At 35.7% G+C, this 144179-nt stretch overlaps 9 protein-coding genes, 2 long non-coding RNA genes and 5 pseudogenes across 13 annotated transcripts; 7 read left to right on the top strand and 9 right to left on the bottom strand.

Moving 5' to 3' along the window:
- The first annotated feature begins 36683 nt into the window (after positions 1 to 36683).
- LOC147513138 (pectinesterase inhibitor 9 pseudogene) lies at positions 36684 to 38026 on the top strand (annotated as a pseudogene). The gene has a single exon (XR_015215219.1). The product of XR_015215219.1 is annotated as a pectinesterase inhibitor 9 pseudogene (transcript).
- Positions 38027 to 39470: 1444 nt separating this feature from the next.
- SCO1 (Translation elongation factor EFG/EF2 protein) lies at positions 39471 to 43366 on the top strand. The gene is made up of 4 exons (XM_086596151.1): positions 39471 to 39855; positions 40408 to 41822; positions 42294 to 42806; positions 43067 to 43366. The coding sequence occupies exons 1-4, from the start codon at positions 39612 to 39614 to the stop codon at positions 43232 to 43234; spliced, it is 2340 nt and encodes a 779-aa protein (XP_086452277.1). The 5' UTR covers positions 39471 to 39611; the 3' UTR covers positions 43235 to 43366.
- A 4287-nt stretch (positions 43367 to 47653) lies between these two features.
- LOC147513136 (lipid transfer protein EARLI 1 pseudogene) lies at positions 47654 to 48396 on the bottom strand (annotated as a pseudogene).
- An 11523-nt stretch (positions 48397 to 59919) lies between these two features.
- Positions 59920 to 60776, bottom strand: LOC147513135 (uncharacterized). The gene is made up of 2 exons (XR_015215220.1): positions 60428 to 60776; positions 59920 to 60201 (listed from the first exon to the last, which is right to left on the bottom strand). It is a non-coding gene; the product is annotated as an uncharacterized LOC147513135 (long non-coding RNA).
- Positions 60777 to 61314: 538 nt separating this feature from the next.
- On the bottom strand, positions 61315 to 64481 carry LOC147513134 (endoglucanase 8-like). Its single transcript, XM_086598863.1, has 6 exons — positions 64113 to 64481; positions 63936 to 64028; positions 62686 to 62856; positions 62215 to 62326; positions 61864 to 62033; positions 61315 to 61647 (listed from the first exon to the last, which is right to left on the bottom strand). The coding sequence occupies exons 1-6, from the start codon at positions 64464 to 64466 to the stop codon at positions 61315 to 61317; spliced, it is 1233 nt and encodes a 410-aa protein (XP_086454989.1). The 5' UTR covers positions 64467 to 64481.
- A 2015-nt stretch (positions 64482 to 66496) lies between these two features.
- On the bottom strand, positions 66497 to 68237 carry LOC147513133 (endoglucanase 8-like). Its single transcript, XM_086596156.1, has 5 exons — positions 67869 to 68237; positions 67591 to 67677; positions 67310 to 67462; positions 66932 to 67204; positions 66497 to 66823 (listed from the first exon to the last, which is right to left on the bottom strand). Exons 1-5 carry the CDS (start codon positions 68220 to 68222, stop codon positions 66497 to 66499), a joined length of 1194 nt encoding a protein of 397 aa, XP_086452282.1. The 5' UTR covers positions 68223 to 68237.
- An 8204-nt stretch (positions 68238 to 76441) lies between these two features.
- LOC147513132 (endoglucanase 4-like) lies at positions 76442 to 80714 on the bottom strand. Of its 2 annotated transcripts, none has more exons than XM_086596154.1 (7): positions 79266 to 80714; positions 78385 to 78792; positions 78035 to 78127; positions 77577 to 77777; positions 77303 to 77414; positions 77026 to 77189; positions 76442 to 76899 (listed from the first exon to the last, which is right to left on the bottom strand). In XM_086596154.1, exons 1-7 carry the CDS (start codon positions 79455 to 79457, stop codon positions 76573 to 76575), a joined length of 1497 nt encoding a protein of 498 aa, XP_086452280.1. In that variant the 5' UTR covers positions 79458 to 80714; the 3' UTR covers positions 76442 to 76572. The 2 variants fall into 2 exon arrangements, with proteins under 2 accessions (XP_086452280.1, XP_086452281.1); XM_086596155.1 differs by having other exon boundaries at positions 78035 to 78106.
- Positions 80715 to 80852: 138 nt separating this feature from the next.
- Positions 80853 to 85874, bottom strand: LOC147513131 (hsp70-Hsp90 organizing protein 3-like). The gene is given in 8 exon segments (XM_086596152.1): positions 80853 to 81171; positions 81252 to 81311; positions 81397 to 81441; positions 81443 to 81464; positions 81627 to 81850; positions 81930 to 82015; positions 82630 to 82918; positions 84839 to 85874. Coding segments are annotated over 8 exon segments (1713 nt in total). The 5' UTR covers positions 85712 to 85874; the 3' UTR covers positions 80853 to 81057.
- A 1121-nt stretch (positions 85875 to 86995) lies between these two features.
- On the top strand, positions 86996 to 88397 carry LOC147513130 (putative fructokinase-6, chloroplastic; annotated as a pseudogene).
- A 3015-nt stretch (positions 88398 to 91412) lies between these two features.
- LOC147513129 (uncharacterized) lies at positions 91413 to 91944 on the top strand. The gene is made up of 2 exons (XR_015215221.1): positions 91413 to 91498; positions 91579 to 91944. It is a non-coding gene; the product is annotated as an uncharacterized LOC147513129 (long non-coding RNA).
- A 6570-nt stretch (positions 91945 to 98514) lies between these two features.
- Positions 98515 to 109642, top strand: LOC147513128 (tubulin-folding cofactor D-like). Its single transcript, XM_086596149.1, is given in 19 exon segments — positions 98515 to 98949; positions 99037 to 99584; positions 99952 to 100054; positions 100298 to 100474; positions 101254 to 101406; positions 101699 to 101815; positions 101996 to 102100; positions 102283 to 102453; positions 102544 to 102759; positions 104230 to 104428; positions 104930 to 105135; positions 105214 to 105435; positions 105543 to 106013; positions 106016 to 106114; positions 106196 to 106207; positions 106209 to 106469; positions 106985 to 107029; positions 108159 to 108344; positions 108831 to 109642. Coding segments are annotated over 19 exon segments (3816 nt in total). The 5' UTR covers positions 98515 to 98712; the 3' UTR covers positions 109119 to 109642.
- An 826-nt stretch (positions 109643 to 110468) lies between these two features.
- LOC147513127 (methionine aminopeptidase 1A-like) lies at positions 110469 to 115959 on the bottom strand. Its single transcript, XM_086596157.1, has 15 exons — positions 115750 to 115959; positions 115434 to 115670; positions 115288 to 115363; positions 115155 to 115202; positions 114989 to 115033; positions 114719 to 114818; positions 114455 to 114506; positions 114315 to 114356; positions 113039 to 113100; positions 112863 to 112961; positions 111739 to 111812; positions 111564 to 111633; positions 111297 to 111362; positions 111108 to 111196; positions 110469 to 110756 (listed from the first exon to the last, which is right to left on the bottom strand). The coding sequence occupies exons 1-15, from the start codon at positions 115809 to 115811 to the stop codon at positions 110679 to 110681; spliced, it is 1200 nt and encodes a 399-aa protein (XP_086452283.1). The 5' UTR covers positions 115812 to 115959; the 3' UTR covers positions 110469 to 110678.
- A 672-nt stretch (positions 115960 to 116631) lies between these two features.
- Positions 116632 to 120640, bottom strand: LOC147513126 (4-hydroxy-tetrahydrodipicolinate reductase 1, chloroplastic-like). The gene is made up of 9 exons (XM_086596158.1): positions 120538 to 120640; positions 120061 to 120329; positions 119752 to 119989; positions 119135 to 119268; positions 118963 to 119037; positions 118148 to 118249; positions 117491 to 117600; positions 117137 to 117224; positions 116632 to 117051 (listed from the first exon to the last, which is right to left on the bottom strand). The coding sequence occupies exons 2-9, from the start codon at positions 120307 to 120309 to the stop codon at positions 116983 to 116985; spliced, it is 1065 nt and encodes a 354-aa protein (XP_086452284.1). The 5' UTR covers positions 120310 to 120329; positions 120538 to 120640; the 3' UTR covers positions 116632 to 116982.
- A 9516-nt stretch (positions 120641 to 130156) lies between these two features.
- Positions 130157 to 131958, top strand: LOC147513125 (pectinesterase 2-like). Its single transcript, XM_086596153.1, has 2 exons — positions 130157 to 131047; positions 131138 to 131958. The coding sequence occupies exons 1-2, from the start codon at positions 130177 to 130179 to the stop codon at positions 131827 to 131829; spliced, it is 1563 nt and encodes a 520-aa protein (XP_086452279.1). The 5' UTR covers positions 130157 to 130176; the 3' UTR covers positions 131830 to 131958.
- A 3929-nt stretch (positions 131959 to 135887) lies between these two features.
- LOC147513124 (uncharacterized) lies at positions 135888 to 137514 on the bottom strand (annotated as a pseudogene).
- Positions 137515 to 143571: 6057 nt separating this feature from the next.
- LOC147513123 (pectinesterase pseudogene) overlaps positions 143572 to 144179 on the top strand; it is a 3692-nt pseudogene continuing 3084 nt past the window's right edge.

Raw genomic sequence — 144179 nt, 5'->3', positions numbered from 1 at the left:
CGAATTCCGGCCACCACTAGCCACCACTCGTCAGCCACCCTCATCCCAGCGGTTGGACTCCTCCCGAAAAACCCAACCTGCCGATATATACCACCCAATTGAAATTCCATCACTCCTAATTAACATCGCGTTTCGACGCCATTAATGGACCTCCAAGCTTCAACAACACCTTACCACCCATCGAAACAGTTGGGTTTTGATCCCCAGCAAAACCCAACACTATACTATACAAAAAAAACTTGATTCCTTACCTCATTCACCACTTACAGAAAACTCGACCTCCATTAACGAGTCTTCGAGCTTTTTGTCAAAGCTTCAACAGCTCCATCCAACCAACATTCAATCACCCATCACTAATCACAGTTTAACAGTTCAACCGTATCTACCAACCCAACAACATAATAGTTCATAATAAACATACAGAACCGATTTCTAATGGGGCTGGCGCCTCCATTAACGACTTCTTCGAGTCTTCCAACATCCCCGACATCAACCCAACATCAAACCCTTAATCAACCAACAAGATTTAAGTCACATAACAAAAAACAAGGCAGTATAATAACCTGCGAAAATCCCAATCATAATTTATCTAAACAAATTTTCGTCAGTAAATAACCATAACATTTGAGTCGAGTAGATTCAAATTGTTGTCAATTCCGTTGTTCAACCTACGAAGACAATTTCGCAGGCAGAGTAGGCCAAAAACATGGAACAACGCAGACTAACTTCTCACAGTTTTAACTTCAGTTTATATATATATATATATATATATATATAAACAGTAACCCTTTTGTTTCGAGAGAACTTTCGATAGAAAATAGAAAAAAAATTTAAGTGAAAGATATTATCTACTCACTTTAATTAACAGCTTGACGAATCTCTCCTAGTCCGAATCGTCGCGCTCCAAGCTTTTATCTCTGCCTCCATTTTTATTTTATTTTTATCTCCAAAACCCTATTCTCTAGAAAAATATGTATATATACCTGGGTTTGAAACCTAAACCCAACACAGACTCGGGCCCAGAAATCAGGCCCACATATCCCAAATTCAGTCCAACGAATTTTAAATGAATAAATAAATTAATAAATTAATAAATAAATATGTATTTTAAATACGGGCGTTACAGTGCTAATATCCAAATTCACTGAAATGCCTATATATGGTTGCCCATGGAGAGGCACAGGTACCTGAAAATAAAAAGATCGATTTCAATATTCCATGTATGTTCAGGTGAATTGTGGGATAGGAAAGCACTTGTCATATATGACATATTTAGCTATGGTATAGCTATTGGAACATCAAAGGACAATGATGAAAAATAAATGAACCATGTGTTTTGTCGACAAATGAAAGATTGGCCAATCTGGAATTTGCTATTCAAGCATAATTAAACCCTTTGAAAAATGTGGTGTGGACCTATAATAAAATCCGAGGTTGGATTTAATATAGTAGCAGCAAGTTTGGTTGGTATAAACTTGATTGAGGCTCCTAAGGAATTGGAGAAAACTGCTGACTATAGATTTTTGAAATGAAATGGACAAAGCACATGGTTGTGCGGAATTTGGATTTGGATAAGGATCCATTTCGACTAAAGGAAGAACATGAGGAAGTTCTTGGTCTTGAAAATACTCTACTTAAGTGATATTGAAGAATTTATATATCTAGCACAATACATGCACAAGATCAGACATTGCATTTTCTATTAATTAGTTTCTTATCAAGATATAATTGTGCACATACACTTTGACACTGGAATGATGCCAAACACATATTGAGATATTTTTATGGAATAATTTGTATGAAACTATTTTATTCTTATGGTTCCACTAATGACTATGATCTAGTTAGCTATGCTGTCTTTGGTTATCTATTTGACCCTCAAAAGGGTCACTCCCAAACAGGTAATGTATTTCTTAGTGATAATGCTGTCATTTGTTGGCATTCCATTAAACAAACTTTAGTGGCAACTTCCTCTAACCACTCTGAAATTTTAGCTCTTCATAAAGCTAGTCGTGAATATGTATGACTAAAGTTATTAATTGAGCATATTCGTAGTTCTTGTCAATTACCTTCTTTATAACAGGTGTTCCCAACATTATTTATGAGGATAATGCAGCTTGTATAGCCCATATTCAAGAATGATTTATAAAAAGAGACAAAACAAAACACATTGCGCCAAAAAAAAAATTCTTTTACACTCATCAGCTTTAGAAGAAGAAGTAGATTAAGGTCAAGCAAGTTCGTTCCAGTGACAACCTTGCTGATCTCTTCACTAAATCACTACCGAAGCATACATTTCAAAAGCTTGTATGTGGGATCGGCATGCGCAGAGTTCACCACCAAGCCATATAAAGACTTGTTTTTATCAGGGGGAGTACTAGAACAGGGGGAGCATCTTGAAGAATGTGTCCCATGACATATGCAATGTACTCTTTTTTCTTATCTAGATTTTATCCCACTGGGTTTTCCTAGTAAAGGTTTTAATGAGACAGTATTAAGCAAGTTACAATGATTCTGAGTAATGTTGTACTCTTTTTCTTTCGTTTTGGTTTTTCCACACTGCGTTTTCCTTAATTAGCAATGTTTTAATGAGGCAACTGTCATTGGATAGTTATAGAGCATCTAGAAGAATGCTACAAAAATATGCATCCACCATAATTTCCATAAGAATGGTTGACATCCAAGTGGAAGTATTATGAAATCTGTAGGCTTATATGGATCCACCCACCATTGATCTGTGTTTATCCTGATAGTTCTTTATATGGTGTTTATCCTGATAACCCTCTATTTGGTATTTATCCTGATAATCCTTTATCTTGGAGAGGAAGTTACCTAGTTGTATATAAAGGTAACCTCCTCCTATTTAGACTTACCTCACTAAATAAGAATTCTCTTAATCTCATTCTCTCAATGATTCAATATATGTTAAGTTAGTGTGGTGTTCTTTCCAAGTCTGTTTAATTCTAACACATTTATTATTATTATTATTTTGTTATTATAGTTTTATATTATTAGTTTATGATTTTATATAATATTTTCTATAATAAATAAATAAATTACATATAATAACTATTAGTTTTTTAAATCAGATAAGATATTATCGAATGCGGATATAACAGTATCTGAATCCGCATCTGAAACCAGACATAAAAATTTATCCGAATCCAAATCGAATATCTTTAGGATAATATTCAAAATTTCAAATATAGATTAGAATGAGATTCGAATATTTGGATATCCACTTGCACCCCTAATCTTTATATATATATTATAGCTCTACCCTATTCAATTGAGAAAGCATTTCTAGAGTGTCCACGTGTCATGGCTAATTAAGAAAAAGTAGGAGATAAAATAGAAAACAAATATTTATCTTTATCTTTAGATATATATTATAGTTATACCCTTATAGAGACTCCAATTTTTCCTAAACTCTATTACTAAATATAAAAAAGTATGATATAAATAAGGAAACAATCCCATCTAGAGTTTCACAGACTCTTCAACTTTTCCTAAACTAATTACGAAAAAACAATCCAATCTAGAGTTTCACAGACTCTTCAACTTTTCCTAAACTAATTACGAAAAAACAATCCCATCTAAAGTTTTACAAAATCTCCAACTTTTCCTAAACAATATAGCTAATTCTTAAAAAAAAAATAAGAGAAAAAAAAATTAAATTGCTAAAAACAATAATTTCCACCGAAAATGATTTTCCTAAAACCCTTTCGATTTTATGCGCCATGTGATTTAGACATTTATTCAGTTAAAGATTCAAAAAATCACAATTACGACATATTTCAATTTCTTAGATATATATTATAGTTATACCCTCACCAATTTATTTTTTTGAACACTCGCAGGCACTCCAGTTTTTTCTAAACTCTATTATTTCTTATAAAAAAGTATAATATAAATAAGAAAACAATCGCATATAAAGTTTTAGAGAGTCTCTAGCTTTTCATAAACACTATAACTAATTACAAAAAAATAATCTCATTTAGAGTTTCACAGAGTCTCCAACTTTTCCTAAATAATATAGCTAATTACGGAAAGAAAAAAAATATGAGACAAAAAACTAAATTGCTAAAAACAATAGTTTCCACCGAAAATGATTTTCCTAAACCCCTTTCGATTTGATGCGCCATCCATAATGGGATTTAAACATTTATTCATAGTTAAGGATTCGAAAAATCACAATTCTGGCCACAATAATTACAACATATTCCAATTAAATTTATAAATTTATAAATTTTCAACACTATATAAATTTTCATATATATATAATTCAAGGAATAACTTGAGATTCAGGTTAAAGTGGATGTTGGGCTTAAATAAATTATATACCAAACCAAAACAAATTACATGTGAAAAATTAAATTATACAGAAAATAACATCACAAAATATATAATAGAAAATGAAGAAAAATAATAATGGCAAAGCAATAATGACAAATATTTTAAAACATATATAATATTGAATGAAACTAATGTCAAAGAACAATTAATGGGGAATCGAAAATTGGATGCAAATGCATCGAACTAACCTCAAATAATATTTAACGGAAATCGAATGGATGCAAATGCAAGCATTAAACTAATCTTAAAAAGTAATTAATAGAAAATCGGAATATGGATACAACTGCATTAAACTAACCTCAAAGAATAATTAACGGGAAATCAAAACTTGAATGCAAATACATCAAACTAATATAAAAAATAATTGTCGAAATCGAAACTGGATGCAAATGCATTGAACTAACCCTCAAAGATTAAATTAATGGAAAATCGAAAACCTGGATGCAACTACATTGAACTAATCTCAAAGAAAAATTAATTATAAATTGGAAACATGATGCAAATGCGTGGAACTAATCTTAAAGAATAATTAACCGAAATCGAAACCGGATGCAACCGCACTAAACTAATCTTAAAAATAAACGGGATGCAAATGCATTGAACTAACCCCAAGAAATAATTAACGGAAATTGAAACCGGATGCAAATTCATTGAATTAACCTCAAACAATAATTAACGGAAAATCGAAAACTAAATGCAAATGCAACCTTATCAAATAATAAATAAGAAATCAGGAACTGTATGCAAATGCATTAAACTAATCTCACCGAATAATTAATGGGAAATCAGAAACTTGATGCAAATGCATTGAGCTGGCCTCAAAGAACAATTAACAGGGAATTGAAAATTGGATACAAATGTATTGAACTAACCGCAAAGAATAATTAATGAGAAATCGAAACTAGATGCAACCGCATTGAACTAACCTAAAAAAAAAAAAAATGGGAATCGAAATGGATTCAACTGCATTGAACTAACCTCAAAATATAAATAACAGAAAATCGAAACTAGATGCAAATGCATTGAAGTAATTTCAAAACATAGTTGAATTATATGTTGTGAGAATGTCTCGATAAGTATAGTTTTGTATTTAAAATTGTGTTTATCTTATCTCTTTCCGTATGATTGGTAACTCCTTACTATTAAAGTAGCTTCAATATATATGAACTTCGCTTTATTAGGCAATCTCACAAAACTTCAATCAAACTTCTATTATTAAACAACAAAATGAAATTGAAGGGTTTTATCAAATGTGAGTTCTTTTTTTAAATGGAAAGTGAGGTTTTTACATTATAAGAAATTTGGATGAGTGATCAATATAATTTTAATATATAATAGTTATGCATATTTAATATAACAATACCCATTCGTAGATAATCTTTGCAGATTCCACATAAATGCATAATTTAAAGAATAATAATTCGAACTAGATAATCTTTGATGATCCAACATTAAATCAAATATAATTTATTTTTATGTCATGTTTGCAAAGCGACACTTCTGAGATGGATCGGTAGAAGTTGGTATTACACACCACAATGGATAATTGCAAAACTGGATTCAAATACATAACTAAGCTCAAAGAGTAATTGAAACGAAAACTTTATGCAAATACAAAAATAATTAAACAAAAATAATTAAAAATCGAAACTGGATGCAATTGCATTAAACTAACCTCGAGAATAACTAACGGAAAATTAGAAATTGGAAAAATCCTTAAAAAATATTTAATGGGAAATCAAAATGGTATGCAAATACATCAAACAAATTTCAAATAATAATTAATGGGAAACCGTAAAACTGGATGCAAATGCATTGAACTAAACTCAAAAATAATTAACAAAAATAAAAATCGAATAAAACCGCATTGAACTAACCTCAAAATAATTGGTGGAAAATCAGAAACTAAATGCAAATATGCATTGAAATAACCTCAAAGAATAGTTAATGGGAAACGAAACCGGATGTAATTGTATCGAACTAACCTCACCAATGCATAAATAATAAATTGGATACAAATGCATTGAACTAACCTCAAGAAATAATTAACGGAAATCGTAAACCGGATGCAAATTCATGAACTGAACTAACCTCAAACAATAATTAATCGAAATCGAACTAGATGCAAATGCAATCTTACCAAATAATAAACGAGAAATTGGAAACTTGATGCAAATGCATTAAACTAATCTCACGAATAATTAATCGAAATCGTAAACCGGATGCAAATGCATTAAAACCGACCTCAAAGAACAATTAACATGAAATTGAAAATGGATACAAATGTATTGAACTAACCGCAAATAATAATTAACGAGAAATCGAAAACTGGATGCAACTGCATTGAACTAACCTCAAAAAATAAATAACGGGAATAGGAAATTGGATGCAATTGCATTCAACTAACCTCAAAAATATAAATAATGAAAAATTAGAAACTGGATGCGGATGTATTGAACTAATCTCAAAAAGTAATTAACGGGAGATTGGAACTTGGATGCAAATGCATTGAACTAATCTCAAAGACTAATTAATGAAACATCAAAAACTGGATGCAACTATATTGAATTAACCTTAATGAATAACTAACGGGAAATTATAAAATGGATGCAATTGCACTGAACTAATCTCAAATAATAATTAACGGGAAATCGGAAACTTAATGCAACTACATTGAACTAACCTCAAAGAATAATTAATAAGAAATTGGAAACTGAATGTAATGTACTACATTGAACTAACCTCAAAAAGAATAATTAATGGAAAATCGAAACTTGATGCAAATGCATTGAACTAATAACCCTAAAACATGTTTGTATTATATGTAGGGGGAATAAATGTCTCGATAAATATAGTTTTGCATTTTAAGTAATGTTTATCATAATTGTTTTATTATGATTAAGAATGTCATGTTATTCAAGTAGCTTCAATATTATCTTCGTCACATTAGGCATTCTCACAAAACTTCAATCAAACTTCTATTATTAAACCTAACAACAAAAAGAAGTTGATGTTTCCTTTTTATAGAGAGTGGTGCAAGAAATTTGAATGACTGATTAATATAATTTTCATATCTCATAGCTATGCATAGTTGCTAATATTTTTTACAATAATTTAATATAACGGCACCCGTTCGTAGGACGGGTTCGAAAGCTAGTCTAAATCCAATAGTCATTTAAGTGATTAAGTCAAATATTTTTAGGGGGAGTTTTGTTTTGACTCGGACAATTGAAAAGTCAACCAAAATTTCGCAGCTACGTGCGCTTTGAAAGTTGCAAACTTGGAAGACAAATACACCACGGGCGAACCAACTCATGGGCCAGAGGCCCATGCAACAAGTGTAATAAGAATTCTCCCGAAAAGTGCATGAAGTTTTTCATGGAATATCGACTCTTCCAAAGAAAAGTGCATACATAACCTTATTCGAGGATTTCGAGGAAGGATTCTTCAGTTTGCCGCGAAAACTTTTAGTTGTTACGTTTTGTTTGATAAATTTTCCGCTCGTTTTCTTGAAGATTGACAACAACTAACTTTAATTTGGATAGCGAAGCTATATGTAGATCTTCACCAGTGGGCACTGTACGCCATCCAGGCAAGTACTTAATTTATTTAAGCTCTTGCAGTTTTAATTAGCTTTCAATCAACGCACCTAGTTTATTTGTAGATATCTTTTGTCGCTTATCCAATACCACTGCCATCAGTCTTCAGCACTAACTCACATTAACAATCTTTTGTAGATATCTTTCTAGCGTAGAAAATGTTAACTCTACATTAACAAACAATAACTTAAAAAACCTTAAACAATGATTCCCAAATTACTCCACTCCTAAAAGTAGACCCACAACATATTTAATTGAGCTGATTTTTTGTAAATCACATATATAGTTTATTATATATATCACATAATGGAAAACACGTCCGCAAAAAATCAGCTCAATTAAATATGTTGTAAATTGTCATAAGTTATTACGATTTTTTTTAAAAATGGGCCTTTGGATAGTTTCAATATTTCATAACATTCTAAATGATTTTTGACGAGAGTGTATATCCTCAAACAAATTGATTTTTTGTATAGATGATCTCTAGTGTGGAAAACATCTCTAATTCATTGTATTTAGTAGTGGAGTAATTTTGGAGTCACTTTAAGTGGACTATATATAATCAACCATAGTACAAAATATCCCGATATATCGCGATATTTGGAGATATCTATCTATATTTCAGAAAAATATATATAAATATCACGATATGTTTAGAGATATATAGGACTGCAAATATTAGTGATATTTCAATAATATTTGCGATATTTGTGATATTTGGAGATATTTTGTGATATTTGGCGATATTTTGTATATATAACAATTTTATTTAATATTTACCATTATATTTCAAATAAATATAAATAATGTATCATGATATATCAAAAAATATCTACAATATCCATGATATTTGTCGATATTTTAGATATATCTACGATATTTGCATGTGAAATAATGTCAAATGTCCCCAAAGAGGGAGATATATCCATGATACATATCCAGAAATTGAATATCGATAAATACCCATATCCTGATATTTTGTACTATGTAATCAACTCCTTTAAACATATATACTAGCTTCTTCTTACAAAGAGACCATGTGTTTCTGAGCATGACTTATTAATAGCAAAATTTACACATACAACTAGGGCCGGCTCTGAGTTTATGGGGGCTCTAGGTGAGTTTTTAAAATCGGGTATTTATAAAACCCAAAATATCTAGTCAAAAATCATGTGTTAGAATTAACTAGTTTAGCCTTGTACAATTCACCTCTACTACCTTCTCAGCTGCAAGCACAATTCTCTTGGGGTGAAAAAAAAAGCCGATTGTCACACTCTCTCTTAACGGCTATACTGCGGCCAAAAGCATATCTGACTTCTTCTTCCCCCCAAGTTTTGAAATTCAATTAAGAATCTCGTTCTAAAGCTCTCGTCTCCTTCTAGAATCTAAGAGTTTAAGTGTATCGGATCTCAGATACAGAGTAATTTTTATTTTAGTTTTCTTTTCCTCCTTGTCTTGGCAGCTCTGAGGGTCTGGAGGAGGTTTAAACTCCTTAAATCCGTTTCTTCCATCCTCTTCATCTATACATCCCCCGCTTCCTTCATCCATCCATCCTCTCTCTCTCTTTTGGTTTATTGTAACAGAGGCAAGTTTGCTGTGGGGAAAGATATGGAAAAAGAAGTTAGTGTGCTGGTCAGAGGTGAAACATCTGATCCAAGATCTTTGTCTACACCATCTAAGATTGAACAACTCCAAGCAGAGATGCAACAACTATTTTGTTCAAAAGAGAAAAGGGTAGTGAATATAAAGCAAAAAAATCCAGTGGAAGTGGAAGAACACTCGCATTCTTTAGTGGGGAAACTTATTGGAGATAGAGTGCTGGATGTTCAAGTGTTAGCTGAAAAACTACACCGCTGCTGGCAAACTAGAAAAGGTACAAAAGTGGTTCTTCTTACCAGGGGTTTCTACAAGTTCACATTTGAAGACCTGGGGGAATATAACCATGTTAGAAAAAATGGACATTGGTTAGTCCAGGGGATTGTTATTGTGCTAAGAAAATGGGTAAGAACAGAAGAACTGGAAGCGAACCCAGCTTTTGATTTTGTAAAGTTTTGGGTGCAGATATATGGGATCCTAGCTGATAGAATGAATGAGGAGAATGTAGAGAAGGTGGGGCAAAGCTTGGGCAAGGTCAAGTATACAGACTTGACTTGCTCGGCTGAATTCAGAGTTCCGGTGGCAAGAGTCAGGATTAAGATGGATATAAAGGAGAGATTGAGTAAAGGTATAGAATTGAGAACAGAAGAAGGAGAAGTTTTCCCAGTGACTTTCAAGTATGAAAAGTTAGATATTTTCTGCTATTTTTGTGGTAGGATTGGTCATGATGTGAACTTCTGTCTGCAAAAGGAGAAGTATCGAGCTAGTATGCTGAGGTGCGGTGGTTCCCCTCAAGATGTTAAACATTCTTTCTCCTTTATGATGAGGGCTACTATTTTCTTTAATGGAGTGGTGAACTCTAACCCTACATCGGTATCCTTCTCGGGAACACCGCTGAAACCTAGATTTGACCAGATTCCGGCAAGGGAAAATATGCTCAGAGAAGAAGGTTCTGGTCTTGGGGGGGGGGGGGGGGTGTTCCTTGGTACACCCCCTAAGCAGAGGAATGAGACTAAGGATATAGAAGGCAGCCTAGGTGGTTCTGAGGGGTCTGAGGACCTCCTTGAGCAAAATAAGTTGAGATTGGATGGGCTGGGGACAGGGTCAACAGGTAAGGTGGGTGAGGATTGTCTGGAGGGCACTAGGTTGGACAAAGGTAGATGCTTGGGCGTGAGGTCTTCTGGGCCGGAGCTAGCAATTGTGGATACTAGTAGAAGGGGTAAGAGTGCTGTGGGTTGGGGTGGGCCTGAGGGAGAGGTCCGAGATGACAGTCCAGTCCAAGTGGTTTTCCCTATGGGCCGTAAGGATATGGAGATGGAATGGCAAGATAGGTCGAGCTGCAGAACGTTTATCCATCTTCAAGCCTGACAGTACCAAAGGTTTGCATATGGACCTGGTTTAGATTTTGGTTCCTTGGATCGAGCCTTGGTGGTGTGGGGACCCAAGACTTGTATGGATTTGGGTCTGGGTGTGGAGGCAACAGATGGTCAGGAAGGTAATAGCTTTAAAGCGTCCATAGCTGTATCTGGAGAGATAGGGGATGCGATGGTCTGGGGCAGTGAGCCTGAGAAGGTAGGCTTTATAGCTCCTGAGGACTCCTTTTTGGGAACAAGAGATATCTTTATGGTAGAGAATCCTAGGCTGCTGGCTTCTCCGAGTTCCAAAGCTCCTTCTCCTCTTCTTGAGAAATTAGTTACAGCAGGGTATGGGTCGCCTATAATCCCCCCAAGGACAGCTCAAGCTAGTTTCAGTTTCATAGGTTTGCCTAGCGTGGGAGGGGGTTTAAAAAGCTGGCTTCTCGGGGTCTAAAAAAGATGGGAGTTAAAAAAGGTTTTAGGAAGTGGCAAGAAGTTTCTGTGGGTTCTAAGAGGAAGTTGGCGGCTAGTCCTCTATCAGTAGAAGCAGATATGGAGAAAGATGGGAGTAACAGTAGTATTAGGACGGCAGAAAAAAATTCGAAGAAAGCAAAAAGAGAGGCAGATGATATACGCGTAAAAGGTTTGGGACACCTGCTGATCCCTGTAGATGCCCCTATTATTTCGGTGTCAAGTGATACTTTGGAGTCCTCAGAGCCTTCTTTCTCCAACCATTCTATGGATTCAAGTGTTCCATCTGAGGTTTCAGGGGGTGATATTCCAGAAGAAGAGATACCTTCAGATGTGTTCACTGAAGAAGAAGAGCCTTATGAGGATTCTGATCAAGAAGCTGTGCTGTTTAACTGTCATGATGAGGTGTCGGTGGGGAATGTGCCGGTGGATTTGTTTCAAGGAAACCAAATAGGGTCTGGATATGAATTAGAAGATAGCATCTCCCAACCAGTGCCACTGGCTATGGAGGGCTCGTCTGGGAAAGGCAGTAGACAGCTCAAGTCCAAAATAAAAAACAGAGGGAACAACTCAAAAGACTCAAAGGGGTTGAACAGTGGGTATAGTGGTGATAAGAGTACAAGTGTCAGTGCTGGGTCTGGAAGCAGTGGAGGTCTGTGTGGTCCTCCTCTAGGGTTCGCGGTGGCTGTCCCCAAACAACCGCCTCTACAGAAATGATGCACACTTAGAATTGCCGAGGAATGGGTTCCTCCACGGCAGTTCATAATATAAAGGATCTAGTCCGTCAACACCAACCGGACATTTTATGCTTGTCAGAAACAAAAGTAAAGGAGGAAAAGATAAGTAAGTTAGGGAAGGTTCTTAAGTATGCTAATACATTTTGTGTTCCTGCTGTGGGTTTTCGAGGAGGGCTGGAGTTAACCTGGAGGTGCTGGGAGCCACGACCAACCAAATCTCAGGTAAGCTTATTAATTATCATAGTAAAAATCCATGGTACTTTACTTTTGTTTATGGTGAACCGAATGCTAGTATGAGACATCGATTTTGGAATGAATTGAGAGATTGTGCCCCCAATATACCAGGACCATGTTAGTGTTTGGAGACTTTAATGCTATCAGAACGTTGGATGAGAAAATAGGGGGAAGGTCAACCTTTTCAAAATGCATGATGAAATTTAATTCTGTGATTGATGACCTTGGGTTAGTGGACTTAGGCTATAAAGGACCCAAGTTCACATGGAATAATAATAGGAAAATAAAAGATAATATTTTAGAAAGACTTGATCGTGCTATGGCTTCACATGACTGGATTGATTTATTCCCTAATATGCTTGTTAAACATGTGGTTAATGCTACTTCCGATCATTCATCTCTGTTAATTAGTCTTAAAGTATATGAGGAATATGCAGATAGACCGTTTCGTTTCTATAACATGTGGTTGAAAAATGAGTCTTGTAAACCTGAGATTGATAAAGCTTGGAACTCTATAACTCATGATTTGCCTGATTGGAATGTGATTCTTAAGTTAAATAAGACCGCCCAAAGTCTAAAGACCTGGAATAAGAAGGTTTTTGGGAACATCTTCTCTAATATCAAACATACTCAAAAAGAGCTAGATAGGGTGCTCTAAAAGCCTTTTAATTCGGTTAATCATGAAAGAGCTAAGATGTTAAAAAAGGAGCTCTTGATTGGTATGAGAAAGAAGAGGTTTTTTGGAAACATAAATCTAGTCAACACTGGATTAAAGAAGATGGTAGGAATACTAAGTTCTTTCATTTGTCTACGGTGTATCGTAGAAGGAAAAATAACATTGATAAGATTAAGGATGATAATGGTGTATGGCAAGAAGGTAGGAATAATGTAGGAGTAGCGGTGAATGCTTATTTTGATAATATTTTTGATTTTGTATATCCTCAGAATAATGAGCTTATTCTTGATTTATTTAAGCCTTGTATTACGGATAGGGAGAATCAGATTCTTACTACTTGTCCTTCTGATGATGATATTTGGCATGTTGTTAAAAAGCTCGGGTCTCTAAAATCACCAGGACTTGATGGGTTCCAAGGTATCTTTTATCAAGAATGTTAGGATGTGGTAGGTAAGAGTATTATAAATTGTGTTAAGGATTTCTTCATAAATGGTAAGATGAATCCTAGATTAAATGATACTTTTCTCACCCTCATCCCTAAGATTTCTAATCCGGACCATGTATCTAAGTTTAGACCTATTAGTTTATGCAATTTTTGTTATAAGATTATCGCTAAGATTCTTGCTATTAGGCTTAAGACCCACATTAATAAGATTGTCTCCCCATTTCAAGGGGCCTTTATAAAAGGGAGAAACATAGGGGATAATATTGGCTTAGCTTGTGAGATTTTTAACACTATGAAAAAGATGAAAAAGAAAAAAGGGTTTGTTACTCTAAAGATGGATATGTCTAAAGTATATGATAGGGTGGAATGGTCCTTTATAAATAATATTTTTCACAAACTAGGTTTTAATAAAAAATGGAGATTGTTTATCTCCGAATGTTTATCTACGGTCTCTTTTAAAGTTCTGCTTAATGGTGCCCCTCTTGAGTCTATTACTCCTAGTCGAGGCCTCAAACAGGGAGACCCTCTCTCCCCTTATTTGTTTATTATTGTTTCAGAGGCCTTATCAAGGATGATAGCTTATGCAGAACATTCTAAGGAAGTTCATGACATAAAAATTAGAAGGGATGCACCTGCTATCACTCATTTACTTTATACAGATGATTTGATTTTGTTTACTAAAGCGGATTTAGTTGAGAGTCGTAAGCTTAAAAATATTTTAGATGAGTATTGCAATATCTCTGGTCAAATGATAAATTATGATAAATCTAGTATTTTTTGTAGTAAAAATATGCATAAAAAACATAAAAACATTTTAAAAAGGTTTTGGAAAATGAGGGTTTTTTACTATCGGGATAAATACCTAGGAGTTCCTATAATTGTTTCTAGGAAGAAGAGTGAGGATTTTGATTATTTGGTGGATAAAGTTCACGGTAAAATTAAAGGGTGGAAGGCTAAAGTTTTGTCACTCGCTGGCAGAACAACTCTAATACAGGCTGTGGTCCAAGCCACCCCCCTCTTTGCTATGTCTACTTATCTTCTCCCAAGTTCCACTTGTGAGAAGATAGATAAGGCATGTAGGACCTTATAGTGGCATGGTACAGAAGATAGTAAAAGCATCCACACCATTGGGTGGGATAGCATATGCAAACCTAAAGCTAGTGGTGGCTTAGGCTTGAGAAAAGCAAAAAATATGAATCAAGCCATGCTAGCTGAGCTTTCTTGGAAAACTCTCACTGACAAAAAATTGATATGGGCTAGAACCTTCAGGGCCATATATGGTAAGAGCTGGTTTGATGTTAAACAGAATCCCCCTCCAGATGCCTCTTGGTTTTGGAAAGGGGTACACAGAGTGGGGAAAAAAGTCATGGAGGGATGTATCTGGAGCATTGGTAAGGGTAAGGATGTGTTGGTGATAAGCCAGCCTTGGCTTAGTATTAACAAACATCCTGTCCTTATTAATGACCTGATGCCTTTGCGACAAGACCTTCAAAACCTCAAGGTAAAGGATCTTATGTTGACAGATGGTAGTGGATGGGATGAAAATAGGATTGATCACCTATTTCCATATACTATTGGGAAGATTATTAAGCAGGTCATGATTAGACCCCTCGTGGCAGGGGAAGATACTATTCGATGGATGGATACCAGAAATGGCAGTCTGTCTGTTAAATCTGCCTATCACAGAATGGCAGGGAATGGGGACATGGAGCAATCATCATCTTTTAATACAAACACTGTTAAAGCTATTTGGAAAGCTCCGGTATCAGCCAATATTATTCTCTTCTTGTGGAAGCTGTATATGGGTATCCTCCCAACGGGAGACTTGCTAAGGAACAAAGGGATCAAAGGAGAGTTCTCTTGTCCCTTGTGCTGGCTGGAGCTAGAGGACCCTTTACATATTTTCTTCAAGTGTGATTGGTCCAAGTCTGTCTGGTTCGCCTCAAACTTGGGGGGCAACCTAGACGAGATGGGACATTACACGATAAGAGATTGGGTGATCTTTTCCTACAGTGGATTAATGGAACGGATCCGGGTATTGCTGAAAAAGGTATTCTGGCTATCATAATGCTTTATGGCATATGGGAGGCTAGGAACAAGGCTAAGTTTGAAGGCTTAGCAGCAAGTAGAGAAGGCTTGCTCAGAAGAACAGCAACTCACTGGTGGAGATGCCTTGAAGACTTTGGAGAATCACAGGGAGTAGGGAATAACAGTTCCCACATAAGACAAAATAGGATGAATAATAGTTGTCTTTATAAAGAGTCTTTTCCTATAATTGAACTAGATACTATACTAATAAGGTGTGATGCTGCTTTTGATAGGGGGACAGGAGATGGGGCAGCAGGAGCTCTGGCTTGGGATAATGAAGGTACTTTCAATTCATAGGAGCAGCTACAAGAAGGTTCAAAACAGCAGATGCGGAGGAGGTAGAGATGGTGGCCTTGGAGGTGGCAACGAAGCTAGCTCGCAGCACAGGAGAGAACTCCATTTTGTTTGAGGGGGATAGTCTATTAGCTATTCAAAATATAATATCTCCCTTGGAGAATAACTCTCACAATTGGAAATTAGAACCTGTTAAGTTGTTAATTGAGGATCTGTGTAGACTTCTTAAGTTTTGTAAATATGGTTGGATCAACAGGCGGTATAATGGCAAGGCGCACGAACTGGCACATTGGGCTTTCCATGGTCAGGACATAAGTCTACTGCCAAAATACCTACTGGACAGGAGTACTGTACCTTTGATGTTCTAAATATGATATGTTGTTAGCGAAAAAAAAAAAGAATTAACTAGTTTTAGAGAGAAAATGAGAGAGAAATCTTATTGATAGGAGTGTGTATGAATGGGAGGAGTTTACCTTTATATATAACTAGGTAACCTATTTTCCAATATACAATAATTATAAGAATAGAAACATATAAGGAGGTGCTCCATATTGGTTTAATGGTGGACATCCATATAGACCATATATTTCATAACAGTATGCATATTGTTTATAGAGTAATAAATACTTTTAAGGCTCTCTTAACATCAAGATGTGAGTGATCTACTAGTTATAACTTTATATTTTCTTTATTCCAGCCCAACAGATAGAAGCATTTTTTAGAAATTGAACACAAAACTAGGCCTAGTATAGTATTGGTCACATTAAGTGGGGTCTTTTTAGTGGACTATTTTGCGGGGTCCTATGCGGTTTGCCTATGCTGCCTACCCCTCAGATCAGAGTCGGCCTCTGCATATGACCCGTGTATTGTGTATTCTGAAAGGTTTATCATATAATATAAAATTCTGTATCCTACTGAGTGAAAAACCAACTATAGATATATATGCACCAGTAACTGTACAAATATACAATGGAACCACAAAGTTTCATGACATTTTGACCCATAATGTCAATTTGTTCCCAAGTAGAACCACTCTTCAATTTTGACTTTTCAACCTCACTTTTGACACTTTTGCCCTTCTCCTTATTTTCAAACAATGCCCACGTGGACCTGCAACACTCTCTCTCCCCTCTTTACCCCTCAGCAAGATAACTCTATCATATTGTACCGATGAGTTTGACTTCTGATGATGGACAACCGTTGGATCTTGATCAAGAAAACACGTTTAATCAAAACATGTTGTAGTATCGTGGTTGCTATAATGAAGAAGCAACCGACTAATAAACTATCGAAGCAACTCGGTGATTTTGGTTGTCGATTACCTTTACAACTTTTACCTCAGATTTTGAGCCAACCTAAAAAATAAGGACAAAAGCTCAAAGTTTATGTTTTTTCTTGGTTGTTTCTTCTTCTTCCTCGTCATTGTCCCTCCTTTTTGTATTTTTTAAGGTTTGACATGGAAAACATGACACATTCACATGATAAAGGTATAGTTTGTTGTTTTTTAAGCTATTTAGGGCCTTGGGTCTACGGTTTTGTTCCACGTAGTTTAGTGTTTTGTTTGTTTGATGTTTCATCTTTCAAGGAAGAGGGTTTTGAAGACAGCTATGACGTCTCCATGCATAAATGCTTGTTGATTATATAGTTGTGGTAGAATGTTGGTGGTTTCCATATTGATTCTATATTTAATGTTGGGTTTAATATTAAGGCATTTAAGATAGATTCTGTCATAAATGTCCTAAAAGTGTTAGTTTAACTAGTTTGTGCTTAAATGTTTGAATTTACTTTTCAGTTTTTATGGTTTATGGTTAGGTACTTCTTTGTAACCATCGCTTTTTGGTTGTTTTTTTTTATACTTACTGGTTAGGTACTTCTTTGGATGTTCTTATTCACTACAATGGGGATATGAAAGCGGACAAGTATGGCCGGATGAAGTATGTTGGTGGCGAGGTGAAATTGAGAGTTTGTGATGGGGGTATTTCATTTGAAGGATTCATGAGTACCGTGGAAGGTGTGTTGTCGAGAAAGAGATCTACTTTTTCTATAAGATACTTGACGAAGAAGTCCCCGCGGTCGAATTGATGAAGAAACAGATTATTTGAACATGATTATGAAACAAAGAAAGTCTCCAAGAAAACAATGATGGTTTGGGTTATCAACGAAGTAGAAGTGGTAAGCAATGGACGACCTAATGTTAAGAAGAAAGAAGTTGCTACATCGAAGTTGTTTAAGAAAGACGCGACTCCAAGCATTGTTTCTCCCCCTGTGAAACACTCTTTTTGAAACGTATGAGCTAGCTCGTCGAAGCGCCCTATTAACCAATTTAAACTTGTCAATGAAGCAATTGGTAAGTAATGCAGTTCCATTTGGTTAGGTAATTATTAGTGAGGGTGGGTACATGCTTTATTTCCTGATAGTTATGAATCTTTGGTTTTCCAGAAAGTCCCCTTGACCAACCCTGGAGTGGGAGAGTGGGGACTCATCAATGGGAAGATGTGGAGATTCACGACGTCGAAGAACACATTCAACCTCACAGCTTGTCAACGTTCGAAAAGGTGATGGCAGGTAAGTCTTCGATATCAATGGGATATGTTGATAGATGATAGCTTACTTGTCGCTGATAGTGGTGTGGAACTTACTGAGTGTTCATTGAAATATAGATATTTGGCCAAAGGGTGTTTCCTCTTAAGTTACACCTGAACCTTCAGTACAGAAAAGAGAAACGGTCACACCGCCTTCTCTGTTTGTGGAAGGTACACTCTATAGCCTTGCAAGGTAACATATAGTTCGGTTTTTGTCGATAGTGGGAGCTAATTCATCGATATAATCTGAGGGACGGTCAATGATGGTGATGAGCAAGATGGTGCACCAGATCTTGATCAACCTGATTATGATGACTTTGATTCCCAAAATCCATATGGTGATACAGAGGACGTCCCTGAGGAATATAAAATTTCCATGAATCAAAATATTGACAATAATGAGGGTGATGATGATGAAGTTGAAATACTACATGAAGTTAATTTTGAAGAAGAAGTAGTACAAGTAAATGATGGAGCTGATGATGATGAAGTTAGAGTAGTAAATGGTGGTAATCAAGATGATGATGATGAAGTTCAATTATTGGATGATGATTGTGATGTATGGTCTACTCCTAACCGTAGTCAAGAGTTTTTTTGGGGAGGCACGCCTATGACTGTTAATGATGAGGAAGGCCAAAGTGAACCTAATATGACTGTTAATGATGAGGAAGGCCAAAGTGAACCTGATATGACTGTTAATGATGAGGAAGGCCAACGTGAACCTGATATTGAAACAAATGGAATGGTTGATGCTACGCTATTCGGTGCAGAAGATCTCAATTCGTAAGACTTACATCAAGGATATGATCCTCTTCGCTCTCCCCATAGTCCAAAAACACCAGCCTAAAGTGGATGTAACTCCTCCTCATGTGAACACGAAGTTTGTTCCTCCTAAAGTAGGACAACACTATCCTACTCGGGATGATCTTATAAAAGACATGAAGTCATACGCAATAGCAAACATGTTTGATTTTGCGCGCGTCGAAAGCACTTCTCCGAGAGGATTTATATGAAGTGTAAGTCTCCCCGGGTTGCACATTTCATTTGTTTGCAAAACCGACCAATCGGTTCGATATATGGGTTATTATAACCTTCGAGAAGCACATACATGTTCACAAGATAAAGCAATTGCAACTAATAAACAAGTCGATGCAAAATGGGTTTCAAAAGTTGGAAATCTAAAACTTAGGGACAATATTGATATGACTCAAACAGCTTTTGCAGTTGGAGGTTAAGGGGTTAAACACCGCATAAATGTGTCGTGATAAAGTTGCTTGGAAAGCAAAAGAAATTGCAATGCAAAATGTAACCGCTTTGGTTATATCAAAGAACTAATGAACGCAATAGTAGCAACAACTAACTTATGTTTGTTTGGCTTTTTTGCTTGCAGATAAGGGGAAGCTTTAGTCAGTCGTACCAAATGTTGCCAAATTATTGTAAAGAACTTAAAAGAGTGGATTTAGATTGTTTCACCGAGCTGCAAACATCATCGGCCCCTGAGCACAAGTTTGAACGTTTGTTTGTGAGCTACGGCGTCACTGTCCGAGCTTACAAAAGATGTCTTCGTCCATTGATTATGATTGATGGCACTTTCATGATAGGTAGGTACAAGTCAATCATACTAACTGCTATCGCGGCTGATGGCGATAGCCACGTGTTTCTAATTGCATTTGCCATAGTCCCAAAGGAAAATAATGACCACTGGGATTGGTTTCTGGAAATGTTAAGAGACCTTGTTGTTGGGACGGAGCAAAACTTTGTTCTTCTCTCTGATAGGCATCTAAGCATTCTTCAAGCCGTGCCTAAAATACTTCCTAATGCGGTCCATTGCTTTTGTGCACAACACATTTCAAATTGTATGACTAAGCAAGAGACAAAAAGGGAAGGTGAAGAGAGTGGCGGGGAAACTTATGAACAGCAGAATTTGTAAGACTTATGAGCTAAATTTATCAGGCCGCGAAAGAAAGGTTATGCAAAGATTGTAAAGATTCGAAAAGAGTCGTGGTGTTGTGCTTTTGCTCCAATGAGAAGGTATGACATTTGCTACACAAATCACATAGAGAGTCTGGAACAAGATGATATTTCCAGAGAGAGCTATGCCGGTGACATCTCTTGTCAATGGTATCGTGAACATAATGAAATATTTTTATGACTACCGGGTGATGGCGTCAAAGTGAAGACAAAACCGACCAAATCACCGAGGAAGTGCTCATCTTGTCGAGATATTCGAGTAGACGCTTTCACAGCAACAAAGGCAAGTGAGCATGTTTACTCAGGCAATCACTAGAGACCGCACCGACACCGTAGACCTTTTGGAGAGGACTTGCACATGCGGTTTCTTTCAACAGGTTGGTCTTCCTTGTAGCCATGCTATGAAGGCAATCGATCACTGTAAGCTATGTGCATATGACTTTTGCTTGCATTGGTACACAAAAGAAACGATGATGGATACATATAGAGAGAACTGGACACCATTAAGAGGAAAAGAACAATGGGTTTGGGTTTATGATGGCATCATCGTTCGTCCACCCGTTGATGACGTGATGCCCGGAAGACAACAGAAAAAGAGAAAGCGCTCTAAAGGAGAGGGAGTCCCAGTGCAAAGAAGAAGGTGTACGCGTTGTGGTGGTCTTGGATATAATAAGGCAACTTGCACGGTTGCCAGTGATGATGCTGAGTGGATTGATTTTTCAGCTGGGATTCCACCAGATTTTGCATATGAAGAGTACATATGATCTTTCTTTTAACCAATCACCAATAGTGGCAGCTTTGGTTTGTTTGTTTGAAATTGGCACTTTCAGTTGCATATATGTTAGTGGTAAATTGTTACCCCGCGGGCTTTTACTTCGGGGTTGATATTTTGGATAGTTTTGGTTGGCAATTTTGGTTTCGTAATTAATTTGGTTTGAATGGACATCTTCTTGTACTATTAATATCAGTAACTATAACAATGACATGGTCATCAACACTGATAACTATTAATATCATTATCTAATGGATAGTTTCTTTACAAGTAGGCTAACATCATCAACACTGCCCTCTATTTTCATTTTAATAGGACCATCAATGGTGATTTGCAACTGGTTTTTCTTTGTCACCTTTGCTTCACTAGCAGGTGCTTTAGCCTTATGTGTCCCTTCACCTTCTAGATCTATCCATTTAAAACCCTTGCATAGATCGGCCCTGCATGAGAAAAACCTTCTTCCCAGACTATATGGCTTTGTACTTACACCATACCTCATATTCAGATTTGAGCATAGCGGATGAAGGCGTAGTTGCCCATGGATAGTTGATCTTCCAGTGCCCAGTTTCCCCACACTCAAAACATTTGCTATAGTTCGTTGATGATGAACCAACATTTGTATTATTCTTGGTAGAATCCTCACCCCCACCCATTTTGAACGAGAAAAAAAAGAGAAAGAGAAATGGGATGGACCAAGAAAGGCAACCCAGTTTGTACTTATAAAGGAAACACACTATTTTCCCGCCCAAGTGGTGTTGGTGCCAAACTATTCCCGCCCAAAACATTTCCCGCCTAAACTATACACAAATGTTTGATGAAACATAATATTCCAATAACCATATTACATTCAGGGACCTATCAAAGAACTAATTCCATAAAAATGCTTCACTAAAACTTAACTCATCACTCCATGAAAGCATGAAGCAATGAATGACAAATTCCATCATCACAAATTCGTAGCTGATGATATTAACGACACTACAAAATGGTATTACCATACTAAAATTAGACAACTAAACAAAAAATAGAAGAAGTTATTTGTTTCACTAAACACAAAATAGAAGAAGTAGCATCCACCAAGTCGTTTCATAGTGATTCCCCCGCCACGCATCGACTTCTTTAGCATCCTCCAAACTCTTCTCCAATTGCTTTTGTCTCCGCTTTTTGAAAAATAGTATCCGGATTCAACCCACAATTAATTATATCCATTCCAATCCTCTTCCTCATTCGATGGGGTTGCATATCTATTTTGTTTACTTCCTCGTGTACACCCCCGGAAGGCGATCTAGATAGGCTAGGCAAAATAGGCCACAACTATTTGTATCGGTTGTTGAGTAACAGAGGCACAAACTCACGAGCCCAAGGGGCTCCCAAATCATGAGGTGACGATGGATCAAAGACACCTCATGACATAAATAAGACAAGCCTCTATAGCAAGTTACTCATCAAAAACTTTCTTCGGACCAAGAGAATCATAGTTGTAGATTTTTTCTTTCCAAAATTGTAGACTTCAAGAACCCAGTGGCTACCTTCAACTTGAAGAGGAATGATAAGACCCATTGCCCTGGATGGGTGTGCTTGATCTCTAATTCTTCCTTCATAAGGGTCTAAGTACTCTTTAACAACTTCATGTGGATGATACGCACCACTATCTACTCGTCATCGGGGAGTTGCACCACTCAAGGTTTGGTCTTCCATCTTCTTCTTAAAGTTTGTATACTCTCTATTCATGAATTTCTACATCAACAAAATCATAAAGTACTTCATCAGTAAGGTGAACTATACAAAACAAATTACATCAACCAATAAGATACAACTTACAGAAAAATATACATCCTCAATGATAGTATATGTTTCTTCTTCTAGAATGTCATTTTCCTTACAATGTTGGATGTACCACCAGATCAACAGCTTCACATATATGGTGATCACCTGAGTCATAGAATTTTCAACATTATTATGCAGAAGTTGCTGATGGTTAATATGTTAGTTGCTAATGGTTAATATGTTAGTTTATGCTGGCTAATATGTAAGATAATATGTTAGTTGTGTACTGACCTCCCCATCTACCCACTCTCTTCCATGCAATGAATGGAAACTTTGCACTGAAATAGACTGGTTGTATCCAAACACTCTAGCATCTAAAAAGTTTTATGGACTGTACAACCTTGTGAACATCTTCCAATAGTACTGTAGTATGAGGAGGTCACCTTTGGTGGTGGTTTTCTTGATAAATGTTTTTGGCGAAGCCGGACTTGATCGGGTTCATCACATTCCTGTCCAATGTTTTCTTCCCATAACTGACCTTGCATCCTTTCCCTTCTCTTCTTTCTTCTTTGGTGTGTTTCTTCAGTTTTCTTTTCCATTTCACTTGCCATTTGACTCTGTATGCGCACCACATCAGGGACCACCATTTCCCCCTCCACAACATCATCATCATCTACATCATTATCACGTTCTCCCAACATCACATTATCATTTTTAGATTTCATAACAACAATAGATTTGAGCTGACTATCTACCTCAAAGGTTTGAGCGGTTGTGGGTGACAATACAGGCAAGTCAGTTATGTCAGTACTGCAAGAAAGTAAAGCAGAAAATGTGACCTTCTCCATTTCTGAGTTCAGGACTTCTTCCCCATCAATATCAACATCATCATTGGAGGGAACATCAACATTAGATGTAGGCAAGGGACCATCACCAGGAGCAATGTCCAAGGGACTAATAAATGGCACATGCTCAACAACATCCATATTATAGACTTCCACTAGGGAACTTTGGCCAACTACATTCTCATCAACAGTGCTCTTTTCACACCCTCTTCCCCGTGACTTCATTGCTCAAAGACTCCCGAACCACATTCTCTTGACATTTGTAGGTATTTACAACCCTCTCTTCAACCTCCCAACTAAAAACTCGGAGCACCCTCATCATTATCATAAGGGCCTTCATGTTCATGTTCGGGTTCTTGGAAAAACCATGTACATGGTCTTCCCCATCACCCGGGTCATCATGAGGAGTCTTGGGTAACTCTTCACTAATATCTCTCAAAACATCACTGCCGCAACAAGATCGGTTTCACTACCCTCTCCCTCTCCATCTTCTTCTTCCTCACCTAAACCAATTAAATTTTTCTTCTTTTTTGGTTTGTTAGCTTCCCTTGCTCTTAGCCTCCATGTCTTTTCTTTTCTCACCGACTTGACTTCTTTTCAAAATTGTTTGCCTTTTGCTAGCCTTTACAGCCTCTACTTTACTTAACCTTGGTGGTCGGACTCTCACTTGCTGCATATTATGTTTCTCTTCACCCCTCCTCCTTACCATTTTAAACCCCGTGATTCACTCCTCTTTTTCTATTTTCTTCAACCTCATGTGAAAGATCAAATGTAACTTTCTTAGAGGATGATGACTTCCTCTTAGAAGGTGGGGATGATAACTTCCTCTTAGAAGGTGGGGATGACGACTTCCTCTTAGGAGGTGGGGATGATGACTTCCTCTTAGAAGGTGTGGTAGAGACGACTTCTTCCACAACAGCCTTTAACCTTATTCTTAACAAACCGTGTAGTAGGTTTTTGACAACAAACATCGGCATTGGTGTAGATAACGCCTTCTTCCCCTTGTTTTCTTTGTTCTTGGTCCCTTCACAACCCCCTGGGATGATGATGGTTCACCCAATCCACTTTTCTTCCCACCCTGTAAAACCCTTTGCAGTATTGTCTCCATACCTGTCCTAATTTCAGACTTGATGTCATTCCGAGCCGCCCTAACCTGTATTCAAAAGTTAGTTGAAGTAAGCATTGCCGGTGTATCATAGAGTCCTATCTTATGAGTCCTATCTACCTTATGAGCACTAACATAAAGTTCCTGATATATCCAGTTTACGAACCTATCTTATCAGTTCACATAAAACTACCATAGAGTTTCTGATATATTAAGTAGAGTTTCTGATATATCAAGTTTAAGAACCTATCCTGTGAGTCAACACAAATGTAATATATACTTCCTGATATTTTCAGTTTAAGAACCTTTCTTATAAATGCAATAGATGTCAAATAATTAAAAATGCAATGTTGATATATCCAGTTGCAGAATATAATTAACAATGCAGAGTTTATAATCAACAATGCAATGCACAGTTTATAATCAACAATGTAGAGTTTATAATCAACAATGCAGAGTTTCAATAATATGCTTACAAGGCCTTTCAGTAGGTGTGCCTGTCTCTGAAGCATCTCCTCTGAAATCGAAGCAGCGCTTTGTGTGGCCTGTTGGTTGAAAGCCACCTTCATTACATCTTCATTCATTTCTTCTTCTTAAATATCCAAAGTGTCAAAGGCAACAACCTTACCCTTAAGAGGCTCGAGCTTCTTCTTCCAGGTATGGAGATGTAAGTTCTTGGGAGGCAACTGAACCCAATCTAGTATTCTTGGGAATTTACCATTCAATGCCCTACGAGCCCCAAGAGAGGGGATGTGAAGGTATGCCCAAATATCAAAACAAATAACACAACCATAAACTGCAAAGGAGTCCTTCTCAGCTAACACATTTTTGTAAATATCATCCAAACAAGATTCCAACATCTCAAAACAAGGTGTGCCCATGGAAACCGATCAAAAGCAGCTAGGTCCTCGCGAAGATCAACATACCTTCCATCTATAGTCCTAGAAGATCCAAGAAGCACAACTTGGAGCAAAGACATACAACCTATTGAGCCTAAATATATCACTTTTATCTTCACTACCCTTTGGATTTTGCCACCACTAAAGCATCTAATATTTTGTCTCACTAACATTGCTTCCTTTAAAAAACCTAGCACCTAAATTTCTGATGTGTTGTTCTTCACATCAGTGGTGTAGAATGAGTTAGCAACAGAGTTTACACTAAGACCCATAATCAATGCAACATCACTCTTCTTGAATACCAAATCTTTGTTACCAATCCGATAGAAAAGTCTACCAACTTTATGGCTAACTATGACACAAACTAGTGTAGTTGCTGCGTGCATATTTTTTTGGATTTGCAAAAAGCTTCGAAAATAGGAATTCTCAAAATCCTCCCGTTCTTCCTTACTAAATCCACCAAATAATTTCTGCATTTTATCTAATGACATTCTACATGTCAGGTTAAGCTTCCTCATTTCTCCACCAATAATTCGAACCGTAAAGATAAAATGAGGGTTATAATATGGAGATTGAAGTGAAACTAAAAATTAGGGTTTCCAAATTTAATTGAGGTTCACTAACTAGGACAGTTTTTCCCCCTAATTCCCAATTGATTTCTTTAAGTTTGGTTCTTGTGACACGCACGCTCCAAGGTCATTTCCTCCACGTGTGGGACTTCATTGGGTACCCAACTTCATTTCCCAAAAAATATCGATGTCCATATTGATTCCTCTATCAAATGAATAAACATATTCCTACCCTAGAACTATCGGCAACTTTACTATACATTGTCTAAATAATAAATTCTAATAAGGTTAAAAAAATTCAAGAATTCAAGTATAAAGATTAACATTCTACATGAAGCTTTTTAACATGCCGGGAAGCATGCTTGCCACTAGATATCATGAAATAAACACGGGTATTTGAAAAAAGAAAAAAAAAAGGTTAGATTGCCTTTAAATAAATAAAAGGTCTTCTACAAATTGGGGACACATGTCAATCCTCAAATTTCCCGCCAAAATAATGATATTCATATTCGTCTCTCCAATTAATGACTATATTGTGGCCTTAAGACTATCAGTAACTTTCTTGTACATTGATAATTATTTATGGGTACCCAAATTATTCATTCAATCCATTTAGGGTCCATTTATGGGTTAATTTCAGGGTAATTTAGTCGAGTTGCATACTTGCATGTCCTCTAATATGGCAACAAACGAATTACATTGGGTTTGACAAAGGGTCAAAATTCACTTCATTTTCTAAATTAATTTGGTCTTGCCTGTCCCTTCATTGTTTGTGTGTCATGATGACCATTTACGGTACATTAAGAAGGTGAAAAGAAAACTAACCACCCCACATAATTACAATGCCTCGTTTCCGCAAACATTTATCTTTGAAATAGTCATCAAAAATTTGATCTCTCTCACATTCTAATATTCTTTCTGTTAGCAACAATCTACCAAAGTTATCAACATGCCTCTTCCTGGATGTTCAAGCGGTGAAACCACTGATTATTACTCAAGTGACGAGTACGAGAAAATGTGGGATAGTTATTCTACTGATGACTACACTGATGAAGAAGAAGACGATGAAGAAGAAGAGATGTATGATCCTTATTTTGTTGAAGACCCTACTGATTACATGTGGGAAGACCAACATGATGATGATAGTTCCAGTTCTGGGGATGATGGCGATGATGAAGACGAGGAAGATGAAGACGAGGAGGAAGATGAAGATGATGAAGATTAAGGGTTTTTATGTTCTGTATTTATGTTGTGGTTTATGTTTTGTCTTTGTTTCTGGTGCTTTTGCAATTTTTGTTGATGATAGTTGTAGAATCAGAACATGTCCTGTGAATGGTGTGTAGATTTTGCTTAGTTTTAAACTTTTAATCCTTTGTTGATGGTTTCAATCTTTAATATTAAGGGTTTAATACATGGGTTGGTTTAATTCATGATTTTTATCTTGTTATTTTTACAAGAATCTTATTATTTTTTACCATTATTCATGTTTTTGTTGGTTCTTGTAATATTTCTACATTTTTCTTATTAAAAATAATTTTTTATAATAAAAATAGTATATGAACAATGTTAATGTAAATAACCGTCCATCTTAATGTTTACGAATCTCGAGACTTTTAAACCATAGATGCGTTCGTGACCGTTCATTTGCATCTCTTCATCTCTAAGATAATCTGTGGTATCTATCCACACACCCATCAAATCACTTCAAATAAGGAGAGAGAGTGTTGCAGGTCACATGGGCATTGTTTGAAAATAAGGAGAAGGGCAAAAGTGTTAAAAATGAGGTTGAAAAGTCAAAATTGGAGAGTAGTTACTATTTGGGAACACATTGACATTATGGGTTACTAATTGGGAAATTACCCAATCATAAAATTAGACAATCATTTGATTTCTTCTTAAAATACAATATTACTATATTAGTACCACATAACCATTGGACATGAGATGATATACAACACAATTCCTCAATTTCGTCAGGTGTATGGTATGGGCGAATGGCTAGGAATCTGCCCAGCAGAAATCTTGCCCTTTGTTGTGCCACTTCTCACGCTGTCATTTCTTCTTTTTTCAACATGCATGTGAAATGTTGGCTCATATGTAGAGACAGGTGGGCTTCTGTTTTTTTCAGTCAGGATCCCATCGGTTTTTGTTTCATGAATGAAGTAAGATAGACATTTTCCTTGATTTATACTGAAGGTTGCACGTGGCTTAACAGTTGAGCCATGTACTTAACCCTATACGACTATATCCACCAAATCTGGAACCAGAATTATAAACACTATGCCCTGTATCTTTAATCTTAATTGATCAAAGTCAAACCCTATATTGTCATTTTAAGTAGGGTCTAAGAGGTCTCCATCATGAAATTTTAACTGCAATTTTCCATCATTTACAATTTTTTAACTATTAATTTGAAGAAAGCATATTCATAATTAGAACAAACATATCTATCGCCTTAATTTGACAGCTTTAAGCCTTTAAGTACTTTTTATACAATTGAGCCCAAATTATAACCTCCGCTTCAGCTCCAACCAATTGGTTGAACTATTAAGCTACACCATAAAAAAAAATCGCATAACGGCAGCGCCTTCGGCGCCTGTACGGCACAGATACGCACACTTTCGGTGCCCCGACACGCATCCGCCTTCTTTTCATTTTTTTTTAAAATGAGCTCATACTTATGTTTCCAGAGCCCAACAACCTATAAAAATTCAACCCAAAAACAGTTCAGGCTTTTTGTGGGTGGAGTGAGTGAGATGAGAAAAACTTTTAAACTCACCACAAAAAAACTTGTTAACTCACCTCAGAAAAATATTTTAGTAGCTATGGTTAGGGAGTGACACAATCACGTATCACCTTATGAGGTGGAATTTGTCAACCCACTCCACCCTTCTTTGTTATATACTAGGGTATGCCTGTGCCTTTAGCCCATGAGACCTCGGCGCGCCTGCGACACTACCTCGACAACTCATCGCCGCTTCGTGAACTACATCTTAGGCACAAAAAATATTAGCAAAGACCAAACAAAACAACTCAATTACCCATTATCTATAAGCCCAAATCAATTGGAGGCCTAACAGTTTATGGACTAACCCAGCCGCAATTGTTGACTTTTGGTTGATTTTTAGACAGATCCCATGGTATTGATTACACTTAATAAAATTACACAAACTCTCCCATTATCGCCATATCACAACCTAAAAGAAATCAACCATTGGATGGAGGCCCCCCGCGAGCCCCACACCATTGCTTTTTATTATATACTGGGTATGCCGTTTTACTTGTTGAGACCTCGGGCGCTACCTGCGACATTACCCCAACAACTCATCGCGATTTTTGAGAAGGCATGTGGCCAAAGGCCATCCCAATTACCCATTATCTATAAGCCCAAATCAATTTTGCAGGTTTATGGGCTAGCCCAACAATTTATAAGTCCAAATTTGCAATTGTTGACTTTTGGTTGATTTTTGGATAGATCCCATAGTATTGATTACACTTAACAAAATTACACAAACTCTCCAAACACTTGGATATGCCATGTCACAACTTAGAAAAGACAATGGCAACTATTGGATGGAGTCTCTGTGGGCTCCACACCATTGCTTTTTATTAGATATATATATATATATATATATATATATATATATATTAGTTAATGCCCGTGCCGAAGGCACGAATTCCATAAAGAAATATTATTGATAATGTGATTTAAAATTCCACATGCATTTATTATTTATTGTGATGGAAAAAAAAAAATAAGTAGGCAAGCTCGATGAAAAGTCTAATTAATGTGCTAAAAAAAATTATTCAATGATGTAGATTAGTTTATTTTGATAATTTTTGTGCCAAGTTAATGGAAAACATTTTGAAGTAAGATAGTAACGTGGAACATTTTGAAGAAGGAAATGCATGATACAAAATTATTGGAAAACGTAATAATTACAAAATTATTATTGTAGGAATTGTGCGGTAAAAGACTATCAAGGAGATTTTAACTCGTGAGAGCATCTCCAATGGGAGGGTGTAAGCCGTATAGAGTAGAAAGTTTACACCCCAAGTGTCAAAAAAACTCTATCTAATGGAGGTGCTAAACTGTAGGTAATAGACTATTAGTTGATAGAGGGAGTGGGGAATTCCCTATCTTCCTATCAGTTGATAAATAGCCCGGGCGACACTTGAACACACGTCTGAACAAAAGAAATGTTCAGAAGTCACTCCATCTATTTCTAAAGTCACAATTTGAAAATTTTAAACTCGGACGACACTTGAAGTGATGTTCCTCTTTAAATTAAAGTGTCATCCGAGTTTAAAATTAAACTTTTTTACACTTTTCCATTGGGAACAATAGAGAGTGGATATTTATGGACTATACAATAATTTGCAATTGGAGTTATAAAATCTTAATTGCACCTAGGTGGAACCTATGTGGAGACCTATGTTGAGGTGTAATTTTACACCCCCCCCCCCCCCCTAGAGATGCCCTGATGTACAACAACTTAATCTATATCATCCATACATACAGTTTGAATATAATTCAGTATCCGCCTTATTTTTCAGGGTTTTCTCCAATTGTGAGTTTTGGTTTTAGGTGTACATTGTAGATGTAGTCATAAATATATAGAAAAGTTTTATGTCTTGAGGTAGTGTGAGTCATATCAATTGGAAATTTGTCTTCAAAGAATGTAAAAATAAAAATTTCCGCTGAAAATTTTGTATCTTGTGTCCCACATGTGATATAGTTAGAGCCTTAGAGGTCATGTGTTGATGACAAATATGTGATATGTTTTCGATAATATATGCACTTGAGTTGGGCATACTTTGATGGGAATTAATTTGAGCATACTATAATGAAAAACTTATCAAATACGATTGTTCAGCAAGATGATGCAAAATGAAAAACTTATCAAATACGATTGTTCAGTAAGATGATGCAGGTCCATCTATGCATTTGGCAACATGTGAATGCTTTGAAAGCACATCTAGTCTTTGCATTAGTTAAAATAGTATGTAAACAAGGTAAATATAAACTAAAATAAAAGGATTCAACAGAAAAGTGAATAAAATAGTTTTATACTAAGCTGAAGAATCGAATTATTATTATTTTCTTCAAATCAGTTGATAACATGCTCAAGCACTACTAAATAGAAGTTGCTAGGTATTAGGTTTAAACTTTCAAAACCTTGAGGAGATCTCCACTTCGACCATAGATAAACCTTTTACTTCTGCAAGGAAACACCACAGAGCCCACTAAACTCCATCAACTATAGCCATACGAAGTTAATATATGTAAGCAGTAAGCAATCCAATTACTTGCTTCAGTCCTCTAAATAGAATAGCACCATAAATTCACTAGTAAACACATGCATTCCAGTCTAACTATCATGCCAGTAGCTGCAAAAATAATTAGAGAGAGGGATGGGAAAATGAGATGTTTAACAACATAAGATTTGAATTTATAACTCAAATTATAGAAAAAAGATTTGCATCAAAGAATAAAGCAGTAAGTTACCAAGCAACTCTGCTTGTTGTGTTGCTTGTTGTTACTTGTAGACTTTGATGTGAAAGAAGTATGTGCTTATTTGTTTTTGATAGATCCTCGAAGGGATTCAATTCTATCCACTATAATAACTAGGAAATGAGCCATACGACTTAATGACCTAACCCAATATGAAAGTCAACTAATACAAAATTTGACATTGAAAATACCTCTCTCAGCGCTCTTACTTCTTATTAAAAAAACCTCAAATTAGACCAATATATGGGGATACTAACAGAATATAATTTACAACTCCAAGGTATTATGTTGTTGGTTCATACATACTTAAGAAATGCATAAATGATTAGTCCATGGCCTGAGTCACTAAAGCAGTAATAGTTAAGCTCCAAGACCAAAATCATAAATGTACTGCCATACAATAATTGTTCAGTCCAATTTCAATGCACAGACATGAGGAAGCAATGTTCAAGGATACAGGGAACTAACTCATTTGCATACAGTACGCCTTGGTGCACCAATAATAAGCGGGAGGAATGGGTTCCCTTTCGACATTTTTCCCATATGTACTTCCTCCATTGACAATTTGCCATACATTAATAACCGGAAGTCTATACTTTGGACTAATTAGACAACAAATAACGATGCATACAAATGAAATTTTTTCCTACGTATTACTTACCAATACTACTTCATAGTGTGCTCTAATGGAGACTTGAGACCTCCTCAACATGGCTTTGGTAGCTTGATCGACACTCTTCGCACCAGTTGACTTAAAAATTCGTTTATGAACCCGACCTTGTGATCCATGATCTTGGCTCTATTCACTGCAAGCTTTTCAACTATCATTATCAAAGGTTGCAATATCATCATTGCTACTATTACTATAACGCCTATATTCCATTGACATAAATTCTACACTGTTAGGTCGTGATGTTGAGTGGTTACTGCTTCTACCCCAAGAAGTGGAGTTGCACCTAAAAAAACTATAGAGATAATAAGTGGACAGTGGATCTGGTTTACAAAATGTACAATATAATACAAATTCATTTACCAACAGATCAAGTGCATCACAGTGAAAGTTTTTAGAAGGATAGGGAGGAGCAACTACACTGAAATCCCTTATTGCAAGATAACACATGTTGCCTTTTTTGGAACCATCCCTGTCGCATTCAGCACAAAAGTACCAAGTCTTTGTTCTCAAAAAAACTTGGTAGGGTTATACATTTTGCAAACCCTCTATGGGCAACAATTAGATTGAAAGCTTCAAGTATGAATAAATATCAATGCAAGGACATGAGAAACCCTCAAATACATAATCATATTAGAAGAATTGAGAATCTTGTATTAGATCAAAACATTAGAAATAACATGAAATATTCCAAAATGTAACCTATGAGAACCGCGGAAAAAAAATTAACCAAGTTCCTATTGAGATCAAGGTCCAAAGAGCACATAGATGAGTCTATTTAGGGGTGTGGTGGAGTTTGCTTTGTTTCATATTGGCCTCATGATGACCAAATGATTAATAAATTAGAGATCATTGAAGAATATGCATTGCACTTAACTAGAAATACTTAAGAAAAAGTTGAATGTTCTCGATGGTGTACATTCAAGAAATTAAGGTCTTTCTAGCGAATAACAAAGCAAAAAAATAGTGTTAAGAGCATCCAAAAATTAGAACTTCAGGCACTACAGAACCATGCAAAAAAATAAATAAATCATTCAATGAAAAAACTCAACTCGCTCCATAAGCAGTAATGTTGCGGAAAAAATCCAAATCCACCCTAAAATCCTAAAAAAATTAGAGCTATCGTGCAGTGGCAATGTGCATAAATAGGAAGCATCAGAACGCAAAAGATTGGGTACTAACACCGTACCACACATATAGATGAAATCAAAAGAACCTCACCTCAAAGCCAACACATTCTTCAGGATGGACCACACAAATAGATATGACAAAAAATTTATATGTAACCATGTTGCGTTGAGTTCTCTCATTCTCTTTTTCTTTTTTTTTTCGTCAAACGTTCCATGTATTTTTGGTTCATAGAAATGATGCTCCAACCGTGTTTATTCTCCAAACTATTCAAGGGTGAACTGACAATTTGAAAAGAGATTTAAAAAATGGAATAGAGCTTGAAGCCATAGAATTCACAACACTTAGTTCGCTTGGCCGCGAGAAAACAAATTCATGGAATCAGTGTAAAATTCAAAACTTTAGGAAAATGCGATTGCCCGTTCATCATTATATTTCCATAATAGTTGTCCATAAGAAAGGTAGGCTATCTAAAAGGATTGTTCACAATTCATTATTCTATTTGATACAAATGGATGAAGATGATAACCCAACAATTATATAATCTCAATATACCTCTGAAAATTGCACAATTTTAGCAGTGGTGCGACAATTTGATGAAGACTCGAAACATAGGTTAGACAATTGGGCAATCCTTCTTCTCTGGGCTTTACTGTCTGCAAAAAAAACCAAAGTTTGGTTAAACTCCTCTATCCTTAGCCACCCTTCAGTCGAATATCAACAGATATCAAATTAATCTAAAATTAATAACTAAAGAAATACTTTATAGTCAATATTGTTGTCTTACAGTACGTACATCTTAGCAATGGAAAACAAATATCGTATATATATAATTCTTTAGTTGTTAGCTTTAGAACATATCGGACTCACCGAGATTACCCATATGAGGTTCAATAATTCTTTTATTTTCTTCCTTCATTTCTAAACATAGAGCAATAAAAACTTGATCAGTGAAATCATCAACACACCATATTAGGAAAAAAAAAATTAGCAACAACTAAAAACTTTGTTCCACCAAATCACCTACTGTTACCCCATTCCAATTACTTGAATAGAGCATGTAAAAGAGTACCACCAATCATTGTCACCAAGTACGGTACGGGTTTAAAACGGTGTACTTGAAAAAAACTTAGTTCGTGTTTTAAACGGAATGTCTCGGGAAAAAAAAAAAAAAAAACGTAAAAAAACGTGGGGCATAAAAAACGGGTTTAAAACGTATAATACGTAAAAGAAACGGTAAAAAACGATGATAAATAATATAATAGATAAGGAGTTTGATTTTTTATAAGAGTGGAAAAAAGAATAGACACATAAAATAAAAATAATAATAATACAAATGAAAGTAAATTCAAATACATGAAAGTATCAAATTATCATTACTCATCCAAATACTAGAAGTTTTAGATTCAATGCCAAAACACGACTCAAAATAAGATACTACTAATTATCAACCATAATAGCATAATTAAGTACTACAAATAAGTTAATAACTTTAAAATTTTCAATTAATTATTAATAGTCCAAAGCAAAATATAACGGTCTCAATGAGTCAATCTAACGCCCACTATTCAAAAAGGTAAACTCCAAAACCCTTTTCTTTTCTAGTGTTTTCTTTTAGGGGAGCATAATTAAGTACTACAAATAAGTTAATAACTTTAAAATTTTCAATTAATTATTAATAGTCCAAAGCAAAATATAACGGTCTCAATGAGTCAATCTAACGCCCACTATTCAAAAAGGTAAACTCCAAAACCCTTTTCTTTCTAGTGTTTTCTTTTAGGGGGGAACGGTAAAGTTTTAAACAGGTTTAAAACGTTTAAAACACGTTTTTTTGAAAAACTCGGGTTTTAAACTGGAACCAGACGCCTTGCCAATATCTCGGGTTTTAAACGTGTTTTTTTTCAAAAAAACGCCGTATTTGGTGACAATGCCACCAATTGACAAAATGAATCTATTTAATCATTGACATTTCATATTTTCTACTATTCTTAGTTCGTTCGCCAATAAACCAATGAAAGTAAAAGGAAATTAGAGAGCTTGAGAAGAGACAAAAGAAAAATTACCTGAAATATGAGGGCTTCACAACTGAAAAAAGATAACGATGAAGAGAGAGGAAGAAATTAGTTTTAAATAGAAGGGATAATAAGACACTGACTTTTGAGAAAGAAGAACAATATCTGAGCGGATTATAGAGGAGACGAACTAATGTTGAGATTCGAGAGAGATAGAGCTGAAGAAGAGGAACAATAGTTAGGGGTGGGGAAATGAAGGGTCTTGACTCTTGGGATAACTTTTTTTTTTTTTTTCCAGTTATTTGATTGTGAAGACCGAAAGATTTTCTCTTTGTTCGGTTTCTATAGTTAAGATTAATAATTAATATCTAATCCAACCGGCTGGGGAGAAGTATCGAAAGTGAGAACCAAGGGTTTGCACTACGAAGGATTTTCACAAATTAAGACTTTTAATTAATTCCTAATCCACATGGCGGAATGGTGGTCTTCGATTTATACCCCTCAAATCAAATCCCAGCCACGAGTCAGGAAACTGAGCTGTTTTGTTAAGTTGATTTATTGCCAAAAATAGAGCTGAATAAGCTGAGTAGCTGAGCTTCAGTAGGCTCTGTCTGGGCACCTTTTTCCAAAAACTAATTTCAGAATCTGTTCAGGTCAGAATCTGTTCAGGCTGGACTGAGAGCGAGTTAGTTTTGCTTCAATATTTTCAGGCTCAGCTTGTCTGTTTGCTGAGTCTTGTTTGGTGAGATGAACCAGCTTGGGCTAGCTAGCAATGAGCCAAGTCCGAGGGGAGCCTAGCTCTGCAGTATTATGCTTTTTTCTTTTGTTCTTTTAATCTCAAAATCAAAGCAATCATTTGTTTTTGAAAGGCAAAGCCATCATTTCACTTTGATGAGTCAACGTGATCAGATCCACCTTAAATTTCATTTTTTTTTGTTTTATATCGAGGGCACATGAATTTAATCACTGTATTCGGGCTATTTTTTTTTTCCTGATAAAACTCAACTTCTCTCCATTCGCTATATCAACTGATTTATAGTTTGAATACACAACGAGTTTCCGTCAATCCTAATTCACACCTATTATATATGAGTCTCTTATATATTCACACCTTTCTTTCAATTCTTTGTATTCACACCTATTATCTATTCTTGTTGTATACTACGTACAGATACATCATACATCTTTCACGGCTATTATGTTGCACTATAAAAGGGCATAATATTCATGAAACTAAGCAGTAAAGAGAGAAAATGGAAAGTTGCAACTTCAGTACTCTAGTAGTCCTCATTGGCGTTCTTGTGCTGTGCACAGAGATGAAGGCATTTTCTGCTTCTGGCGCTACTAACACCTACAATACCACCAAATACACCCAGTTCATTCAGACATCTTGTAATGAAACTACATATCCACAACTCTGTGTCAAATCTTTATCTTCTTACTCCAACAAAATCAAAGCTAATCCTCAAAAGTTAGCCTACACTGCACTCTCCCTAAGCCTGAAAAGTGCAAAAAATACTTCTTCAGTAGTGTCAAAGTTGTCACAGCAAAGCAATTTGAAGCGTAACGAGAGAGCTGCAATCAAAGATTGTGTTGAGAACATTAGTGAATCCATTGATGAACTCAGGCAGTCAGTCAAAGAGATAAAAACTCTTAATGCAACTCAGTTGGATTACAAAATGAGCAACATAATGACATGGGTAAGTGCGGCTTTAACAGATGACGACACGTGTTTGGAGGGGTTGGATGAAGAAACTGTGAAGGGAAAGATCAAGGACACAGTAAGCAAGAATGTTTTGAACATTGCTCAGATGACTAGCAATGCTTTGGCTCTTGTTAATAGCCTCAATTTTACTCAACTCTACTCACGTTAAGAGTGCACAAAATTTAGCTTCACCTATGCATATTTGGGCTCCAAACCGATTTGATCCCATCGATTCCTTGATGGCCAGCAATTTGTTGGTATGTTAAGGATCACGAGGTCATAATTTTCCATCCACTAGTTCACATTGTCAAGTGACTTCTTTTTCTAGTTTATATATAAACAAATATCTCTAGTAATCTTCTTTGATGGCATCTTAAGTTTGTCTAGGCCGATGTGAATGGTTTGGACATAGCATATTACCAGGACGGCTTGTTTAAATACTCAGCAACGATGCGTTGTTATTGTTGCAACACAAGAGAGTTCTTAACGCTCTGAGAGTTTTTTGCTACAAATTTGATTTTGAGATGGTATGTGGTTTCTTCTAATTTTTTAGAGGCCTTACTTGGGCTAAAGCACAGGGTATGTAATAAGGAATCCTATGAATTTGATCTTTACCCAGCCCCATTCATTTTAAATTTCTAGTTCCAACTTTTTTTTTTGGTAATCTCCAACTTTTTTTTATTGCACTACATAGTTGCGTACTTGCATGGTGGTCTACTAGAGAATTTTTATTACATGGAAAGCAACTTTATTCAATACTTCCCCACTTGTTGAGAGCCTGATCACAGTGTCTGAACTGATTTAGCCCCTTACAAGTTGGGTACGGTTGTTTTGTGTCTTTGCGGGCATGTCAGCATATGATCGCTTGCTCAACATGCATTAAGAGCCATAGGATGCAGAACATCTAAACACCTAAACATTGATCATTTATTTAATTTGAAATTTTATAGCAAAATGGGAGTTCTGCAAAAATAGATAAATCAGAAAATTAAGAATGCACCCAAGGAATTGGTGAATGATTTGGGCCCGTGTTCGTAATTCGATTTCGATGAGCCTGTGAAATGGATAGAAATTTGGGTCCACATCTCCTTTTGACTCCATACGTATTTGTTCACAAAAAGCAACGATACGTGGTTGTTTCACTGCCAATGCAATGGTGTATCGACGTATTGAGGAAAAAGTGGCGTCATGAGAAGGTGTCGAAACTTTCTGAAAGTACTGTTTTCGGATTATATTCTTTCAGAATTTCAATAATTTCAAAGTTTTAAGAAGTCCTATTCAAAATGCTAAAATTACTACAAACTAGCCCGAACATTTTTTCTTTTTTTTATTCATCGAGAATTTCAAAAACAATGTTTTTTTTTTTTTTTTTTAATAGGATTTGGGTTTGTCAATCCCCACTGATTCATTAAAAACGCAAATATACATGACTTTCTTTATCCTCCACAATTCTCTATAATAGAGGTACTAGAGGAGGTATAAAGTAGTTGTATCTTTCAATAGACTCAAGAGAAGCCAAGAAATCAATTGCTCTATTGCATTCTCGGTATACATGGATAAATTCTACAGAAAGAAATCTCGATGCAACCTCTAAAATTTCTACTTTGATGTTCCAGTATTTCCAAGGTGTTTGTTCCTTGTTAAGCAGTATGTGTACTGCCCGCATAGAGTCTGAAGCCACCTCGATTCTTTGTGCGCTTATTAGTTCACATCCTTTAAGTCCCACTAGAATGACATTCATTTCGGGTACAATACATTTTTCAGTCCTCCCGCTCCTGTGTATGCAAGTGCAACATCACTTTTGTTGTCTCTAATAATGCCGCCAATGCTTGCTTGAGCATCAGTGAGAGAGTGAGAGAGGCATCAGGGTTAATCTTAACCGCCCTTTCTCTAGGTTTTATCCAGCTGTATTGTTTCGCTCCATAGGTCACTGTGATACCTAATGTTTCCAAAAGATGGAATGTCTAAAATTTCAAGTTTCTCGAAAATACCAAATTTTCAGTTTCTCGGAATAATCGAAATTGGTATTCTGCCTATCTTATATTTTTTTCAAAACAAACGAAGGGCAAAGAGTGTAGCAGGAGCTACATTATACAGCGAACGCGCAATTTTTGTGGCTTTCATTTTCCATTATCTCTTAACAGCCAAAATAAAAAAAAAAAAAAATACACACACTGAAACTGAAACTGAGAGAGTGAAAAAAACATAGAAAAAAAAGGAATGGCGTCAGAGTCGATAAGAATATCGGCTTCTGGTTGTTCAACATTCTACAACTTCCAACATGCCACTTCTAAAAAGCCTCACTCTCTTCGACCCACTCCATTTCTTGCTCGTCTCACTCGCTCTTCTCTTGTTTCTCAACTCTTTGGGAATGTTAATATTAGCTCCAAATCTTCAAAGCTTTCTTTTTTACAAGAACAGAACAAGAGACTCTCTGTTGTTGCCATGGCTGCTACTGCTCAAGGTCTGCTTTCATGTGTTAAATCATTTCTATAGTAATATATCGAATATTCATTGATCAAATTACTTGAATTTGAGCTTCAATGCTCATTGGTAATTTGTATGATATAATATCAACATTAATAATGTTTGGCCTGAAAATTGAAACACTAGACAGTTTCATTATGTTAATATTTGGTTTAACTTATTAAAATTTACAACAAGTTATGGTATAATGGTATTGCCTAAGCACTTGGTTTCGCCATAGAGATAAGGATACTTGAGATTGTCTTTTCCTTTTTTTAACACTATGTAACATGTATTGATTCTGAACTATGCTAGTTCTGAATGTCAGACGGAAATGGATTTCAATATATAGTTTTGTTATGTATGATGATTTCTCGTGTTGCCGTGTTCTGTAGCTTAAACTACGCTAACAATGTACCCTATACTCCATGCAGCTTAAACGTAGAATGTGGTGGTAACTTGAATGTGATTTTACTAAAGATTGTTGATCTATATAGTTGTTACTGTCTTACGCCGCTGACAACAATATCTCGCTTTTTCTTTTGTCCAGAGGGAAAGCGTGCGGTGCCCTTGAAGGACTACCGTAATATTGGAATTATGGCTCACATAGATGCAGGAAAAACTACTACAACCGAACGAGTTCTGTACTATACTGGAAGGAATTATAAGATTGGTGAAGTGCATGAAGGAACAGCTACAATGGACTGGATGGAACAGGAACAAGAAAGGGGGATCACCATAACATCTGCTGCTACCACCACTTTTTGGGATAACCATCGAATTAACATTATCGACACTCCTGGACATGTTGACTTCACACTTGAGGTGGAGCGTGCTCTCAGGGTCCTAGATGGTGCTATATGTTTGTTTGACAGTGTTGCTGGTGTGGAACCGCAGTCTGAAACAGTGTGGAGACAAGCTGATAAATATGGTGTTCCCAGAATATGCTTTGTCAACAAGATGGACCGTCTTGGGGCCAACTTTTTCCGCACTAGAGACATGATTGTCACAAACTTGGGTGCTAAACCTCTTGTGCTTCAAATACCAGTTGGTGCAGAAGATAGCTTTCGAGGAGTCATTGATCTTGTCAGAATGCAAGCCATACTCTGGTCAGGAGAAGAATTGGGTGCAACGTTTGTGTATGAGGATATCCCAGATGATCTTCAGGATTTAGCTGATGAATATAGGATGCAAATGATAGAAACAATTGTTGAATTAGATGATAAGGCTATGGAAGGATACCTAGAAGGAGTTGAACCTGATGAGCAAACAATTAAGGCATTAGTAAGAAAAGGAACTATAACTGGCAGTTTTGTGCCAGTTTTGTGTGGCTCTGCATTTAAAAACAAAGGGGTTCAGCCATTGCTTGATGCAGTTGTAGACTATTTACCTTCGCCACTTGATGTGCCACCAATGAAAGGGACAGATCCTGACAATCCAGAAGTAACCATTTTAAGATCTCCTAGCGATGAAGAGCCATTTGCTGGATTAGCTTTCAAGATCATGAGTGATTCTTTCATAGGCTCCCTTACATTTGTTAGAGTTTATGCGGGGAAACTAAGTGCAGGATCGTATGTACTGAATGCAAATAAAGGGAAGAAAGAAAGAATAGGGAGACTGCTAGAAATGCATGCCAATAGCAGGGAAGATGTTAAGGTTGCTTTGGCAGGTGATATCATAGCCCTTGCAGGTCTCAAAGATACAATCACAGGTGAAACACTGTGCGACCCTGAGAAGCCTATTGTTCTTGAGCGTATGGACTTTCCCGATCCTGTCATTAAGGTTGCCATAGAACCTAAGACCAAAGCTGATATTGATAAGATGGCAGTTGGATTAATCAAACTTGCTCAAGAAGACCCATCATTCCACTTCTCTAGAGATGAAGAGATCAACCAAACTGTTATTGAAGGAATGGGGGAGTTGCATCTTGAGATCATTGTTGATCGGCTTAAGAGAGAATACAAGGTCATTGAATTTCTAAGCCCTTTCCATCAAATTCGACTGCTATGATTACTGTGCATTACATGGAATTTTATACTTAATTGTTGCTGACACGGCCTATGTTCCAAACTCTTGCACTTTTTTTCTTCTTTATATTTCAAAAGCACGTCTAACTTAAACAAAAATGACTTAAATAGAAATTTAACAGTTCCTACTTGAAACTCTTTTTTGTTTCTCATTCTTGCTAGCAAAAACAACAGTGGAGAGGACAGGTATATTTTCACTTGTAATGAATTTACAAAATTGTGTATTTTTTTCATTCTGCATCATCTTCCCATTAAACGAGTATTAGTTTTTCTTTTTAGTTTTCCTTAGAGCCGTTTGTGACTCAGGATCTCAGAGAGGCCACAGAATTTTCAGAGGCTTATTGTTTGTTTCACCAGTTTTGTAGATTCTACCTTTTGCAATGTGAAAAAATTATTTTTCGTACAACAGGTTGAAGCTAATGTAGGTGCACCACAAGTGAACTACCGAGAAAGCATCTCTAAGGTTTCAGAAGTGAAGTACATCCATAAGAAGCAGTCTGGCGGGCAAGGACAGTTCGCAGATATCACAGTCAGATTTGAGCCCTTGGAACCAGGGAGTGGGTATGAGTTCAAGAGTGAAATTAAAGGAGGTGCAGTGCCAAAAGAATATATTCCAGGAGTGATGAAAGGTCTGGAAGAATGTATGAGCAATGGTGTCCTTGCAGGGTTTCCTGTAGTGGATGTTCGAGCCGCATTGACTGATGGATCTTACCATGATGTGGACTCAAGTGTCTTGGCGTTCCAGCTGGCAGCACGAGGAGCTTTCCGAGAGGGAATGAAGAGAGCAGGTCCAAAGATGCTTGAGCCCATCATGAAAGTTGAAGTTGTCACACCTGAAGAGCATTTGGGAGATGTCATTGGTGACCTTAACTCGAGAAGGGGCCAGATAAACAATTTTGAGGATAAGCCTGGTGGCCTCAAGGTTTGTGAACTGGCTTTCTCTTTTTTTCCCCGCATATCGTTTACACATCTTTTTTATTCAGTCATGGAAGCTGCAGGTTGATGGTTAATCATTTATACCACTATTCATCTTTTTGTTGATTGATTTATAGTTTTGAGTAGACCTCTGTTTTATTAATGTTTTGACATTGTTTTTTTGCATGTAAAGCAAGCATTAGGTTCACTGCTCATCAGTATTGTTGCGCAACTTTCTTTCTGATGTACTTTATTTTGGATGTGCAGGTTGTTGATGCTCTGGTACCGTTGGCTGAAATGTTTCAATACGTTAGTACCCTACGAGGGATGACAAAAGGGCGTGCATCCTACACAATGCAGGTGGCCAAGTTTGATGTTGTTCCTCAACATATTCAAAACCAGCTCGCCACAAAAGATCAACCTGTTGCAGCGTAATGTAACTAATAATTTCCTTCTTGGCTCTAACATTTATACGGACCAGCCTCAATTTTTGTCTCTTCTCATTGTGTAAGATCCAACCCTTATATTTTGAAAATGCAAATACATGCTAAAAACCTGTTTTGGACTTTTTGTGGATACTTAATTTAGTTATTAACCCTGAAATGACTGGCAGGTGTAGCTAGGTTAGTAAAGTTTGTCAAAGTTGTTAACCAAACCGTGAAAATCTTACCTAACAAGACGCAATTATGATTGTGAGGACGAACTGTGACATTGTTCAGCACCTCTTGTCATACCGAGTGATCTCTGATTTAAAGAAGTGAATACACGTTTTTTCACATTATAAATTTCGATGATGGTAAAATTACTGTATTACTTACACTTGCATGATCATACTTAATTGTAATTTCTCATCAATGGAAATCAAAATGAAAGGTCTTCAAGAGTGATGATCTTTACCAGTCACGTTCTTAGTGTCTTCGAATTTAACAAACCAAAATATTTCTTCGAAAGAGTTTTAGGAAGGAATTCCACTAGAATAAATAGGTTGGAAATCATAATTCACAATTGCTATTGTTGATGCTATCAAGATGCTGTTAACCATTTTTCTATTATAAATAAGGAATTAAGAACCCAGTGGCCTAAAAGCATGACTTTCTTTTTTCGATAAACGGCATAAAAGCATGACAAACATTAAATGATGTCAGGGAAAAAATTAGATGAAGGAACTAGGTTAGGATTTCTGTAGGAAGACTTTTAGTTTAGCAGCTTGATGAAGTAGTTATAGAGGACCTCGTTTTCAGCTGCAAGTTGTTTTATAGGAAGACTTCATCATGTAATATCATGTACTAAATAGCATCCCAGTGCACAATATGGCCGTATACAAATGGCCTGTGACCACCTTAAAAGAATGTGAAAAGATCATAAGAAACTTTATTTGGTCAGGAAATCCCTCGGAAAGGAAGCTCATGACTTCGAGATGGGATAAAACATGCAAGCCTAAAGAGGAGGGTGGACTGGGTTTGAGAAAGTTTAAGGAAATCAATCTCTTGATGCTTCTTAAAATGGCTTGGAGCCTATCTCGATGTTTTTTAAAATGGCTTGGAGCCTATTGAATGATGAAAATGATTGGGCATGCTATATGAGAGGGAAGTACACTAACAGATTAGGTGAGTGGACTACTTATAAGCAGTCCACTATATGGTCAGGAATGAGGTGGGCGCTAGAAGAAGCCAAACCACACACCTACCACACACCGGTTGGATCATAGGGAATGGAGCCAGAATAAATTTGTGGAAGGACAACTGGACAGGAAATAATGCTCTTTCTGATGTCAGAGACATGAATGCATCCTTTTGGAGGCAAGGCAGGTCCAAGTTGAGTGCATGTATTGAGGACAATCAATGACACTTCTCTCCGGAGTTGAGTGAGATTCTTATCAGCGTTGGAGTGAATTCAAGTCATTTGCAAACACCCAACTCTAATCAAGCCGATTCCCGAGTCTGGTTGCCTACAACAGGTGGTATTCAGTGTGAAATTTGCCTTCGAAGCTATTAGAAACAAAGAAACTATTAAGACTTGGCATACTTTTCTATGGAAATGTAAGGTACACCCTAGCATCAAAGGCATTGGCTGGAAGATTTTACGGGGGTGATGCATACAAATGACAAGCGCAAAGGAAAATGTTTTAAAATTGTGTCAATGTGTTGTATGTGCCAAAATCATGAAGAAACTCAAGAGCACCTACTCTTTGGTTTCACGGTCGCACAAAAACAATGGCAAAAACTACAAAATTGGTTTCAGATTTGGGAGCCTGTCAGAACTATGAACGATAGGTTGATTGCATGCAAGGCTAGAAGCCCTCTCACTAAGGACATCTGGTCAGCTACATCTATTGCATGCTTGGTCGCCATTTGTAAAACAAGAAACAAGATTTTGTATGAAGATGGCAGAATCAATGAAGCCCATATACGGATTCAGGTGAAGAAATCAATTAAGAGAGCTCATGAGCAAACTTTTCACTCTATGGATAACACAACTCAGGACCTGGCAACTCTGCATGCTCTGTATCTATCCAACAAGCTCAGGAGAGCACCAATGCAAGGTGTTTGAAATGTTACTGGACTGCTCAAACTCAACACCGATGGCTGTGCAAGAGGAAACCCAAACCCTACTGGTTGGGCGGTAGTCCTAAGGACACACATGTGAAGTCATTGGAACATACATTGGAGGGTTTGGCATCACTACAAGCTATGTTGCCGAGTCGAAAGCTATAGTGCATGGAATTGAAAAGGCCATAAACATGGGTGCAAGTTGCATATAGGTTGAGTAAGATTCCACCGCTACAGTTAAAGCCTTTCAAGAGATAACATCCACTAGAAAGTTCGATCATATCACAATGGAACCAAGTGAAGTAGAAAGCTAACATCATTCTCACAAGCATTTGGAGAGAAGTAAACTTTGCTGCCGACCAGTGTGCTAAGAGATCGAAGAGCAACTTAACGCTGCCTGAAGGAGTGAATCAATGGTGGTTGAACATGCCTACTTTTGTGCGCAGGGTGGAAAGCCCTCCTTCGACATATTTTCGATTTCTGTTTTGAACTCGTATCTCTGTAAGGTCGGAGAGCCTACTCAAGGTTCTCACCAGCACACAATGTAACATTATTTCATTTTTGCTATCAATACAACCAATTACCCTTAGCAAAAAAAATAATATCCCACGTACATCTGATGTAGTAGCTACAAGTTTTGTTCTCAACTAGTCTACTACGTACTGTTCAGTACGAAATCAATTAGTCTGTTAGTTATGCACTGCCGAGGATGGAAAAGTACATAGCAGCCGAAGTGATGGAAGTGAACTCAAAGCAACAGTGGAGACAAGTGCTCGACAAGGATGCATGCTGGCAACAGGGACTAAAGCTTGGTGGCATGGCAAACCATTCTTCTGAACAGACGACGCAGCGGCAACCTACTACAGATCTCTCTATGTACATTTTTCCAGTTATAATCAAAATTACTTTTAAAAAAAAAAAAAAAAAAATGGAACTGAACTCAACACAAGACAGTGAGTCGAGATCTATTCGGAATACTTGGAACTAACCCTGAACATCCCTTAATGATTTTGTTGTTTAACAAAAAAACACAAGGAATGACGAAAGATATGCAAGCTTGCAGGGAATTATGGATTTATGTCCAAAGAAACACTGCCTCATTTTTGCGTAGTGATATAGAATAAGATACCATTAACTTTTTCAATATGACAAAACTGCACTGGCCTAGCATTATCGGTTGAAACAAAAGGAATCTTCTCTGAGGATCTAGCTAAATACAAGTTACAATTCAATAAGAAAAGGTAGCTTGATTGTTCATTTGAAGTAAGTTACAATCTTAGCCATAAAGAAGATAACCTTTTATGTCCATTATGTCTTCTGCATGTGAATATGCTTCTTCATCTAGCCCACATACTTGTCACGGGGTCTACTGTTCTTGTGAGTAGTGATCAGAAATAATTTCTTTTAATTAGAAAACAATCTAATATATTAAGTTATCTTAGTCTGTGATTTAATACTAACGCTTTCTGGCCGAATGATATATAAAAGAGAATTATTTTTACTCGTGTCGACAACCTTTTATAATGTAGGAATTTAAAGAAATCCATTAACAATATCATATATATAGTACGTGTACAGTCCTGAATTCTACTCTGCGAGGAAAGTTAATTACTTAATTGTCTTTGCTTACCTAGTTACCTGTAAACATTTCTAGTTAAATTTGAGCTAGAGGGGTGTTTTTGAACCAAGTATACGTAGTACATAGAAGTATAGAACTACTTTAAGATGCAGGCCGTAGAACTCAGCTTAGTTTATAGTTTTCAAATGGCAGCTAAGTTTCGCTCAACTTATATCATATCCTTTTTGGTAGGTTTTTAGTGGTGGAAACACCTATCAACTACTTGAAAGTTGAAACTTCCTTACTCTGATTCATATCCACCTGGAGTGATTTACATGTAAACAAGCACAACATGAATCTATTCTCCGGTTCATGCCTCAAGTAGAAACAACTTTTTATTAGGAGTTCTATCAATACTTTTGATTCCAGTTCTTTCAGTTCACCATAATTGAACTGGAATTCAACTAGATCAAAACAGATATAATATAACGTATATTTGGAATGAGCAAGCATGAATGCTTTTTGCTTCTAACGGTGTTCCATTCTATAAATGATAGCAAGTCTCGGTTCTCATTAGATGGATTCCAATACCAATAATAATATGCAGATTAATTAGCAGAACCATTATTATCTTCATGTAGTTCCTAGGAGTCTTGACAGAACAAATCTGTACGTGCATACATAACATACATAACCTACATATGAGCTGCTAAATTGACATAAACATATCGTTCTTTCCAGTTCAAGTATTCTCAAAAGTCTAAACTCGTATAATTAAGCGCGCAGCTCATATTTGTGGCTTCATCATATGATGAAGATGAATTACATTTCACTTCCAAACCTTTCTAAGACACAAAACCTTATTCATGAGTACACAACAAAATAAATAAGTACTTTTTAGTAGATGGTATATCGCACTAATTCAACCAAACACTACAGAGCTTCCGATAAACAAACGAAAAAAGCCAAGAGATGGAAAGTTTCTTAGCTAGGCACACTGGAAACCAGATGGGGCCTTCTTTCCACAGATGTTAAGCAGCAAACTGAGGGATATTGGAACATTAAGATTGATACCCAGTATGTTGGCTTTAATGGCGGTGCAAAGACATACTGCTGCTTCAAGGTCGGCGAGTCCTTGGATAAGTGTGCAACAAGGGGTCTTAGGAGGAGTGCCAACAACAGCACCAATCAAACCACCAAGCAAATTGGCACAAACACCTAGCTTCAAGGTATCCCTTGGGCAAGTACCCTTGGAAGAAGGCGTGGGGGTAGGAGATGGTTTTGGTGTTGGCTTTGGCTTTGGCTTTGGTTTAGGACTAGGAGGGTTAGGACAAGTTCCACAAGCAGCTACAAGGGTACAGAAGAGGATATTGACTGCAAGAAAAAGAGCAACTGATGCATAGTTCTTGGAAGCCATTTCTCAAACGCTACTGTTTATGGTACGTACTTAGTAGTAAGAGAAATGTTTCCAAGTGATGGAATGAAATGTGATGAACGGTGAGTATTTATAAGGGTCCAAGGAGACTAGGAGAGCGACTTGTTTGCATAATTTTTTAACAACTGCCAAAATAATGTAGATTGAAAAGGTTAGGCATGTGTATGGGGATTGATTTTAGGCTGGCAAAGATAGGTGTGAAACGCAAGTATATATTTGGAGGTATGTGATGGGTGGGAATTGATAAATTGCCACGGTGTAAGCTATAAGCAATAATTTAGCAAATAACAAAGAATTAAAGAGGGGATAGGTTCCGTTTACAACACTTTTTATACAACGTTTTATACAATATCTCTTGAAAATATGAATTAAGCATTGATTCTTTGTAGATATCATCTCCATGCACAAAAATTAAGCTCATTTGAAAACTACTAACGATGAGAAAAATTGCTCTCAACCTTGAATTTTTATCAACGTACGGTCCAGAAATATCGATTTTGTAACAATTTTTTGGCAAACTTAAAAATGTTTAGAGGACCCGATTTTTTATGGAGGTAATATCCATGGTGAGAACATCTTATCCATAAAAAATTAGCCCTTAAAACATCTTGAAGGGTCCAGTGGGGGGTATTGTATAAAAAGTGTTGTAAATGGAATCTGCCCCATTGAAGAGATAACACACAAAATTTATAGTAGTTCGGAGCCATTGTTGTTTCCTACGTCCACAGGAGAAGAAAGGTGGTGTTTATTGCTTGATAGTTCATTAGGGTTTATTACATGGATTTTATAACAACCGGTTGTAGTTGTTTCTAAAAGGTGGAGTCTTCCCTTATAGTAACAAATCTATCCTGATATATATCTCCGTAAAATCCAGAATGTATCAAAACCAATTTAGGGGCGCACACCCCATATCCTTTCTTCTCTCACACTCTCCCTCAAGTTGGTGCAAAGATATCCAACGAGCCCAACTTGGAGAGTATATCATGATTTTTTTTTCATTAAATATATCATGAAACTTTGATGCTGGAAGTCCTTTGGTAAAAATGTCTGCAAGTTGTTGGTCACTGCGAACAAATGAGGTAGTAACAATATTAGATTGCACCTTTTCACGCACAAAATAGCAGTCAACCTTAATATGCTTAGTTCTCTCATGGAACACTAAATTAGCAGTGATATGCATTGCAGCCTGATTATCACAATAAAATATATGTAGTTGGCAGATGCAAACCAAAACATAAATCCTTAAGAATAGCTCACAACAACATAATTTCACTGGTGGTAGAAGTCATGGCCCTATAATCTGCTTCAGCACTAGAACGAGCCACCACATTCTGTTTCTTAATTGCTCTTCTAAGTGACTACATTACCTCCTACAAAGGTACAATAACTAGAGGTAGACTGTCGATTAACTGGACATCCTGCCCAATCAACATCTATATAGGCAATAATAATGGATATGATGTATGCCCATTTTTCCGCATCCAAATACCTCTACTTGGCTACCCTTTCAAATATTCCAGTATTCTAGAAACTGCATTTATATGTTGAGTCTCTAGAGCGTGCATGAAGTGAATAACTGATAAAATCTAAATTACCCTTTTACCTATCTTAGCTAATTATGCTAGGAAAAAGTAAACTATAATTTGCAACTTTTGATATCAAAGTTCTACTCTCAATTATCATGCAATAAAACTAGAGTAAGAATTCGTTCCACTCCTAGTTGCTTAGAAAATACTAATTCCACTAGTGATTAACAATCAAACAACATGAGAGTAATGATTCTAATATGGTGAAAACTAATATTGAATATATTCTAAATTAAACTATGACAATTAAATAATAAGATGTGAATATGAAAAATGAATTAGGGAGATTTGAAATCCACCTTGATTAATCCCTAACATGCTAATATAGAGTTTCTTGCAACCCTAATATTTATGTTTTCACACAAGGTTCAACATAAAGGTTAGGTTTTTTTATCCCTAATTATTTATAGTATCTCTAGCCAACTAATAATTAGCATGAGAGAAAGCTGAAACCCATTCTCATGGTGAATAAACTACCCTCTAGTCTAGGTTTATTTTACTTATTGTTAAATAGAAAACCCTAGACTTGAAGCTCTTCAATACAACTATTCTATACTAACACATCAAGTCTTCATCAAACCCCTTTTATGGAGGTTTAGCTAAAGTTCATTAGACTATCATGGAATAAATCATAAGAAGAAGAAGACATAATTAAAGTACTACTTGATTAAAAATAACTTGAATAGTATTGATGGTGGCTAGACTAATAAAACATAAACTAGGTTAAACTAAAGAGAAGAGGTAAGAGATCTTTAGAGTTTTGCCTTAGTCCTCTTTATATAGAAGAGGTCTAGATTTATAATTTCGTGCATGGGCTTTGGAGCTATGTTTTGGGCTACTAAATCAAGCCCAAAACCTAATTACTTAAGTCCAAAAAGGGTTTCTCTGTTGGAAATTACTGCAACAGCTTTTTCGTCCACTTTTGCTTCTCTGATTGGATCAAGATCTGAACCATTAGAAATCACTTTTCGAGCCGGTCGTTTTGACATATAATAGGCCCAATTCCGAGGTCTGAGTCCAAAGATACGGCATGCAGAAGTTCTGTTGACTTTTATACTCTATTTCTACCTGCGTTGACTTTGACTTTTTAGCTTTGACTGGACTTTAAAAATGTTTTTTTTTTTCTTGAAACTTAGGCTTTAACCATATAACTTCTTAGCAACCAACTTTTGCTCATTTCTCTTGCAAAAATGTCATATTTCTTCACATAATTGACTCCAAGACCTGAAATACACAAAAGTACGTAAACAACACTAACTCTTATTTATTATAAACATAATTGGTCTATATGTAATATTATTAAGGGATTAAAACTACAGTTTTGAGTTCGTATCACTAACCAATTAAGCTCACTGCATAAGAAACATCTGGTCGGATAATAGTTAAATAGATCAGTTTGCCAACTAATCGCTGATACTGACCAATGCCAGTAAAAAGAGTACCGGTGTTGTCTAACTTGACTCCATTGTCAGTTGGAGAATCAGATGGTTTTATCCCCAAATTTCTTGCTTCAAGTAAAAGGTCCAACACGTACTTTCTTTGATTAAGAAATATGCCCTTTTTTGAATAGGCAATTTCGATCCCTAGGAAGTACTTCATAATCCTAGATCCTTGATGGCGAACTTCTTGTGTAGTAGATCCTTGAGCTTAGAAATTTTGATATGGTCATTACTTATGATAAATATGTTATCAACATAAATAAAAACAACAACCAAACTAGACTTGCTAGATTTAACAAATAATGATGGATCAGTATCACTCCACTTAAGACTGGTCATCATCACTAACAGAACTGAGCTTGGCATACCACGCTCGTGGAGATTGCTTGAGTCCATAGATATCATTTTTTTTTAACTTGCATACTAATTCAACCTTAATTAGCCTCCTTCGGATATCCAAGTGGAATGCTCATATATAATATACACTAGTTTTTTAAGATCGTCGTGCAAGAATGCATTTTTAACACCCATCTGAAATAATTTCCAATCTTGATTTACTGCTAGAGATACAAGCTAAGAACTCTAAACGTGTTCATCTTAATTAGCAACTGGTGCAAAAGTCTCATTGTAGTCTTGCTCATATGTTTGGGTGAATCCCCTTGCAACAAGTCGAGCGTTAGGCCTCTCTAAAGAACCATCACTATTGAACTTGTTTTTGAACACCCAATGACAATCAACTATTTTCTTTCTGTAAGGTAGCATAACAATCTCCCAAGTTTCATTCTCATCTAGAGCATGAAATTCTTCTTGCATCGCCTTTCTCCAGACTGGACGAGAATTAGCTTTTCTAAAGTATGGTTCTTACACATCATCAACTACACTCAATAAAGCATGATGAAATCATGAAGTGATATTGGCATACGTTATATACTTCTGTAGAGGATATGAAACATCATGCAATGAATAAAAACTCTAATGGATCATTGGAGAATACCTCTCTATCAGACTTATAGTAATCCTTGAGAGTTACTGAAGGTTGTCTCTCTCTTTCAAATTGTTGAGGAACTTGAGGAGCTTGAGGCTTAGGAAAGGGGGTCATTGTTCTTTAGATGAGGGCGGACACCCCTCAGTATGGACAGAACCAGGAACACCTGCAATGACAAGAATGATTTTTGCAGCAGGAACAATGAGTGGTACAATTAGCCTCAATTACTTTTGTAGCAAATTCAATAACCTCTGCGACAAGAACAATAACTTCACCAACTGCTGGGAGAGGTGCCAAATCAGATAAACACTCCACCTGGGACTGATTCCTAGGCACAGCTGGAGCTTGAAAAAAAAATTCAGATTCCACAAAACGTATATCACGAGAGACAACCAGTTTTTTTGTCACTGGATTGTAACATATATAGTCTTTCTGTGTTGAAGAGTAACCAAAGAAGATACATTGAGTAGCCCGAGCATCAAATTTATCTCGATGAATTACTTGCTGATGCACATATTAGACACACCCGAAAACTCGCAGATGAGAAAGGTCTAGCTTCCTAGTTTTAAACACTTCCAATGGTGACTTAAAACCAAGAATTCGACTGGGAAGACGATTAATCAGATATGCATAAGTTAAGATGCCATGAGACCAGTATTACTTAGGAACATTCGTGCCAAGCATAAAAACACGAATGGTCTCTAAAAGGTCTCTATTTTTCCTTTCAGCCACGACATTCTGTTGTGCCAACACACAACTTGTTTGATGGATTATCCATCCCCTGGCTACGAAGGTACTTAGGTAATAGTCCTTCGGAAAACTCAGTACCATTGTCAGATCTAAACATCTTGATTTTAGCACCAAACTGATTAGTAACAATCTTATGAAAATCTTTGAAAATAGTCACAACCTCAGTATTTGATTTCAACAAATATAATTAACCATGTAGCACGAGATTTATCATCAATAAACAACACAAAATACTTACAACTATCATAGGAATTTGGAAACAGTAAATGAGTTTGTTTAGAGAATTGACAAACATCAATATAATAAAAAACGAAAACAAAATTGACAAGACACGACTTGATGGATGCCCAAGTCTTTTATGCAAAATACGATTCTTAACTAAACCACTAGTTTTACTACGAGAATTTAGCAAATAGAGCCCATTTGAATAAATTTATTTACCAATCGTCCTCTTCGACTTATTTCAATCCTGAAAGACGAAAAAGTTATGAGAAAAAATGACATCACAATTTAAGAAATTTGTAATTTTTCCAACAGATAGAAACTGAACAGGAAAGGAAAGAACAACAAGAGCGTCACTATTGGGACTTTGCTGCAAAAAATTCACTTGACCACTACTTAAAATAGGAAAGGTACGGTGGATCCATTGGTCATGAAGATATTATGTTTCCCTGTCTTGGATACAAAGTTTTGGATAGAGGAAGGACAATTAGCCATATGATCAGTAGCCCCTGAATCAATTATCCATGAATTACTATTTTTTGGCATAGTAAAATAGGCGTGTAAATTACCTGACACATAAGTTGAAGCAGACATACCTTTGCTATAGATGGAATTTACTTAGTGAGTTGTTGGAGAATTTGACTTAACTGATGACTGATATCTAAGTTGGAGATTGATGTCGATCTCAGCTACGTCAACATGATCTTTCTTGGACGGTTCCCTTTTGAGGTGTGGATGCAATTCCCAACAACGGTCCTTGGTGTGCCAATTTTTACCACAATGATCACAGTGAGACGGTTCCCTTTTTCCATTAAGATGAAAGACGCCTTTTCCTTTTCGAATACCTGTGACTTCTTTCGAAAATCGTTTTCTGCAAGCAGAACAATAGATTCAAAGATTAGAGACTTCAACTCAGAGTTCATGGTTTAATTTTCTTCCTTGTTTTCTCTTGCTGAATAGTTGCACAAACAGCAGCAAGTAAGGGAATAGTGTTTTCAATTAGAATTAATATATTGCTCTCCAGATTTTTATATTATGGTTTTAGACTACAAAACAATGTGTAAATTTTATCCTTTTCAACCCGTTTCAAAAGTGTCTTAGCATTTGTGGTGTGTGGGCGATATATGTTTAATTCATCCCATAATTTCTTCAGATTCCCAAGGTGTTCTGTAAAGGTTGTCGCACCTTATTGCAAAACACCAATTGCAAGTTGAAGTTCAAAAACATAGGCATAATTGTTCTGGTTTCCATATAAATCTTAAATTGAATCCCACATCTCCTTTGCAGAATCAAAAAAAGTAAAATTTTCAATAATAGTTGACTCCATCGAATTGAGCAACCAAGATCGAACAAGCTGATCATTAGAAACCTAATTATCATATTTGACATCATTAATGGTAAGACACTCCTTTGCACCATTAACAAACCCCAGTTTCTTTTTGCTTCCCATAAATAAAGTAACAGCCCTAGACCAAGGTATATAATTTGTTTCATTCAACATAATAAATTATAGTTTCCAACCGGGATTAGATTCAGTCTCTGTTGTTACAACAAATTTTAGATTTGGATTTGTCATAGCAAGTTTTTAGATTTAAGTAAGAAAATATTGATTAAGAGAAGAGATTAAATGATCCGCTCTGATATCATGTAGCAAATAACAGAGAATTAAAGAGATAATATACAAAATTTATAGTGGTTCAGAGTCATTCTTACGTACGTCCACAGGAGAAATAAAATGTTTATTGCTTAATAGTTCATTAGGGTTTATTACAGAGATTTTATAACAGCCGGCGGTAGTTGTTTCTAAAAGGTGGAGTCTTCCCTTATAGTAACTCATCTATCCTGATATCTCTGTAAAATCCATAACGCATCAAAACCGATTTGCGGGTTCAAGCCACTTATTCATTTCTTCTCCTACAAATAATCTACTTCATTTATTATCTTAGCTTATATTAATTTGTGCATGTTGCTACAGACATATATACCTGTTTGTGTCCGGCCTTGCTATGGTTTCCATATTACAGAACTAATGATTACCTAAGTAAGAATAATAATAGAAATTACTCATTTACTATCATATCAGTCATAGGTAAGTCTAGAAGACTAGAACTATCCAAGCACACGTAACCCCGTGTATGAACAATCAACTAAATTTCTTTCGAAGAAGGTTACTGAACAACTTAAAATGACATTTCTTTTAAGGACAAAGATTTAGCATGAATTTCTTCCTTCATGTTTTTTTTGGTGAAGTTTTTCTTCCTTTATGTCACCTTCACTTTATGATGAGTTTTAATTTAATAATTTGACATTAATGGAGATCTCTATATATTTAGATCAGCCAATTGAAGTGCAGCTAAGTTGGACCTGAAGACATTTTTGAAATTGAAGGGACATTTTATGGAGTATTATCGATCAATAGAAGCACATGCAGTGCAAAAACAAACCACATAAAATGATCAAGGAAATGATATACCTGTGCTGATCGAGGGGGAGTTGTTTTGAGTGGTTCGTGCTTAATGAAAGAGTGGACCACTTAAAAAGTGTTTCCATTTTTTTTTTTTTTTCGAGAATAACCATTTCCTAAAAAGTGTTTCCATTTCTCCTTCATCAGCACTTACTCACTTAATTAGCATTAATCAACAATTTGTGCTTACTGGGCTGAGTTGCTTTAAATACATTCGGAATACCCATTTTCAGCACACAGTTCAGCAATTTAACCAAGAGAGAGGTTCTATGGACATGTTTTATCTTAACACCTAAACAAATTCAAAATCGTTAGGGTATTAATAAGTTTTGGATCAAGCTAATTTTTTGTAGATATAATCTCCTAATTATTCTAAACATTGTCACAAATAATCAAAAAATTCCAAACTTGCCAAATGTAGTTAACAATTTACAAAATTTGGCTAATTGTAAACCATTCATTTTCACCATTTTTGATACTATATTTGGCTAGTTTAGAAATTTTTGATTTTTTTGATTATTTGTGACAATATTTAGAACAATTAAAAAATTATATCTACAAAAAAAAATATTAGTCTAATCCAAAATTTAAAAATGTCTTAATAATTTTAAATTTGTTTACGTGTTAAAATAAAATATGTCCTTAGAACCCTCCCTTTAACCAAACACCTTTTCAGACTTTTTAGTCAGCAACCAGAACTAGCGGTCGTCATTCAGCACATGGAACAAAAGCGCCAGGAAATCATGTAACATCTGAATAGTGGTTGCAATTTTAATTTATTCGAAGTTCAATGCAATTTCAGTTGTTCAATTGCTATCATTCTTGGTTGACTAGATAAACCATGTCATTGGCCGTATACCAGAAAATTATAGTCACAAACAAAACAATGGCATTTATGGTTTGCGATTGCTTGAAGTCGATAAAAAACAACTTATTGTATTTTGTTCATATTAGCAGACAATGTAAAATGCGCTTGCTTGCAGATTAGGATACTAGGCAGGGACAAATTTTGTGAGATGGATGATGCTTAGAATGGACGATACTTCATACCTGTGTCCTCTATTCCAAATTTGTGAGATGGATGAACAATAGTAGTAAATTAATAATTTCTTTGGAATTCTTCTAAAAAGAGAAGTTACGTCATTTTGAAATCTATTATCACATCCCGAATTTCTAAACAATTAAAAAAAATGAATATTTGAAATATAAATATCTCAAACATCACTTGGTTCAATTGTCTAAAATCCAATTTATGGAATTGGATACAACACATGTCAAAACCTAAAACCCACATCATAAAAGAATCTTAACAACAAAAATAATCTCCAAAATTTTCTTTATTACTTTATAAAAAAGTCTATCTTCCGTCCAAATAAAACATCAAACCACTCTAAGAATAACAGGTCTTCAACATCGTATTTTCAGGTCATATGAAAAGAAAACTATGTTATTACATACTTCCAAAACAGACCTAACAAAACTAACAGACTGCTCCAGGCAAGAATCCAATCACACGCCGCGGTTCCACTGCCTTCCACCTATGTTCCCAAGAACACACCCACGTTACCAAAACAAAGCAAACATGGGTCAGCAAAATGGAATTTGCTGGTATGAGTAAATTAACCACAGATAAACATTATCATACTTTAATTATCCAAACAATCACTTTATATTTTCTCATAACTTAATCATTCTCAGCTCGGAAGACAGGTAGTTCCGTCATTTCAACCGACATAGTTTCTTCCCAAGCAAAACTTCCATTATATTAACTCATTCAAATAACTCGTTTTGATATCTAAATCATTTAATTAAAACTTACCGATATCCACTGCTATATAAAGGGTAGGGGACCGTCCCCAAGACAAAATGTTATTAAGTCCTACCCTCCTGCAAAAGAAAGTTAGAACTTCTATATAACCTTTGTAGATATTATATTAGGCATTCAAAAGTAAACCCAAACACTCGCATAATCAAATAATACAACTAATCAATTTCTTTTCTTATACACTTACCATTTAGTGCCTATATACCTTAGGTCATTCCCGTCACATTCAAGGAATACCCAACCCTACATTCTTGTACACTCAAGGAACACAACTAACCCGCAAGGCGAATACCTTAGTTCCTCTCTAGGGCAGTCCAAAGAATATGGTCATTCATGGTACATTCAATGAATACCCGGGTCATTCATGGCATATTCAATTAATACCCATAGATAACGCTAACGGGCCATTTATGGCATATTCAATAAATGTCCATCTAACCTATGACATCAACAGTCATAAAACTAAATTCTAAAACTTGAAGCGTAGAGAGTTCTAAAAGGTTGCGATAAATTTATTTACGCATTATTGAACTTTATTGTATATATCATTTCAGAGAACGAATGAGTATCTTGATAAATGTATTTTTGGTTTACGCGTTATTAATTTCATGGATGTCTAAGTATCATAACGTTGCATATCATAAAATACTGCAAAATCACAGAGTAGTTAATACACGTACACATGTATATATAGAAAGGTCTTAGCCTAAAAGCCAAGCATGCTAATAGCCCTAGACCTATCTTAATATCCCAAATCATAATCCGAGTTAAAAGGTCAAATTGGGTCAACTGGTCAAAGTCAACCCTGGTCAACAGTCAACTCTGGTCAACAGTCAACTCTGGTCAAAGTCAACACGTTATTGTCAAAGTAAAACTGTTGTTTCCATATTCAACAGGTTCAGGGTCATAGCCGTGATTCATGGCTAAGGTCAATGTGCATGGCTCATGGGCTCATGACTAAGATAATGATTCGGACCCAACTGGCCAAGCCCAAACCTCAGAACCCGAAAGTCTAAACATTGAAAGACCCAAAAAAAATCTATTTTAAGTCCTATGGACTGGCCCCAAACAATATTAGAAACTGGCCCAAAAACTTCAGACTGAACTAGCCCAAAACACAAATGAGTTCGGCCCGAAAACAAATGGGAGAAGGCCCAAACAAAACAAACTAAAATTGGGCCCAAAACAAAACAAAAATAGAAATGGCCCAACATAACTAATGTGGTCCGGCCCCTAACAACTTAACTAAAATCCGGCCCAAACTAAATTAGATTTCGGCCCACACAAAACCAAAAGGTTTAGGCCTAAAGCCCAACCGAGATTTACTGTTCATCTTCTCCAACCTTCTTCCTCCACCACCAGCCACCAAAAATCGGCCACCACTCCTCACTTCATCAAACCGATTTTACTCCTTATAAAAAACCAAACACTTTTAATAAAAACAAAAACCCCCAAATCATTCAATCCCTATCTCCTTCAAAACTAGATCTAAAACTTTTACTGCCGCCATTAATGGCTTCCGCCACCTTTCAACAGCCCCCATCCACATTCCAACATTCACACATACATCAACAACCCACCAAATCAAACAAAAACCGTTCAAACCATTTTAAAAACGCATAAAAACCCAAGTCCCAGTATCACAGTAATGGCAGTAACGCCATTAACGCCTCCCTCCGAGCTTCACTGCCCCGACATCATGCACTACACAACCCAATATACCACAACACTTCAACCATAGGAGTTTACAAACCAAAACAAAGAATTAAATTATACAAAACGATTTCTGTGGGCTGACGCCATTGACGTCTGTCGAGATTCAACAGTTTACCCAATTTTAACAAAGTTTCGACAATTTAATTACAAATCCGAAATTCAACAAAGTTTAATAATACAAATGGCACGAAGTCCAATACAACAAGATAATGAAGAAGATATATAAAAACGAAACCTATATAACCGATATACGAAAACTATAACTTTCGGTGAAATAGCAAAAATAGCTACTCACCTTTAGCGCGCTCCGACTATCAGCCAGCTACCAGGAAAAATCTTCCTTTTTTGTTGTCAGTAAAACTTCTCCCGGTGTTTTTGACCAACCCTATTCTGTTTTCTGTTCTGTTCAAAACAAAACCCTCGAAATAGGGAAGAAGGTTTATCCCATAAACCCACATCTCCTATTTCCACTAACACTTATCCTATTTTATTTTATCTATTATCTATTATTATTATTATTATCTTTATTATTATTATTATTAGAAAAATAAAAGAATTAAAACACAGGGTGTTATATCTATCGAGCTGTAATTTGCCAAATTGGTCCGACTATGTTTTGATTGATCACCATACAATCGAACTGATTCGCGTACACAAAACACAGTAACCGAACTGACCAGATAATGGAGACTCTTAACTATAACATATTCCTAATTGAATCAGTAAAAATGTAAATACACCCCAAAAAAAACAACTTGGTCATCTTTACTGCCTGCATCAATTGGCACACACTAATATTTTAGATTTTCATGGTGCAACTCTTCTGCATTCATCCTCTTCTTGTAGCTCTTCTCCATTCATTTGACTTTATTACTGTGCACAGAAAAGCAGGTAACAGGTAAAAAGATGTAAATGGTAACTACAACTATACTCTATTCATCAAGTGAAAATATGATGAGAAGTTCAGCTAGTTAGCACTTGGCTGAGGGTGTAAGTTGCAGAAGTCTACTGAATTGAGAGGCAATATAAATGAGAAAAATAAGATTGGCAACATCCTCCAAAACTCTCATTTATAAGTTGATCTTTATTCTTTACTTACAAAAGAGTAGAAATCATATATCCACAGCTTCCAACTCCTCTTTTTCTTCCCTTCATCTCTTATTCTTCCTCTGGGCTGTTTTCTTCTTCTTGTACTTCCTCAGTTCCTCTTTGACAATCTCTTCTTCCATGAAGGTACTACCCTCTTCATGCAACACTAAAAGAAACAGAGAGAAACTACTCAGTTGTGGAGGATTTATTTAATTATCATCAATGCCTTTAAGTCATGAACACTAGTACAAGCTCTACCAACACCCAAGACACTAGCGCACTATGTATCACTAATGAAAAAAATAAACAGTTGCAACTCTTTGGGGCAACGGGCAACCAAGTCAAAACCAATAATTAGCTATTACTAGTGCGGCTTTCGTCTACAAATATAACTATATAAGCATTTACAAATTAGAAAAACTTCCTAATGACTTTCGTGCGGTCGTGCCACATTATGGAACGTATCATGATGATATTTGACGCGCCGAGTCTCCGAGTTGGTGGTCGTGCGTTGTATACAAGAGGCGTCAAACATCGGCATCTTATAATTTTTGAATATATTAGTGTATGACAGTAAACCAGTGGTCCGAATTTTCCAATATAAGATCACCAATTTTTCCATTTTCTTTTAACTTTAAAGTAATTATTTTTTTTTTCGATAATAACTTTAAAGTAATTATTATGTATGCAAACATGTTTTTTTTTTTGCATATTAATTTTATGTATGCAACATTTTTTTTTTTTTTTTTGGTTTTGCAGAAATATGACAATCTCAAACTGAAATCTGCAAATGGAAATCATCACACCAGCATGACAAATTGACAATGCATGGCATTCTCTAATATTTATTTTTTTTCTTGAAATGTTTCAAAACAAAATGTGTCGAATTCATGAAAACTATTGTAAATCTTGAGGAGAGTTGAAGTAGGCCAAAAGCCCAACAAGAGGAGCATTTATGTAAGTGGTGGGTTCTGATTGTACAAATAGCTTTCTCGAATCAGGATATGTGTCATCTGGTAGTGGGCCTCCAACAACAGCTCCTGTTAACTCATTAGGATTGGGCTTGTTGCTCTGAAAATATAGCGTCCCATCTTTGCAACCAAGGTGTTCTGGATGCTGCTCCAGCGATGGTAGTGAAGAACCTCTGTGATGTATTTTCTCAGGAAACTTGTCTCCATATCCCACAATGTATGACATGTTCATTGGATTATCGCCAAGGATGTAGTCTACCTATATCAACCAAGCCAATGGATCATCAAGTCAGTCTGCTTCTGTAATAGTCCACCTAAACTGATAATTTTTTTTTTGCTGGTGAACTTGTATTGGTCGAATATAGTTATTTTCTCTCTAATTACTATAAGCATTATGCATTGAGTGTTTATTAATTCATAGTGCGTGTGAGTCGAGTTTCAAGTCAACCAGTGAACCGGACAACTAACTAATTACCTGTCCATTGGCAATTTCTATAAGCCTTTGTGAGCCCGTGGCCTTGCCACCATCACAGTCAACAAGTTTATAATTGGCGTGATTCAAATAGCGAGCGTAAATAAGCAGGAGAAAAGAAAGAGCAGTTGGATGTTGCATGTTGCTTCCCCCCTTTTTGAACATAAGCCCACCTGATATCCACCGCAGTGCAAAATAGGGTACATTTCTGTCAGACGACTTTTAAATAATGGTCCACACAAAACTTATATTATATCGTCTAGCAAACCCTATCCAACTCTAGATATAATGTGAACGTTTTTGAACTATGATTCAAAGTTTCAAACAGTGGCCAAGTTCATGATTAAAGAAAACCTGGTGAGTATGTGACGTCTATGGTGGATGACTCAGGAAGCACGGTACAAACGAAAGCATCAGCTGCTGTTCGGAATGTATTGTTGGCTGGAGCACCCTTCATTATCAAATCCTATATTTACAAAGACCGAAAAAAATAAAATTAAAAACATTCCTTTAATAGAAACAAGAGATTGGATAATCTTGTGAACGAGAAAACAAAATTTAAATATAGAAGTCGGTTAGGATTAAGAGCTGGTACCCTCATGGCCTCATGCAAAACATTTTACAGGATAGACCTGAGGATTCAAAGAGATAGTCTCATAGTCCTCGTGTAAAAACATGTGATGGTAAATCCCGACCATTACTTTTGCATTGAATTACACGTAGAGTGCGTATCTCAAAGTTCAGAAGAAACCTTACAATGAGAAACGTACTCTCACGTTGAGATATTGTAAGCGTGCCCGAAGTATTCTAACTCTGTAATCTTACACTTGCAAGAAGAACAAAGAAGCCAGCGTGCTTGTCATCCCAACCAAATTCACCAATTTTGTCATTCTCCCGACTGCTACCCAATAAGTGAACGTTCTCCACTACATAGTCCCAATAGCTTTGGTTTTTGGAAGCCTTATATAACCATGCCGCAGCCCAAAGCAATTCATCCTAAATGAGGAACAGTAGACATTTAACAATTTTGTGAGGCAAAAGACCAAATTCAAGTTCCATAACCCTGTCTAACTTGAACAGCCAGAACATGTGATTGAACAACGATTTATTATACAAGAAGAACATGTACAGGGCCAATCGAAAAATAGGAAAGTAATTATTAGATAATATGAAATCATAGGAATCATAAATTATTTTAATATAAATTGAAAAATGATTACAAATCTTAACCGAAAAAAAAAATGAAATAAAATAATGAAAACAAAGATGAATTTATTAGAATCTAAGTTACATTGACACGGATATGTGTCCGAGCTGTATCCTAAACGGATGCAGAGGGTGACACGGGGAAATATAAAAAATTGAGGTGTATTACATACAATATATATTCGTGCGTGTCTGTGTCTGACACGAACACGTAGATACGTATCCGACATGAATTATATTTGAAATATGGCGTGTCCATATAACATAGATTAAAATCATTAGAACTTCTAACACTTGAAAAAAGATATTACGAAAATGAGGTTACTAAAGAAGATTAGTGAACAAAAAAATTTACTAAACAAGAAATTATTATAACCAACAATGGTACGTATTATCACCACACTCCTAACTTCATTTATGGTTTAAAAAAAAAGGTAACCATGAAACTTTCTAATAAATTAAAGAAAAAATAAATAGGATAAAAACATTAATTGAGAATTGATAATAGGAAAAGTAATCACAAGTATACCAAATTTATAGAAATTCATTAAAACTTTTAATTGTGGTAAAGACAGATTAAGTCTTCTACATATGACTAGAAAATTTTCTCAGTGATGAGACTTACTTAATTAGATTGGGATGATAGTATGACACATATTTTTAAGCATATACCGAGTCTCTATAAAGCACAGGCCTCAAAGGCTAGTATAACAAACTTACAAAAGCTCAGACCAATCATAGGCAATTGGCAACAAGTGGAGAGTCCTGATTTCTATGTACTAGGTCTTCAACAATAACAAAAACCAAGAAACTAAAATCACACGCATACACACAAAAGAAGACATTAGCAATTTATCACATGAAAGTACCTGATAACCGCTAAAGTCACAGTAAAAAGGGCAAAGCCAATACCCAAGACTATCGTTGAAAGATCCACGGTTTTTGTCTGCAAAGTCAAAAACCTATATACAAACATGTAAGGAACTTGAGATGTTGACACATAAATCTCAAGAGATTATAAAAAAAAACAATATGTTCTTACAAACCTGAATAGCTCTTTCTAAAAGTTGTTGAGAGTAATCAGGATTAGATGTTTTAAAGATTATAGAAGAAGCCGCAAGAGCAGCAGCAGTCTCGGCAGAAACCTCTGAACCAGGATTCTTGTCACTAACAAAAAATGATGTTCGTTTCGTGTCCATGTCCTCTGGCCTCTGCCAACATGAATGGTCACTGTAAGGGTCACCCACCATAACGTATACCACATTCTTAGTGCTTGTTGATTTTAATAAGTAGTCCGTGCCCCATTTTACAGCTTCAGTAACATGTACTAGCTCATCTGATCCCATGGAATTACCAAATTCTACCACACTCCATGCCAACACTGTTGTCGTGAATGCCATTGGAAAATTAAATTTCACGTTATCACCAGCATCGTAATATCCTCCGGTTAAATCCACCTACATAATTTAAGAATGGCGAAACAAAAAGTTATTTTAGTTTAAAACAAAACATGACAAATGCATTATTTGGAACTAATTACTAAGATTGACAACCAGTTTGAAAATTCAAACTGAGACTTTATTCGGTCAAGTACATAATTTTAAAGAACTAAATTTGGTCAAGTATGTATATATAGAAAATAAGGGGAGGCATACTCCAACATCTTGCCCATCTCTAAGAGCAGAATCTTTCCGCCATTTCATCCTCTGCGAAGATGGTAATTTTCCTGAGCGTTGGCCTTCGAAAAACAATATACTCTTTGATAAAGCATCTGCGTAGTTTGGCTTCACTTGTTCTGAATCTACTTTCAATATTATTACCACCCCTAACAAAAACAACACCAGAGAAAATGAAGACGACAGCCTCATTTTCCTCTATCTTTTTCGCTATATGTGAGTGTGGAACTGTGGTACTCATATCTTATTATATACAGTTTGAGGGAAAAGGAGGAATCTCTCCAAACTGGAAATTTGACAAGTGTCTATCCTTGGCAAATTGTAGTAAATGCATTCGATCTATACTTATATAGTTATTTCTTTTGTGGAAAGTAGTTTAATGTGAATGTCATGATATTTGTTGACTTTTTTAAAATGTTCATCTCAATATATCTGTAGTCGAGTGTTGGAATTTCCAGTGTATAGTCTTTTTTTTTTCCCCACTTGGGAATGTTGAATAGTTTAAAAAATTTCTGGTTCAAAATAATGACTCTTATCATCTAAATTAAAATGAGAATGCAAATTATGACTCTGAGCATCTAAATTAAATCGTAACCAATCGTAGCAGAAAAATATAACAAAAGAATTAAGCTACAAAAAACTAACATGAACTGTAACGCATAGGAGTATTAGAATCGGCTACACATACATGCAAGGAAAAAAAATGAAATTCACTAGACTTACTTAGAAAGCTAAAATGGTATTCTCGTCAGATGGAATGCACCACGAACTTGAAAAAAAATTAAAACGGAAAATGGTTAACTCTTATGTTAAAAGGGAAAACCAATGTCAAAAAACATTGATCGTATAAAACCCACAGGCCACAGTATAATTAATGGAAACAAATATCTCTATTTTATAAATTTTATAAACATGTGTAAATACCTTTTGACTTCATACATGGAAATATCGATTGGAAGACTTCGATCATATATAGTCTATTCGTTCAAACCCAAACTAAAAGAGCTTGACAATGGCACATAAAACGAAAGATATATATCTAGTCACAATCTGTACAAATGTACATGAATTAAAGTAGGATACAAAACTTACATTACAACTTAGATCAGTGATCGTTGGCAGGTTTTTCTTCATGATTCGGAGAGGTTGGGAGAGTAAAAGTCGGGAGAAGAATGTTCATCTTTAATTGGGTATCATTTACCCCTGCTGAAGGTTAATTTTATGACCATAATATCCTTAGATTATTATTTAAGCCATGTTAAAAGTGGGGACATAAACGTAAAGAACTACGTTTGAGACCCTGGTACACGTTCGTCTGACAGACTGACACTATTAGTAGTCTGCGTGCCGTCGAGATGCCCAAACTTGAATACTCATCGGCTTCTTTGTGGCTTTTGAATACTATTATTTTCAATGACAATTTTACGAAAATTCTAGGTAAAAAATTATGATATTTCAAAGTTTTATCATACGATGAGAACAGAAAAGTATCCAACGATGAGAACTTAGATCAAACGAAAGATATGAAATCCCTTCCAATCAGAAGGAATTTAGGTTAGATGTCTTTGCAATCGTTTTCTGATTATAGTATTATTATTATACCACTCAACACTCAACGGACATAGCCTTCCAAGAACACCAAAATTATGTTATATATGATTAAGATGAACACTGACTAGTGACTACTGAGAAGTAAAAAACTAAAAATAGAGTCTACAACTATTTAAAATCAATTTCCTTGTTTGAGAGTGCTACTAAATTTGAGGATTACTGAAGTAAGCCAATAGGCCAACAAGTGGAGCATTTATGTAAGTGGTGGGTTCTGATTGTCTGAAGTCTTCCCTTGAATCGATATATGTATCATTTGGTAGTGGCCCTCCAACAACAGCTCCTGTTAACTCATTGGGATTGGGGTACTTGCTTAAAAAGAAAAGGTGCCCATCTTGGCATCGGTAGTGAGTTGGGTGTACAACAACTGATGGTAGTGAAGAACCTCTGTGATGTATCTTCTCAGGAAACCTGCTTCCATATCCCACCATGTACGACATTTTCATTGGATTGTTGCCGAGGATGTAGTCCACCTATATGCATTTAACCAGTCATTCAACAAGTCAAGAGTTAGCATATATCTACTTAATAAGCACTTGCGTTTCAAGTTTACTCTGACATTTCAATCTAATTTTCTTTACCTGTCCTTTGGCGATTTCCTGAAGCCTTTGAGGGTTGGCAATCTTGTCACCACATTGAACGACTTTATTAGCACGACTAAGATAGCGAGAATACACAAGAAGAAGAAACGAGATAGCAGTTGGATTTTGCATGTTGCTTCCGACTGGTTTGACTATAAGGCCACCAGGTGAGTATGTCACTCCTTTCGTGGGTGATTCGGGAACTATGCTACAAACAAACCTATCGGCATGTTGAAGATATACATTGTCGTTGTTGCCCTTCGATAGGAGTTCCTTTATCAAAAACAAAACAAAGCAACATAAATCACGACACCGATTAACATTTTGTATTGATATTTAAAAGTCTCAAATATACTAACTATGAATGTCTAGACGTACATTCGCCATGAAAACATAGATGCCTCCGTGCTTGTCATCCCAACCAAATTCTCTAACTTCAGTTAACGAATTAAAGTTGTTTGCAACATAATCCCAATATTTTTGCTGGTTGGAGGCCTTAAATAACCATGCTGCAGCCCAAAGCAATTCATCCTAGATTAAACAACAACGTAAGACGAATAGGTATTACTTCATTAGGGAAGATTAGTAGAGACTGTCCTTATGGTCTAGATGTTTTAATAATATACTCAAATCAAGAACAAACCTGTATACAATCATACCTGATAACCGCTAAAATCACAATAAAAAGGGCAAACCGGAAGACTCGAACTGTAGGATCCACGGTATTTGTCTGCAAAATCAAAAACCTAATATCCAAACAAAAACATATATTAATTAGGAAGACTTAAATTAAGTTAACTAGAGGACAAGAACGCTACAAATTGGGCTGCAAGTCCTTTACGAGCAAATTTCATTATTCTAAATACATATTCTTGGAGCCACATACATCACAATGTACGTTGTCGATTGTTATTTTTTAATTGCTTTTAGTGTTAACCTGAATAGCTCTTTGTAAGAGTATCTGAGAGTAGGCAGGATCAGAATTTTTAAAGATCAAAGAAGAAGATGCAAGTGCAGCTGCTATCTCAGCTGAAACTTCTGAGCCAGGATTTGTGCTTGTAACAGCGTAAGCTGTTCGTTTTGTGTCCATGTCCTCAGGTCTTTGCCAGCATGCATGATCACTATAAGGGTCACCAACTTGAACAAACACCTTGTTCTGGATGCTTGTTGCTTTGAGAAAGTAGTCAGTTGCCCATCTAACTGCCTCAATGGTATGTCCAAGTTCTACTGGGTCCATGGAACTTGCGAATTCCACTGCACTCCATGCCAATACTGTAGTCGTGAATGCCATTGGGAAATTAAATTTCACATTATCACCAGCGTCATAGTATCCTCCAGTTAGATCCACCTAAACATTCATGGCGAATGTCAACAAAAAGAATTACAAAAAAGAATGTCAACAAAAAGAATTACAAAAAAGAGAATGATGCATATTCTAAATATTATTGCCAAGACAATTTCCCCACCCTGTAAATAAATATAACATGGCCAGTGATGGCCCTAAAACTACGTTTTGAAAGTTTTGAGACTCACAAAACGTAGGCGTTGTTATCAAATGGCTGAGGTTTTTGCTAAAATATATTTCCACCAAAAAAAAATTAAATAAATAACTAAATAAAATTATAGTGCTTGTCCTCTTCTTCTGTATATAGTTTATTAATAATTATGAATACAGTTTCCACTTCATTAAAAAAAAATTGAAAATAAAAAAAAAAAAATGCTTAATTATGGCTACTGCAACCCAAATCACTTGTTCTCGACAAAAAAAAGGCCTTAGGAACACATAATTTTCTCAAGTGCTTCTTATTAATTTATAGAGCTTAATTTATTTTGTTCAGAGTATAGAAAATTTGAGGAGGGGGAGATGCATACTCCAACATCATGGCCATCATAGAGAGCAGAATCCTTCCGCCATGTCATCCTCTGCGAAGATGGTAATACTCCTGATCTCTGGCCTTCAAAGAACAATATGCTCTTCGATAAAGCATCAGCATAATTCGGTCTTACTTGTTGTGAAGTTCCCTTGAAGATAACCACCCCCAACACCAACAACACTAGAGAAAACGAAGACAGCCCCATCAATCTACTCTCTTTAATTTTCTCCTTCTTTCTGTGAGAGTGAGGACTTCTAGTGTGAGTGATGAAGGCGGAAGGGAATAAGAATAATACGGTTTGTAGAGAAATCTGTAAAAATTTTATTGTTGATCAATGAATGATATGTTCACAGACTACGTTCAACTTTTATAGACTTCATGGAATTGAAATAGAAATACTACTAAAAGTATACTATTGCCTAAACTAGGATCCATAATCTATTTAGGAATAACTCAATCGTAAAGACTGGCTAATTATATTATTCTAATTCTAGAACTAAAGAAAAAAAAAATAGAAATCTAATTCTAGCTTATTATTGTCCTGCATCAATGAGTATATCTTTACGAGTTGGAGGGAATAGAGTTTTTTTAATTGAGTTGAGTGTTTATCGCTTGATTTTGTAGTAAATGCTTTCTGTTTTCAGGGATGATTTCATGGAATGAATTTATTGTGTTAATTTACACATTTACACGTTGTAGGAATAATAACCTGGGGAAAACATGCGTTATAACTTTATAAGAAATCAAATAAAGTCATTGGAGATTTGACAGAATATAATTCAGAATGTAGATATAAATTACGGGATTTTCAGGGAGATTGTTGCATCATATACATTTTCTTAAGATAAGAACAATAGACTCGGAAAGAAATTACAATTTGGGTAAAACAGAACTTTTTTGTTTCCAAATTAAACAGAGAAAAGAAATTATTAAATGCTTAAACAAATTAATGGTTTTCATAAAGATACCACTTATTTTATCTGTCCACACCCAAAACAAAACCAAACGGATCCTAAGACCAACCAAATGGGAACTATTTGAAAATTGAATATGCACCACTTAAGATTTTTTGTTTTAAAATAAAATAAAATAAAAATTGTTTGATTTTGATTAGTTTGGTTTTATTTTACGTTCCATTGAATCAATGTGTCTTTTATTTTCAATGTTAACAAATTTCAAAATTTTAATCATCTTCCATAAAATTGAACGAATGGGGGTATATTCAAATGCATGATTGAATAATTTCATTAAAAATTTTGTTTTGATTTCAATTGTAATAATGTAGAGAAAAAATTATGGATTTGATTCGTAAATTATTATGAAACTGTTTATTTGTTTTCGTGTTGGGGTTCCTTCAAACTGTGATAAATTTTATAATTCAATCATTTTTTTAAATAAAATAAATAAATCAATGAGTATCTTCAATTAGTGATAAAATTTATAAATCATTATTATTTGATTTTGAATATTAGAAAATTTCATAAAAGAAAATTTATGGTTTGATTACTAATAAACTATTTTAAAATATTATTCATTTCTGTCCTAATTCTAGAATCCGTTTGTTTTTGTCGTTAGTGTGTGGTGCTCCTGGTAAAATCAGTGGTGTCTATTCGAATTTGTTGATTCTTAGGTATGAAGATATCAAATGGGATACATCAAACTCGCGTGTCCAGTAACTCATGTGTGGTATTTGAAGTGTCTTCCTAGTTATATCGTGAATCTTTTAGATAAATCTCTTAAAGAATTAGAAGGCCTTGTATATTGCGATGTGTGATTTGATCTAAATTATGATTTTATAGGTTCGGAATGAAAAACTGTCATCTCGTTCAATCAATTGGGATGCCTTGGCTCTGACATGCCTCTTAGTAGGAGTAACATGAAGCTCAGAATTATAGGTGTATTCAATACTCCAAATATAAGGGGAATGGATCTATAGTCGATTGAATCGATTCCGTAACAGATAAATAGGAATTACTATTTGTACCTCGTTAAAAAGACATAAGTGGAATTAACTATTTATTCAGTTTATTTTAGAATATACATATAAACGTAAATATATATGGCATGGTTACAAGAGTCTATCCATCCCATATAGGCTTTAACCATGGCCGGCCCTAAGGCTATGTTGTCTAAGCCCAAAGGCCCCCACAATAAAGCAAAACAAAAAGCCCCATTTAGCTATAAAAGTCTCATTATAGTGTTAAACTAGATTTTGGACCCGGACATACGCCCGGGATCTATTAAATATTTTGTGGGCTGAAAATGCTTTACAAAATGTCTCACACACATTTCGAATCAGAATATATTTTTATTGAAAATAAACCGAAATACATTAATGACCAACGATTATGGTGCATAAGTACTTGGAAACTAATTAAGAGATCAAATTGAGATAGTCTCATCACTTTGTGGTTTAGGATATTAATCCGTAATTTTTAAATAGAATTATCTTAAACTCGATCTATCTTGTATAACAGTTTTATTATATTTATGGTGATTTAGCGGCAAATTTTCGAATCAGAATATATTTTTATTAAAAATAAACCGAAATACGTTAATGAGCAGCGATTATGGTGCATAAGTACTTGGAAACTAAGGGATCAATTTGAGATAGCCTATTCACTTTGTGGTTTAAGATATTAATCCATAATTTTCAAATAGAATTATATTAAACTCGATCTAGCTTGTATAATAGTTTTCTTAGATTTATGGTGATTTAGCGGCAAATTTTTTAATCAGAATATATTTTTATTGAAAATAAACCGAAATACGTTAATGAGCAGCGATTATGATGCATAAGTACTTGGAAACTAAGGGATCAAATTGAGATAGTCTATTCACTTAGTGGTTTAGAATATTAATCTGTAATTTTCAAATAAAATTATTTTAAACTCGATCTAGCTTGTATAATAGTTTTATTAGATTTATGGTGATTAGCGGTAAATCATCACCGTTCGGCTTACGTACTAATGTGTACAAATCACTAAAACAGATTGATTATTTCCATATCCTCAAATAATACACTACTCCCACTTGAAAAGATTTATCATATGAACGTGTCTTACGAACGGGTGCCATTATATTAAATTATTCTAAAAAATATTAGCAACTATGCATAGTTATGAGATATGAAAATTATATTAATTACTCATTTAAATTTCTTGCACCACTCTATATAAAAAGGAAGCACCAAATCTTGATAAAACTAATCGATTTTTTTTTTTTTTATTGTTAGGTTTAATAATTAAAGTTTTGTGAGAATGCCCAATGCGGCGAAGATAATATTGAAGATACTTGAATAACAAGGTATTCCCAATCACAATAAAAAGAATTATAATAAACACTACTTAAAATGCAAAACTATATTTGTCGAGACATTTATTTCCTCTACATAAAATACAAATATGTTTTAGGGTTATTAGTTCAATGCATTTGCACCAAGTTTATGATTTTCCATTAATTATTCTTTGAGGTTAGTTTAATATAGTATGTTGCATCCCGTTTCCAATTTCTCATTAATTATTCTTTGAGGTTAGTACAATGCAGTTGCATCAAGTTTTCAATTTCTCGTTAATTATTATTTGAGGTTAGTACAGTGCAATTACATCCACTTTATGATTTCCCGTTACTTATTCATTAAAGTTAATTCAGTACGTACAGTTGCATCCAGTTTTTGATGTTTCGTTAATTAGTCTTTGAGATTAGTTCATTGCATTTGCATCCAGGTTCCAATCTCCCGTTAATTACTCTTTGAGGTTAGTTCAATATATTTGCATCCAGTTTCTGATTTTCTGTTAATTGTTTTTCTAGGTTAGTTCGATAGTTTACAATTTCTATACAGTTTACATACATGTAAGAGTCTGTTTTTATAAACTCACTTTCGTTTTAGGTTCATAATTACTTGTAATTACTCATATGAGAAGGCTAAAAAAGTGAATATTTATGCCTTGAGGTCAGTGCGATGCAGTTACATCCGACTTCCGATTTCTAGTTAACCATTTTTTTATGTTATTTCAATGCATTTGCATCCAATTTTTTATTTCCCATTAGTTAATCTCTGATTTTAGTTTAATGCAGTTGCATCCAGTTTTTAGTTTTCCGTTAATTATTCTTTGAGGTTAGTTCAATGCAGTTGCATATAATTTTAGATTTTATGTTAATTGTTCTTTGAGATTAGTTCAATGCATCTGCATCAAGTTTCTGATTTCCGATTAATTATTTTTTGAGGTTAGTTCAATGCAGTTACATCAAATTTATAATTTTCCTTTAATTATTCATTTAGGTTAGTTCAGTACAGTTTCATCCATTTTTTAATGTTTCATTAATTAGTCTTTGAGATTAGTTCGTTGCATTTGGATCCAGTTTACGATTTAATGTTAATAACTCTTTAAGATTAGTTCAATACATCTGCATCTAGTTTCTGATTATTTATGCTTTCAGGTTAGTTCGATATAATTATATCCAGTTTTTTATTTTCCGTTAACTATTCTTTGAGGTTATTTCAATGCATTTGCATTTAATTTTCGATTTCCCACCAATTATTTTATGAGGTTAGTTCAATGCAGTTGCATTCGGTTTTTGATTTTATGTTAATTATTTTTTGAGTTAAGTTCAATGCATTCGCATCCAGTTTCCGGTTTCCCATTAATTATTATTTGAGGTTTGTTTGATGTATTTGCATACCGTTTCCGATTTTCCGATAAATATTTTTCAAGGATTTGCATTCAATTTCTAATTATCCGTTAGTTACTCTCTATCATTAGTTTAATGCAATTTGCATAAAGTTTATGATTTCCCATTAATTACTCATTGAGCTCAGTTATGTATTTGAATCCAGTTTGGGATTATCGAAGATTATCTAGTTTTCGATTTCTCGTTAATTATTCTTTAAATTATGCATGACTCACTATGTGGAATCTTCAAAGATTATCTACGAACGGGTGTTGTTATATTAATTATTCTAAAAAATATTTGCAAATATGCATAACTATTATATATTAATATTATATTGATCACTCAACCAAATTTCTTATAACGTGAAAACCTTACTCTCCATTAAAAAAAAATAACTCGCCTTTGATAAAATTCTTCAAATTCATTTTTTTGTTTAATAATAGAAGTTTAATTGAAATTTTGTGAGATTATCCAATTTCCAATTCTCATTATTTATTTTTTGAGATCAGTTCAATGCAGTTGCATCCAGTTTCTGATTGATTGTTAATTATTCTTTTCGGTTAGTTCAATACATTTGCATCAAATTCCCAATTTTCTATTAATTGTTCTTTGAGGTCAGTTTAATGCATTTGCATCCAGTTTCTGATTTTCCGTTAATTATTCTGTGAGATTAGTTTAATGTATTTGCATCAAGTTTTCGATTTCTCGTGCTTATTATTTGATAAAGTTGCATTTGCATCTAGTTTTTGATTTCCCGTTAATTATTGTTTGAAGTTAGTTCAATGAGTTTGCATCCAGTTTCCGATTTCCCGTTAATTATTTCTTGAGGTTTTGCATCCAGTATATTTTTTGAGATTAGTTCAATGCAGTTGCATCCGGTTTTCGATTTTTTGTTAATTATTTTTAAGATTAGTTCCACGCATTTGCATTATGTTCCAAATTTATAATTAATTTTTCTTTGAGGTTAGTTTAATACAGTTGCATCCAGTTTTCGATTTCCCGTTAATTTAATCTTTGAGGGTTAGCTCAATGCATTTGCATCCAGTTTCTGATTTTTCAACAATTATTTTTTGATGTTAGTTTGATGTATTTGTATCCAAGTTTTGATTTTCTGTTAATTATTCTTTGAGATTAGTTTAATGCAGGTTTGTATCTATATTCGATTTTCTATTAATTACTTTTTAAGATTAGTTTAATGCTTGCATTTGCATCGATTTCGATTTTCCGTTAAATATTATTTGAGGTTAGTTCGATGCATTTGCATCCAGTTTTCCGTTCCCCATTAATTGTTTTTTTGTCGTTAGTTTCATTCAAGATATATATATTTTAAAATATTTGTCATTATTGCTTTCTTTGTAATTTTTTTTATTTTTTATTTTTTATTATATATTTTGTATAATTGTTTTTAACTATGTTTTGAGGCCATGTTAAGGATATATTCGAAATAAGTCGGTGTTTTATCATAGATACTAAAATTGTATGATTTGTAATAGGAAATTAGTTTATACAAATCACTTATTTTTTAACAATTTTTTTTTATTTGATCAAATATATAAGAATTGGAACACTAAAAGTGTTTGATTCGTATTTCTATAAATCACCTATTTTTTCAGTAATTTTTTTTTATTTGATCAAATATATAAGAATTGAAAATACACTCAAACTCTCCAAAGAGGTTCCATGTACGTGGGAGACTATTAGAAAATATTATCTTTCATATTAGAGTGCCACATAAGATAGAAAAAAAAAAAAAAAAACTAATTCTCATGTTAGAGTGCCACATAGGAGAGAAAAAATCATTCTTTAAATGTCTCTGCTTTAGTATATAGATAGTAAAAGTCTATTCCCAAATAAAGAAAAAAGAAATAAAGGTCTCATTTTGTGACTTTGCATTGGCCATTGAAACTCAGGCCGGCCCTGCCTTTAGCAGGACAAATTAGTAGTTGGAGCAACATTTTGATTTGTTCAATTAATTACTGTGATTTTATGAAAAAGATTCAGTTGACTAATTGCCGAACTTTGTTCCCTTTTGCACGAAAATTTGGTTGGTAGGTCAGAGTTGGGCACAGGCTTAATCAAGCTCGGCCTCTTTGATCTTAGTCTCTTCTTTAATAAGCTTCTGTTCGTGCTTGGACTTTGGTATCGAGATCTTTAGCACATTGGAACTTCAATTGGGCTATTATTGGGGTTAGAACTTAGAACTTGAACTTTAGTTTTGGCTGACTTTTTAAAGTGAAAAATATTGGAAATTAAATAAATCCTTCGTTGTAATTCATTTTCTTGTAAAGGAAGAGATTATGTTCTATTGATTTATTTGGTAAGAAAGACAAGTTATATCATGTATTCAAGTGGGTGTTCAAATAGGTAAGGAGACAAGGAGTAATTCAAAATCCAAATCATAATTTCCCTCTATCTTAGAGCGCTAAGGGCATTTCTAATAGGGGTGTAAATTATTGTAGAGTCTATAAATATCTACTCTCTATTGTTCTCAAAATGGAAAAGTGTAAAAAAGTTTAATTTTAAACTCGGACGTCTCTCTTTAAATTAAAGTCGGATGTCACTTCAAATGACGCCCGAGTTTAAAAATTTTAAATCGTGACTTTAGAAATAGATAGGGACGACACTCCAAGTGACGTCCGAATTTGTTTTTACTCAGACGTCTGTTCAAGTGTCGCCCAGGCTTTTTATTAGAAGGGAAATTCTCCACCTTCTCTATCAACTAATACTCTATTAGTTACGGTATAACACTCCCATTGAAAATAGTTTTTTGACATTTGGAGTGTAAAATTTCCACTCTATACGGTTTACACCCCCCATTGGAGATGCCCTAACCATACTTAATTTCCCATCTGCGCCATGTAATGCAAAATAAAAGCACTGCTTGCAAACAAAATGCCACTTGATTCATATTTGGAATTGCATCTATATAAGAAAATAAAATAACAGCGAGACATCCTGTGGAAAAGAAAAAATACAAACCGCTGCTATAACAATTTTAAATTATAGCAATGATTTTTTGTCACAGTTACTAGCATTGATCATAATCGTAACTCGTAAGAAGAAATCGAAAGGGAGGGAAGCGAAGAAGAATTTTCAAGTTGCATGGGCGCTGAAGTAAGCTAGAAGGCCTAGGAGAGGTGCATTTATATAAGTAGTGGGCTCTGCTTGCACAGATGTCTGTCTTGAATCATTGTAAGAATCTTGAATATCAGGTCCTCCAACAACAGCCCCAATCAACAAATTAGGATCAGGTTCCGTACTTGAATAGTATAGTGTTCCAGCTTTGCATTCAATACGATCAGGATGTCGATCAATGGACGGTATAGAAGCCCCTCGGTGATGTATCTTCAGGGGATATCTTTTTCCATATCCAACCATGTATGACATATTCATTGGATTGCTTCCAAGTATATAGTCCACCTGCATGACCTCCATATTTCAACTAACATGCTAGAAGGCAATGAAAATTATGCAATTAACAAATTCTTCGACTAACATGCTAAATTACTAGCACATCTTTAGCAATTCAAAAAAGAACAAACATACCTGTTCTTTAGCGAACTCAATAAGCCTAGGTGGACCGATGACGACATCACCACATCGGACCACTTTATTAATATGGTTCATATAGCGAGCGTAGATGAGGATTAAAAAAGATATAGCTGTTGGATGCTGCAAGTTGCTACCTCCGGGCTTGAAAAGAAGGCCACCTGAATTATAAGAAGTAACAAACCAAAAATCAATCCAAATCAAATTTTAGAGCCAGGGTCCAAAATGGTGTTTATTTTTGTTTCTGGTGTTGGATTAGGGATGAAAGGCGAACCTGGAGAGTATTCAACGCTTAATGTGGGTGATTCTGGAAGAACACTACACACAAACCTGTCCGCGTTTGTCTGGAATGGATCGACTCTGTGGAGGCCGCCAAAAAGTAACAGCTGAAAAACAAAAATACAATGAGTTCAGAATTAGTTTCATTCGGCTTTCAAATACATGGGCACTTAATCACATGTGTTTTCATTTGTGCACGTCGCATAATAATTCCATGGAACGAACATTGCAAACCAGTACAGGTAGAAGAGGGGAGTGAAGACTAGTACATTGAAGACAAGTACGTTAATTCCAGCATGCTTGGTATCCCACCCAAATTCAGCAAAGCTATCACCTCCCATTGAGACAATCTCTTCGTTAGGATTCACTGCAGGTGTTTCCAGGTTGTGAATATTTTGAACAAGATATTTCCAATAGATTTGAGACCTGGTAGCCCGCTGCAACCATGCAGCTGCCCACAGCAATTCGTCCTGCAACAACCCCATCATATCATTGCATATTTAACACTTGTTAGCTAAAAGAACTAGTCACCATTTGGCTGCAACTATAGACCACAGAACAGAGTTTGATAATTCGGCTAGGAATACGGTTAAGGAGGGATACGAAAGTACCATCGTCAATATCACATTTGACAGAAGCAACACTTTAGCTCACCCTTGATTTAGTAAAATTAGGAGAAGTTCGTGATTATAGTCTCAAAGTATGAGGAGTGGGATGATAGACATACCTGGTAACCACTGTGGTCACAATAAAAGGGGCACACCCATGGCCCAAGGCTATCAACGTACGATCCTCGGTACTGGTCAGCAAAATTGAAAACCTTAACATGATTTTGAAGAAAAAGTGCATTAGTTTCAAATCTTCGACTACTTCTGAAGTCTAAAGAAAGCTTGTACAGACCGCAGATATTTTATGTTCTCAAGAGGAGGCTGGGGAACATAGGTGAGACACATCCCAAAATAGGGAGGAATAATTTCAACATTAGTGCAGCATAAACTGAAGGGGATGCAACCTAAATTATTTATAGAGTTAAAATTTTCGCAAGTATGACATCTGGGCATAACTGTAGTTACTTACCGTGATAGCCCTTCGCAAAAGTTTAACAGCATAAGGAGCATCCGAAGTTCGAAAAGCAATGGAGGAAGCAGCAAGTGCAGCAGCTATCTCAGCTGCAACTTCAGAGCCAGGGTGATCTTGGCTAACTGCATAAGGTGTTCTTGGTGTGTCCATGTCTTCAGGTCTCTGCCAGCAGTTGTGATCTGCATTTGGATCACCAACTTGAACAAAGACAAACCCAGGAAGGTGCGTGGCCTTCAGCAAGTAATCTGTGCCCCATCTAATTGCTTCAAGTGCATTTTGTAGCTCTGAACCCATGAATCTCCCTGTTTCTATTACACTCCAGGCTAACATTGTTGTTGAGAATGCCATTGGAAAATTGAATTTCACATTGTCCCCTGCATCATAGTAACCTCCCACCAAATCTACCTGCATTAATTTTTCATGATGAATCATTCATGTGCATCATACCATGTGTTTATTGCTGTCAAAATTTTGTACCCATTTAAAGTGCAAAAGTTTCTGCCGACATGACTCATGGAAGCAAATGGGAAAACAAACTTAAACAAAAACGAATATATGAGTCATTGGATCCAAAAAATATATAGAAACCAAAATTTAGGGATGATCAAAGTTTTGTTTCCAGGTAGAATGCGTCATGTAGATTGACTTCACAAGATAAACTTGATATACATACCAACCTATCACGCAGTAACCATGTGAAGAATTACTATTGGGATAACATAACGGTATCATACAGGCAAAAGAAAAAAGTATATGACATATCAGTGGTAATTAAAACCTGTTTCGTAATATCACAAGTTAAGGCCATTCATTGCATGACGGCCTCCAATTTGGCAATAAACATTTGTAGATAGAAAACATGAGAGAGAGCGACTTACACCAATCTGCTCCCCATCATGAAGACCCGAGTCCTTCCGCCATATCAACCGTTGTGAAGACGGCAATTTCCCTGATCGTTGGCCTTCAAAGAACAAAATACTCTTCGCTAGAGCGTCACTATAATCATGTCCAGATACCCATGCCACACTGAACATTAACGTCACAAAGAAGAACAAACGCAGCCGACACATCTTCACCTCTGGATTAAACTCTATTAATGAATACTCTCTGAAAACTGTCAATTGATACAAACAGGATAAACACAGGGATGGACTCTATACTCAGCTGATACAGAAGAGCGAAGAGTGATAAGAATATTGAGTCTAATCCCAGTATATATGTAGGCAATAGTACGTCACAAGAAGATACAAGCATTCTCAAGGCACCAAGGTAGTGAGTTAGTTTCGTCATTCCTAAATGACCCAGTGCTTAATTTAGAATTCTTCCCAATTTCTTCTCTTCAGATTACGAGTATTGTTCAAGCAGCAAAGTCATTTTCTTTACGTGGTTTCTAAAAGTATTCAGTCTTACAAAGGGAATGTATGGAGGAATGAATTTGAAACTGCACGAGCATTATTAACGGCCACGCTTTGCCTGCTTCTTAAATGATACATAATTATAATAAATTAATTACAGTTTAAGTAATCATTTAAAACATTACTATCCATTGATGGAGGAAATTATTTGTCATCAACGAAAACTAATTTGCTCCCTTGCGCAAAATGTTGATGAACAAACAAAAATTGTTGCTCCTCAGAAGATCGAAGAGAATGTTTGAGACAAAATTCAAAATCTAAATATCGGTTAAAATGTCCACCAGTCAAGTACCAGCATGTATCGCCAATATATCGTCTACTACACCAGCAGAACAGCAGATATCAAAATTTATAAAAGGAAAAACCACAAACTGCCAGAATATGAAATATAATGGGACATTTTTTTTTTACTGTTATTGAAATCGAAGTCGAGATAGTTACCAAAAAAAAATCGAAGTCAGATACAAACCAAGTTTTACTGTACGAGCCATCTGATATCTCGTCGCACAGGAGGAATTCAGCAACTTGGGTGCTAATGTAGTCTACAGTCTAGACGAAACAAATTTTAGTTATTTACTGTGCAACTCTGAATCTGCATCAGCAAATTACTCTCACTGATTACAAAACACGTCAACTGTAATTTCGTTGTAATTTTTCGTCAAAACAAGTACCCTGCAGACTGCGTATTTAGCCAAGAGTCGTCAACTGTAATTTCGTTGTAATTTTTCGTCAAAACAAGTACCCTGCAGACTGCGTATTTAGCCAAGAGTCCAAAGCAAAGAGAATCTACTAAGACTATTAAAAAAATCACGTAAATGACTTAAAAACCTCCCACAAAATCAAGTCCTAGCCAAAATGAAAAACAATCACTGCCAGCATAGACGAAGTGCCAGCTTAGACGAAGTGCCAGAAACAAACAAAAACAGGACATTTAAAACTGTTTTCAGCTTAGACACAGGGACACTGTATTCAGCATAGACACGGGGACACATCCAACGCGTCAATACGCCATTAACCCATAAGAGGTGCAGTACCAGTACCCCAAAAAGATAAAAGGAAAACCGATAAAATAAGCAAAATCAAATCCTTAACAAACTTCAGGAACTTGCGAACAATCTAACAGTCTGGAAAGTGAAAATCCATTAGTCTAGCTGTCTAAAAAAATACATCATCTCACAGATGAACAATTTTAAAATTCAAATCATTTCCTTGTGCCTCTCTTGGTACATTATACGTATTGCCTCTCCATCGTTCATTATTTGAGCTGGACAATCCCTGCAGCTACCAGCTTTTGTATCTTGTTCATAACCTGAGGATTCTTTAGGTGATCTTGTGCAGATTTCGGGTTCTCTTGGAAGTCCATTAGCACCTGTTTTCAAAGGAGTATTATATACACAGGCACGGAACTCAATCATACAAGACAAACGGACCGTAAGACAATCGATGTACCTGTCTCATAATTGGGTCAGACAATATGTTCTGGATCTCAGGATCGTACATTGCCTTCTCCTGTAAAACCACGGGAAAACAATTGTATTCAGAAACCCCTATATAGCAAGCTGGAAAGACCTATGTCAAAAGTATATATTTGCACCTGTTTTTCCTTCAAATCCTCAGCACTGATGTCTCCACGGTTGGACCTTGTTAATTTGCTCTACACATCTGCAAATACATCATAGATTCATAGATATGATAACCAATCAAGACTCACTACTTTGTAAAACCCACTTAAAACCATGAACTACTTTTTTGAAATGATTCTAACTTCATCCAAGACTTGACACAACAGTTCAAAACAGAGAAAAAAGAAGTATTTTTTTGTACCTGCGCACACCGTCCAGCAATTCCTGGTTACGTGCGTCATGTTTAAGCCCTTCCTGGTATGTCTCCAATGCTTTGTCATATTCCTTCATGAAGAACTGGATTGCACCCTTTCGAGTATAACCTTTGGGAAATGTTGGATCAAGTTCAATACACTTCTCTGCATCTTTCAAACCCTCTGGCATAGCCCCCAATTTTGTGTAACATGCTGCACGGTTACTATATACCTGTGAAGCAACTAGCACATTAGGTTGGTAATCAATCTAAATACAGGCTACAGCTTTAGGGTTCAAACCGAGACAATACCCTTGGGTCTTTTGGGTTCCTTCTTAATGCTTCTGTGTAATGTCTAATAGCTTCTGGATACTTTTGCTGCTTGAAAAATTCATTCCCTGAAAATACAATAGACCATTGAGAAAGAGAAGTATCAACTTGAGCATCCAGCCCGGTGAACAAACCCATGAGAGAACTGATCTGCACAAGACAAATGGAAAAGAACAAACCACAAAAAGACTAGACCAGTTTTCAAACTACGATGCTCAACAGCAACTCATCAATGATAAAGGAATAATGAAGGAAGAAAGTAGAACTAAAAGAAACCAAATAGGAGGCAAAAGGGGGATGGAAAAATGACAAAACCATTAAAGACGGTTATAACGCAAAAAGTGATGCCCACTACCAAACCTATGTTACACAAAACGAATGTGGTGGCAATTAAATGCAGTTTGAAATCCCAGGAAGTAAGGCATGTATGAAATTTCCACTATGCAGTAAAACTAGAGGAGGCAAAAGGGGGAAGGAAAAATGACAAAAAATCATTAGAGACGGTTATAACGCAAAAAGTGATGCCCACTACCAAACCTATGTTACACAAAACGAATGTGGTGGCAGGTAAATGCAGTTTGAAATCCCAGGAAGGCATGTATGAAATTTCCACTTTGAGGAACCCCCTCCCCCTCGCACGCACACACACACAAAGTTGTTACATGTCACAACAGTACAATACCTTTCTCGCGCTCGTCATCTGCTATATTTGGATCAAAGTACTCCTGCTGCTCAAGATCTCTTCTTGCCTTCTCAGCATCATTTAGCTTTTTCAGTGTGTCTGGATTACGATGCTCGGTAAGGGCTTTCTGAAAAGTTTCAATAGCAGGCTCATAATCCTTTGAAGTTTTAGCCATCTTCACCAAAGCAGTTCCCTTCCGGGTTAATGCCCTTGCAACCATCTTATAATCAGTGCGAAGCTCTCTTCCCCTCTCAACAGCTTTGTCACAGTCCTTAATGCATTCCTCATACTGAATACAATAAATGTAGTCAAGACAATTAGAAGTAAAGATGAAACAAAAGATAAGCAGAAGCACCACTATTGCCTACTGAGATTTGGAAACGCGTGCAGGACATTGAAACTTAGTTCCGCGGGAGACGCGACAGTCTCAATGCTAACTCATAAGTTCATTCTACATGCTTCCGTTTTCATTTTTCAACTAATCTAAGCAAATACGATGATTCTGATCCAGGTTATGATAAGTTAATTTGAGAAGGCAAGGTGACCCTCATTTTGCACAACATTTCTTAGGCTACAAAAATAAAATAAAAAAAGTGAATAAATTCATACATGCACTAAAAATACTACGCCACGTGGTAAGAGTTGAGTAAAAAAACTCGCATAGGGGGTGGGGTGGGGGGGGGAGATGTTTTGATATATTGTCTTGGTACATAAGCATGGTTAGATTTACACACTAGCCTATTTGCACGAGTAGCTTCTGGGTACTGGTTAGAATACATGTTCACGTGCTACTGCCATCTAATGTCTTTTCCTTTTTCAACACATGTAGCTCATATTTTAGAGAATAATTTACTCAGAATTAATATTTTGCCCTTTCTACATGTGTTTTTTACTGATTGAGTCATATTGGGAGGATGTAATTTGAAGAGAATTCAGAGGGCAAATTGGGAAAAGGAAAAATCCTTGCTGTGGACATGGAACTGTTAGTGGAGTTTTCTTTACAGATGTTAGATTAGATATCCTAGGTAGATTAGATATCCTAGGTAGTCTGAATCTTTAAAACTTGGGTCTATAGTCCAAAATTAATACATAATATATTGTTTTTTTTTTTTTTTTAAAGGGAAAAATGAACAAATGAACAAAAAAAAATCGGCAAATTCAAACACATCACAAAGAATCAGCCAGATCAAAACTTTCTAATCAGAATCGAGAATATTAGAAAATAAAAAGCGATTGACGAAGTTTAAAACATTTTCCACAGATACATGCATACAGGCAGATGCCATGGTAGTCATCAATCATTACAGTATCATATTGTGGTAACATGTTATACTATACTAGCCTCTTGCATGTAAGGCCCACCCAAAAAAAATATATGAACAATAAACGTGGAGCCCATGACGTTGACAAAAATAATTTTTTTTCTTTTTTTAAAAGAAAAATGATGATTTTGCCCCCGAAAAAAAAAAAAAAAAAAAAAAAAAAAAAAAAAAAAAAAAAAAAAAAAAAAAACTGTTTTAAACAATAAAATTACCAAATTGCCCCATGGGACGTACACCAAAATACCATTCATCGACCCCCATATTTTTCTATTTTTTTTTATCAGTAAAACAATATTCTATTAATAATAATAGTGATGTAGTGTGAGAGATTCACACTACCTAAAATACAAGCATACAAAAGCTAAGCCTCAATCACAGCATCCCATCAACCCCCATATTTTTCCATATAGTAAAGATAAAAGCATGTTCTGAAGGGTTAAATATATAATGTACCTCTAGGTCCAAAATCACAACGAAGAATTTTGTAAATGAAAGAAAAAGAGACTAAGCAGAGAAAGAAAATAAGTAAAAAAAAAAACTCACCAAACTCAAAAAGAAACACGAGAATCAACTGACAAAAATTCAGCAAGCACATAAAACAAGGGAGAAAAAAGTATTATCATCAACCTTATACTAGTCCTGTTATCGAGTAGTAGTTATCTATGACAATTGAATTCCGTTACCACCTCAAATCAAAACTCAAGACACAAAATGACCATGAATACTTTTTTTTTTTTTATTGTTATTTTTAATTTCTACATTCTAACTAAGCAACTGTTTTCCATGTATTCCTAAGTCCCTAGAATCAGAGATGCAAAATAAACAGACATATAATAAAAATGTCCACTATTAACAGTCAAACAAGAAAATCTTAAAAGTAAGCATACCTTTCCCATTTCCAAATAAACGGCAGCCCTATTAGTCAAAAAAGAAACATCCTCACTATCAAGTTCAATGGCCTTGCTATAATGATCAATCGCCTTCTCAAATTCCTTCTTCTTATAAGCCGCATTCCCCAACTCCTTCTCCTTCTGCGCCTTCACTTTACTCTCCTTCTCTTCATCCACCACTACCTCCATCGGCTCCGGTTCCTTCTCTTTCTTCGGTGCCCGCTCCATATCAACATCAGGCATTCCGGGCATATCAGGCATATCGTCTCGAGTCGATGCCTTCATGTTCATATTCAATAAAACCCCTAAAGCATTCATCATTCTTTGATCTTTCAAATACAAGTTGAAATTATTGGGGTTTTTTTGTAAATCTTGTATCATACGTACAAAATCTGGTTGTTGTAAATAGCCTCTAGTAGTTGGATCTGCAGTTAGTTTAGCCCACAGTTCTGGCCCATCAAATATTTTCCCAAACGGGGATGACGTAGATGGTGGGACCCTACTAGATGATGAACGAACCCCAGCAGATTGTGCATCGGATAAGCCTGATTTGAGTGGCTCGTTATTTGGATCAATTTCTAGACCCTTCTTGTACGAGGAAATTGCTTCGTCGAAATTTGATAGACCTAAATAAGCTGCACCTAGACGACTATACCCTTTTGACCAATCGGGTTTTAATTCGACTGTTTTTTTAGCATCGGTTAATGCTTCGGTGAATTGGTTAAGTGATGCGTACGAGGCTGAGCGGTTTGAGTAAAGGACGTGGTTTGTTGGTGCGAGATTTATTGCTTCTGTGAAATATTTTATTGCTTCCGTGAAATTACCGGATGAGAAAGCGGCGTTGCCTTTGGCTTTGGCTTCTTCCGCCATATTGGTGTTTCAAGGGTTTTTAGTGTTTTATTTTTATTTTTATGAGAGAAAAAGAGTGGGTGTTTTAAAGGAGAAAGAGAAGTAGTTAGAGTTGGAGAGAAGTAGGGTTGACGTGATTCTCGAAAGTTCGAGAGGTGTGTTTGTGTTCTCGTGGAATGGAGTCACTTCGTTAAAAGGAACCGGCTTCGGTTTCTATATTGTTGTACACCTGTATGCCAGTTGTAGACCATACGGGCCTGTCGGTCCACACTCCATATTTCATAGACCTACAATAGTTCGGGGAGTAATACTATACGCACGAACACATTTCTAATTTGTACTTGTCTCCAACTGTACTTCACCGTTCATTCCTTAAAACAAAAGAAAAGGGTCTTTTAAGTTTTGGTCTTTCTAAATAATTGGTATTTGGAGTTTAATGTGCACTAATCATTTTATTATATTTTGGTCCTCTTGATTAAAAATCAACTAAATTGACACGTGTCTCACACACGTAAGAGTATGATGAGTTTTTACAAAATACCAATTATCAACAAACAAAAACAGTCAACACTAGTTAGGACTTAGGAGGATCAAAACCTAATAAGTCAAATAGTATGGACCAAACCCCAAATACTAATTATTTAGGAGAATCAAAACCTAAAAAACCCAAAACAAAAAGAAGAAAAACATATCCCTTCTTTGTCTTCATCTCTTTGGCTAGTAAATTGTTTGCTGCCCAACTTCATACTACAATGATCACTTTCTGAACAAATTCTTTATCTCTATATATATATTATAGCTCTCCCCTCCTTAATTGAGGAAGCATATCTAGAGTATCCACGTGTCCATACTAATTACGATAAATCAGGAGTAAAAAAATTGTCAAGAAAAAATAAAAACGAGCTGTGAGAAAACCCACCGTACCTCTTCCTTCCCAAAACCCACCGTCTTTCTTCCTCTCCCAAAACCCCTTCCCTTGAATTTATCATCAAAAGAAGTGTTGAAGTTTCTCCGCCATGCTCATACCTATTTCAATTTATTGCAAATTAGTCCCTACTCGGAATGTGCATCTCGAGAAAGAAGAAAGAAGGTTTCTTAATACCTTAAAAACCTTGGACTCTTTAATATAAAAACCTTTATTCCGGACAAAAATTCATTCTCCATTTAAGAAAGAAGGTTTGAACTAGATGTAGCTTAATCGAACCCTTATAAATGGAGACTACCGGTTATATATTTCTAATCACATTCCTAAGTCTTATAGTTTCATATCACGCGTCGATTAGCCGATCGATCCACCATCTCGAAATGGAGACTATGAGAAAGCGTTCAATAATAAAGTTAGGGATGAATCTCATGTTTTTCCAAGAGTTGATAGTTGAAAATGAAAACCGAGAATCGAAAACCTTGCTCATTGTGGTTTGCATTTTGTTCGTGAACCGCACCAATGTGTTGGTGACGATGAGTTTGGATATATGCTTGCCGATATTCTAAAGGAGAATAATGTGAACAATAAAGGATTGGGTTTTGATCCCGGTGCCCGAACCGCTTTAGCTTTTGTCACATTGAGGGACGACGGGAGCGTGAATTCATGTTTTTCGGAACCCAAGTGCCGATATGCTTCTTCAAGAATCGAACTTGACCTTGACATCATCACCAAGGTATGCAAATATTTTGTTTGAAGTGTAATAATGGGTAGAATGTGTCTAATATCTAACTGTCTTTTGAATTCAAGATTAAACCTTTCCACTCTTTAGATTTATATCTCTTAAACTTTTTCATCAAGAACAAGGTAACTAATTTCGTGATGACAGCAAAAAATATTCCACTATGGTTCTATAAGTCCGACATGAACCATGCAAGTCGGCCCACATTCCGCAACAAAAGCCGCAAAAGAGGCCGGAGTGCTTTTGTCCTATGATCCCAATCTTAGGCTTCCATTATGGCCATCTGCGAGAAAGTGCCGAGAAGGAATCCCCGAGCATATGGGATATGGCGACATATTTCAACTAAACACCCTATGAATATGAATGTACTGGCGACTTTCTCTTAAACGGACATGTTAGGTAGGGGCGCTTTTATATAGTGTCTTAAACAACTTTTAATTTACGCTTATTAACTTCTTCGCGGCAGCTTACATATGACACTATATAAGTAAGCATAAGACACTATATAACATGTCCGTAAACGGACAATCCGATTTAAGAGAAAGCCCGCGGTACCACGGTATCTGTCATTCCCTCTATTTAGAGCGGATACGTTGATTTGGACAATTGTCAATTAATATCTTGTCGATTGTTTTGATTCTCAACCAGATTAGTAAAAAGAGATTTCCTTTTTAACAAAAGGCTAAGACCCGTATGATGATGCAGTTGTCCGTAAACTATTCCATCCGGATCTAAAATTGCTTCTTTATGGCGAGGGCCCGGATGGTTGCAGAGATATTACACTAAAGTAAAGACATGGAAATATTCTTTTGAACCATATATGGTGTTATAGTATTGAAGGTCATGTTCTCGTACACAAGAAACAATTCCATCGGGTTCACAATATCATGCTTTTTTCTTCTTTGTATGCGAGGATTTCAACGGCAGGGTAAAAGGTTTAAAGGTGGATCTTGTAGACACTGGTCTTTGGAGATGCTTTTGTAGCTGGAATATTATCACCGATTCTTTCTGCGATCTTTCATTATTTCATGTATATATTTTAATGAATTAGTGTGGTCAATTCTTTATGCATGCCTAAATTTTTTTTGCATCCCAACCCTTATCTGCATCAACTGCCCATGAAGTCCACTTTTGCTGTTTTAGAAAATATTCGTAAAAGCTTCCAAGTCTTGAGACTGAGTGCTTCCTTGAAGTGAAGGTTAGCCTCAAAGGAGTACGAGGCATAAACCTTCATTTCAATGAGCAAAAAGAAATTCTAGAAAAGTTTTATGAACTCAAGAAACGCATTTACGTTTCGATTGACACTCGAGCTGCATGAACGAAGTACAAACACATAGCACTAAAATACAACAAAGGTTTTGAGGCCGAAATAATAGAAGTTAGAACTCGACACTAGAAAAACCCAAGATATAGTTACACACCTCACATGGATCCAAAACTTTAACTTCCATTGATTTGCATGAGTTTATCCTGGAAAAGCAACATGATTGACTTGATGGAGTTTCGAGCTCTCAGGGCCCTCAAAACAATAAAATAAAGGAAGATATTTTTAAAAAGAAACAAAAGAATTGAAAATATATAGATGGTGAGTTACTCATTCTAGGTTCGCTTTTGTTGTAGAGACGTTGGAAGTCAAATATATACCAGATAAGGAAAATGGGAGGGCGCCTTGGGGTGGGGGTGGGTTGGATTTAGGAGGTCAGAGGGTTATCACACTTCACACACTCATGGTCTCATAGGATGTAGCGAATCAATTTTCCATCCAAACAGGTATTTTTTAATTTTTTTGACAATCAGTGTTTCTATAACTTATGTTTTTTAATCTTTCATCCCTGCAGTTAGTAAATAAACCTAAAATTTATCATGCAAGGATGAACTGGCACCACTGCCAAAACGAATTGAAGTTCCCACAATTTGATGATTGATTGGGTATGCAATTTCCAATTTCAAACTTAATACACTCAAACTCAAAATGGAAACCCAACAAAACCCACGACTCTCATACGAAATGATCTCTCTCTCCCACTCTCTTCTCTACCACCCAATCTTTCTTCTCCCATCAATGCAAGAAGATTTGTACAATTGCAGACTTTTGATTAAAATTAAAGAGAATCTGATTTGACTCAAGTCGCAGCAATTTTGGTTGGAGAAGATCCAATGATTATATATGGGATAAAGAGAGATTATTGTGCAGACACAAACTCCTACTTTTGGGATAAGAGAGATTATTGTGCAGACACAAGATTGGAATTTTACAATTTGCTCCTGATGCAGTATCCACTCCTACTTCCCAAGGGTGATTCTGGATGGGGACTGAACACCGTCGAGACTAATAGGAATATGATAAATTGTCTTGGTCATTCTACTCATATATTCTTCCGGTATAATTCTACTCATACCAAGTTTTTTTTTTTCAATAAGCACCTATGCTATTAGCTAGCAGTGACACTTAATTCAATTGATTGATGCTCGACTAAATGCATCACTTTGTTACAACAGATTCGGCACCATGGTTGTCAATGAAATTTTTTTGAAGTTGTCGACCCGCAAAGGAAGACTGATGTATCATGTGAAAATAGAAACACGTAAGCTGATGAGGTATTTCCGACTTAACCAAGATATGTGTCATTTATGGTTCACATCTTTGTTGAACTTTACATTTTTTACGCATTCACCAAGAGCGAGCATACCTATTATGACCACACCTAACCATAGAAACTATGGACCTCATAAGCTTTTCCCATCTAGGATTAGGGGAGGCAAGTCCCTACCAGTTTTATTGATGTTTGAAAAAATAAATTCCAGTGTACAAAATTTCATCACCATCTTTTGGGATATAAGTATACAGTTCCCTTCGAAGGGATACACGAGTCCACAGGGCTTGCTACTCGAGTTCTATGTGTTTAGAGCTTCAGCCTTTAACACATCTTTGATATTTTTGGATAAAGAACCAAAGTCAAATGCATTAGGCCTAACAAAACTAACATATGCTTCATTTTTCTTACAACAATTGAATTACGGTATAAAGCAAATGCAAATGTGTAAGGTTTTATATATATCTAAATCTATTGGATGGATCTTATAATTATGTACTAGACATAGACGTGTTGTATATTATATAGATATCATCGAATAATGGATACATCTGCATGAACCTCTTTCTCATTTCACTATCAGTTGATTCATCACTCTCTCTTTCTATAAGGTCTACTAGCCTCTAGGCGATCTCAGACTAGAATTTGATGATTCCCATGTTGCATACGATGTCAAATCTTATCAAAGAGAGCTTGATTTGGATACTCGCTCTGATTAAAGTGAAATATTCGTGGGTGATGTAGTGTTACTGGAGTGCCTTTTCTAACCATTCAAACGAAACCCGTAATTGATTTTTTTGTTAGCATTTGGGTTACCTAGATGCAAACAAATCTTCTTTCTATGACGGGATTTATGGATTTATGCATCCTTTTTCCTTTAATGGTTGCACCTAATGGGCTCTATATATGCATTATGCATCAACTATAACAAGGCTATGCTTGCATTACTATATTACTTCATTATGTGTGAGATATATCTGTCAGAAATTTAAGGGCTGGAAATCGATTGATGAAGTTCAGTACAAACTCATTGATATTTTTTTGCGAGTATTGTCATGTTGAGCTAGAACTTCCCCTAGCACTGTTTCAGTGGTAGGAACATAATGTATGTTTACTTCCGAAGTTAAGATTGATGATGTATGTAGGATACCTCATTCTGCAACTGGTCACATAATCTATCTAATACTTACACACTTTACCGATTTGGAAAGTAAAAAAATAAAACTCCACGTAAAAGTGGTTCCATTGGGTATTTCCATCATGTAGAGGCGACCATCATGTGTCTCTATATTCCTATCGGTTCAGTTACCTTCTTCCCGATACACAATAGATAATAGAAAACCACTTTTTCATTTTGTCCCGTTGTTACGTATTATTTTGATGTTGACGATGCTTTTTTATTTTTTTGAATGAGTAATAATCTTCATGAGCTATGGTCTCGCTTAATTTTTTACTTAGAAGATTTTTTTAGTTTCATGGAAACTTTTGATGAATGGTTCCAAATATCTGGCGAAAATGACCAGCAAGAAGTTGTTCAACAACTTCACAAGGTAAAACTTCTACTTGCATTGCAAGCGATAAACATTTTGTTGACTTTAGTTGACACAACAACTTTCTGTGCTTCTTGAAGGTCATTCGTCCATTTCTCCTCCGAAGATTAAAGTCTGATGTTGAGAAAGGTTTACCCCCTAAAAAGGAAAACAATACTTAAGGTAGGGATGTCCCAATTGCAGAAGCAGTTTTACCGAGTTTTGTTGCAGAAGGATCTTGAGGTTGTTAATGCTGATGGAGAGCGTAAACGTCTTCTGAATATAGCTATGCAGCTTCGTAAATATTGTAACCATCCATATCTATTCCAAGGCGCTGAGCCTGGCCCTCCTTATACTGCCCTCCTTATACGACAGGAGACCATCTTATTACCAGTGCAAGTATATCTTATTTCTGTAATGCTTCTGGATTTATTGGGATTTAATGATCAATCAACTTACTTCCAATTTATCCCTCCTCCGAAGATTAAAGTATGATGTTGAGAAAGGTTTACCCCCTAAAAAGGAAACAATACTTAAGGTAGGGATGTCCCAATTGCAGAAGCAGTTTTACCGAGCTTTGTTGCAGAAGGATCTTGAGGTTGTTAATCTTTGGTGGAGAGTGTAAACGTCTTGAATATAGCTATGTAGCCGTAAATGTGGTAACCATCCATATCTATTCCAAGGGCCGAGAGGCGGCCCTCCTTATACTGCCCTCCTTATACAGGGAGACCATCTTATTACGGTGTAGGTATATCTTATTTCGTAATGTTTCTTTGGATTTATTGGGATTTAATGATCAATCAACTTACTTCCAATTTATCCCCCTCCCTCCCTCCACCAAAGGGAAAATGGTTCTTTTGGATAAGCTACTTCCAAATTTGAAAGAACGAGATTTGAGGGTCCTAATATTTTCCCAGTCGAGTATTTGTCCCATGCTCTGTGGTGTTTTACTTTTCTCAAAATAGTCTCATTCATGGTGTAGTGATTTCCTTTTAAAATTTGGCCTTTGGCACATTTACTTTGTAATTAGATGACTAGGCTATTTGGACATTTTGGTATGGATGTATTAATTATTAGATATAGATTAGTTAATAGATATGGATTAGTTAATGGATCAACGACAGAATTCTTATGCTACACAACTGCTGTCATATTAAAATCTATATAAAGACATCAATATTCAGGAAGCATTAAACAAAAACCAAAGAAATCATAAGCAAACACATCAATATTCACGAAGCATACACCATCATTGAAAGGTTTACGAATACCTGCCACTGAAAGTTCGTTTTTTCTTCCTGGACTGAAGGTTTTTCCCTGGTACACCATCCTTGAAAGGACTCCAAATTCCTTCCACTGAAGGTTAGTATCTTTTTCCCCTGGTAATAATAAGAAGGAAAAATTATTTGGAAAATCTTTGTCTTGAATTTTTATTGTTAGTACATATTTTTTGGTACATAAGAAGAATTATTTGTTGCTTCCTGCAAAAGCTTTCACCACTCTGAACACCACCATCACCCCAACAACAAACTAGCAAGCACTTATTGGAAAATCAGGATCCAAACCCCCATGACGTCCACCAAAAAATTTTCCTCTATGATTCTAAGTGAAAGAATTTCATCGTTAACTTCTTAAAAGCTAGAAGAGAACGTATGTCCATGGAGGCAAATATGCACAAGAGACAAACAAATAAAAAGAACTCAAAGCTGGATCAATATTCTTGACTAAAACTATAGAATTAAAGCATGAACATGAGAAACCTCTTTTCTAAATAACGACATATCTAAAGAGCAATCTCCAGTTTCTTGCCCCATGGTTGGAGAGGTATATCTCAAGCTTGCGAAGTACATGTTCAGAGTCACGGTAACCCTGCGAATACTAAGTTTCAAACTTGACACTTTATGTATCTAGCTTTTCTTATTTCATACAAGTTTAATTAATGCATCCTCACCCAAGGAGAGAAAGAACAAATTTCTCTAACGATACCAATGAATGCTAAATAATAACAATTACACGATACCTTGATTTCAAGATGGGGTTCGACCAACCCAAACAAAGCTGTACCAAAAAAAACGAGACTTGGCACCATCACCACAAAATAATTCTTTTCCTTATCTCACATAAAAAAAACTATTTTCTTTTGGGTTCTTAGATAGTGTACGGAACTCATACTACACTGATAATAGGCATAGTAAAAAGAGCATGGGTTAGATAAATATCGGCATCTCTATAACGTTCTTCAACAGCAGCAATTAGCATGTTGCGGTCAAGATGACAAAATCAAATTCTTTAGTCTCAACACACGGCTTACCGTCAGGCCTGTAGAGATGAACAATTAATACCACAAATTTATCTTCTCACCAACAGGACGAACTCCATATTCCATTCGGAGATTTAATACGACAAAGAAAAAATGAAAATGAAAATAGAAACTTTTGAATTATTTTCCCCAATACATCGAATTCATGTTCAGTTTATCCAGAGTTTTATTGTATTCACAGTTCACACACACTGGTAGTTTGTTGCAGCTCATCACTGGACAGCAACCAGTTACTCGGATAATGTTCACTGCTCCTCAATATTATATTACATGCTTTTGTGTGCATTGACTAAGCACTCATATATGCTAACTTATCAGTTATTGTTAGTATACTCAAGCGCCGCATGAGTGCAGGACACACCATATTCCATTGCTCGACCTGGCAACTGTGCTAGATGTCCTAATAGTCGTTGGTCAACTTTGGTTATCACTAATACGCACCAGTCCACCCATCACATTTGGTTGCTTATGAGTTAACTGATTCCTTTTGTTTCCGGGCTTCAGAAGATTATTACATTCTACATAATTTCGGTTGACGAGAATTTATACAGCAGAAAGCGATGAACACCAATAACAATCCAACTTGAAAAACTGCATCAAGTATTTGATCAATTCAATGGAAGTCCAAATAAGGAGATGATTAACAATTTGAAAGCTGAACTAAATCAACACGGTAATGTTTCAGAAAAGAACATAGTTACTTGGTTTCGCAACATGCGTGCTAAGTTGAAAAGAAAAGCACTCATTAATGCAGAGAAAGATTCAGATGAAATTCAAGTAGAGATTCAAATTTTTCCAAAGAAGACCAAGCCTAATAATATGGAAGAAACTTCTGGTGACATTGTTCCTTCACAAGAAAGTATGTCTTTAACTTACAATGATTATGACAAGTACTTTATATGTTCATCACACTAATATTACTCTTAAATTTCAGGTTAGCATCAAGTATCAGTTAGAAGAACAACAACTACAAAGTCTACCCCAGTCAAAAATAAAACAGAGGAGGAAAACACAGAAGAGAAGTTATAAATCTAATCGTCTTAGTAGAATGAAACGTAATGGTAAATATTTTATTCTTATGTATTCAATTTATTGTTCTTATACTATCAAATACTTTATTAAATGACATATTATTATTTTTTAAACATTATTTATACCCGGAACAAGTGAAGAAGAAACTAAAATAAATAGAGCTAAACGAAAAGATATATTGAATTTGAAGATCATTGGAAACGATAATTGCATTCACGATGAAAGTGATGATGATTACCTATCACAAATGAGTAGATCTGATTCCGACATTGAAGTGGACAATGAAACTGAAGTTTCCATTTCACGTGGAATAGATGTCTCACATAAAAGTAATCTTCATACAGCAATGCTTTATATTCTTATTATAATAAAATTCTTTAATTTTAATTAACTTTTTGTTTTTTTGAGGAAGTTGTTTTGAGCCTTTGGATTTTGGATGTCCAACATCCATATGTTCTCATTATTGGAGCTATTGTCCAGTGCGAAGAAAGGAATGATAGGAGCAAAAACCTATTAATCCTAAATTTTCCATATGTTGTCGAATGGAAATGTTCAATTGCCTCTTCTAAAAGATACTCCAGATTTTTTGAAGAATCTTTTGGATTGCAATGGAGGGTCAAAATCGTTAAATTACATGGAAAACATCAGCATTTACAACTCAATGTTTGCGTTCACATCTACTGGTGGACAAGTTCTGAGCTCAGTTAATGATGGAAAGGCACCCTTTGTTTGTAAACTAAAGGGCAAAATTACCACAAAATTGGAACATTGCTTCCAATTTGAAGAGTACGTTCAAAGTTTTGCAGTTGTACATACATGATACTAAAATGAAGTCACCCACAGGTTGAACTCTCTTAGTAAGAAAATTGTTAAGAGGAATCCAAAATATGATTTAGATTCTAGCATTGTTTAAGGATTGATTAATATGTTGAATGTTACCAATGAACTCAGCAAGACTTATAGAATGGCAAGAGATAGATTTAAAAAGAATGTCATGTGGCCGACGCCAAGATACAATTGATTAATAGAAGACAAAAAAGATGGGAGACTTTATAATTTGCCATCATCAAAAGAGATAATTTGGTCTAATCGTTGGCAATGGTGATGAATTTAACGAGCACAAAGATGTTATTGTGGACAAGAAATGATTTGGCTTGAAGAGAATCAACGAATTGCTTCCAAGTTTCATGGCAATACATTATCCACTTTTGTTCCCCATTTGAAGATGGATACCGACTTGACATTCCATATAGAAACAATGCAAGTAGTTGGAAAAAGAAAAATATTAGCATGAGAGAATACTATGCTTTTAGATTGCAACAAACTTAAGATTGCAGAAAAAGAACAAACACACTTAGAAATCGGTGCATACAAATTGGGGAAGAAGAAATTCAGAGTCCGAAAAGAAGATATTGATTATCTAAAGGCAATTATAAAAGAGAGAATGGTAGAGTTATGATTATCTCTATGTAATTATATGTTCAATCTTGGAGATGAGATGACTTATCAAACATTTTTACATATATGGAATCATATCTTTAGTAATAAATGTAATTATTTTTTAGCCAAGGTTTTGTGTACAATGTGCTTGAAGAAACCTCTGCATTGCCAAATTCATAGCAGAAGCATAGAATTGAAGGAGCATGCCGCGTGCAAATATCTGGGTTTGATCAACTATATCTACTCTTAGGCCCAATGCTTGCAAGATTGTACTCGAGTACCAATATAGAAAGGAAAATAGTAATGCTGCTCCCAAGTGCAAAATTATGCCCTGTTGGCAAATGACACCGAGTAATGCATACTTCTTTGCTCCATAGGCAAACGTAAGCAAGTAGAAAGATAGACGTAAAGTATATCAAACCACCAATAACTATGTTTATAATACACAAGGAGCTAACAATTGCCTAAAATACATCAGATTATTTCCGCTCTTCCTTATAAATTCACCATTCCTTATAAAACCTCAAGCCAAGTTCATCAACACATTACACCATTTACATTAAAAGACTGAAAAATAACATTATGTCCAATCAACAACAAGTTCTATGTACAACAAAAGAGTTGTGGGATAATGCAACCCAGGATAACTTTTCTCATCAAATCCTACAGTTTCCGACCACCTTCAATTTACACCTTTACTTTGTCCACAATCACTTATTTCCCAATTCCTTTACATAAACCCACCAAATATAGCTGATAATGGATGTAAACTTGAAAAGATTAACACTTTTTTGCTAAACAGCAACAAAACATTACTAAATGCTCGATCATAATTTATTCATAGTGTAGCCCAGTATCATTCTCTAATAACTAGATTGAAGCAATATTACGTGACAGCTATTTCAACTTAAGGTTATTTCGGCATCTCTTTCTTCAACGTGAGAGATATACTGATTAATGATATTCATATGAATCATATAAATTTTTTAGTGAAAGCCGATATAATATTCATATCTCATAACTCTACATAGAACATGTGGATAACAGTTACACAACCGAATTGGAGAAGACAAAAAACCGTCCACAAAACCAATATAATATTTATATCTAATAGTTCTACATAGAACATGTGGATAACAGTTATATAACCAAAGTGGAGAAGAAAAAGAATCACCCACATTAAAAATTAAGTACAATAATTTAATATAACGGCACCCGTTCGTAGGACGGGTTCGAAAACTAGTTAATCTGATTTGCGTGGGTTTCTACTTTTTTTGTGTGTGCTCAATTAATTAGTCGAAATTGTAAATCAATCACTTAACAATTAGTATTTATCCAAAAAAAAATAGTATTTACTCAAAGTGTATATTAATATATTTCAATTTATGTGTTATCTACAAACAAAACTCTTCTCATATTATATTATGCTTGGCAATAAAATTATTAATGATTCCATTTGGATTTCTCATGGTAATGGTAAGAACTAAGAACTAAGAAACAATGAGAAAATATTTGAATGGGGTCAAGAAAATATTTGACTGCGCATACTCCTCGATTTACGCGTCACGCAAATTTGAGAGAATAGTCGTCTTCACCAGAATGATAGTAGTGACAATTTAATTGGTAAGAATATAATGTGTGAACTAGAAGAATCAAACTTATTGTTTAAGACAAAATTAAAAGATCAATCATAAATCTTGTTACTAAACAATAAAACAACCAAACATAAAGGATAGCTTATTATTTAAACGTTGTACTAGGCTATAAACACAAAAACAAATGAAATGTTTTTATGGTAAGGTTGTAAGCTACTCTTATGGCAATTGGAGGCTCCCAACAGTCAAACTGAACTGTAATGAATAGGAATTTCCAATTAATTACCAGGAAGTATCGTTAGAGGAGGCGAAATTTCCATTTGCGGGTATCCTGTTCAGATTACCAATTAACATATGGCTGATAATAAGTATTATGTCACATTTGTGCTTTAGTCTCCATCATGATTTTCACACAACCAACAAATCATACGATCCAAGATTAATGACACTACACACAGTGATTATTTCTCAACAATTACTTAACTTATTGAGGTTCTTACAATCATCTCATATAAATTTTCTCATTTTGGTCAATGAACTCGTAGAGATAAATTTTCTCATTTTGGTCAATGAACTCGTAGAGACTATGAAACAATAACTGACAATGTCTAAAAGAGTTGTTGTTTATAAGATTTGAAATGTGCCGTGGAATAGCCCAGAGAAAAATACCAGTAGCATATTCCAAATTTCCAACAGTCAAAACAAAAAATCCTAGTGTTCAGTTATAACAAAAAATTAACGCAAAATGTATGTGTTCACTACTTTAGGGCCGAGGCATCTAGAAGGAGGGCCGAAGTATTTACGATCCAAAGTGAGAACTGAGAATACACTTCTCTCTCTCTCTTGAAATGGCATCAGCAGTAGAATTAGAATTAGAACAAGAACAAACAACAACAACTGAAAATGCAGAAACAAGAAAAGAGATTCTACCAATCGAAGATGACGATGACGAACACGATTCAAAAGAAAGGGTTCTCCAAAAATACTTTCTTAAAGAATGGAAACTCGTTAAATCACTCCTCGACAACATTGTTTCCAATACCCGTCTTCTTGATCTCACTTCAGTCTACACCATTCGCTCCATCGTAATCTCTCTCTCTCTCTCTCTCTCTCTTTTATGTTGTAATTATTCTGATTAATGACATCATTTTTTATTTTATTTTATAATGCAGCTTGACAAGTACCAATTCCAGGGGCAGTTATTAGAGCCATATCTAGAAACAATAATATCTCCACTAATGTTTATAGTCCGGTCCAAAACAATGGAACTCGGCTTCGTGTCAGACGAGATTCTCGAGATTATAAAACCATTATGTATTATTATATACTCACTTGTCACCGTATGTGGATACAAGGCAGTTATAAAGTTTTTCCCACACCAGGTTTCTGACTTAGAACCTGCAGTGTCTCTATTAGAGAAATGCCATCATGCTACTGCCGCGACAGCATTGAGGCAAGAAAGTACTGGGGAAATGGAAGCCAAATGTGTTGTGCTTTTGTGGCTTTATATACTTGTTTTGGTTCCGTTTGATATATCGTCTGTGGATACTAGTGTTGTGGGTGATAAGTATTTGGGTGGACTTGAAACGTCTCCGTTGGTGTTGAAGATATTGGGACTTTGTAAGGATTATTTGTCAGATGCTGGACCAATGCGGGGTATAGCTGGATTGTTGTTATCGAGGCTATTAACCCGTCCAGATATGCCCAAGGCGTTTACCAGGTTACCATTATTTATGTATACAGTACAAACAGTTTGCATTGATCTTTAGGCTACTTTTTCTTTGAACTGTTGTTGTTTCATTTCACAATCATAGTTGTGCACGTATTGCAATATGAGCACTTTTGAGCATTGGATTATACGATGATAAAAAAAAAAAACAATTTGTTAATGCTCTGGAAGAAGGGTTGGCAAAGCTATCCACTACTGCCAACCTTACCTTGTTTATGCTTCTTTAAAACTGGAAATGCAACACTATAGCATCTCTTAATTTGCTCATACTGTGGAATGACTCTATTGTGTTTAATTTGAATGGATAACATAATATATATATATATTCTCAGATTGCTCTTTATGGACTTCTTTTCAGCTTCATTGAGTGGACAAATGAAGTATTATCTTCTGCCACAGATGATTTTGTGGATAGGTTTCGGTTACTGGGCATTGTGGAAGCACTAGCAGCTATTTTCAAGGTTTCACCTTCAATTTCCTCTAATAACATTCAGATTCATTTTTTCTGAGAGTGGACATGGTAGTATAGTTTATTATTCTTCTTGGACCTATTTTTTTTTTTCTTGAAATGGTTCCTGTTACTGTGTTGGATAATGCAGGCCGAACTGTCTGATTTTGGATCCCCTCTTTAAAATTCATCATTCACATATTTAACTAACTGGTTGCTGCTAGCTCTAAAAACTATTGTTCTTATTACAATGCAGTCTGGTACCCGAACTGTTTTGATTGATCTAGTTCCTATCATTTGGAGCAACACCTCAGCTTTGATGAAGTCAAATACTGCTGCTCGAAATCCTTTGCTTCGCAAATTTCTCGTGAAATTGACTCAGCGTATTGGACTTACATGTCTCCCCCCTCGTTTGCCAATGTGGCGTTACGTGGTAAGAATAAAACATTATTCAATGTTTTACTTATTATCATCTGAATGAACTGCCGGCTTTTGTTGACCTGGTATAGCCTTTTACTTTTCATGATAGCTTTTTAGGAAATGGACATTTTATTTCTTCAGATGCTTATGCAATTTATTAAACTGCAAGAGTTCCAAAACTATTTCTTATGCAAGTACGTTTTTATATGTATTCTTCTAGTCTTTATACACGTTTAATAGCTATAACCATTCAGGTTATAACTATTTTGATGTTGTCGAATGACACAAGTTCCTAAGATATTTGGCCCAGTGTTACTAGATTCTCTCCATACAGTTCCTGTGCCCCCTTTTACAGTGTGTTCTCCACATCTGACGTCCCCATTTAGCAACAACAGAACAGAGCAAGAAAAAAGAATTTGGCACTAGAATTTGAATAATAATTTTTCTTACCTTTATCTGTTCCCACGTCCTACCCTTCTTCTCACGGTTATTGGTGTCTGCTACCCCCGTTTATTGCCATCATGTTTTAAGTTGTAGCAACTTCCGCACTCTTTTATAGGCTAAAAGCCTAAAAGCCTAAAACCTATTGCTTAGTTTAACTCAATGCGAACTTTTCCCACTCAAGAGCTCTAAACTTACCCAAACTCTTCCACTCCCCCGTACTTTTAAAAAATTTCCCACACAATTACAACTAACTAGAAGAAATAAATTTGCAATTAGCATCATTAGATTTTTGAGTAATGCTGATTTAATTTATTTTTTCCTTTGTCTATTCTATTGTGCTCCATGCAGGGATCCAACAGCTCATTAAGAGAGAATGTCTTAGTCAGTATTGTTGACAAAGATAATCAAAGCAATCATGATCTCAGTGGAGAAGAAGAAATGGACGTCCCAGAAATTTTAGAGGAAATTATTGAGGTGCTACTGTCAGGCTTGAGAGATACGGTACGAATCATGGCAAAGAATCTATTGCATGCTTTTGGTTATATCTTCATTTTGGTCGATGGGACGGTGTGATAGAGAGACATTCCACCATCATATTCCAAATAGACGTATCTCAACTATACGGGGGAATGCCCAATTTGCAACGGAATGCGTCCTCCTTTGCGGGATAATAAATTGCAAGGGTTGATAGGGTGCTTTTGATGACTTGTCTTTTATTTTTTATTTTCAGTTAGTGTTGCATTACCTGTCTCTATTAGTATAATGTGGATGTCATTTTTCATTGGTGTTTTAGGACACCGTAGTGAGATGGTCTGCAGCCAAAGGCATTGGACGAATAACTGCACGTTTAACATCTGCCCTTGCTGATGAAGTTTTATCTTCTGTACTGGAACTCTTTTCAGCAGGAGAGGTTTGCTGCAATACTACTTTCCCCCTTCTCTCTCTCTCTATAAATGACAAGAAAGAAATTGTGTATTATCTCTATCTGTATATTTTCACCTTTTTATCCCATATCCCACTTCCCACACACTCACTGATTTCATTCTGTACTCTTGTAGTTTCACCAATTGATACATCTTGGAGTTTGTAGGGAGATGGTTCTTGGCATGGAGGTTGTCTTGCATTGGCTGAACTGGCTCGCAGAGGGTTGTTATTACCTGTCAGTCTTCCCAAAGTAGTGCCTGTTATCGTTAAGGTATCACGATGTGCTCACTTTCTTAACCTTTATCTTGATATAATATTTGAGTTATATTGAATCTAAAATTTGAAGAATTCTGTTAAATCTGTATTATCCTTTTACCGTTCTTTTGGAAATCCTGTTTCTTTTGTGTATTATATTCTAAATCATATTAAATTTATTTATTTCATTTGATACAGGCATTGCATTATGATGTTCGAAGAGGTCCACATAGTGTTGGATCTCATGTGCGTGATGCTGCTGCCTATGTTTGTTGGGCATTTGGCCGTGCCTACTATCATTCAGATATGAAAAGCATTTTGGAACATCTTGCCCCACACCTTTTGATTGTTGCCTGCTATGACCGTGAGGTAGTTTTTTCTTTCTCTTTTCCAGAATGTGTTTTCATTTTATTATTTTACTTGTTAATGCTTTTCAATTTTGAATTTGTACATTTTTAGGTCAATTGTAGGCGAGCGGCTGCAGCTGCTTTTCAGGAGAATGTTGGAAGACAGGGAAGTTTTCCTAATGGAATTGATATAGTGAACTCAGCAGATTATTTTTCTCTCTCTTCAAGAATGAACTCTTATCTTCACGTTGCTGTGTGCATTGCACAGTACAAGCAGTACGTTCATCCTTTTGCTGAAGAGCTGCTACACAGCAAAATCTGTCATTGGGTAGGTTTCTATGCGCTTCTTACTTGTGGCTCTTGTTTTCAATTTATTATCTTGGAAGGTTATTATCTGTAAGGGCACTCCTTACATGTTCTCTTCTCAAATCCCCAGCCCCACAAATTTTGGTTTGTTATTATCTGTAAGCACACACGTGCTTATCAAGTTCTTGATATAAATTGTTGTTGTTTTAAACTAACCAAAGATAAGATAAACATTAGAATTAATAAAAATATAAAAAATGGTTAGGGAAGGACTAGAAAACGGATAAAAATGAATGTTTAGGACTGCATCATTTTTATAAAGGGAATAAGTGAAATGATACGTAAACCATGCACGGCCAATGTCAGTTTACTCTTGTATTTTATTGTTTGGTAGTGCATATGATCAGTTCTGTGGCAATTTGCTTGTGAGTTATTAAGACCAATAAAGGCCACGGAGAGAACCTTGGCCAAAATTAAATTCATGGAGCGAACAAGCTCAAAATCCTTGAAGTGTCACGTCAACCAAGAGAAACCTATGTCACTAACAACTAATTAATCCGAAAAGTGCTAAAAATTTTCAATAAGCAAATAAGTTGATGTGATTTAGGGTTTACAATTTGATTAGTATGTTTTAGGGATTTTTTAGAAGTAGGTTTCTTTTCTATTTCAAGGTTCTTTAGTCTAGGGTTATTTGAGTGTAGTTTTTTTAATAACGAATTTTAAATTTGAATTGAAATTTTGTGTATAGAATGAAAGCCTTTTAAAGCTATAAATAAATATATAGGCATTTGAGAAATTAGAGTTGAATGAATTGAGCAGAAAGTTTGTGATTGTCGTTGAATATTGGGATTTTTTTGTGTTTTATGTGATAGTGATTGCGACATAAGTTAACACCAAGTCAACTCTAAGAAAAAGGGAAGTTAACAGGAATTCTTCTCCTATTCCTTGGGTCTTAGCAACAGTCAACAGTTCCATTTTGTCCAAATAAGTACTATATTGAAAGAACACATCATAGAAGGGATTTGGGACCTCCATATTCAACACAACAGCTCATCTTCAATCATAAGGCAGATAACAAACCCGTTCATGCAGTTGATACTTAACGGAGGAAATATCTTCATTCATAATGCCATCAAAGGGTTGCTCTTCTTTTGGTGAGAGGTGGATGGAATATCTCATGAGTCCTTCGTCGTCTTTATGAGTCTGTAATATGTGAAGGATGATTTGTAGTGTTTTCGAGTATACTGGGTTGGTTGTTATCATCTTTGACTAACTTGTAGCAGGATACCTTAGCCTACATTGTACTCATCTTTATCATCAAAATTTTCCAATCAGTCTCTGCTCACATCAGATTGTATGCACTCACATAGTTCCCATTGATGGATTTAATTTTCCTATTTTCTGGCTGCTTTTGGTGTTCATTTTACCATCTAATTTACTGATAACAAAATTTACTCTTGCCATCTAATTTGCGCATTGTTGATTTGTGTAGGACAAGGGCTTAAGAGAATTAGCCGTAGAAGCACTTTCTGCTCTCGTTAAGTATGATCCTGGATATTTTGCAGACTTTGTTCTGGAAAAATTGATTCCCTGCACTCTTTCAACTGATTTGTGTATGCGCCATGGTGCAACTTTAGCTGCTGGTGAACTTGTTCTGGCTCTACATAAGTGTGATCATACACTTTCCACTGGTTGGTATATTAATCTTCTATTTGCCAATTAAATTTGTTTGGAAATTGTAATAAATATCAGGCTTTCTGCTATGCTTTGTTTGTTCTACTTGTACTATAAATTTTTCTCAGAGCTCATAAGGAGTTTTGTTGTGCTGCACTTGGTCGTCACGCTAGACTGCTAGAGTCAATACTGCCCAAATGTTTCATCTAGCCTTAAATTCACAAACAAGTGTCACTTTCAAGAAAGAACATAAATTATCCTCAATCTATTTGGTTCTATTTATACCTGACTGATTGGTGTAGGCATGTTCTCCTACAGAAGTACAAATACTGGTACTAGGCATGTTGTCCTACATTAGTACAGATACCGTTTGTAGAACTTGTGTAGGTATGTTGTTAGACTAGGAGATGTAGTTTGTGTGCGTGTGTGTGTGTGTGTGTGTGTGTGTGTGTGTGTGTGTGTGTGTGTGTGTGTGTGTTTTGGTATTTGAATTTATTTTTATTTATTTGTTCTTACAGATAAGCAGAAATCTGTTGCGGGTATAGTTCCTGCTATTGAGAAAGCTCGCCTTTATCGTGGAAAGGGTGGAGAAATTATGCGTGCTGCTGTTTCCCGGTTTATTGACTGTATCTCTATCACTCATCTATTGTTACCGGAAAAGTCAAAGCGAAGTTTGCTTGACACTCTTGTGGAAAATTTAAAACATCCAAATGCCCAGATACAGGTATAGTTTCCAGATAACGAGTTGATATCTTTGTTCAGAATTTTTACAGAAAGTCTGAATATGTCTCTATCATATTAGAGTTGTGCTGTTGAAGCTATAAAGCACTTTGTTCCAGCCTATCTTGTCAGCATAGATGATGGAAACACGAATGATATTGCATCAAAATACCTGAAACTATTGGATGACCCTAATGTGTCTGCAAGACGAGGTTCAGCATTGGCAATAGGTGTTTTACCTTATGACGTTTTGGCTAATAGATGGAGGATTTTGTTATTGAAGCTTTGTAGTTGTGCAATTGAGGTACAGATGCTCATATCTCTTTCAAATTATTTTTTCCTTTTTCGACTCTCCATTTTGAAGCAGTTAATATATTGTTGATTTGCTAAGCTAAGTTTTTTTATATGCAGGACAACATTGCTGATAAGGATGCTGAAGCACGTGTAAATGCTATCAAAGGACTTGTGTCAGTGTGTGAAACATTAACGAAGTCAAGAAAATTTTATACTTTTGGTTCAGTGGAGGAAGACAAGTCTCTGTATCTTCTGCTAAAGAATGAAGTAATGCAGACTCTTTTCAAAGCTCTTACTGACTATTCTGTGGACAATAGAGGTGATGTTGGGTCCTGGGTCCGAGAGGCAGCCATGGATGGCTTGGAAAGATGCACATATATCCTCTGTGAGAGGCAGTCTATTGGTTTTCCAAGAAATAGTGTAGGAGGGGATTGTGTATTAGAGCTGACGGATCATGGATTTGGGAACAGCGACCAGAGGAACTCACTGTTTGATGAAGGTGTTGCAACTAGTTTGGTTGGAGGAATCAGTGAAAAACAAGCTGTTGAGAAAATGGATAAAATTAGAGTTGTAGCAACAAAAGACACTCCAGCTTAATTTTGTTCAATAGAAACATCTTTATTCCATGCATACCTCATAGGGAAAAGCTAGAAGAAATTGTTGCAAGTGAGCGGGATTCAGAGTGGGCAGTATGTATACCTCATCTGCTTCATCTCAATACCAGCGTGATTGACTCTTTGGCTCAAGAGTAACTCTTTACTTTCATGCAGGTGCCCTCTTTTTTTTTCTTTTCCACGTTTTATACAGGTGCTTCAGTTTAGTTGTTACAGCAAACATGTGCTCTCTGGATTGGTTATATCTGTGGGTGGATTACAAGAATCCTTGCGGAAGGCATCAATTACAGCTTTAATGGAGTATCTCAAAGTTACTGAAACAGAAGAACATGCGAGAAGAAGCTCCAAGGAATATATGCTTAGTACTGATCTCCTGTGGGTCCTCGGACATTATAAGAGATGTGACAGGGTTATCATACCCACTCTGAAGGTAATTAGTTATGCTCAAATGCATTACAATTTATTTTGTATTACAGCTAAGGGCTATTGAAAAGGACTTTGTTTCATAAAACTTCGGTAGAAGAAGAGTAGTTGTAAATTTTTTAGAAGTTGGTCGTCATGTGTGCCATTGGAATAATATATGCTGTTGTTTTATATAAAACATCGTCTGTTTGATGCAGATCCCCTGCACGCCAATGTTGTTTTGTTCCTTGCCTTTGTTTTTAGTTTAAGAGAGCAATTTTAGTTAGATGCATTATGTCGGTTTCTGTTGATTTTTTTGAGTAAAATCTGTAGTGGTATGTATCATGTAATATACTGCATTTGCTTCTAAATGCAACTGCGATATTGCAAGTGCTAGTATTAATAAATCTACTATTACGTTCTAAATTTCAGCTGCTGATTTATTTTTTAATGTGATTGGTAAGCTTCACTAAATCATCTATTTGGTCTTTCTACTAATGGTCTCACAGGCTTACTGTTTGATGCACTCATATTCTTTTGCAGACCATTGAGATTCTCTTTAGCAAGCAGGTTCTGTTGAGCACGGAGGTGAGTTGCTCCTATTTTGTACCATATATAGCATTTATGTCTCGTTCTTCCAGCTCTTGATTTTATTTTCTTGGTGTATCCCACACACTACTTTCTCTAATTTTTTTTGTGTCTGATACACCCCCATCCTGCCCCACCAAGCATGACACTTTCTTTTCTTTAGAACTATTGATAAATAACAAGACTTTTTTCCCCTTCATCACTGTCCCTGTTCACTGGGATGTGCATATCAGAGATGCTACTTAATGCCAAATTGCCAAGTTATTACTAGTCAATCCAAAGCTTCATTTGTTAGACTAATATGTCTTATGATGTCTTTCTTGAGCTCATTTTCTATGCACACTTCCTCAGTATCTATTTGGGACATAGTTGTTACTCTTTTTCCCTTCAACCATTCTCTTAGCACTGATCGGTGATCACCATTCTTGAGTCAGTACATTTTAAAACTAGACACATGCCAAAGAAATAATTTACATTGGACTAAACCTAGAAGTAATTTCTTTTGGGATCTCAACTGTATTCTCAGCTTGAAAACCTACTTCCATATTATGTCCAATCAGCATGCTTCTAAGTTTATCTGATTGTTCAGCTTGGAGATGCCCACATATGTTTCGCATGGCAATACAAAAACATAGGCACATAGATAGTAGAGAGTGACGGCCATGTGCCTGGTGAAATTGTATCTATGTTAATGGAGAAGAAGTTTGGAGAGAGAGGATACGGCCTTATCACTTCAATATATATATGAAAATCAGGGTCTACAATAATAGAAATTGCCTAAAATATTCGGCCTAGAACTCTAACTCTAACATTCCTTATATAATTTTGCAGTTTTGCACTCCCAAGCTTATTTTGTCATTTTGTTGTCTTTACTCGTGTCAAACTTTATGCTTCAAAATTGGTCAGTCTATAAATTTAATATATGGGTTTTGTTATATAATCTTCAATTACTGCTCAATTTCTTATTATCGGAAAGAGAAATTTTGTTTTGGTTGAATGTATGAATGATGTGAAAATATTCTTGTATTTTTAATGATTTCCAAGATAATTGTTCGTGAATGGGTCCATCATCAGTGACATTGTTCCGATATCTAACTTGTTTTTGTTGTGAACAATTTTGTGTCAACAGATCCATTCAAGTCATTTCTGTGCTACTGTTTTGGATACCCTGGCTGTTGAATTGAAGGGGTCAAAGGACTTCTCTAAGTTATATACAGGAATTTCTATTTTGGGATATATAGCTTCTGTTTTGAACCAAATCAACTCTCTCGCCTTTTCTCAGCTTATTTCCTTTCTTGGCCATCGATATCCAAAGGTTTGTGTTGCAATTAATTATGATGTCCATATAGTAAGATGAGTCATAGAACTCATTTTTTTGGCAATTGCTTCGTCTAATCCAAGGAACTCTAGCACCAAAACACAGTGTAGGCCTGTGCTCTTACATAGAACTCGTACAAGAGTTGAAGGCGCTCAAGTACAAAGCTCTTTTAGCCGTGACCTAGACTAGACATACGTATTGCAATAAACTTATACATGTAAAGTGAAACTTGTTTTTTCTGAAGTCTTATTTCCTCATATTGCCCACTCTTTTTCTTTTTTTTCCCCTCACTTTTAGTATTTTAGTAAAGATAAAAGTGTGCTGGTCAGTGGATCTTCGATCCAGTGTTTTCTTGTTATGAAAAAGGCGTCTCCTATACCTTTGTGTTGAGTTTTGTAGGGTTTTCACTATGTTGTATGCTTTGTACATAATGGATTTTATATCAAGATAGTAAGAGTATTATTTTTTCACTATATATGTCAGATACGGAAAGCCTCTGCCGACCAGAGTTACCTGGTCCTTTTGCAAAATGAAAATGTTATATCTGGTGACAAAATCGACAAAGCACTTGAAATTATATCCGAAACTTGCTGGGAAGGTGACATTGAGGAAGCAAAACACCAAAGGTCACAGTTGTATGACTTGGTCGGTTTGGAAGTGGGGACGATTTTAAAGACTACCAACAAGGAATCAATCAAGGATGCTATAAGAAAAGCAACTGCTGATGAAAATGCGTCATACTCATCTTTAGTTGATTCATCTGGGTTCTGAGCTGCATATATTAGTTTCTCTCCAATTTTTGCTGTAATATCAGTGGTAAAAGTAATTTCTCTCATTTGGTTCCATGGTTTCGTGATTTAGGACTCTGTATACCACTATGCCTGATTTGGTTCTGGTTTGGGAATAATTCGGCATCAGTTCTTTTGAAGTTCAGGCAATTATTGATTTTGATTTAAGTAGTCAATTGTATTTTATTTATTCCCGAGGTTGAAGAATTGGTGGGAGTACCTCTTGTAGATATCAGCTTTCTTCGATGGTCTTGCTATCCTCAAAGATAGTTTGCGCGGTGTTGAATGGTTTCTCTTGTTGCACAGAAAAAGCTTTTGTGATTAGAATCCTCATATTTTGCCTGACATTTTGTGATCACGTATTACTTGGAAGGCAATAAGCATTCGTGCAGGTCCGAACGCACATGTATCTCACTTATCTAAAAGCATGTAGCTTCCTGATATTCAACTTACATGTACCTGAACGGTGTATAAAATGAAATTACTGTAAGAAATTCATTCGAATTTTGGGACTGCTTCACTAATTGCGTGCTTTTACTTTTGCGATAATTGTAGTCATTTTGTAAACATTAAAGTGCGCAAAGATAATTTTTCACTGTGGGCAGTTTGCTTTGATTGCTGTCCATCCCAAAAGCACACGGTCCAGAGGAGAGGCCATGTAAGAAATTTGCTTCATATTTTTCATCAGTTCTATTTAGGGTTGATTCAAATCAGCCTAAGCGAAGAAAGTCAAGTCGGAGAGTCGGGCTTGTAATCTCATTTTAAGTTTAATTTTTTCAAGAAATCAAATTTTAGATTTGTAATAAAACAAATCAATGGACCACGTTCTCATAATCATCACAACTCCAAACCCAAAGATTCGTCTGTCATTTGGGCTGGAAATTGGAAATGGAGTAGGTTCGGATCAGATTCTCACTCAAAACTCCCAGATTCGGGTCAGACTTCAAATATCCATATCCATTAAAAAATACCGAAAAATACACTATTTTAATAATTTTCATATATTGTAAGATATGAATTAATTTTTAGACATCAAAATATAAATCTCGTTAAAATGATTCGGGTTTTCAGATATTCGGATCAGATTCTAGTCACAAACATAAAAATCATATCCTCCGTTTAAATGGATTCAGATATGGTTGGATTCGGATATGGTTGAATTCCGTACCATTTCCAGCCCTATCTGTGATCAAACAAAATAATCAGAACGGTGCATCAATTTCTTTAAAAATTGTCACCGATGAATCAAAACCATTGAACTGTGACTATATAGCTCATGTTGACTGTTATTGCTCATTGAGTTCATTAATCAAGCAATCCATGAAGTACCCAGTTTAATCAAAACCTCATTATATCATCCTGTAGAACCTCAATAACGTTACTTGGTACAATTTCTCACGCAATATTCCACACTTGGAGCAAATGATCTACTCTGAATCTACATACAGTGAAACTAACCCTGCTGAAAATGCTATTTATTCATCTCCGTTAAAGACAGTGTTCTGCTCCCAAACACTAGTCCCTTAATTGAGCTTATGGCCCATTACGCATTTAACCAAGGATAAACATTAGGCGAGGTGGGCAACCGTGCTGTCAGGACCTCGACTCCAGTCTCCGTCACCTACACAGCACCAAGTTTACAGGGTCATGTTGAATCATGATGTAAGATAATTCATATCTAGGTTTTTCAATTTGTAGATAACAATTTCGTGTAAAACATTTACAGTAGGAAACAAGTGCACCATGTGTGTAAAAGAGAGATTAGCTAACAACCAGTATTTGCCTCGACATACCAAGGCAAAGCATAAAAGCTACTGTTATAACAGTTTATGAACTATTATGATTTATGATATTGCACTTGGAAACCACATTTTCCCTTTTATATATGGAACGGTTCACAACAGCATTTAAGTGCAAGCATCATGTTGCAGTAGTCAGTAGACTGAGTAAAAAGTTTATGGACTAAAATTACCAGGAGAGTGTGTTCAAACTGAGCACTGCGTTTGCCATCTGCAGTAGCAGCTGTCCATCCATCAGGCCATAAACGGTCACGCCAGACTCCTACAGGGGGATGTTTAGTTAGTGTTTGAATGATAGTATCAGAAACTAATATAGCATAGCCCAAAACACAGAATTTCAACTTCAAAGCTTCGAAATAGACCTGCATTTATCATTGGTTCTATAGTAAAGGTTTGCCCAGCTTTCATCACACCGACTGCTTTATTTTCTTTGTTTGATTAAGGTCAACAACACATCAAAAGAAAAGAAAAAACTGTAGAGAGGGAAAAAGATTTACATGCTATGCTTAGCAAGAGAATTAAATACATATTCAGCAGGACTCAAATCCAACAGGAGAGATTCTGCTTCAGAAACAATTGGGGAAACAAAGGACATCTTGGAATTTAAAAAGCTGGAGTCAAAAGGATACTTCCATAATGTGGAATGTTTGGTGCACAGTGGAAGAGCTCTCCAATACCATGACCACAGTATGACTTCACCTATTTTCGGAAGAATTGCCAAAGAAAAAAACATGTCAGAAAAATGTTGACCATCTCAACAAATGATGAAGTTAAAGAAATTTGAAACGGTAGATTTCACAATACCACTGAAAATCCTGACATTATAGCATGTCGATTAATGACCTCTCCGACTTCCCGAAATCGAACTCCCGGTTTCACTGAGCTCAAGAAAGAAAAATAGGACATTAATTCAACTATTCAAATTAAGGACAGCCTCCCACAAGACAAGTAATGTTGGAACTGACAATAAGACATTTTCATACAACAATACCCAATATAACCATATTAAAAAAAAATCCTTAAAATGGGAAGACAATTAACTAGAGGCATAAATCCTGCAAGTAGCTGTCAGATCAATGCAGAGTTCTAACAGTTATCATTGTAGTAGTATATACTATTGACCCACTATGCTTACAAGATAAACAATCAAATTTTTTTGGAGTTCTTTTGCGTCCACGTCGTTCTGGTCTCACCATCATATAAAGTGAACTCTATAGGAACTTGTCGACATAACACATTAACACATATGACCGTATCTGAGTATTACTTGGTGTGTTTATTATTAATTTATTATTAGCTAAATGCGTGCAACCTAGCACCTTTGATGTTTAAGGAAAGACCTAGCACCTTCAATGTTCAAGGAAAGACCAAAAAAGGGAACAAGTGCAATGAATAAATTTCCCTACCATTTCGAGTTCTATGAGCTGCATGAGTAATTAACTGTTCAAAGATTACTGTCTTATGCTCTCTAATCCACAAACCAGTAAGCCCACAGAAACATGCTAACTCTGTATGAGTAGGCAATCTTATCCTACCTAGTAATAACTTTTTTCTTTTTTACTAATAGTGCCCTTCACCATTCAAAAGGAAACTGAAAGTGAAATAATTTAAATACCAGTTCAATATCATTTGATGGCCATCCAGTTCTCACTTCTAAAAATTCCCTTACCTACAACATATTTTGAACAGCTCGAAAGACTAGCAATTCACCTGGTTTAGGTTATTTTAGTACAAACTAACTTTTCAAGAAATATGGGGACTTGATGACATAAAGAGAATACAAAAAAAAAAACAAGTGAGTTTCTGATAGATGTAACTGCAGATACATTTTACATTTGCTGAAGCTCTTTTTGAAAAATAAGGGTCTGCCCAACAATCCTAGAAGGATTTACCAGTTCACAATTAGCATCTATAAACCTTATAATTACCTATTGATATAGCTTTTTCCAAGCACTCATAAGTACATCGGACCAACTGCTGAGACACTTCATCAACATTTCCCACAAAATATGTATCATTAAGATCACCTGTCCAATTTGCACACCATCGTCAAGATACATTCCTGGACAGTCACTAAAGTAGGTACTAAGATAAAAATTCTTACCATGGACACCTTGATAGTAGGCGGTCACATCAACATTTACAATATCACCGTCTTCTAACCTCCTGAAACAATCAAAACAAGTTAATCTGACATAACTAATAATCCTATCAACTTGTAAGCATATATTGAAAAGCTTAAAAGTTAAACTTGGGTGCATCATGAAAGAATCACTCTTCCAAGAAAACTACACCTCAATTATTTGCTTAAGTTCAGAGTTGTGGCGCCTTGGCTAAGTGATGAAGTTAGAGATTCAACTCTTTTATCTTTTTCTTCTTTTAAAACACTCAGCATAACATGTATTCAAATTTTAACAGACTGTTTAACTGATCCAGCGTTGTAGCTCGGTGCCTTCATGCCAAACACCAAGGTCCATGGAGTTTCAAGAACAAGTATGATTCACGCAAGTAAATTAGGTTAGCCATTTTCAAGTTGTAAGAAGATTCTACAAGAACAGTGGAAAGTTTCTATGTAATTCGTCAACAAAGCCTGGGTTTTCTTGAACCATCAGATTCTAAACAAACAAATCAGCAATATTTATAAAATAAAATAAAAACTTTTTGGTACATTAAATGTAATTGGACTAGTTACTTTTCACTTTCAATCTAAAAAGATAAATCTTGAAACTTAAAAATAAGTTATGAAGGAAAAACATTTTGGATACTTTTTACATCCTCTAGGCAGATACCAGCTTAGTTGGTAAATTCAATACCACAAACCTGAAAACCTATTTATGTCCGTCCAACAATTTCCCTTGCATGGCTGTCCTACCTTGTTAAAATTCTAATGATTGAATTTTTTATTAATCGTATGCTAGTACTCGAAGATTTTTTGTACTACGTGTGTAAACACAGGTACTTGGACCATCTTGTGTTGCAGTGCAACTTCACAAGCATGATCAGTCATTCTTTTTTCCAGATGTTTTGACAGTCCAAGTACAAGAATGAGATCTTTCGCTTTTTAACATTCTTATGAAGAGGTCGCCAAGTGTAAGGATGGCTTCTATCGAGGAAATCCATGGATCCACAAAAATGAAAAACAGAAAATGGTTAATTTTATCAAGGAACGAGATGTTCCTGATATTGTCTTTCCACTGAAGGTTTTAAACTACGTAACACTTTCCAAGAGAATTAAAACAATACATTTATTTTATTTTTTATTTTTTACTTTTGACTTCTCACAAGATGGTGCTTCCACTTCTAATACTAAATTTAAAGTTTCAAACACTATCTACAAAAGTAGGGATAAGAGCAGAGAGAGATTATATCATAATATACACCTGCAATCTGGAATTCCGTGGCAGATGACTTCATTAACGGACCTGTGCCCCAGAAATAAATTAATACACAAAATGTATTAGACATGATCCATTTATTTTCAAACAATAATAAGAAGAAATTATATCAATAAAGTACCTACGTGCAGCAAGACTTTGGGAAGAAGTGATAATTTAAGGGAGATGGATATCCTCCTGTATTTACGAGCAACCAATATACAAAGTTATTCTCTCATAAAACATAAATAGTTTCTGCAAAATGCAACTTTGTAAATCGATTCATCTATGGCCACAATAACTGAACATATACATGCCTGACCAAAACACAACAGAATGTATCTTAATTGGTAGATGCCTGAGCAAAACTCAACAGAACGAATCTTAATTGGTAGAAGGAGAAATCTTACCAGCAGCAATTGTTGCCTCATGGACCACGGCATCGATTTCATCTGTCGTAACACCAGGTTTGATTACACGAGCAGCTGCATCTAAGACCTCCCTAGCAATCTGTTTACCAAATTAACAGATACTTCCAGATTTAATTTGAGGGGAAAAAATCACTTTGCCTAAATGTCAATATTGTGAAATAAAAGCATAAACAATGTTCATATACACAAACAGCACGTAATTGGTAAGTCGACTAATAAAGAAAACTTCGCAAGTTCAAAGGAACTTACTCGACATGTTTCTCTCATCTTTCTGATCTGTTCCGGAGTTTTGACCTTAAAAGAGAAATCCCCAACAGATAAACAACGAAAAGTTAGTTCACCATCCAAGACAACTGCAAGATGATCTAAAGGTACATATGCTTCAGATGCTCTAAATAACAAACTAGAAACTCACCTCGACTACATGCTGCAGATCACTACTAGGTTCAATCTTGGGAGTTCCCTGGAAATTGAAATAAAAATAAAACCGACATGATTGCCCAGTCAATGGTATAGATACCAAAGTAAAAAAAACAACAACAACTCACATCAATAGCCCAGTCAGGCTTGTCAATATATTCAGGTAAATTACGCATACTTGATATAGGATAAGGTCGAAGCGTTCTGTAAAAAACACAAATCATAAACAGTGCATATATTATATTATACAAAGTGAAGCAAAATGTATGCATACCCAGTCCAATCAAAATAAGGAAAGTTTATTGTCCGACCCTGGCCTCTCTTTATACAGTACTTCCATCCTTGATTAAGTGCTACCGATATAACATCGTCAGCGTCAGCGTTACTTATTAATGACAGCTTTGGTTTCAAGTGCACTGACTTATGTCTGCTCCACGATGCCTTGAAACAGTCTTGTGAACAGAATGAAGCTCCTTCACGGGGAAGTTTCAGTTCCACACACTTTGGACACCTAGTAATAAAAACAAGAATTAAGGATGATGAATTTTTTTAATAATTTAATTTAGGAGAGAAAGAGAAAGTTTACGTACTGGAGAGAAGCGGGATTGCCACATCGACCACAAGACAATGTTTCAGTTGAGCTTCCGTCCATCTTTATTATTATTTTATTATTTGATGAGAAGTTGGTTTCTTCTTTTTATTCCGGTGGTAGAGAACAAGTCCCTTTTTATGAGCTGGTATTAGGGTTGAATCGGCGGGCGGGTTTTTAGTCAAAAGCAATTATTACTTTTTGACTTTTTTGCCCTTTAGGCAAAGATTTTCTTCTTCTGGCATCAACGCTTTTCCACGGTCGGCATATTATCAAATCCAAAAAACAACTTTTTCCTTTTTTATGAGTTATACTGGTTGTAGGAATATAGATTACTTAACACGTAAATAAACTCAAAATTGTTAGGATATTTATAAATTTTGGATTAGGTTAATATTTTTGTAGATATAATTTCATAACTATTGTGACAAATAATAAAAAAAATCAAAATTTTCTAAACTTGACAAATATAGTATCGAAAATGGTAAAAATAAACTTTCTACAATTAACCAAATTTTGTAAATTGTTAACTACATTTGACAAGTTTAGAATTTTTTGATTTTTTTGACAATGTTTAGAATAATTAGGAGATCATATCTACAAAAAATTAGCCAATCAAAACTTATAAATGTTCTAACGATTTTGAATTTGTTAACGTGTTAAGATAAAATGTCCATAGAACCCCTCCCCTGGATGAAACTCATTTTGCAGTAGAGAATGGTTATAATGAGAAAAACAATTGCCTCTTCATTTTTCACTTGTCTTGTGAGAATTGTTTATGCCTGCAAGCACTCAAGGGTAAAAAGAAACCAGATGAAGACCAAATTTTGCATTACTTCTGGTCAAATGACTGGGGATGCCAGCTACTAAGCAACAACAGAGATCAAAACTTTTTTCTAAAATAAATGGCTTGAGAGAACTTCAATAGCAGGTGTCCAGGTGACAACTTAATATTACAAAAGGAAAATCGTTAGTTTCAATAGGATACACGACACCTATAATCTTCAATATGTAAGTTCTAGTCCTAAATTCTCCGCTACACAGTCCCTTCCCCTGCCATTCTCTCTCTCCCTCCCTCCCTCCCTTCAACCCCAAAAAGAAGGAAACAAAAGTTTCTACTACAAGTCTACAACCAATCAAATATTCAAAATCATAGGGCTCGAACACATTAGCCCTGTTAAGTAAAACCATTACAACATCCTTATAGAAACTACGTGCAATCAGAAAATATCTATCACCGCATGCTGCCCTCACGCAATACATCAATCATGTTGTAGATGTGCTTATCTGCCTTTGATTGAACCTGCATATGAGCAATTACTTCCACCATGAGATATATCACAAGAAAATAAGTTAATGAACGAGTAATGAAGAGTAGGATTTGGCACCTTCTTCGCCAGGAAAATGGCAGCATCGATGGTACCCTCTGCATATATTGACCTACCACAGACATTATGCTGGAACTCAAAAGAAACTCTGCAGAAACATGAATTTTGGTGTGTATTAGATTTAAACTAGGCTACATTGACACGCCATATCGGACACGGATACGAATTGTTGGACACGGCAAAATATCAAAATTCGAGGTAAATTACATGCAATATGTGGACACGGAACCGTGGATCGGATATTATCCCGACACAAATTTTTTTTCAAAATATGGCGTGTCCATGTAACCTAGGATTTAAAGGACTTCAGCAGTCAACAACAAGCTGAAAACAATGCATAGGATAGTCAGTTACGTTTCATCAGGTGATGTCAGATGATACATATGGAACGCGTGACCATTTAAGTACTCTTCTGGGACACCCACCATCTGGACTTGCTGTTCAGGGTCTCGAATTTGTTGTATCTGTGAAAATGAGAAATTATTTGTCAGCAGCTGAGAAATATGGGAACACAAAAGCTGTAACGTAGACTTATTCACGGCTCAACGATGATTGTTATCTCAAATATATCGTACCATACAAGCTATAATTTGAATCTTTGGTGTCAACCGAACCATTGAATATCAAATAAAAACTCGTAGAGACGTACAAAGAGTGGTATTGGTGGTCGACACTGGACACTACTTGCACATACTTTGACTGGACTTATCAAATCATTAGGAAAGACAGGTTTATCTGATTATATTACAAATGTAGGGTAGGTCTACTTTGCATGGACTTGCATCTGATCCAGTCATCCAACTTAGGTAACACATTTTAACCTAATAAAAAAATTAAAAATTGGACCCAGCCAAGAGTAATGAGGAGCTACAAGATTCCCACAGAAGTTTGAATTTTAGTTTTCCATCACTCTAGGCCAAGTGGAGAAGGGGGGAGGGATAAATAGAAAAGGAGAAAGGAAAAGAATGTGACAAAGTTCATTAGCAAACTAAGCGAGGTATATAAACATACCTGATCCAATTGATACGAGACTCCCAACTTCTGGAAGCATGAGATGACAGCCTTTGCAGTTCCAGATGTGTCCAATTTGCTCGCTTGATGAGACTCCATCACCTAGATGGATTAGTAAGGTTCGAATTATGACCCTCATGATGTCAACATCAGAACAATGGAATGCAAGGCGTCTTTCAGAAACAATGTGCATCCACACTTTTGTGTGTCACAAATGTCAATGACATCAAAAGTAAAATGGTGCTTTGATGGTTACATGCACCTACATGATGCCAAAATATGCAAAATTTCCCATTCCCGTTTCAAATAGTGAGGCAAAGGAAGACTGTCTTTTTTGCCCTGTCAAAATATATTTTTCTCAGAAACAAGAAGTTTACAGGACGGATGCATTTTGCTGGATACATTGTTTCTGCCAATATGGTGTAGGCCCATGTCAATAAATCACTCAAGATCCACCTTGAGATACGTAGAATATGGATGTTGTGTCCGGGGTGAGAACAATAGGTCCCAATGCAAATTTTAAGGCAGTTGTGTATCACATGTAGCAGACCCATGGAATGATCTATGGAAATTGCCTAAAACTATCATGTTTCTGAAAATCAACATAGATTTTTAATAAGTTGGTCCACACCATAAACGAAGGCATTGAGTGCTTACAAAATTGCGAAATAAATTAGTACTGGGCGCCCTGAAAGACAATGTATATAACCAAGTGATATTTTTGATAGTGCGATCCATGATCACAACTTCACAGGCCTCACATAGAAATAGTGACGATCAGAGGGATGGGCAATCCATCAAGAATAAGATCATACCTGCAGAGAATAACCTGAGAAAGCTCCAGGAAACTGATCAGCCATTATTTCCATAGCAGCAAGAAACGCAACGACCTAAAGAAGTCAATGCCAACAAGTTTCATTATGGACTTATAACATGCAAACCAAGAAAGATATCCAATTGCACCATAGAAATTTAAGGTTCAATTACCTGTTTTCCCATCTGTGGTGATATTACAGCATAAACTTTCGAATCCTCCACAGTCTTGTACAGCCTCTCTCTGTCTCCACCAGTAGTTCCAATTACAAAAGGCACTCCAACTTTACAGTATAGTTCTGCATTGTCTGCAAATCAGATTCCATAGTTTAGACATTGAGATATATAAATGACAATAATTAAAATGGTAAAAAATAAACTTATATGATTTACTGCTTGATTAAAAAGTTTATAAACAGAAATTATAGTTAGCTGCATGTAAGATACTAAATGCATAATTCCTTTTTCCTCTTGTTAGTACACAATCCTGGCTCTAGAAAATATTTCTAACAATTCAGAACAAAATAAAGACAGATAAAACAACAATTAAGCAAATTATTGTCAAGATCAACGAATAGGATATCATATATAAAAATGTTGACAAATGAAGTTTTTAGTCACATGTGGATTGCTATAAGAACTCCTACTATTCTTGCTATTTCCTACTACAATGTTGTATTCCTCTCAATCATAAACAAACAATTTGAATAGAGCTCAATATACATTACATATTTCTTCCTTGATACAGTTATCCAATCCATATATCTTAGGCACGAACTACTAATACTTACTATTGATGGCATCAGGAACGGTATAATCGACGACAACCAAATTTGGATGAGCAGCAAAGACAGATGCAAGAACTGCTTCTCTCACAGAAGGACCGTGTAAATGAATATTCATCCCCTCTACATTTACTATTTCCCCAGACTCCTCTTCACTACAGAACGATATAGGAACCACCTGAATTCCGGCAGAAACCGCTGCTTTTATAACCGCCCTTCCCATCTTCCCACTACAACCATTCACCTGTAAAAGAGTATCTTGTTAAATTGTGTGACAAGTATCAATATAATATATTTATTTATTAGAAAACCAACCATAATAGTAGGGAAATCAAGGCCTTCTTTTTGCAAGTGTAGTGATTCCAATGCGGAAGATATCTCTCCTTGTTGTTGTTGAGCTGCAACACGTAGTGCCACCGAAGATAACCGGTAATTTGTAGAAAACGTGCACTTGTTCTTGGTCTTGGGAGTGAAAAAGGAAGATATAGAACTGGGGATGATATCGTATTGAGATATGAGATTCATAATAGGTGTTGCTGTTCTAGTACTCAGATTGACTGCCATTTTGGGAAGGTTGCCAACACCTGTAGAAATAAACGTCAACTTCTAATTTGAAGAAACGTAGATTGTAGTCTGTTGGGTATTAGGTAAATATATTTGTTAAGTTGTTTGATAATTTCAAACTCATAAATGAGGAATAGCTAAATAATAAAAAAAGAGATATTTAAATTTGCCTACTCGAGAGATAATTAGAGCCAAAAACAGTGTTAGAGATCAAAAAAGAGGGGTTGCCTTTGTATCTTACTGGTCGTAGCAGCCGGTTGAGGTTCCAAGTCAGTCCGAAACTCTTTGATACAGATTCCACTGTCTGAAGGTTATGTCGGAATATATATGTAGATATATCGGATCACAAAACCGGTATATCTTTAATATATACAAAAATGTGGGGGTTGAGTAATAGTGTTTTGGACTTTTGGTGTACGTCTCAAGGGTAATTTGGTAATTTTCCTTTTTTTTCTTTCTGTTTGAGGGATAAAATATCTTGGACGTCTCTAGGGCAATTTGGTAATTCTATTTTTTTTTTTTTTTTTAGGGGTAAAATAGTAATTTAACGTTTATAATTTAAAAAAAAAAACTCAGTAGAGTCTATGTAGATACCACGTGCACAGTGGCTAGTATATAGAAAAATGTGGGGGTTGAGTAACAGTATTTTGGTGTACGTCCCAGAAGCAATTTGGTAATTTTTGGATTTTTTTTGTTTTTTTGAGGAATAAAATAGTAATTTAACGTTTATAATTTTTTTTAAAAAAATCAGTAAAACCCACTTAGGTACCACGTGCACAGTGGCTAGTACGATGAACCACTATAGGGTTAGGTACTTGGGTCATGTGTGTGAGGGTTTGCACCTAGTCGATGTGTTGAACTGAAAGCGTTTGAAAAGATTCACATTATTTCGTTTGATTGTTACTGAATGAGGTAGCCATGGCATCTTATTCTAAAACCTGATACATTGGTAATTATTTTATGAATCTAGTTTCTAGGAGTTTGATGTAGCAACCAAATTTGAATGTTAGGGCGATTTTTTTTTAACATTTTAGATTGAGGAATGCAACATTAAAGATGCCATGTATCAGCGTATTTCATTACAACGACTCAATACGAAGCACTAAAAAGTAAAACGGGGAAAGTCAGGTTAAATGCAAAATGAATGATGGATTAGATTTAGAAGTAGCAAAAGGTTGGTATGATATATTTTAGCACGGCACCTTTGATTTTTTTGGTTTTTTAGGTTTCTTGATATATTTTATTGTGCAGATAAGATACGAATCATAAATAATTCAGTAAAGAGATGGAACTAGAGAAAAATAGACCTTATTTACAGTGGAATCCACCGAGATATGTGAATCTGTTATATGCTAATGTGTTCATAAAAACATTTAGAATGATCAATTAACCATGTATAACATAATTTCTTGGAGTGATTGACTAATTGGCTTATCAAATCAAGTATTATATGGGCTGGTGAGTATAGCAATTTGAATGTCATGGCTTATCCTTTTTACCCATTTCCTCATCCCCACTTCCAGTGAATGATTGCCTTGAAGAACCAAGTATACATGTTTGTTCTTTGCTTTGTGGTAATTGGTTATGACTTTAAAGAGTATTTTCATTTTTTTTTCTTGCAAGTGATAAAATTGTTTAAACCATTACGCAGAGTCCAGTAGGAAATATTAATCCTGCAATGACCTACATTCGTAGATTCGTAGTACATGTACAATCCTTTCAGGTACACGAATAAATTCTCGTTTGTCTGTCATACCATATTTTCATTTAAGTAACCAGAAGGTCCAACTCGTAAATTAGACTTCCTCGATCAAATAAAAAATGACAAGGAATACAAATTATACGTGTTTATGACAAGAGACGTTTTTGTTCAAGACATAAATTTATATTAAGAATTTGGAAATAAAAGTTATACAATGATAAATATTGAAACCCATGAAACTAATCTAGATACTAACTCTGTGTGTATATTTTAGCAAATAGATATGTAACACATGACAATATCTTCTTAAGGCTCGGATATGGTATTGGTGTGGGTAAAAAGTACCAAACACACTTCAAATTCAAATCCTCTCACTTTCTAGGTTCGGAAGTGAGACAATAAGAGGAGGTTCGTAGGTTTTGAAACTAGTTGGAGTAGTAGGTTCGTATAACCAACTCCTAACTATGAACTCCAAATTCGGAGCTCAATTACCATGCTCAGAGCTCTAACTACTACTCCGAACCTAAACATGTTTTTCTGTTGTTTTAAGTTAGTATTTGACTTGGGAAACATGGGGCTTCTAGAAGAGTCAAGATGAGACTTAACAAGAAATGTTCTCCTAGTTATATAAACACTAATTGGGAAACCTAATCTATGCTTATAAATAGAATAGTTGAACTACGCTTTGAGTTTGATTCATCTTCATATGATATGTAGACAGTCATTAAGAACGTGGTTCAACTCATCATCTTCTAGATCTCTTCTTCTTCTTGATTAAATACTTCTCATTGTTCTTTGATCATCAACAAAATACTTGTGTTTCTAGATTGGGAAAAATCACCACACAATTGGTGCCGTCTGTGGAGAACCATAAATAATTGATTTGATTTCTTGGTCGATTTTTTTTTCAGTTCTAGGTACTCTTATCCACTAACTTTTTTCTTGGGTTTTTTGTTCTTAAAAAAAATATAATAATTTTTTTCTTCACTTTGATTCAAAATCATGGTTACTACAAGAGCCAATGCGAATCAAGGTAATGAGGGGATGAATAATGAGATCAATAACCCACATGTTATTTCTCAAAGACAATCTGAACGCAGAAGAGATCGTCATTTTGGACAGGGGCGTGAAGAAGATGAACCCAATGACGATACTCCCCCATTTGCCATAACCAACCAAGCCATTATGGATGTTGTGATGGCCGAACGTGGTCGACAGCAGGTTCGTTTGCATTTTTTCCAAGACTACTATCGTACGAAGGAGGGTCGTTCACCTCCAAGAGTGTTGCCTGCTGATGGAAACTCGAAGGGACAATTTTGGCTACCAAGTCTCGACCATGGTGATGGTTACGTCCTTGTGCCCTATATCCCCTACTTCGTTGGGTACCATAGCGACCAACCATATTCGGATTATAATCCAGAATTAGATTCAACCCGACACTCGAGTTCACACGGAACTAACTTCTCTTGGTATTATGGTTCTCGAGGTACTAGGGATGGACGTTCAAATGTGTTTGCTCGGAATCCACAGCTCTCAGGTCGCCCTCGGTACGATGAAGACTTTCAGTTCCAAGGGAACCTTCATTGCCTCGGAATCCCTCAGTTCCCCGATCCAGTTTTGCAAATTTCTCCACTCGATCTTGGGAACCTGAACCGCGTCATCATCGAGATGAGAACTACGAGAGTCCATGTCCGAGGTACAACAATGAAAGAACTCCCACTCATGAACCTACTACTCTTGCGCAGCTCAAGGCGCAAATACTAGAAGAACTACGAGGTTCGAAACCAACTAAGATGAATGAGTTAGTCGTTCAGTCAGCCATCAAGGGAGACATTGGAACTCCTTTTTCATGACATGTTATGAGCAGATACATCCCCCATGATTATAAACCATCGAAGTTCTCTAAATTTAATGGCAAAGGAGATCCGGTCTCTCATGTGCTCAGTTATCGTCAAGCAATGGTGGGTCTTTCTAAGGAAGATCATTATTTGTGTCAGTATGTTGCTTCAAGTTTGACAGACTCGGCACTCATCTGGTACACGAAGCTGCCCATAGGCGGCATTCACTATTTTAAGGAGCTCTCCATCAATTTCATTGCGAAATTTAGTTGCAACCGGCCCTACATTAAGACCACTGATGCACTGTTTGACATGAAGATCTGGAAGGACGAGTGTATTAAGGATTTCACCAAAAGATTTAATAAGGTTCAATTGCATGTTGACAACGTCGATGAGACCCTCGCCATTGCAGCCTTTAGAAAGGTATTAGATCCCATTTCTTGTCTATACACGTCCTTGAAGAAAAAGAAGCCTACGATCAACATGACAGAGTTGCATGCTTGGATCGATAAGTATGTGGAACTAGAAAAGGACCAATTGGATAGGGAATCTTCTCATAAAAGAGTGATAATCAGTGTCACCTCCGCTCTTGTCGGTAGGAGCTATGCTAGTCATTATGATGATAGGAAGTCCGAGGAACCACAGTCGGAGCACAAGTCAGTCGACAGGAATTCCTATAAAGATAAGTCCAAGAGGCAAAATATTGGCAACATGTCAGGAAGTGAGCAACTACCCCCGCTGGATAGGGACTTTACCACTTTAACTCATCCTTATGAGGACATCTTCAACGCCATCAAGAACAAGAACATGTTAAAGAACCCTCCAAAGATGAAGCCCGGCTGCACTACTGGAGCTAGGAACACTAACGTGTACTATAAGTTCCATAAACAGGCCGGTCATGGAACTAAGAGTTGTATGTCTCTTAAACATGGGATTCAGGATCTCGTAGACCGAGGTTTACTAGATGAATATGGGTACTCCAATTTAGAATATTGCCGCAATTCCTGGCACCAATGTACACAATACGAAGACAGGAACAGATAAGGTAGTGATTCACACGATCATTGGGGGCAATTCGAAATGCCCATTTGAGGAGTTGAGTAGAGGGCAAAGGTACCAGGAAAGACAGGCGAAGCATTTGCGTATCATTAACAATGTCACTTCCAAACCGACCAAGGAATTGTCCATAGTTAATCACATGCATAATTCCAACTCCACAGTTGTTTTCACTGATGACGACGCTAAAAGGGTTTTCTTTCCACACTCGGATGCATTGGTTATGTCCTTAGAAGTTCCTGGGTGTGATATGCATAGGATAATTATCGACCCTGGGAGCTCTGCAGATATACTCAACTATCATGCTTTCAAACAAATGCCGATTCTATAAACAGAATTTTGTCCCGTGAAATCTTCTTTGTATGGATTTAATGGTGACATGGCCGATCCAGTAGGAGAGATTGAATTGACAGTCAAGGCTGCTGACGTTGCTTTGAATGTCAACTTCACGATTGTCAGGAGAGTTACGCAATATAATGCTATTCTTGGTAGGAGTTGGGTTCATCACTTGAAGGCGGTTCCAAGTACTTATCACCAAACATTGAAGTTCCCTCACAAGTGCAATATTGTGGTGATCAAAGGAGATCAACAAGCTTCCAAGCAATGCTATGCAGCTCTTCTAAAAAGTGGTTATGGAATAGCTCCAATAACACTGGGGGCAGGTTCGGTACCCGACAAATAGCAATTACAGAACGAGTCCCCCTCTCAAGGCATAATGCCGGCACCTTTGGATGTAATTCCATTATATTCTATAGGGCCGGATGAGAGGAGGACTCCACCAACATTGGAACCAGTTGACGAAGTAGACATAGGTGATGGTTCTAAACCTCAACTTGTCTCAATTGGCACCATGTTGGACCCAAAGACTAGAGAAGAGTTGATAAGTTTCTTACAAGAATTTTGATATGTATTTGCTTAGAGTTATGAGGATATGCCTGGAATTGATCCCTCCATAGCCTGCCATAAGCTCAATTTGGATCCGAACGTCGTGCCAGTTAAGTAGAAACTCAGAAAGATGGGTCCCGAACGTATTGAAGCTATTGATTGACAAAGAGGTGGATAAATTGCTTAAGACCAAGTACATACAAAAGATCACATACCCCACTTGGATATCTAATGTTGTTGCAGTCAAGAAAAAGAATGGGATATGGCGTACGTGTGTTGATTATACGGATGTGAACAAACATTGTAAGAAGGATTGCATGTTTTCCTCTTCCTCGGTCGTATTGACACGTTGGTCAATGCCACTACAGGACATGAGATTTTCCCTTTCTGTGACGATTTTTAGGGTTACAACCAGATACTCATGTACCCTCCTAATCAAGAGCATACTACTTTTATATCTATTTATTTATTTATTTTTCACTTTATTTTTTTTCTCAAATTGTTTTGGGCAGTATCAGGGCTTCACAAGTCCTGTTGTCGCCAAAAAAACAAAAAAACTTCTAAATATATAAAAGAAAAAGGGTGATCTTGGACACACTCTAAAAAACACTCCCATACCCTAATTTTAAAATAAATAAATAAAATTGTTTTAGACACATTTATATTCCTAAATTAAATTTTTTTTATTAGGCGTACCTAAGACGACAAAATAATTTATTTATTAGAATATATACATTGTGGCACTATTAAGGACCCAATACTAAACCCTAGATACTCTAAGTTTTTCACTTGTAACTGAAAAAGAACAAGAACGTGTTATTCTTTTTCTATAAAAAAAAGAAGAAGATGATCTTGATTTTTTCTCCAATAACCTCTTCTTTAGCAATATTACTCTCACTAATATACATACAAACACCCACCTTTGATTTGAATCAACTAGTAATGGGGATGAATACCAACTAACCTAATAAGGATGAAGAAAAAAAAAATCGAAATCAAATTTTGACGAATAGGAGAAGAAGAAGATTGTTGAAAAAAAATGTGTTTTTTTTTGCCCCTATTGGAAATATGCCCCAAATTAATTTGAGAGATATTATTGGACTAAGGCGGTTGTTGGGGGTATGACAAAACATTTAGTTAGTTATGGAGTATGAGAGTGTTTTTATGGATGTGTCCAAGATCGATCACCCAAGAAAAATACTTTGAAGAGGCACATATTACGTACTTGAATTTAATTATGAAAGCTAGCTTATGAGTTTTTTTTTTCTTAACATTTCATAAAGCTCGAAAGCTCCAACTAACTTGTTTTCAGCGTTCAGAAACATTTTCTTGTTTGTTTTTGTTTTTTCAATTAAGCATCCAAAGGCTCTAATGCTCTTCAGCGTTCCGCGCTCAAACTTTCCCTGAATGCTGAAAAACGAACTCCTCAAACCCAATTCCAACTATTGCCCTTCCAATCATCCTCCTGTGGAAATTCAAGTTGTGATTCTTCTTCTTGCACAAATAAATATGCGGTTTTGGTGGGAGCAAGGAAAATAAAAAAGAGAGATAAAAGAGGAGAGAAAATAAAGAAGAGGGAGAGAGAGAGGAGAGAGGATAAGAATAGAGTTAGTTGTTTTGTGCAAAACCGTGAGATCTCTAGAGGTTGAAGGGTCGATGGGTTGGTTATTCTTTTTCCAAAAGGAAATACTATGGTGTGAAGCAGTAACATGGTTAAAGCTATACCAAGTACAATAATTGGCCACCTATTAATTCCATAAAATCTAATCCCCCTCATTTATATTTTACTCTAATTTTCCCAAATTTAATTATATTACATAGGGTACCTTATTACATTTTTTTAAAAATGTTAATTAATTAATATATTTTTATTGTGATTTTTTTTTATTCCAAAAAAATCGATGTGGTCTCTATTCAATCAAAATCAAAATCAAAATCAAAAGGGAGATTAGATTTGTTTGCATTTTGCAATATTTATAGCGTACAAAATGCATTGAAATTGCACTATTATTAATATTTGGTATACAATTACTAAAAACTACATATTTTATATTTACAGTTTACTTTTAAATTAAAAGTGAATATGTTAAAAAAAAATCAGATACAAACTTGGGTAAAATCGCCCAAATTAAATGATTTGTATTCACAATTCAGAATTTCAGAGTTGATATAAAACAAACAAGTTTTTAGAGTTCAGTGTTTAACATTCAGCATTCAAGAGGGTGGGCACATTCAGAGACTAAAAAAACAAACGGGCCATAAGGCTTGAAAATGAAACCACACTGACCCCTGAGATCGGTTGGTTGATTCATAATATTTCTCTCTTAGTAATCATTGGCTGAAAAATTTACTATTTCCCCTATTGGGACCTCTAAGAGCATTCCCAATACAAGTCACTATGAGGAAAAATTGAGAGTTTTCACCTTTGAATACCAAAAACTTCTTGCCCAATGCAAAGATAACAAAGTTGGTGACTTGTAACTAAGTCACAACGAGGGTAGCACTTGCTATTGAGATTTTCACTGAGTTTTGAGCTTCGGACGGAATGTTTTATTCTGTCTCGTGTGTTTTATTTTTTTTTTTAATTTTTTTTTTCAGTTTTTTTTTTCCGGATGGAATGTTTCATTCCGTCTTGCGTGTTTTTTTTTTTTTTTTTTTTAACTTCGGACGGGATGTTTCATTCCGTCCAGCGCGATTTTTTTATTTTTACATTCATACGGAATCAAACATCCCGTCCGAGATTCAAAGTCACCTCTGCATTGGACACTCTCACTTTGCTTTTCACCAAAACGGTAGCAAAGAGGGGAAATCGAACCTACATGGAGGTGAAAAACACTAACTTGCATTGGGAATATTCTAATAATGAGTTTATTTCATGGGATCTCAAATCTACATGAAGTCATGAAACAGTTATAAACTATAAACTATTGTCTATTGAAGTTAGTTTAGATAGGAAGTTTCCTAGTTAGTTCCACCTATGTCATACTTTACCCTTTGGTAACGAACAAGTATGAAATCAAGAAAAAAACTGGCACCGGAAACATAACAAATCAAACCTTCGAATCATATGAGGCCAATCAATGATTATTTATCCTGGTTTTTCGTTGAAACTAAAGAATAAGGTTGCTTGTATCTGCTTAAATATTATGATAGATGAACTTCTAAGACATAGTATAACATATATTGAAGTCAATGAACAAACTAAAATTAGACTGACTAATTAGTCAAACGGCCAAGATCATATTATAATTGCCGCACAGTTATTTTCTTATCCAGTTTGAGCTAGCTGTGTATCACTGTATCGTGTACATTTTTGAGTCGTTCTTCTCGTATATGCCAGTTTTATTGTATTTTGACATTGTAATTCAAAGTAGTAGTCGTTATCTCCTTATGAGATAGCATCAAGTCTGATTAAGATTATTGAATCTGTAATGGTTCTTGAGTGCAATCATTTTTTCAAGGTATCATACGTTTCTTGAGAACCATCAAATGTATTCAAGGTTAGCATTGTGACCTAATGCCCATCACAAAGTCTAACTAATGTACCATCACACGTCTGAAGGTCGAACACTAACATTGGTAGATTTTCACTTAATATATTAAGTTAGTTCTGCAAAGTCCAGCAGATCGATAAACTTAATATCGAAAAAAAAAAGCAGATCGGTAAACTTTGATCCAAATAGACTACCAAGTACTAACACAGATAATATATAGAGCACCTCTTATTCAAATTTGATTAGTACATAGAACTATAACTAACAATTTCTGTTTTCTATCATTGTGTATTTTCGCCCAAATAAGTATCTGTTACATGTTTTTTTTTGCACGTTGCATGTGTATTTTCCCCCAAATAAGTATCTGTTACATGTTACATATTCTATTTTTCACATCTTTGAATGAAACAAACGCGTACTCCGCCACCAATTAAAGTCCAAACTACAATTGAAAAAGTCATCACTGAAACAAGTTGCTGTTATCTTCACTTTGTAGCTGAAATAAAAAAAGTAAAAACCACCGCCGCGTTGTTGCATGGCTGTACATTAGTTCATAGTTTGAGATCTTTAGAGGCTTGTTGTGCGTTTAAAATTCTGGTCCTTGGCAGAAATCCAGAAACATGATTTGAAATATTCAACATTAACACGATTTTTACTCTGCTATTGATATAATACTCACTTCATACACTTTACAATACACATATATCCAACTCTCAGTTTTTGATAATGAAGAATATATAACAACTTATAAAATACCTTAGAATTGTAAATGTCACCCACCCACGTTGAAAACGACAGTCTTGCAACTCAATCTCATGTCTATATAAGTGAATCAAATATTAAGAACATCTCAATAAAAAAAGCACCAATTAGCCCTGCTTCCTATTCATTGATGGTGATCATGACAAAACTACTCCTAACGTTGCTATCCATTACTTCTTTCATGTCATTTACAGTGTCAACTAATGTCTCAAAAGATATTAATTGGTGGTGCGCTAAAACTCCATACCCAGAAGTTTGCAAAGACCAGTTCAAATCTCATTCTTTTCGATCATCTGTTGTTTCCAAAAAGAAATCTGAATTCAGAAATATGGCTGTTCAAGCTACCATTGAGAAAGCCTTAACTGCGCAAAGTCACAACCAATGGTTGGGACCAAAATGCAGAAATAAAAGGGAGAAAGCTGCATGGGTTGATTGTTTAGAGCTGTATCAAAACACAATCAGCCAACTTAACCATACCGTCAATCCCAATACCAATTGCACTGACGTCGACGCACAAACATGGTTAAGTACAGCACTTACAAATCTTGAAACTTGCAGGAACGGTTTTCTTGAGCTTGGGGTATCAGATTTTGTGCTTCCTCAAATGAATAATAATGTATCGAAATTAGTACGCAACACCTTGGCTATTAACAACGTTCCTAGTACTGAGGAACAGAGTTATACAAACGGATATCCAGATTGGGTAACAACTGGTGATAGAAAGCTTTTACAAGCTTCGGCATCACAGGCTAATATTGTCGTAGCACAAGATGGTTCAGGGGCTTATCGAACCATTAACGCAGCTATTGATGCTGCGTCAAAGACAAAGAGAAGTGGTAGGTTTGTGATACATGTCAAAGCTGGCACTTACAAGGAAAATGTTGTAATTGGGAACAGCTTGAAAAACATCATGCTTGTTGGTGATGGAATGCGGAGCACAATTATCACTGGTAGCCGAAGCGTAGGTGGAGGTTCTACCACATTCAACTCTGCAACTGTTGGTATGTAAACGAGTCTTAACATTTTTCTTTCTAACAAAATTAAGTATTAAAATGCATGTCACTAATTCAAGCCATAACTCATTTTTACAGCGGTGACTGGTGAAGGATTTATCGCTAGTGGAATAACATTCCGTAATACAGCTGGGCCACAAAATCATCAAGCAGTTGCACTCCGATCAGGGTCAGATCTATCTGTGTTTTATCGTTGTGGTTTTGAAGGATATCAAGACACTCTTTACGTTCACTCGCAAAGGCAATTCTACAAAGAGTGCTACATTTATGGTACTGTGGATTTCATTTTCGGAAATGCAGCAGTAGTTTTTCAAAATTGCATGATCTTTGCAAGGAAAGGAATGTTAGGACAACAAAATGTGGTCACAGCACAAGGTAGAACTGATCCAAATCAAAATACCGGGATAGCAATACATAATTCTCGAGTAATGGCTGCAGTTGATTTGACGCCAGTTTTGAGCCAATACAGAACATATCTTGGACGACCATGGAAACAGTATTCCAGAACTGTTTACCTTCAAACGTATATTGACACCTTAGTTGACCCTGCAGGATGGTTGCCATGGGATGGAAATTTTGCTCTTGATACATTATACTATGCAGAGTTCAAGAACTCAGGACCAGGCTCACCGACTACTAGACGAGTCAAATGGGGTGGTTATCGTGTGATAACTAATCCGTCTGAGGCGTCGAAATTTACCGTAGGGAATTTTATAGCTGGTCGGTCGTGGTTACCTGCCACAGGTGTGCCGTTTATTGCTGGTCTCTGATTAGGCTTCCATTTCGCAGTTAATGGCTTCAACAGTCAATCTTATATGCTTGTCATTCAATTTGTTTGTTAAATTATTCAATTCATTTGTAAATAAATTTGAATAAATGTAGAAATGTTTTCTTGTTAATTATAACAGTGTTGATTGTTAGCTGTTATTTACCAAATTTCGACTGATACATTCAGTGGCGGAGCCAGGAAATTGGGTGAGGGTAAGCCATAACTAGTCACTATATAAAAACTAAAATAAAATAACACCCAATTTGTCGAATTTTTGTTTTCCCTTGCATATTTTTTAAAAGTAAAAAAGAAAAAAACACAATTCGAATCCCATCACAAAAGACATGTAAATTTTGGAATTACAAAAAACTAGATTGCTTAATAGATCAATTTAGGAGAAAAATATAAATAAAAATACACGGACATTTAGCTTTAGAAAATTAGGAACTTAAGAAGAAAATGCCTACAAATATATGCTTCTTACAAATATATATGCTTATGGGAACCACTTTAAAATTTCACAAATGAAAAAAGCAATGAATTCTTTGGAACTGTAAGAAAAATAGTCCAAAAGGCATTGGGAAAAAAAAATAAGCACTTAGGCGCAATAAAGAATATTATAGAATGTTTAGACATTTTTTTTTGGCTAAAGGGTAATTAATATTAATAGCAAAAAATGGTGTTACAGACTTACAAAGCGTGATTTGAAATATAATTCTCATGTTTACGCTTTCTCAAAAATCTATAGTGGGTAAGCAAAATTTGGATTTTCAAACTAGCTTGTTGCGCCAACATGGTTTATGATCCCACCATTGTTTTAAACTGTACATGTTTAGACACCAGTACATTTTTTTTTTGTGTCACTTTAGCATTTATTTTAATTGTTTTCGTTTTCATTCAATCCCAAAATTCCAATCAATGCCTTAAGTAGATTCAAAAGTAAATTTACTACAATTTTATGCAACAAATTAAAATTGTAATAGACTCAAGTAACCGATGGATTGAATTCATTACATACAAAATTGAATTATAACTAATAAAATTCATTATAAAAAAACTAAAAAAATAAGAGATTGGGGAATTAAGGTTTAGAAAACATACCAATAAACATACATATAAATTATTGGGCTGAGACTTGAGAATGTTATTACTCTTTTTTTCTCTTTCATCTTTTTTGTTTTTCCAAACAAAGAAAAACACTTGCCAAAAGTGTTGTTTCTCAAAATACATAAAATTAGAGATGGAAAGCTTTCTCATGTTAGTTAAGGGAAGGGGGTTTTTATTTTTGGTCGGCTACGGTGAGGGTTTAGTAACAAAATCATTTTTATATATATACTAGTCACTTTTTAAGAAGAAATTGAGGGTGAGCTAGGGTGTACCCTGGGTCCCCCCTGGCTCCGCCACAGGATACATCATACGTCCATTGAAGGAAAAATGTATGACAGTATGAGTGGCACACTGGCTGGCACCAAGACTGAAATTTGTTTAACTGAAAACTTGAAAAGTACACATTATACTGAGGCCCTATAGCGAAACCAATGGGCTTACCCATGCTTTGGTCCAAACGTAGTATTTTGGAACTGGGTCTGTGAACTATTGTGCAATATAAAGCCCAGGGAGTTTTTGAATTGAAATCCTCACTAGCTCAATTCTAGCCTACCGTGTAGGTTTGCCAGCCTACTTCATTGTTTGAATCATTTTGGCGGGGAATACCGTAATAGTATGAATTAAAACGTAGAAAAATGTTGCAAGAAGTTGAGAAACTGATTGGCTGAGAAATAATATTTGTAATAGCCATTTGACCAGCTAATGACTCAAAAGCCTAAAGTCTACTTGAATAAATAATATATGTATATTGATAGCTAATGATTCATTGCTTATAATATATGCATACTTTGTTTGAAGGGTTAATGTTTTTCTAATTTTTTTAAAGGGTTTTATTTCTATAGTTTTGGGTTATTATTGTTCATGTTACAATAAGTTGCCTAGTTGCCGATGAAAGAGTATAGGACCTAGTAGTACCTTCTGGCGAATGCTTGCATCGCGGGTTTTCTCTAGACCTAAAGATTGGGAGTTGCACTGATCCCATCAATTATTGTTCAAATATTGTTGGTTCTAGCAACATGACATTCTGGCCAGAGCCTATTCCAGAGGATTCAACGATAGATACATTTACCAAGTCTACAGATTCACCAAGTTTAAAGCATTAAGCTCAAAATCAGATGACCATCAAACAATGTGCAACATTGGATAAAAGGTTGAGCTTCAACAACCAAGTAAAGCAAGCTACTCAGTAATCAGTAAATCATACTGAAAGAAAGTCTGTAGCAGAATATGAGACAATGAGCTGAACACAATCAATTCAAAGAATATAGGTAAAACAACATCATTGTAAAAATGTTTCTATAACCACCATGGAAATATAGCTAACATAGAATATGATATATTCGTTGAACAGCCGACTAAAAGACTCCAGTGAAATTGACTACCAACATATGTTGCATATTGGAAAGACAATTGACAAAGTATGTTTGTTGCAGTAAGCTTCATCACAAATAGTTTAAATGAAAGACAATGACCGAAGAGTGAGTTTAATGTAGGTATATTATCCCTTGGAATAACAAAAATATCTAATAAAAGTAACTTTCAACATATAACTTGAGCATTTTTTTGTATGCCTGCAACGTAAATTTTTTGGCGCACTTCGTTGTATATGTCAGGAGTCCATTAATGAGTTAATCACAATCTGTTCTGCAATAAGAATAATTTTAAGCGTCAGTTATTTATTATTTCAATATTTTATTTATGACTATTATTGAATGAGTAAATTACCTGAAATCCTAGACATTATTTCTTGGCATTTGGTTATTCATCATCTTGTTTGATTTTAATGCGTTGTTTTTCAAGATAGTATCTAAAATTCTTAATGTGATGACGTTCTTTTGCATAATGGAGTTGTGATGGTTAAAACAAAAGCACATTCTTGTGTGACCATTGAAGCACTTCCCATGAGATATCTTTTGGTGAGAACTATGCATGTTCTTTTCCATTGTATGGTGTCACTTGCGTTATTAGGGAAAAAAGAACATGCATTGAGCTATTTTGAGCATACCTAAGGACACAAGACCATTGAAACAAATAAACGTATTCAGATAGACCTTCGTAGAAAAGGTGTCAATCCATAAAAGTTCTTCATTATATATATAAAGTCACTCGGTAGAGTGAGTAAATAGAAGTTTAACAATAAAAAAAGAGTAGAAATGGAATAAGAAGTTTATAGAATTCCCCGTGAACCAATTTGCAATATAATCACTCAAAAAGTTTAACTAACATACCCTCATCACCAAAACATATAGGAACTTTGGACGATAAATGTGCCAAAATATAGGTAGAGAGGAACACCTTGTCAGCTGTATTCAATGACTTGTATCATAAATACCCCAGAGAGTTTTTTCTACTATACATTCAGTGGAGGGGCAAAGTTCAAAATAGCATCATCAACCACACTCAAAAACATTGCTAGCAAGTCTAGCTACTGCTTGATTCGTTACCCCCTAACCCATGATGAATCATGTAACTACTAGTTTCCTACTTATATATTTTATCATATTAAGACAATACCAAGGTGCATGTTATCAGTTATCAACTATGTCACGCTCCAAATTTTATAATGACTGATTACCAAAGACACATGGCATCTACAGTCATTATGAAACTCACGACGTGATCAGACCAACTAAGCAAAACCCAAACTAAACAAAGACAGAATAATCTTACAAATTTTTTGACAGAATCTCTTCTGTATTTTTAACATTTCATAAACTTAAATCCTGTTATAACCTGAAAATCATAACAATATAGATATCTCATTGTTTAATCCAGTTACTTAACCGTCTCGACGAATGCCAGAACAGTTAAATAACCCTTACGCCTCAAGACAATTTAGTTCCTTCCCTAAGAAGGCATTAGTTTTTCTAGCGCGACTAAAATGTACTAAAAACATTGTATAATTTACATCATGACTGTTAGTTCCTCTATACATTTTGAGGCGTCCTTTTATTAAATCATATGTCTCATGACAATGTTGTACAAATCAAGCTCACTGTCTAGATTAGGAATTTCAGATCTAACAACTTTGCCATAATCATCTGGGTTGCTAAGCTTGTCATTTTCATCCAAGATTAAGAGCATATGAACGTGTGGCAAACCATGTTTTTGGAACTCGATCACATGTACGTGGGCGATAACTTTTCCGAGGACACCCTTATTGAACAAATCTTTCTTTAACTCCTCACATTTTTCATGAAAGACTTTTGTAGTAAGATCGGGCCTATCTTGTGAGGTTTGACCTTCCTTTAACCTTTTTGTAATTTCTGACCAATTTGGATTGCATGTCATGGTGAGGAATATATCCGGTTTTCCAAATTTTTAGACCAAAGCCATTGTGTCATGATATCTTTCATGCATATCTCGTGGGCTTCCTATATATGATGGCGGCAAGATCGTTCGTCTCCCGACATTAGCTGTACACATACATACAACATGAGATATTGAATTATTTAATCAATGAATAAGCAAATAAATTTTCTTTCATTTTCTTAAGAAAAAAAAAATGTCTAATGTTGTACCAATTGATATTACATCACAGTTTTGTATCATGTTATTTCACAACAAATGTTGGTGACCTAAAATCATAGCAAAAGTTGGAATGTCTTCTAGCTTCAATAACATGTTGTGTTTGTGTTCACGAATAATAGAGGAGATAAATCTCAATAAAGAGAAACTTAAAAGTCCAAAGTTCTCAAATAATTATCAGAGATACATAGATTGAAAACCCAAAAACAAATGTTTCATCAAATGAGGACAGGAATATTATCCTCGATAAGAAAATGAACTGAACAAATCACAGTAAAATAGTTTTAAAATCTTAACTATGTAAAGAAAACTCTAAATGCATAAAACATGGTAGTTCCATAGAAATCGGGATCTTGTCAACTTTACTTTTTAGGTCACTTCCATAATATTGGTCTCAATTTCCAACAGAAAATCAATAAATAATGGACAATACTATTTTTTTTTATAATCTCCTTTTCAAAAGAAAAAGAATAATTATAATTAAAAAAAATCAAAATCAAAATCAAAATAAAATAAAAAATATAAATAAAAATAAAAAAGTCACGGGCGTCTAAACAATGTATAATGCAAATCAGACGTGTGTAAACGTCTTATATGTCTTACCTGCATTTGTTTCACCCCTCTGTACGGAGTCATGCAACCCTTGGTATAACTCGGCTCTTAAAGTATCTTGGTTGTCACGGATAAATCTCAATTGTTGAGTCGAAATCTTGACATATATACATATCGACTACATATTGTGTTGAAGCCGACCGCCACGAAGCAATATTGAGTCGTGGTTATCCTGGATCTAGTGAAAAGTAATATGTATTTTTGTCAAACAGAAAGATAAATTAATTAACTGCATGTAACACAAATAAACAATTAATTAACATCAGAATGTATAATTTACCTGGAGCAGGTAACAATAAAACTCACGACAACTGATTCTTTGAGCATCATCACTGAATATATGCAAATCCCATCCAAAGTTTCCATAAGGGTGAAGTAGTGGATATTGGGGTATAGAAGCCCGGCGATTGTCGGGCACATTTAATAAATCACCAGTCATAGTTTCTACAATTATATCCCTTTCTTTATGTTCAGCAGGATTCTCACCCCCAACTAAAACGGCAGCTACTTAGGAAGATGTTGGTAGAGTATAGTGATGTTTGTCAGATGGCACTTCCTTGATATGTAATTGAACATCCATTGAATTTTTCAGATCTAGCAATGCGGCGAAGAGCAAGCACGAAAGGGTTCGATCAAGAACTTTCTGCAAAATTGATAGAACTTGAGGATTCAGCAACTTATTTTCAGATAGTCTGTTCATCATTTCATGATCAGTGTCATAGACATACATTTGTAGAAATCGCGGTCATTGGTCATGTGAAGGTATAAAACCACCAATTTTATGGTAGATGGATCCCTGGGCTCGATAAGTGTATACTCCATCTTTACCACTAGCTAGTTTTTCATTGAAGTGCACTCCTATTGAGGTGAAAGCAAAGACATGGTTGTAAGCACGGATGTCTGTCCTGAAATGCGCACCTTGTTCCGACTGTGTTGTGTATAAATACATCAATTCTGGAGGAGGATCTAAAAGGGGTAGCTTAATTTTACCTCCAAGACAACAAAATTGATGGGATTCAGATGGAAATAACTCTGCATGACAGTGAGTGCAGATACGTATGTTGCTTATTTCATGTCACTGAAATTCTGGAGTGTCAACGAAGCCTCTTGCACAGTTGTGATAAGATTTCTGTAATGAGGGAACTTTTATAGAGCGAAGAGTGCTGACCCACTTGCCTTTAATCTCATCCTCTTGCCCTAGCAATAGTATACGTAATTATTGAACATTATAAAATATATGTTACAAACCAATACATATGGTAATATCGGAAAAAACATTCATAATAAAAAATCAAACCTTGAATGTCATTCATGAAGTTGATATTATCTACATCAATGTCATTATGATAGCCATCAATGTCATCTCTGATTGGTGCACTTAAAATGGTACTTGGGTTATCTGATAGCAATGTAAAGATTGAGTAAAAAGAATAAAAAATAATAATAGTTAAAAAATAATAATAATAATAATAATAATTAAACAACATACCAATGACAAAATCTAGATTCATTCGATCTAGGAACAATGTCGTAGACAAAGGGCGGTTACTCAACCTGTTAACTTCTGATTGTACGTGAGTCTGGATGATATTAAAGACTTACTTTGAATCAACAATAGGATCAGAATGTGGCGGTATACTTCTGTTGTGCAACTGTTCACTATCTAAATGTGGAGGTACATTAAAGTCGTGCAAATGTTCTGTGTGTTGGACTGTATGGCTTGCAGATTCAGTCTGAGCCTCATACATATTATTAACATCATTTGGTTAATAATAACAAAAGTGTTAAAGAAAATGTAAAAAAAAGGAAAGAGTGGGTACCTCAGAAACACCAGTGACGACAAAGTGGAGAATATTGGAAGTGAGAGCAGTTTGAATGAGTTGAGGAGCTACATTGTAGACTCTTGAGTCCGGAAGGTGAGATCATAAGATCAGGTGCTGCAGCTTTATCGCCGGAAGACCCCTGAGAGACAATCCCTACTTTGACCAGGAAATCTTCAAGAGTCATCTCACCAAGAGTGGGTTGCCTCTCCTAAGCTTTATCCTCTTGATTACTGCTAGTATTGTTGTTGTCTTGACCTTGCTGAATATATCTCCAGACCTCATTGACGATTTTTTTGTGGAGGCTGGGCTGATGGTGGAGAGCGGAGGTGGCATTGTTGTTGTCTTCAGCAGTGCACACAGTTCATACTCCCAAGGGGTTTCCCCAATAACTGGTTTTGAACCTCATCGAGGGTGAGACTGTAAAAGGAAGTTTGGCAAGATAAAGGAAGGAATTGAGAGTTGTGTTGCTGCTGGTGACCGCTATCGGCTTGAGAACCCATGGGATTCCTATTGCATTCTCCTTGGGCAGCCCACTCTGGACAACTATCTTCTTCATCAGTGCATTAATGGCACACCACTTCTCACCCTGAAGAACAGGGCATCTAGCATTTGAGATGTTTTCATTCGGTGCTGTGTTGGGTTGCACATTAAAGAAGAGAAGAGTATTCCCTTTAAGTGGTTTAACGACATAACCTGTCCTTGCACACTCAGACCATGTATCTTCCTTCGGTTGGCTGTTTTTAGACTGATAGCAGAATGTATAGATTGTGCCATTCAGAAATTAGAATTGGAATAATAGCCAATAAGTAAATAAAAGTAGTGTTGACGAATATCCTTCCAATCACATACCTCTAATTTACGGAAGAGAATCTCGCCACCATGAGAGACATTTGATAGATACAACACTATCTTGTTGCCATCAATGACTCATCAAATCGATCTAGCTTTATCGCCATAGTAATCAAGGCGCTCTCTAGTATCTTCATGAACATAATGCATAATTTGCACAGGCTCACTATTCTCTGTAAAGTATACGAACATCTTTTCATATGTACATGTACACGATCAAAGGCAACAACAATATAACAAAATTAATATCAATACAACTGTATTCGGTACAGCTTAATGGTTTGTATACATTCTACGATACTAAAATAATTAATTTAACAATTAAAACTCCAATTCTAATCAATGCCTGGTTCATCACTTAACTTCCTAGAGTATGGAATTTAAAGGCTAGTGAATCCAACACCAAGTTAACCTAAATGTATCAGAAATTCAGAATGACGCTAATAACCAAAATTCAAAGATTATTCAAGCAAGTTCAAGCAAATGCAACCCTTAAGTTGGGTTGAGATGCGCAAGCGTGATGTTATACTACTTGCCTCGCACATCCAACCGGTCCAAGTAGGTTGAATCACCAACTCTTGGTAAGTAAACTTAAACCAAAAGACTAAACTTTCAAAACTTAAACTTTGTCTGAGCCTTATACATATTAAGAATAGCTATGAACATAATAAGTTCCATAACAGCAGAGACTTTCTAATGGCACTAATGTGTAATTTTTAGTTTTTTTAAAACAAAACATCTATTTCCTAATAAAGTAAACAATTATAACAATTATTTCACATTTGACAATTAGAGAAGTGCCATGATTGAGGAGTGGGGACTCCATCTTCAATCATTAAAGACATCTAAAAGGCTCGGGATTCAAATTATGGCCCATACTAACTTTTTCTTTTCTCCATTAGTTGTTTTATATCAAGTGTATTTCAGTTTACTATAACATGATTGTAAAACATCCAGAGGACATATATACATCCAAAAAGAAACAGAGAAAAGGGGCAAACTATCTGAAATCATGCTATTAAAATGGCTTTTGCAGTTGTCTTCATGCAGTACTTGAATGTAAAAAGTAAAGAGGCTTTTTAGATGATCAAAAGTTTATATTAGGATGAGAACTCACAGTCATAGGCCACATACTCCAATGGGAGTAGATATAGGGAGTTTCTCAAAGCCACAAAAGCAATTCTCCGATCAAGAAGCATCTGTAAGAGAGAACATTCTAAACCTGAATAACATTATAAATACCAGTACATGATAACCCGCCAATAATTGAATGTGTATGGGCAACATATTTATATCGATTCGACCAAAACCAATAGAGACATATGTTATCGATCACTAAAATATGGAACTATATAATTTTTTAAAGGGTAGACAAATTAACTGCAACCACCCACGACCCACAAACAAATAAACATGCACACCACCCTGCGCAAAAAGCATTTCCTAACTAAAAGGGAATCAAATCCCAAATCATCTCTCATGCAGTTAGTTTAATTTGAAAAGAATCCATACCCTCGGCGAGGGTAGTCAACTGCGACATTAGTATCACGAGGGACAAAAATACAAAGCAGCAGCCCACCTAAAATCAAGGGCAAAAAATGATGTCGTACATGTAATATGAAGTGAGATAACAAATGCCTTAGAGCAATCTGTGACATATACCATCCTTACTTTCAATTTTCTTTTACAGATAATTTTCTTGTTAGAGCGCTACACAAAATCTTGTAAAACACCCTCTCTAAGGGAGCAGCAGCTTTGATGAACCTAAGGTTAAGGTATCAAAACTGTATTTGGCTGTTAGTGGGAAGGTTGCAACCTCGGAACTAAGCAACTTGCTCACTGAGAATTACATCTTTTCTGAAGTAAAGAAATGCATGTTTTACCACTAAAAGGAACTACACAATATATATGAAACAAAAAAAAGTTGATAAATTATAACCATAAGACAATCATAGCAGATCCCAGTAGGGTTTCAGATATCAGGCAAGCGGAAAATATCCTAAATATAGGCGACATCGCCGAGCTCTAGTAGCCCAATACCGATATTTCATATTTCCAAAACATGTCCACCAATTTCCCCTTTTATTTCAATGTTTGTATTGACCAAGGATACATTGGCTTCTCCGGTCGGCCATATCTACCAAAAAATTTTGGGTACAGAAATATAGTACCATATGGCTATGCTCTGAAGAAAGAAAACGATGGAATTTTGAGCAACAACAATGGTACTCAAATTAATCATTATAGCCTATCGCACCAACTACAGACCATGGCTATATTCTCAGAATTTGTTCCTTATCTTGCAAACAATATGAGTCGGCCATGTCTATGTCCAGGCGAAAGCGGTTGAAAATAATATAGTTTAAAGTGGACAAACATAAATAGTTGAACTGGTTTCCTTACAGTCCATGATTCTACCTTTAGAATGTTTACCCAGTTATGGCAATCGGCGATTCGGAGAATCGAAATTATAATACAAATCCAATGTTTATCGATCGAGGAACAAATCCTTATACCTACGATTCACGATAATCGGATCCACATTTTCACCGAGACTACAACCGGTTCAACAACGAAGAGGCTTAAAGATATACTGAGGAAAATAAGAACTAATTAAGAAGACTCTTAAAAAACTGTTTAGCATTTTTTGTGCTACCTCTTGCTTCTAATGCTTCCAACATGATATCGATCCTTTTGCATCATCTATCATTGCATAAAGCCATGAAATCTTGTAACATATTGAAACTAAGAAATGTAAAGAAGCAAAAGCATCAAATGAACAAACATGTAATATCCGGGTTTAAAATTTAAACGAAGTAAAACAGAACCGACGGTGCAAAGCGAGGGTCATGGATGCAAGAGAGTCGATTTGAATGCACCTGAGAAAGAAGATGACGGATATGTCATATATTTTATGGATATGCATACTTAAATACTCCAAACAGTGCACCTATATAGATTGTATATGCTAAGATGGCAGAAAAAAGAGATACTCTACTTCAGCTGTAGTCAACCAAAGACACATCATTTTAAGATATTCAAATGTCAAGAAGGTGGAGTGAAGGTATGTGCTGAAGGTAAGATAATTGAGGGCTAATCCTGCCAAGACCAATTTGGGATTCCCGACACTGCACTGGGGAACAATGGTACTCAAATTAATCAATCATCACAGAAATTGAGCAATAACAATGGTACCCAAATCTCTGTCAATAGAAACAAAATCATACCTTTCTTCTTTTTCTGGCATTTTTGGCATTTTTAATATCATTATATTCTTCTTCTATTCTTCTTCTTCAGAGAGATTTTGAGAGGGAGAGATTTGAAATATGTTGATCAACAAATAAGTAAATTAGTTTTGTAGAATGTCAAGAAGTAACACTGAACAAAGATGAGGAAGTTTTTGGGGGAAAATCGGAACTTTTATTTTGTTTTCTGTTTTTGTTTTTTGATTGGTTTTAATAGGGCGAAAACGGGCAAACAATTGAAATTGGGAAAAGAGAGCGTAGATTTTATTTTTTCCTGCAAAATTATTGGAAAAGCTGAGGTGTCCACCTATGCCGATGTGGCTTACTTGGAACATTCTTAACTACTCAGTATTCATGGTCTTTGATTGGTAATAAAATATAAAAAACGCATAATCTTTTTTTCTTTTTCTTTTTTGATAACCACCACCCTTATATAAAAAACGCATAATCACACCATTTAAAGGTGGTTTCAAATTATTAAATGGGCATGAGAGCCGTAAATGTACTCCAAATATATGCTATATTGCTATATACAAAGTACATAAATCCCAAAGTGAGACAAACTCATTTAAGGAGATAATGAAGATCAAATTAATCGTCATAACGTTGCTATCTATTTACTATTTTGTTTCTTTTACAACATCACATCATGTCTCTAGATTCTCTATCAATAAGGTACGTAGTGGTAAGGAAGAAAACGAGACAGACGGATTTCCAGCTTCGGTATCGACTAGTGACCGAAGGCTCTTGCTAGATCCCGACCTGCGCCCACATGGGCTGTATGCTCCACGATACCCGCATACGCATGAACATAAGATTGTTGTAGCGCAAGATGGGTTAGATGGCTCGGGAAAATATAGAACTATTAATGAAGCTATTGCTGCTGTAGCAAAGTACCCAAAAGAGAGGAAAGGAAGGTTGGTTACACTTACACATGTGAAGGCAGGTGTGTATGATGAGAAGGTTTTGATTGGAAAGAAGTTGCAAAATATTACGCTTCTTGGTGATGGTATTGGAAAGACAATTATTACTGGAAATCGACGACAAGTACCCGGAAAAACCAGCACAATGAACTCCGCAACTGTAGGTAAGGATTTCTCTTGCTACATACTGGCCGGCCTACTTCTACCATTTATTGTTCGGGGGAATGTATTACAAGGCCCAAAATATCGATATCGATGAATATA

This window comes from Coptis chinensis, chromosome 3, assembly GCF_015680905.1.
Source record: "Coptis chinensis isolate HL-2020 chromosome 3, ASM1568090v1, whole genome shotgun sequence".
NCBI lineage: Eukaryota > Viridiplantae > Streptophyta > Magnoliopsida > Ranunculales > Ranunculaceae > Coptis > Coptis chinensis.
This window is presented reverse-complemented; position numbering and strand designations above follow the sequence as displayed.

What these genes read in the sequence shown, in the direction of transcription:
- SCO1 (XM_086596151.1), top strand. Translation starts at nt 39,612, where the DNA reads ATGGCGTCAGAGTCGATAAGAATATCGGCTTCTGGTTGTTCAACATTC. An exon ending in GGCTTAAGAGAGAATACAAG is followed by an intron (nt 41,823 to 42,293) that starts GTCATTGAATTT and finishes TTCGTACAACAG; the next exon opens with GTTGAAGCTAATGTAGGTGC. An exon ending in ATAAGCCTGGTGGCCTCAAG is followed by an intron (nt 42,807 to 43,066) that starts GTTTGTGAACTG and finishes TTGGATGTGCAG; the next exon opens with GTTGTTGATGCTCTGGTACC.
- LOC147513134 (XM_086598863.1), bottom strand. Translation starts at nt 64,466, where the DNA reads ATGGCATTCACGACAACAGTGTTGGCATGGAGTGTGGTAGAATTTGGT. An exon ending in TTTTAGAAAGAGCTATTCAG is followed by an intron (nt 64,029 to 64,112) that starts GTTTGTAAGAAC and finishes GTTTGTATATAG; the next exon opens with GTTTTTGACTTTGCAGACAA. An exon ending in TAGAAATTGCCAATGGACAG is followed by an intron (nt 61,648 to 61,863) that starts GTAATTAGTTAG and finishes TGGTTGATATAG; the next exon opens with GTAGACTACATCCTTGGCGA.
- LOC147513133 (XM_086596156.1), bottom strand. Translation starts at nt 68,222, where the DNA reads ATGGCATTCACGACTACAGTATTGGCATGGAGTGCAGTGGAATTCGCA. An exon ending in TCTATGTTTTCATGGCGAAT is followed by an intron (nt 67,205 to 67,309) that starts GTACGTCTAGAC and finishes TTTTTGATAAAG; the next exon opens with GAACTCCTATCGAAGGGCAA. An exon ending in AGGAAATCGCCAAAGGACAG is followed by an intron (nt 66,824 to 66,931) that starts GTAAAGAAAATT and finishes AAATGCATATAG; the next exon opens with GTGGACTACATCCTCGGCAA.
- LOC147513132 (XM_086596154.1), bottom strand. Translation starts at nt 79,457, where the DNA reads ATGTGTCGGCTGCGTTTGTTCTTCTTTGTGACGTTAATGTTCAGTGTG. An exon ending in GTGACCACAGTGGTTACCAG is followed by an intron (nt 77,778 to 78,034) that starts GTATGTCTATCA and finishes GGGTTGTTGCAG; the next exon opens with GACGAATTGCTGTGGGCAGC. An exon ending in TTGAGTTCGCTAAAGAACAG is followed by an intron (nt 76,900 to 77,025) that starts GTATGTTTGTTC and finishes GAGGTCATGCAG; the next exon opens with GTGGACTATATACTTGGAAG.
- LOC147513127 (XM_086596157.1), bottom strand. Translation starts at nt 115,811, where the DNA reads ATGGACGGAAGCTCAACTGAAACATTGTCTTGTGGTCGATGTGGCAAT. An exon ending in GGCAATCCCGCTTCTCTCCA is followed by an intron (nt 115,671 to 115,749) that starts GTACGTAAACTT and finishes TTTTATTACTAG; the next exon opens with GTGTCCAAAGTGTGTGGAAC. An exon ending in TAATGTCAGGATTTTCAGTG is followed by an intron (nt 111,634 to 111,738) that starts GTATTGTGAAAT and finishes TTCCGAAAATAG; the next exon opens with GTGAAGTCATACTGTGGTCA.
- LOC147513126 (XM_086596158.1), bottom strand. Translation starts at nt 120,309, where the DNA reads ATGGCAGTCAATCTGAGTACTAGAACAGCAACACCTATTATGAATCTC. An exon ending in CACCACAGATGGGAAAACAG is followed by an intron (nt 119,038 to 119,134) that starts GTAATTGAACCT and finishes TGACTTCTTTAG; the next exon opens with GTCGTTGCGTTTCTTGCTGC. An exon ending in CCATTTTCCTGGCGAAGAAG is followed by an intron (nt 117,052 to 117,136) that starts GTGCCAAATCCT and finishes GCTCATATGCAG; the next exon opens with GTTCAATCAAAGGCAGATAA.
- LOC147513125 (XM_086596153.1), top strand. Translation starts at nt 130,177, where the DNA reads ATGGTGATCATGACAAAACTACTCCTAACGTTGCTATCCATTACTTCT. An exon ending in ATTCAACTCTGCAACTGTTG is followed by an intron (nt 131,048 to 131,137) that starts GTATGTAAACGA and finishes TCATTTTTACAG; the next exon opens with CGGTGACTGGTGAAGGATTT.